Source organism: Colossoma macropomum, unplaced genomic scaffold, assembly GCF_904425465.1.
Source record: "Colossoma macropomum unplaced genomic scaffold, Colossoma_macropomum, whole genome shotgun sequence".
Lineage (NCBI taxonomy): Eukaryota > Metazoa > Chordata > Actinopteri > Characiformes > Serrasalmidae > Colossoma > Colossoma macropomum.
In genome coordinates, this window is record NW_023494808.1 from 8,889,523 (window position 1) to 9,026,158 (window position 136,636).

The 136,636-nt window shown below is 41.6% G+C and overlaps 7 protein-coding genes across 8 annotated transcripts in view; 5 read left to right on the forward strand and 2 right to left on the reverse strand.

Moving 5' to 3' along the window:
- Window positions 1-15,320, forward strand: part of peli1a (pellino E3 ubiquitin protein ligase 1a) — a 23,221-nt gene extending 7,901 nt beyond the window's left edge. For both annotated transcript variants that reach the window (XM_036557464.1, XM_036557465.1), the window contains exons 3-7: window positions 961-1,087; window positions 1,468-1,569; window positions 2,562-2,759; window positions 4,140-4,316; window positions 9,637-15,320. In XM_036557464.1, the coding sequence (XP_036413357.1) occupies window positions 961-1,087; window positions 1,468-1,569; window positions 2,562-2,759; window positions 4,140-4,316; window positions 9,637-10,449 (1,417 nt within the window). In that variant the 3' untranslated portion in view covers window positions 10,450-15,320. The remainder of the gene's footprint in view (window positions 1-960; window positions 1,088-1,467; window positions 1,570-2,561; window positions 2,760-4,139; window positions 4,317-9,636) is intronic.
- A 7,666-nt stretch (window positions 15,321-22,986) lies between these two features.
- vps54 (VPS54 subunit of GARP complex) lies at window positions 22,987-49,323 on the forward strand. The gene is given in 23 exon segments (XM_036557301.1): window positions 22,987-23,143; window positions 25,159-25,400; window positions 26,108-26,189; window positions 26,538-26,572; window positions 27,312-27,443; window positions 29,886-30,271; window positions 32,916-33,042; window positions 34,088-34,195; window positions 34,954-35,009; window positions 35,134-35,230; window positions 35,887-36,257; window positions 37,631-37,754; window positions 38,677-38,858; window positions 39,795-39,907; window positions 41,332-41,372; window positions 41,374-41,396; window positions 41,899-42,004; window positions 42,870-42,957; window positions 44,836-44,957; window positions 45,836-45,916; window positions 47,725-47,832; window positions 47,950-48,044; window positions 48,898-49,323. Coding segments are annotated over 23 exon segments (2,982 nt in total). The 3' UTR covers window positions 49,004-49,323.
- Window positions 49,324-55,615: 6,292 nt separating this feature from the next.
- cunh19orf53 (chromosome unknown C19orf53 homolog) lies at window positions 55,616-61,009 on the forward strand. The gene is made up of 3 exons (XM_036557660.1): window positions 55,616-55,742; window positions 57,627-57,682; window positions 59,411-61,009. The coding sequence occupies exons 1-3, from the start codon at window positions 55,655-55,657 to the stop codon at window positions 59,567-59,569; spliced, it is 303 nt and encodes a 100-aa protein (XP_036413553.1). The 5' UTR covers window positions 55,616-55,654; the 3' UTR covers window positions 59,570-61,009.
- A 1,589-nt stretch (window positions 61,010-62,598) lies between these two features.
- si:ch211-196h16.12 (regulator of G-protein signaling 5) lies at window positions 62,599-68,717 on the reverse strand. The gene is made up of 5 exons (XM_036557170.1): window positions 68,360-68,717; window positions 68,192-68,248; window positions 66,908-66,960; window positions 64,102-64,265; window positions 62,599-62,968 (listed from the first exon to the last, which is right to left on the reverse strand). The coding sequence occupies exons 1-5, from the start codon at window positions 68,401-68,403 to the stop codon at window positions 62,801-62,803; spliced, it is 486 nt and encodes a 161-aa protein (XP_036413063.1). The 5' UTR covers window positions 68,404-68,717; the 3' UTR covers window positions 62,599-62,800.
- Window positions 68,718-71,647: 2,930 nt separating this feature from the next.
- slc25a23a (solute carrier family 25 member 23a) lies at window positions 71,648-99,266 on the forward strand. The gene is given in 12 exon segments (XM_036557169.1): window positions 71,648-72,382; window positions 82,935-83,051; window positions 83,053-83,062; window positions 83,229-83,316; window positions 83,537-83,648; window positions 85,911-86,039; window positions 86,041-86,070; window positions 87,028-87,180; window positions 88,008-88,121; window positions 93,361-93,528; window positions 93,831-93,981; window positions 95,233-99,266. Coding segments are annotated over 12 exon segments (1,452 nt in total). The 5' UTR covers window positions 71,648-72,187; the 3' UTR covers window positions 95,418-99,266.
- Window positions 99,267-101,358: 2,092 nt separating this feature from the next.
- LOC118798136 (KH-type splicing regulatory protein) lies at window positions 101,359-117,469 on the forward strand. Its single transcript, XM_036557486.1, is given in 19 exon segments — window positions 101,359-101,521; window positions 103,998-104,103; window positions 105,138-105,197; window positions 106,328-106,364; window positions 107,598-107,656; window positions 109,325-109,396; window positions 109,757-109,814; window positions 110,503-110,668; window positions 112,112-112,210; window positions 112,312-112,410; window positions 113,276-113,378; window positions 113,651-113,772; window positions 114,154-114,453; window positions 114,613-114,648; window positions 114,650-114,723; window positions 115,404-115,492; window positions 115,833-116,033; window positions 116,359-116,537; window positions 117,306-117,469. Coding segments are annotated over 19 exon segments (1,983 nt in total). The 5' UTR covers window positions 101,359-101,407; the 3' UTR covers window positions 117,315-117,469.
- A 5,952-nt stretch (window positions 117,470-123,421) lies between these two features.
- Window positions 123,422-131,794, reverse strand: r3hcc1l (R3H domain and coiled-coil containing 1-like). Its single transcript, XM_036557828.1, has 7 exons — window positions 131,726-131,794; window positions 128,474-129,024; window positions 127,102-127,286; window positions 125,890-125,960; window positions 125,642-125,737; window positions 125,036-125,176; window positions 123,422-123,899 (listed from the first exon to the last, which is right to left on the reverse strand). Exons 2-7 carry the CDS (start codon window positions 129,008-129,010, stop codon window positions 123,847-123,849), a joined length of 1,083 nt encoding a protein of 360 aa, XP_036413721.1. The 5' UTR covers window positions 129,011-129,024; window positions 131,726-131,794; the 3' UTR covers window positions 123,422-123,846.
- Between the last annotated feature and the right edge of the window lie 4,842 nt (window positions 131,795-136,636).

The window sequence follows — 136,636 nt, forward strand, 5'->3', positions numbered from 1 at the left end:
TTTTATTTCAGCACTTGTGGGTTTTTTATGCACCAAAAATTCATTTTTACATGACTCTCATTTTTCCAACCTCTCTTTTAAACAGGCAGTTTTTGTTTCTGTAAAGTTCAAAATTTAAATAATTGAATGTCAGCTGTCATTTTTTACTCCAGCCGTCCACATTTGTGTGTTTTATATACCAAAAACAACCATCTTCCAACCTCTATTCATCCCTCAGAATTGAACAGGCTGTTTTTGTTACTGTGCCTTTAAGTCTGAAATATCGCTGCTGTTGGAAAAAAACCTTGTATCTCTATTTTTGTTGTTTTACAGTTTTTGACATAATTTGAAAGTGTCTGTTCTCCTTTACGTTGTGTGTAAATTTCATGATTAATGGTCCAAAAGAAAACGGCCCAAATTTAGTTGGAAAAACGTCTGGTTCCATTGACTTACATTAAAAGTAAAGTATGTTTCTTCCTTCTCCTGTAAAGTTACCATTTTGGAGGTTTTCCTCCGACAACAGCGACATGTAAATGTGTTTTGATTGGCTGCCCTGTATTGCACATCGTCGTTCGTAAAGCAGTCCAGAACTGAAACACTGCTTTAATAACAGTCGTGTGCGAAAGTTTGGGCGCCCCTGCACGTTTCAGTATGCAGTTACTGTTTTTTTGCTTAGTCTAACCTTTTGGGAAAAAGTGAATCATAAAAGGCAGTGTTCTCTGTAGAGGATGGGTTCATTTATTTTTACTTAGAAAATCAACTAAACAAGTCATTTTGACCAGAGGTGTCCGAACTTTTGCACACAACTGTATATAAATGTGTTTATGGTTGGGACGACTTAGTTTCCATACATGTTTAGAAACTTTAACAGGGTTTACATAAAACTCTGTAGTCTTTTATTTGAAAAGTGCACCGTTGGTTTTTTACATGGTATTGGCCCTTTAAAGGCGTTTTAAAGGTGTGCATGTGTTCTGTGTGCAGGTGTAATGGCTCGCTGCCCGGTGGAGATCGGGGCAGACGGAGGAGCCGCTTCAGCCTGTTTAAACGACCCACAGCCAATGGCGTCAAACCCAGCACTACACACACCTGCAGCCCACAGGCAGCCAAGGTACACACACACACACACACACACACACACATATATAATACAGTCACAGCGCTTTACATTCAGCCCCAGTCTGCTCTGCTGTGGTCTTGTACTACTTCCACTATCTTTAATAGGCATTTCCATTGAATGACACACTGCTGTAGCTAAATATTACTGTTCCTGGAAGTGAACAACATTCACAACATTTATGACATATTGCAGGTCAGGCTGCTAAGACAGTTTGCCTGTGTAATAAACGGTTTATTACATGCCTGCTTAGTATACTAAGCTGAGGCTTGAAGGTAGGGCAGAGTTACAGAACTGGACACAATGTAGGTCATTTGTACCCTCTTTAGTCTTGTGGAATTGTCCTCTTCATGGTCCTTCTTTCTCTTCTGAAGGTGATCAGTAAAAACAGCCAGCACAGCGTGTCGTACACGCTCTCCTGGTCTGAGATGGTGGTGGTGGAGTACACTGATGACAATGAAACCGACATGTTTCAGGTACACACGCTCTCTCTCACACACACACACACACGTTTGTCTTGCTATACATATGAGGATGGCCGTAGGTTTCTATTGATTTTTGTGTTACTGTAGCTAAATAACACTACCCGTAAACCTAAACCTAACCCTAACCTTTCCCTCAGTATCCAAAAGGCAATTTTTCTGCTATTTTAGTTTTCAAATAATAATAAAAAAAAGTAATTGTGGTGAAAACAACACACTGAGCAAACATTTCTTATAGTCCTGTCATAGCGAGGACATGGGGTCCTCACAAGTATAGCAATACAAGAATACACCTTTAATGGGGGGTCCCATATATACGTCATCATGACCCCCACAGGGCCACCACAGCACAGGTACTATTTGGGTGGTGGATCATTCTCAGCACTGCAGTAACACTAATGTGGTGGTGGTGTGTTAGTGTGTGTTGTGCTGGTACGAGTGGATCAGACAGAGTTTTTAAACACTGTGTCCACTCTCTGTCCACTCTATTAGACACTCCTACCTTGTCAGTCCACCTTGTAGATGTAAAGTCAGAGACGATAGCTCATCTGCTGCTGCACAGTTGGTGTTGGTCATCCTCTAGTCCTTCATCAGTGCCCACAGGACGCTGTTAGCTGGATATAAGTGCCTGTAATAAGAATTTTTAGCCTAACCCTAAACAAAACACCTTAACCTTAGTCACAGTAACCAAAAGGAAACAGTTTTACGCTTTTAGCTTAAAAGAATAAAGATAAAGGTTTTGTAAAGAGCAGTTTAGCCTGGTATTTTTTTTAAACCACTGTTTTTTTCTATATAAACAGGACATTTTTGTCCTGAAAACATACAAAAACAAAAACAAAGACAGCACCGAAGCCTCATTTTACACACACACAAACACTTACAGTGTTCCAGAAAATTGCATACAATTACCGTGCTGGTGCACTTAAGTGATAATTACAGCCTGACTATGATAATGACAAGCTTTTACCTCATTCTCTCTCTCTCAGATTGGCAGATCTACAGAGACTCCGATAGACATTGTGGTGACAGAAACAGCTGGTGGTAGGCATGGTAACGGTCCCATGCGGCCCCTGCAGAGCACCGTCTCGCGGTTTGCGTGTCGGATTGTGTGTGATCGGACTCCGCCCTACACCGCCCGCGTTTACGCCGCCGGCTTCGACTGCTCCAGAAACATCTTCCTCGGGGTGAGCTCCACTGAAAATACACCAGCTTACCGCTGCAGTCATAACTCAGGATTATTTACACTGTCAGTTAATCTTCTTCTAATCTTGCTAACAAGTAATAGAAGCTTATATACTGTAAAAATGGTTCATTAGTTTAACTTCAAAAATACTTCGTGAGGTTCCAACTAAATTAACTGGTTTCGTTGAAATGAATTCTTTGAATGAACCAGTTTTTCCATGCTCTATGTGGCCAAAAGTATGTGGACACTTGACCATCACACATATATGAGCTTGTTGGATATCCTATTCCAAAACTATGGACATTAATATAAAGTTTGCCCCCATTTGCAGCTGTATTGATCTCCACTCTTCTTTAGGGGCTTTACACAGTATTTTGGAGTGTGTTTCTGGGAAATTTCTGCTTATTCAGTTAAAGGAGCGTTTGTGAGGTCAGTCACTGATGTTGGAAGAAAAGGCCTGACTCGCAGTTGATGTTCCAGTTCATCCCAAAGGTGTTCAGTGGGGTTGAGGTTAGGGCTCTGTGCAGGCCACTGGAATTCCTCCATACCAAACTCATCTAAACATGCCTCTGTGGAGCTTGCTTTATGCACAGGGGCTCAGGAAAGGGTCTTCACCAACCTGTAGCCACAGTATTGGAAGCATATCTGTGTCTAAAATGTCTTTGTTTGCTGTAGCGTTAACATCACCCTTCACTGGAACCCAAACCCTGAAAACAGCCTCAGCCCATTATCCCTCCTCCACCAAACTTTCCAGTTGGCACTGTGTATTCCAGTAGGTAATGTTCTCCTGGCATTTGCCAAACCCAGATTCGTCCATCAGACTTCCAGATAGTGAAGCGTGATTCATCACTCCAGAGAACATGTTCCCACTGCTCCAGAGTCCAGTGGTGGTGTGCTTTACACCACTCCACCCGACGCTTGGCTTTGCGCATAGTGATCGTAGGCCTATGCAGCTGCTTGGCCATAGAAACCAATTTCATGAAGCTCCTGACTCGCTGTTCTTGTGCTGATGGTCCTTCCAGAGGCAGTTTGGAACTCTGTAGAGAGTGATTCTACAGAGGATATGCTCTACATGCTACAGCACTTGGTCTACCATTTCGTGACTGAGCTATTGTTGTATTTGTTGTTATTTCACAATAATAGCACTTGCAGTTGACTGGGGCAGATCTAGCAAGGCATAAATTTAAATGAACTGACTTATGGCAAAGGTGGCATCCTATGACAGTGCCACAATTAAAGTCACTGAGCTCTTCAGCATGACCAATTTTATATCCCTGTTAGCAGCACCTGAACTCAATAATTAGGAGGGGTGTCCACATACTTTTGGCCATACAATATAGCTCCAGTGTCTGATTAGGCTGATTGTGTGCACATTTAACAGGAGAAGGCAGCTAAGTGGAGAACGTTTGATTGTCAGATGGACGGCCTGACCACTAATGGAGTTCTGCTGATGCAGCCAGCACGCGGCTCCAAACCAGCGGTGTGGAGAGAGATATCAGTCTGCGGGAACGTCTTCACGCTCCGAGACACCACATCACCACAGGACAGAGGCAAACAGGTCAGTCTCTACAACACATACACACAGGAGTGTACTGGCCCTGCTGGTACGGTTTAATGTAAGTTCCATTTCAGTTGGTCCAGTAAATAAATAGTAAATAAAATTACAAAAATGCAGTTATTAGGGTTTGATCTGACAGTGTTGACATATACTACCATTCAAAAGTTTGGACTCTGTTTTCGGTATTATAATACTTAAAAACAATTTGGTTGCAGATACATAGATCGTACTGTGCCAAAATCAGAGAGCACCATTCACTTAATTTCCAGTCACAACAGCCATTAAGTACAAGTTATTTATTTTTTGGCAAGTCTGAGATTTCTGAGGAGATTAGATATAAGATAATCTACATACTTAAGGTGAAAAAACTGGAGTTTCCAAAACTGGAGTTCAATAAATGATTAAAGGCTACAGAGAAAATGAGGCTCCTAACAACCACCTGGAACACCTGGTAGATCAAAACTGCCCCCATCAGATAAACAGCACTTAAAGCTTTCATCTCTGAGAGAGAGGAGAAAATCAAGCTCCACTCTGGATTCAGATCTGAAAACATCCACAGGAGTTCCTGTCCATCCTTCCACTGTGCGACACTCAGCACTATGAGTCTGAAAGGATGTGTAGCTGTTAAGAAGCTCTTACTGAGAAAAGGAGACACATCAAACAAAGAAGCTGAACAGTGGACTGACCACCCCAGAGTCCAGACCTCAACATCACTGAATGTGTTTGGGGTTGTTTGGATTGTGAGAAGCAGAAAATGTTAAACCAACTTCTAAGACTGAACTTTGGAGGTGTGAAAAACATCCCTGCAGATTTCACTGAAACACTGAAACCGAGTCTCCTAAAAAGAATGGTAGTTGTTATAAAGATAATAGATGGATAAAAATGTATGTGTATATATATATATATATATATATATATATATATATATATATATATTTAACTGATGTTTAGAAATGTAGCTTGTACGTAAAGGCTGTTTTGACTGGAAATGAATTAAATAAAGAGTGGTCTCTGACATCTGCACAGTGCTATAAAATGATTCTAATATTTTAGTCCTGTACAACTTTACAGCTTTCAAATGATCAGTACACTCTCAGAAATAAAGGTATGAATGTGTCACTGGGGCAGGACCCCTCTCGTCACTGGGGTGGTTCCCTCAAGGGTTCATCTCAGCACCTTTATTTAGGGAACATAACTGTACCATAATCCACTGAAATGATATTTTCTAAGCTGTACTGACTCCACACACCCCGTCTCGTCTCCAGGCTTTTTATTTTATTGTTCTGTTTTAAAACATTCAGTTATGAAAAAGTACAAATACGAACTTTTCACCTGGAAAAACTTATTTAGGTTGAACCTTAAAACCACTGTTGTACCTTTGAGGGAACATTTACACTGTTCGTACCTTGATGAATGAAAAATGTACCTGCGCAGAACCTTTATTTCGAACAGTGCAGACCACCAGGAAACTGAATAAAAATGAAGAAAATTCTGAAATAACTGAGAAAGCTGTAGAACATTGATATTTAAGTTATAATAACAGAGAGATCAAATTTCAAAGCAGATAATGTGACAGAAAGATGTGTCAAAGGGAGAGAATGTTATTCATCATTTTGTTCACTTCTAGTTCAAAGAATAAATTAAATATTCAAATAAAAACATCTAAAAATACCTTTTGTTGAAAAGAACTTGTTAATATGGCAGGTGATTCCAAACTGTGTACACTGGTGTTGTTTCTAAAGGCTCAGTGGTGCGGTTGACCAAACATTAAGTTTGTGTGCGGACCACACACAGTGTGGAAACTGGACTGCAGAGTCAGCGTGTGTGTGTGTGTGTTACAATGTCCACCCACTTACACAAACAGTCTGTTTTTAAAACTCATCTCCTAGGAGTCGTCACTCATTCCTTTAATCTCCCGCGCTCTGCAGCAGTGAGTAAACACAGAGAGTGTGTTGTAATGAAGAGTGCGTCAGTAGCTCTGTCAGTGACACAGGGAAGCACAGGTTAGGACTCAGGATGCGCATAAGTACTCGAGTACTCTGTTAACCCTGCGAGGTGCCAGTATTCGAATACTGAAGTTACTATTCAGGTATTCGCCTGTGGTCACAGGCAGTGGTTTCTGGAAGTGTTCCTGAGCCCATGCGGTGATTTCCAGTACAGAATCATGCCTGTTTTCAATGCAGTGCCGCCTGAGGGCCCAAAGATCACAAGCATCCAATAGTGACTGTCGGCCTTGTCCCTTGTGTACAGGCATTTCTCCAGGTTCTCTCAATCTTTTGATGATATTATGTACTGTAAATGGTGGGACATTCAAAGTCTTCCCAATTTTACGTTGAAGAACATTTTTCTGAAATTGTTCCACAATTTTTAGACACAGTTTTTCCCAGATTGGTGAACCTCCGCCTCTCTAAAATCCTCTTTTTATGCCCAGTCATGTGAGTCAGCTGAAATTGCTCCTCCAGCTGTTTGTTATTAGTACCACTTACTTTTCCAGCCTTTTGCTGCCCCTGTCCCAACTTTTTAGAGATGCGTTGCTGCCATCAAGCTCTAAACGAGTTAATGTTTTTCATGAAATGGTAAAATGTCTCACTCTCAACATCTGATATGTGTTCTGTGTTCTATTGTGAATAAAATATGGGTCTACGAGATTCGCAAATCACTGCATTCTGTTTTTATTTACATTTATTTACATTTTACACAGCGTCCCAACTTTTATGGGTTTAGGGTTGTACTTTTAATTGATTAACATTAACTCAGTTTTCACATCTGTAGCCAAACAAGTCTCATCAAAAATCACATTACAAAATATCTAGAAGAAGCAGAAGTACTTTAACTGTGATACTTAATTACAAGCAAATACTCTTGCGCTTTTACTTAGGTAGCATTTGACCAAGAGTACATCCACTTTTACTCAATTACAGAAGTACTGTACTTTGTCCACTTATGCTGGTAGCCAAATCATCAGGATGGTCAAACAAATTTGATTACAGTCCATATTAAACACACTATGAATCGGCCGTTTAAACATTTATAGGTCAGAAAACAAACCAAATCAGTCCAGAATTTGACATTATGCACATACTAAACATTTCACTGTAGTAGTAATTAACGTTTTATTAATCTTACCTACGTTGTATGTCTATTATCTGTGAAAACACACAGACAGGACTGAATCTTTGGCCAATTTCGCTCTTGTTTACAGATCACAGTATGTCATACAGTGTCAGAAACCTCATAAGCAAGTCTATCTGAGATTATTTAACAACTCTACATTATTTAGACATGATGTTAGCGCAGGGCTAATTGGTGGGCTATAATCTTCCATTACTTGGTAGCTACATTAGTCTTGTAGCTCCAGTACAGAACTAAAGGAGCAAACTTCAGACACCAGACGTGTCCTGACTGACTACATTTGGGGTAATGAAGGGAAAATTGCATGAATCAGATTTTTGCCAAACTAGCAGTTTGAGTTTTATTAGATATGTTTTAAAGGCCCTCAGAGGTGACCATGGTTTAAGGGGCTTTATGGCGTGAGTATGTGCTAAGCCAGCGCTCTGACTCACTGCAGGAACACAAACAGCAGCACTCACTTCAGAATGATCAGATACAGACTGCCCCCTACTGCAGAAAGAGAGCTGGTACAAGCATCAGTGGGTTGCACTGCAGTGAAATTACTGAAAATGGAGCAGAATCAGCACCGAGACAGACATGAGAGTTTATCTTCTGAAGCACTTTGCATTGATTTGTATTAAGAAGAGAGTTGAAAAGAATAACAGCTGATGTATAACTCAGTTTTTATCAAAAAACATTTTAATTTCTCAACAATACATATAATAAAAAAAATCATGAATGTGGCATAAAACACATTTTGAAACAAACTGCCATATGCCCATATGTACATCGTATGTAAACTGTTATGTGCTGTATATCGCTGCTGTCGGAACAAAACCTCGTATCTCCAAAATGGTAACTTTACAGGAGAAGGAAAATACCTACTTTACTGTTAATGTAAGTCAATGGAACCAGACATCTTTCCAAGTCATTTTGGTCCATTTCTTTGGGTCTATTCATCATGAAATTCGCACACAATGTAAAGGACAACAGACATTTTTTAAATTATGTCAAAAACTGTAAAACGACAAAATCGGAGATACATTGTCATGGCAACCTTGAGTAAGACACAGGGGAGACCCTGGTTCCATTACAAAAAGCGCTCTGTGTTAAACACCAGGGCAGAAAGGCACATACGATGCACCAAACCCACGGGGGAGGTCACCAGTGACCATACACTTTACCCTCACAGTGACCCCCCCCCTACATACAAAACACAACAACCACCATCCCCTGACACAGAAAAACACAACACATACCAAATACCTTTAACTGACGAACAACAACAAAAACAACACAAATAGTCCTTTTTTTGAAGGGTGTGCGCCTTTCATGATCCTCCTGGCGCGGCCATCAGCGCCACAAGCGACTAGTGGCCAGCAACAGCAAGTAGTGGGTCACTACAATATACTGAAGACTTAAAGCACCTCCCTATGCCTATATATACACTGTATATGAACCAGTATAGGCTGTGTGTAAACTGATGAAAGCTGTATATACTGATATTTAATGTAAATAAACTGATATATTCTATATCTAAACTGATAAATGCTGTATATAAACTGTAGACCTCAGGCACTGCTTTATCCCCATATATACACTCTATGTGAACTGATATATATTGCATATCAACTGACTTCAGGACTATATAAGGCTGCCGTCGGAAGAAAACCTCGTATCTCCAAAATGGTAACTTTACAGGAGAAGAAAAAAACCTACTTTACTTTTAATGTAAGTCAATGGAACCAGACTTTTTTCCAAGTAATTTTGGGCCGTTTCTTTTAGTCCATTCATCATGAAATTTACATAAAATATAAAGGGTAACAGGTTTTTTCAAATTATGTCAAAAACTGAAAAACGTCAAAAAAATGTCAAAAAAGGAGATTTTCTTCTGACAACAGCGATACGCAAATCCCAAGATGACGGCATGATGACCATACATCCTGAGATGGCCTTACAACATATTCGTCAATATATATATACTCTCTGTCACTGCAAATGATGTTATAAACTCTTGAAACTAGAGTAAACGCTAGCCAACATTAACTAATGTTGCTCTGATATCACAGCTGTGCTTGTTAGCCAAGTGGCTGACCTGAAGATTAGCTACTTAGTGCACAAACTGCGAGAGAAACAAGTGTTCAGATGTTAGAGGAGGTTAGTCTGTTCATTTTCACTCACTTTGCCTCGTTTCTCTCTCTCACTGTAGGTGAAGGACGAGTCTCCGGTGCTGTTGGACGGTTCTCTGATCGATCTGTGTGGAGTGACCCTGTTGTGGCGCTCGGTGGAAGGTCTGTCGCGCAGTCCGACCGCCGGCCACCTGGAGGCTCTGCGGCTCCGTCTGAACGCCGCCCGACCCCAGTGCCCCGTCCTGCTCAGCACGTTGGCGTTCCCTAGCCTGGACGGCCCGCGGCCCCGCCGGCCCTGGGCCTACCTGACCTGTGGACACGTCCACGGATACCATCAGTGGCAGGGGAGGGGTATTCCCTACAAACAGCAGAGCTCGGCAGAGACGGAGAAAAGAGAGACGGAGAGAGAGGGAGGGAGGGATAGGGGAGAAAGAGAGATACAAAGGGAGGCAGAGAGTGGGGGAGAAAAAGAGGAACAAATGGAGGGAATAGAGAACGAGGCCGTTAAAGGAGAGAGGGAGGAAAAGACGGTGAAAAGAGGAAGAGAGGGAGGGAGGGATAGAGGAGAAAGAGGGGGACAGACCGAGAGGAGTATAGAGGAGGAAGCAGAAGCCGTCAGAGGAGAGAGAGAGTGTCCGCTGTGCCGAAGTCGTGGCCCGTACGTTCCGCTTACCCTGGGCCGCGTGTCGGATGTGTACGTGGACGCCGAGTCGCCGTCTCACGCGTTTGTCCCCTGTGGACACGTCTGCTCGGAGCGAACGGCGGAACACTGGAGCAAAACGCCGCTGAAGCGCGGGACAAACGTCTTCCATCCGGCCTGTCCGTTCTGCCTCGGACAGCTCAAACGAGACAGGCCCTACGTCAGACTCATCTTTCAGGGACCACTGGACTGAGGGTCTCCGTCTATAGACCCTTTAACACCGACAAGATGCCGGTGCCCAGTCTTGTTACCATTTTGTGGACTTCCATCAGCAAATTCGGTGCCATTCTGGCCCTAAAAAACAAAGAACCAGGGACACGAGGGGGTGACACTGTCGCCGTGTAAAGTTCGGAGAGTCCATGTAAATTTTTAATGATGGAAGATTGTCATGTTACCAGATCAAAACTACCAGTTGGCCAATGCCAGCTGGATCTGACTTGTTGCCGTGGTATGAAAGAACATTCTGGTCGGAACAACTTGTAAACTCAAGTAACACGAAACTTGCCCTTGTACTTAAGACTGTCAGCCATTCTAGTGCATCTTCCTCATGCTTAACCCCAAAAAACCTTTACTGGGACCGTCCGAACGCCCCATGAGAACCTTTTTTCAAAAAAATGTTTTTCAAAAATGAGTGACCTGTGAATCATCAGTGGTCCACGGAAGAACTCATTTAAAATACAGCCCGCAAAATAAACACGAGATAAAAGGCTGAAACATGCCAACAAAGAAAAATGGTGCCATTCCGGCCTTGAAAACCTGCTGAAACCAAAGAACCGGGGATGCGAAGGGGTGACATCATCGCCATGTAATGTTCTGACAGACCTCATGAGCACTTATTTTGGAAAATCGTCAGATTGAAATGAGCAGGTGCACCAATGGCAACGCCAGTGTGGTCTAACTTGTTGCTGTGGTATCAGAGAACATTCTGGTGGCGACATTCTGGCTGGTCATGTGGAACGACTTGTAAACTTGGGCTTACTTGGAACTTACCCTTGTATTCACTGGGACCTTTTTCTGGGACCATCAGAACACACCAACAGAACCAATATTTTCCACAGATTTTCAAAAATGACTGACCTATGAATTATCAGTGGTCCATGGAAGAAACCAGTGCTTTACTCCTAATATTGTCCTCCAAAGAGCTACAAGATACACTGTTACATGCCAGCAGTGCTAACAAGTATTGACAGTTAATGTTGCCAGTTACCATGGCTTCATTCGCATCATGCTAACTGATAACACCGGCGTTTATTGCTTATTAGTATGTAGAAACTCCCACGTCTGGCAACATAATCATGGTGGAAATGAGCTGCCAGTTAGCATGACTTCATTTAGGCTGCGTTCACATTACCAGGTTGAAGTGGCACAAATCTGATTTTTTGCCCTAAAGTGACTCAGATCCGATGTTTTCAGGGCTGTGTGGACACAAATCTGATCTTTTTAAATCCGACCTGAGCCTCTTTCATATGCGGTCCTAGGTGGGATACGTATCCGATTCGTGGCCATGCGACCTTAATGTGACGCTCAGATCGGAATTCATGTGCTTGTTTTCCACTGTGCGTGCGCCGTCATTCAGCGTTACCATGGCAGCAGCGCCGAACAGAAGTTAAAGCCTGTAAACGGTGGAAAAGCAGCTCATCTCACCTTTTTCTCCTTCGTCTCGCTCTAATAATGAAGCTGAGAGCTGATCAGAGTTAATTATCTTCACCGTGAAGCTCGTTCTGCTCGTTAGTTTGTGCTGATGATGATCGTGATTCATTCACGTGACGTTACTGAGTAGGATGTGCTCATGAGGGTCATTCAGGACGCCAGTTTGTTCACATTAATGATTTGAATCATTAAACGAGTGTGAACCATCCTGTCAGAGATCGGATTTGAGCAAAAAATCGTATTTGAGCAACGAGGCTTGTAATGTGAACGTAGCCAAACTAGCAGCTTTAACTTTCATTGCTTGTTAGCATGGTTAGCATGTAGAATAACTGGCGGTGGAAACATGCGCCTGTTCTTATGGTGCGTTTGGAACGTCCACTACCAGCTGTGTGCAACTGGTGGTATTGGCAACTGGCAAATTTACCGCATGAACAACACATAAACCTAGGATGGTACTAATGACATCACTCACTACAAGGAAATAGAAAAGCTTAGTCTGCTGTGTTTCCATGATGCCAGAATGTGCTAGTTGGTTGTAGGTCACAGCTTATAAACTCGGGGAACTTGAGAAACGTGGAACATGCTCTGGTTCCCCTCTGGTGTGTTCGGACGGTCCTCATAAACTTATGAAGTGAGGAAACTGTCGCATTTCCAACTCAAACAACTCTAAAAGGATCTTTAATGTCTTTTTGTGTGGTACTTCTGTCGTTACTGCTCTGGTTGTTCCGTCTCATGTGTCTTAGTAAACCCTCACCCTCATCACTCTGTGCTCTCACAAAACAGTGATGCTTTAAAAGGTTAACATAACTTTATTACCATTATATGCTAGCATAAGTCTGACTGGCTCCACATGGTTCATTTTTTATGTCTGAAAGCAAAAGCCTACAGATTGCATACAGGCACCTATGCTATACATAGGCTGTAATATGGGCTTTTTGGTATTCTTATTAAATTAGTCTAAAGGCCTGGTCATGCTAGTGTTCACAAGCGAATTCTATTCATTTTAATGGTGAACGTTAACACACAAATTCGCTTCTTTGACCAGTATCGCTACTTGGTGTACTTCTGAAGAAATATAGCAGCACTGAAAATGGAGGAGACGCTAAATTAACTGGCGTTTGAGCACAAATCTTTTACGATTTCTTCCCAAATGGCTATTAACACGTGAAAGAGCGAATGCATAGATGGTCGGTCAGGAAACTGTATTGTTTTCTTTACTTTTGTGACTTTACTGTTTACGGTTGACTAGTTAGCCTGCTTGCTAACTGCTGTGTTAGCTGCATGGCTAACTGCAGCAGCCCAGATAGCAAGCATATATTGGTCCGCTGGCTTGATGAGGTCGGCATCCCACTGTTTGCCACTGCTGGTCCACCCTTGGGCCATCCCAGATATTGTCCTCCATACAAGCTCTATCTAGTTTTTAATCAGCTCAAACTGATTTTAAATGATCACAGACTTTTATTTTGGAAAAGACAAATATTACAAACAACTGAGAGAAAAAAATAATAACTAGGCCTGATATAAAATGATTTCATAGAAAATGTTGTAGCTGATGCTGTGCTGGATTAAAATTATTTACTAAACTAATTTACAAAATATAACTAAAGAAAGGAAGGAAAGAAAAATGAGTAAATTGGACTGTGAGTGGAAATTTAGTGATGATTAGTGGAATTTTGTTTATTACTCTGCTTAACCACCGGTGGGCCGCCCAGAAAACGCTGAGCAAAATGCCATTGGACCGCCAGCTTTGCCATCAGCGGACCAGCAGTGGCCCACTGACCTCTTGCTATCAGGGAGCACTACTTCTGCCAATCACACCATTTATCTACAAGTATACAGTTATCTGATATGAATATGTTCATGTTTTGCAGTTTATGGTTAGCGAGTCAGCTAGTTTGTTAACTGCTGTGTTAGCTTCTTGGCTGATCGCAACTGCACAGAAGTCACCCCACTGCCACCAACCACGGCAGTTACTTTTTGCTACAGATCAGTACGTTGTGCCTAGCTTGCTAACTGCACCAAGACGGAGCTTTTTTTGACTGAAGCTTGTAACTCGGAATTTCTCAGCTCTGGCTGGGAAACAAATCAAAGAAAACACCACCTCAACTGGGAATTCCTACTAGGAAAGTCTCAACTCCGAGCTCAGTGTATGATGTCAAACCAACATGGCTGTTCAGACCATCAACATTAATAAAGACCCACTTCGCTACATTTAAGTGGGATTTACTTTTTTTTTAATTAATACTCATTGTACAGTTTGCTGTCTGGAGAAGCTAAATACACCATTAACGTTAAAGTTATCACTCAAATCACTGACTTTGGCTTGCTAGCTTGTAGCTCACAATACTCGCTTTCATGGAGATGTTCTTCTTTGTAGCTCGAAGGCGTGGAGGTCCAAAATGATGCAGTTTCGAACTCTGAGTTTCTACTTCCAAGCGCAGTCGAGCTCATTTCACAAGGCGACGTGAACTGCAGATGTCTACTGTGACTGTGGCAGCTGCGATCCGAAACATGCTACCCAGTTAGCAAAATTTGTCTGGCCCACTTGTGGGCCAACATTCTTGGTTTGTTCTGGCCCAGTATACGGCTGGGTCCTCGGCCCAGATCTGGACCACACACTGTAAAATGAGTAGAATTAAAGGATATGGCCCAAATTTGGCCTCAATCTGGCCCAACTACATCGTTGGTCCACAACATTCACACCAGAATTGTCCCATGAATGTAGACACGAGGCAAAACCATATGAAGCTGTCCAGGATCTGGCCCTATTCTGGCCCGCATGCCTAATGTCTACCCAGTAGTCAACCAACAAAACTGTCTGCTATCTGGGTATGGCACCACACTATTGTGATATGCTAGCAGTTACCATCCCAAAACCTAGCTGTCACTATCTGCTGAACAAAAACTGTTCCTTTCTCTTGTGAGAGTTTGCGGTGAGTGAAATGCTAAGGAATACTTTGAATAAAAGCAGTTTAGCCTTATGCTAACAGGTCACATCTTTCAGCTAGCCACATTAGCATCTTTCGCTGAAGTATTTTCCATTTTTTTACACAAACATAAGGGGGAAAGGTTGAATGAAGCTGCAGTTTTTTCTTTATGAACATGTGTGTTTTGTTGTTTTGATATTTTTAACCGGTTGGTCTACACTGCCCACGGAAAATGCCAGTCTTATGCCCAGTATGCCTGCGGATTGTGCTGTTCAGACTGTGTGTTTATTGAACTGGGCGTGTGCATGTACAGTATGCTAATGCTAACTCGTGTTTCTGTATTATACCGGGTGACTGATTTCAATGTGGATGGACACTATTTTGATCACTTTAATACTGCCTTACTGTTATTATTGTTATTGCCAAGTCATTTTTGTACCATTACCATACAGCAAAAACTAATAATAAAAGTGCTAATAAGCTAAAACATTGTATGTTTTGTGTATTTATAAAGTTTCCGTTAAAGTTTTTAAAATGTATTTTATGACATTACACTAAGTTTGCCACTAAAATATTTATAAAATACAACCCCATTTCCAAAAAAAGTTGGGACGCTGTGCAAAATGTAAATAAAAGCAAAATGCAATTATGTGCAAATCATTTAAACCCTATATTTCGTTAAAATACAGTGGAAGAGTGAAGTGGAAAAGTGTCCTGTGTTCTGACAAATCAACACTTTAAATTCTTTTTGGAAATCATGGACACTGTGTCCTCCCGGGCTAAAGACCACTCAGCTTGTTATCAGTGCACAGTTCTAAAGCCAGTATTCATGATGGTATAGGGGGGCATTAGTGCACATGGCATGGGTGACGTGCACATCTGTGAAGGCACCATTAATGCTGAATGATATACACGATTTGGCAACATATGCTGCCACCCAGACAACGTCTTTTTCAGGGAAGGCCTTAATTATTTCAGCAAGACAACGTCAAACCACATTCTGCACGTATTACAACAACAATGCTCCGTATTAAAAGAGTCTGGTTGCTAAACTGGCCTGCCTGCAGTCCAGACCTGTCACTACTGATAACATCTAGTACATTATGAAATGAAAAATATGACAAATGAGGCCCTGAACTGATGAGTAGCTGAAATCCTATGTCAAACAAGATTGGAAAACATTTCACTTTCTAAACTACAGCAGTGTCTCCTCAGTTCCCAAAGGCTTACAGAGTGCTGTTAAAAGAAGAAGTGATGAAACACAGTGGTAAACAGGCCCCCGTCCCAACTTTTTTGAAACATGTTGTTGGCATTGAATTAAAAATGGGCATATATTTTTCAAAAAACAATAAAATTTCTCAGTTTCAACATTTGATATGTTGTCTTTGTAATATTTTCCTTTAAAACATGGTTTGCATGATTTGCAGGTCATTGCATCCTATTTTTATTGACATTTTGCACAGCGTCCCAACTTTTTTTGGAAATGGGGTTGTAATAATACATCCAATTTTCATTGTAAAGTAAAATAAAAATTTAATCAGTTAATAGTACAAACTTTAGTTTGTTCTCTTATTGAGTAAGGAGGACATGAGGTTAGGGTAACTGGCCACACTTTCCTGGTATTACCTGGAATTTATGACAATTACAGTGAAAAAGTAGTGATGTAATATATAATGAATCTCAAATATCACATGTAAACTTCGTAAAGCTAAACTTTTTGTCCAGTTTGCAAATTAAGGCAACATTAGAATATTATGAGTTTTGGAGCAGGGAAAACAACTAAACCTGCAGGCCAGAGGGAGTCCATGAACAGCAGCGAGTAAACTGCCTTAGTAAACTACACACTGTAGTTTCATATGTGAACAGAGGATGGCAGCAGCAGCCCACTTCACTTTGCAATACAAAGCCCACTGTAGTAGGAAAGATGCTGGCTGTGCTCCAATCCGGTCCCCCTGTTCTAAACCGGGGTTCTCAACCTTTTCCACTTCAAGGCCACTTTTTGGCCCCATCCCATTTCTTATTTTTACCCCTGCCCCTTGTTTTCTCATGTCACTTTGAAATGGGACCCTCAAATAAAGAATAGCATCACTTCATTAACAGCTACCAGCGCTGCTCTGTAGGCGACCCTGCCAGTCTGCAGTGACAGCAGAGGAGGGTAAAGTTCAGCTCCTCACTGCTGGGCTTTAGTTACATTTAGGGCATCATAGGCCTTCAAAGAGGGGGGCAATTATTTATTATCGCCCACCCCTAATTCTTCAGTGATATGAAGCTGAAGTCAGTTATCCTCCAGCTTATTGTTCAAATTTTCCTGTTCCTCATTAAATGATGTGGCAGTTCTGACGCCAGAATGTAACTGCTGGACTATTTAAGGTGGAACAGAACAATTAGCTAGCTAGAGACTTTAGCATACTATTAGCAATTTTTATGCTTGTTATGAAGAAAACGACCAAAATACATTGAAACAAAATGGTTATTATAATTTTTTAATGGAGAAAATTCTCACATTTGTGGGTTTCTTTGGTCACTTGTTCCGCCATCTTGCTGTCTCATAACTCTCTGTTTGGAGTCTCTGAAAAACATCCGTCTGGAGGGCCATGTAGCCCTAACACTTCGCCCTACCTCTCTATATCAACAACAATTGGGACACCCTACCCCTAAGCATGAACACACAAAACGGAGGGGTAAGGGCTCAGTGGTAGGGGTGAGGGGTGAAATGGGACTGGGACTGTATCAGTAGAAAGCATGAGGGCCCACAGAGGAAAGCAAAAAAAATCTTCTGCTTTTTTATTCCTTCAGTGCAGACACTGAAAACCTGAGAATTATGGCCTAAACATCAGCTAAATGATCAGACTGCTCATTTGAGCCCAATCATAAATAAATCTCAACATAACCACAGATACACCCCGGAGTTATATATGCAAAGCGCATATTAGCAAACCTTGATCTGGCTCTCAGTGTAAGGTACAGGTTAGATTAGCAGGGCTTGAATTAATATTGTTTATTGTTTATTTTATTCTGGTTTATAAGCCAATTACTTTTTCACTGATCATCATGACGTAAAGTGCCATTGCCAGAACAATAAGTACGGGCCTGAGGACCACCAGAGGGTGCCTCCGTGGTCCGTGACCCAGTGATTGAGAAACCCTGTTCTAAATCACTCAACTAGTGCACAGAATGCTGGCCGCTTTTGTTACCGCGCTACAATCCATCATAAGCACCAGAAATATGAAGAACGTTTAACAGTATAATTATAATTATTATATCATAAAGCACATTTTCTAAGCACAGTCATGTTCTGTCTCTTTTTTAGCTCTTGGGGTTTGGAATAGCACTAGTTTTGAATGTCCGGTGTGATGCTTACATCAGTTTTACAGCTTGTTATATTAGCTAGCTAAAGGCCAACATGCTAGCCAATGTGCTGGTGACCTCCATGGTGAGGGGTTGAGTGAAAGATAAACAAGAACCACGTGTCACGTCTGTGATGATAAGAACTAACAGTAGAGCTGACTTTGACTTTTACGTTGATTTTGTTTTTATGTGCTATAAACATAGTTTATAGCTGTTAGCATGTTAGCATGAGACTGCTAGGCTAACAAAGCTATAAGTATGTAAACAGTACAGTTCAGCTGTCTGACTGAGGCCTAATGTGATTATAACGTGGTCCAAGCCGATATTGTCCAGACTATTCGAGGTAGATTTGGATGGAAACACTTAGATATGTCAGCTGACTCTCATTTTGCCAATTTTTTGGTAGCAGCACACGTAACGACAACTTTTTGACACTGAAATAAACATGAAAGGGCTGCATTTATGTGTAAGGCAAGAGACGTCTGTAATAAACTTTTTATAAGAAATAGATATCATTGAATAGAAGGGGAGATATTTTAAAATTAAATGCCCCAGAGGAAAAAATGTCTTTCTTCAGATTTGATATTTATGTTGTATTAATCCCAGATAGCAAGAGGATGGCAGGCCACTGTTGGTCCACATTTCCGGGCGGTCTACTGGTGATTAATTATTAAGTATTGGACAAAACGCCACTTTTAATTGCTTATTTTCTACCCTATTCATGTCATTTCTTTCTTTTGTTATACTTCGAAAATGAATAATTTTAATCTAGCACAGTGTCAGCAGCATTTTCACCAAAATCATTTTATATTAGGCCTAGTCGTTTTTTTTTTCTTCTCTCAGTAGTTTGTATTTGTCTTCCAAAATAAATGACGATGTTTGGTTCCTATCACCACCACTGTGAACAATTCTAACTCGGTAAGTTTCTCTAGAACGAGGCATTTCACACCAAACCACTCTGAATGACTTACATCTCAACCACTTAATTATGCAGAATTTTGAAAAATCGGTGGAGTTCCCCTTTAACCGTGCTAAGCTCTGGTTTACACTCGCTAGTGTTCTAACTAGAACAGACCAGTTGATTTACAAGCACATCTCCTCGCCAGAACAAACTAGTTAGAGGACAGCTGCAGTTGTATCATTACAGCGCCCTGCGGGACACGGTGCTTACTAGAATGCACTAGGTAGTGTACGAGTGTTCAGTCCGCAGGCGCTCCGATTGGAACACAGCCCCTCGAGTTGCGTCTATGACGGTCGACTAGCCGGCCGTCGTTGTTGTGATGGTGACCGAAAAGGAGCAAGTTTTGTCGGTAATGTTTACCAGCTGCGGCCGCGCTTTACACAACAGGTAAATGAAACGCTTTCGCGCTGACCCGCGGCTCATTTAAAGACCTGATACCCCTCTTTGTTCGCCTTTAAACGAGATGATTGAGACGAGAACTGTCAAAGTGAAACGACCGGGCTCCGGTAGAACTAGCGGTAGCTTTAGCGTGCTAACGTGTTAGCCGGCCAGCTTAGCTTAGATTACGTGGAACCTCGAAGGACTGACATCTTCTGTGACTGAGGGTTGTTTTAAAGGGTTTATCGTAATGTCTTCGGTTTTAGAATATAACAGAGACCTTGTTTATATCAAGGGGATGATGTTAGTGGACCATAAAGGGGAATAGGCTGAAGTCGGCTAGTTCTCCTTCGAATTTTCCCGGTCCACCTTAAATGGTGCCGCGGCTACGTTCTGGTGCCTGAGGCGCCTGAATGGAACTGCTGCACCATTTAAGGTGGAACGGGAAAATTCGATCAAGCAGACTTCAGCTTCGTTTAAAGCCTAGCTTTAGCAGCTAAGCTCGTTAGCGCTGCTGATTGATGTTGGGTGAGCTGTCTGTCTGATCCAAATCAGACATTTCCGAGGTGTTTTTGGTGAGCTGTCTGACCCAAATCAGACATTTCCGAGGCGTTTTTGGTGAGCTGTCTATCTGACCCAAATCAGACATTTCCGAGGCGTTTTTGGTGAGCTGTCTATCTGACCCAAATCAGACATTTCCGAGGTGTTTTTGGTGAGCTGTCTATCTGACCCAAATCAGACATTTCCGAGGCGTTTTTGGTGAGCTGTCTATCTGACCCAAATCAGACATTTCCGAGGCGTTTTTGGTGAGCTGTCTATCTGACCCAAATCAGACATTTCCGAGGCGTTTTTGGTGAGCTGTCTATCTAACCCAAATCAGACATTTCCGAGGCGTTTTTGGTGAGCTGTCTATCTGACCCAAATCAGACATTTCCGAGGCGTTTTTGGTGAGCTGTCTATCTAACCCAAATTAGATATTTCCGAGGCGTTTTTGGTGAGCTGTCTATCTAACCCAAATCAGACATTTCCGAGGCGTTTTTGGTGAGCTGTCTATCTGGCCCTGGTTCAGTCCTACCAGCTAATGTACTTAGAGAGTATTTCCCAATAAGTGGGTGAAGCTGAGCTGTTTCTGACTTGTTTGTGAGTCCCTGGTCCTTTCAGTGGGCTTCAGCAGTGCGTGCGCGGTTATCAGATCTCTGTCTGGTCACATAGTCAGGAGTGAGTGCTGGTAGTTAATCATTTAACATCTGCCCTAATCTGGCAGTGCAGGTTTAATGGACTAATACTAGATTTACAAGAGGTGAAAGTGACGAGTTAACAGGTGAGAAGCGTTTTAAAGAGCGGATCAGACCATTCAGTGGAGTACAGTCAGAATCACTTCACTGGCCGTTCACTGGCCACTTTATTAGAAACACCCACCTTGGACTTCTGCTCACTGGGCACTTTATTGGAAACACCCACCTTGTGCTTCCACTCACTGGCCACTTTATCAGAAACACCTCCCTTGTGCTTCCACTCACTGGCCACTTTATCAGAAACACCTCCCTTGTTCTTCCACTCACTGGCCACTTTATTAGAAACACCTCCCTTGTGCTTCCACTCACAGGCCACTTTATTGGAAACGCCTCCCTAATAGCTCCACTGTATAGTCACATAATGACAGACTGCAGTGTATTGTTTCTAACTGGAAACTCAACATTGCGTAGCGACTGTAATGGAAGGGCTGCTGAGTTTGTCTGCAGGCTGAATAAAATGATTGCAGTGACATTCAGGGTGAAAACGACAAACCGAATCTGCTCTGGAACATTTTTGTTTACGACTGGATGCACCGGCAGCAATTTACAAAAACAGTATATATATATATATTATATTATTATATATATATATATATATATATATATATATATATTTTTTTATTTTATTTGCATAGACAAAAACAGCTCAGATCTGGAGTTCCTTATTTGAGCGAGTGTTTCCATCTAGCGCTGATAGTTACAGTGCACCACTGTAGTGTTTTTAAGAATGATCTGTGTTTAGTGATATGTAACGAATTTGCATAGAATGTGGGGGGAAAAAAAGCAGAAGTATAGTATTTTATACGAATACCAAAAGAAGAAAAAATATGCCGCAGTAGCTAAAGTGCTTCCTTTCCACCATGTGGTTTACCTAAAAGGTCAGCACTGTAGTCACAGTAGTTGCTTGATTTGAGTCTTGGCTGAGAAGACGGTTTCTCATCATATTTCTCGGTAAATACCTCATATCGCTCTTGGGTGTCAGCACTCGACGATCAGCTCTTTCACTTCTGTTTTCAGCCACACTGAAAATAACACAACTATGAAAACCCTGGAAAAAACGTCCACAAAGTCTGTAGATAACAGCCTGTCTGCATGTAAGGGTTTTAACCTGCTGTGTGTCCTTCACGTCTCTCAGTGGCTGCTTTACTTAAGCTACACAGTGCTGGTGGACGGTCAGAGACCGTAGCCCTCTAGCCTTTCATCAGTGTGTATAAGGGTTTCTGATAAAGTGGACAGTGAGTGGAAGCACAAGGTAGGCGTTTCTAATAAAATGGCCAGTGAGTGGAAGAACAAAGTAGGTGTTTCTAATAAAGTGGCCAGTGAGAGGAAGAACAAAGTAGGTGTTTTCTAATAAAGTGGCCAGTGAGTGGAAGAACAAAGTAGGTGTTTCTAATAAAGTGGCCAGTGAGAGGAAGAACAAAGTAGGTGTTTCTAATAAAGTGGCCAGTGAGTGGAAGAACAAAGTAGGTGTTTCTAATAAAGTGACCAGTGAGTGGAAGTCCAAGGTCGGTGTTTCTAATAAAGTGACCAGTGAGTGGAAGTCCAAGGTAGGTGTTTCTAATAAAGTGTCCAGTGAGTGGAAGTCCAAGTAGGTGTTTCTAATAAAGTGGCCAGTGAGTGGAAGTCCAAGGTCGGTGTTTCTAATAAAGTGTCCAGTGAGTGGAAGTCCAAGGTAGGTGTTTCTAATAAAGTGGCCAGTGAGTGGAAGTCCAAGGTCGGTGTTTCTAATAAAGTGACCAGTGAGTGGAAGTCCAAGGTAGGTGTTTCTAATAAAGTGGCCAGTGAGTGGAAGTCCAAGGTAGGTGTTTCTAATAAAGTGGCCAGTGAGTGGAAGTCCAAGGTAGGTGTTTCTAATAAAGTGTCCAGTGAGTGGAAGTCCAAGGTAGGCGTTTCTAATAAAGTGACCAGTGAGCGGAAGTCCAAGGTAGGCGTTTCTAATAAAGTAATCCCTTCTCTTCTGCAATATTCTCTCTCTATTTGTATATCAACCACTGAATTATCCAGAAATTTTGAAAAATCAATGGAACTCCCCTTCAACACAGCTGGTTAAAGAAAGCTTAGCTTTGAGAAACTCACATTTGCACTCTCTCTCTCTCTCTCTCTCTCTCTCTCTCTCTCTCTCTCTCTCTCTCTCTCTCAGCTGGCTGCTGGTGTGAGGTTGCCGCTCTGCGATGGCGTCTGGGCCGGGCTCGTCACCGATGGCCCAGTCCAGCATGGCCGGCAGCGGCGCTGACGGGCTCTTCCGAAAGCCCAAAGATCTGGCCAGTTCCTCCAGATACTACAGACCCCCCCGCTCACTCCCTGACGTCTGCCCCAAGGAGCCCACCGGTGAGGAGGAGTAGCTCGGAGTTGATGTTTCTCAGAAAGCGATAGTTTAGCGAAAAATCAGATCCACTCAGTTTTACTCTAAGCCCAAATGTAGCCGGTCAGCTGAGACATGCTTGACGTCTGAAGTTTGGTTCTGTGGTTTCACGCTGGAGCTACCAGGCTAACGAATAATGGGGCTTTATACTCCACCAGTTAGCGTCATGCTGACTGTGTGCCTGAATCTCCAGTAGACTTGACTGTGTGGTTTCTGACACTGTATGAACTTGAACACGTGTACATTCGCAAAGTGCGTCATACACTGTCAGAAACCACGTGAGCAAGTCTGGTAGAGCTCAACAACTCTACATGTTCTGAAGCAGGTGTGTGATGTAGGCGTGCAGTTAGCACAGTGCTGATTGCTATGCGTACAGTGCTGTGAAAAAGTATTTGCCCCTTCCCAATTTCTTCAAGTTTTTACACATTTGTCGCACTTAAATGTTTCAGATCATCAGACTAGGTTTAATATTAGACAACGATGACTGTAAAGTAAAACAAAATGCTGTTTTTTTTAAGTGATGATTTCATTTACTGAAGGAAAAACGCTGTTTCAGCCCTACCTGGCGCAGTGTGAAAAAGCAGTTGCCCTCTTAGCTACTAAATCAACCAGTTCACCGAATTCAGTTGACTATTGGGATCAGTTTCACTAGCCACACCCAGACATTTACTGTTGAATCTAGACATCGCTTAGATAGAACTTGCCTGGCAATGTGAAGCAGGTTAGGACGTCTTAAAAGGCAGCACGGGGGGGGGGTGATATAGATTGGGGTGATATAGATTAGTCTTTAATAAATAGAATGATCATTTAAAAGCTCATTTTGTTTGATTTTGTCTTATATTAAAATGAGTTGGATGATCTGAAACATTATAATGTGACAAATTAACAAAAATAGAATAAATCAAGTGAGGGAGCAAATACTTTTTCACAGCATTGTAAGCATCCATTACTTGGTAGCTACCTCAGCCTCATTGCTCCAGTGTAAATCTAAAGATATTAAGCTTCGTACACTAAACATGCCCTGACTGATTGACTTAATTTGACGTGGTGAGGGAAAATATGTACAGTCGTCCACAAAAGTTTAGGCGCCCCTTTTATAGTTGAAAATAAAACACATCCTCTGTAGAGAGCACACTTCTGCACATTTCAGTGCACATTTACTTTTTTTTTGATGAATTTAGCATATTTGAAGGAAAAAAAACAAAATGTGGCCTGTGCAGAAGTTATGGTACATTTTTATATTTTTTTCATTGTTAAAAGGCCCGATGTCCTCAATTTTTCAATGTTTTTTGTGGTTTCTGTGGTTTTACTTTCATTCATTTTTTCATGACTGTTTTTCAACCTCTCTTCATCCGTTACATTTAAACAGGATGTTTTTGTTACCATGCCTATAAGACGTATGCATGTAAATGATTGGCTGGTCTGTATTTTTGCCTCATTCAAAAAGGAGAGCAGGCTGAAACATCCCTTTTTCTTCAGTGTGAATGAGCAGAGCTAAATAGCTGTTGGCTGAGTAGGCGGAGATACGTAATGCATTGGTTTTCATCACGTCACAGACGCAGTAGATTCAAAACGGCTGTTTTTTGATGCCTAGTTTCCATGTCTGCACTGGGGAGTTCATGGTAAACTTACCATGTTTACAAACTGTAAGAAAAAAAGTAAGAAAAGTTAGATTTTTCCATCATATGGGTCCTTTAGACCCAGCAAATAAATAGAAATTGTGCACTAAAATTTGCTGGGAAAAGCCAAAATTAAACCTTTTCCCTGTAGAGGATGTGTTTACTTATTTTCATGTAGAAAATCAACAAAACATAATGATCCGGCTTTTACACACCGCTGGATTTTAGCCTTTAAAGCTGCAGTTGGACCCCAGAATGACTGGTAAATCTTATATAAAGCTAAGTGACAACATTCTTCGATAGCCATAGTTTTGCGGTCTTACTGCGCTCTAAACTACATTTCCCATGATGCCCTTGTGCAGGGGATGCGCGGGGTCTCTGTGAGGGTCCATCGGTGGTGTCGGATCAGCACCAGTGGACGGTGTATAATTCTAAAGTGAACCTGCCGGCGGCCCTAAACGACCCGCGGCTCGCCAAGCGCGAATCCGACTTCTTCACTAAGACATGGGGGCTGGACTTCACCGAGACGGAGGTGATGCCTTCGTTCTACCTGCCCAACATAACGGCCGAACACTTCAACGCATACCTGCAGGACACCGCTCAGGTAACACCGACGCTTAAATACTTTTACCTTCACACACACATTTTTTAAACTGAAAGAGCAAAACCGTTTCTTTTTGGTTACTGAGTCCATGCTTTTCATTTGCCTTGCGTAAGGAAGGAGAAAGTCAAAGGAGAATAAGTGGGGAAAAGACAGGAGGTTGAAAAAGTAGAAAAGATGATTAAAGAACACAGAGAAAACTAGGACTCCTGACGACGAGAGGTGGTGACAGTCTGGGTGGTCTGCCATCAGGTCTGCAGTTAAAGCTGTCAGATTTGAAAGACAGGAGAAAATCGAGCCCCATTCTTCCGTTACTGAGAAAAGGAAATGTAAAAATCATACGAAGAAGCTGCTGGTGTTTCTCAGAGCGATGGACTGACCACCCCACAGTCCAGACCTCGACGTCACTGAATGTGTTTGGGATTATTTGGATTGCGAGAAGCAGAAAATGCAACCAACTTCTAAGAACTTTAGAGGCGTTAGAGGAAACACATCCCTGCGGATTTTGAAAAACTGCAAGTGAGTCTATTGAAAAGAGTAGAAACTGTAACACAGGCGAAGAGTGAACACACTACAGAAAATATGACGCTGTATTTCGTTGTTGAGGCTTCTGTGTAAATGTAAATTTGGTTTCTGCTTTTTTACTTCATAATGAAAAAATAAATAGACTGTATTTAATGACCCCTTTGTTTGCTTGTTGTGTGTTGCAGAGGGAGAAAATCCATGAGAGGTGTAAAAATATTTGTCCCAGTAAAGACGATCTCTCTCTCTCCAGCATCACAAACAACCACGGTATGCAGCAGAGTGGTACGACAGCCGTGTGACAAAGAAAGCCCCTTGTTACACAAACAAATTGTTGTGCAAGTTGCTGTAGTCAGTGTAATTAAATTCAGTTCATCATATGTAATAAAATTTAATATAAATTTAATTTCCATTTGCTCAGTTATGATCAAATGGAAAAACAGCTTAAATCAGTGTCATGACTGAATATAGTTTGTGTGTATTTGATAATTACAGTAAGGAGCAGCAGTGATGGTGGTGGTGGTGGTGGTGGTTGTATTGGTTGTATGGACAGTGTAAGTAATGGTTACTGTATGAAAGCTGTGTGTATAAGATATTGAAACACTGCTCTTCTCGTAGATAAAGCCAAAGAGGAGCTTGACCAGGTGCCCAAGGTAAGAACTGAGTTTTCTGCCTTTCTGCTCATCCGTCTTTCTGTCCATTAATTCATCAGTCCGTCTTTCTTTCCATTCATGCGTTTATCCGTCTGTACTTCCATCTGTCTGACCATCTATACATCCATGTCTGTCTTTCCATCCATCCATCATCTTTTTCTCCATCTGTCTGTCTCGCCATCTGTCGATCTCCAAGTTTCAGTCCGTCCGTTCATACGTCCATCTTTCTGTCCACATGTTGGTCCGTCTGTCCACATCCATCCATCCATCATGCTCTCCATCTATCCATCCATCTGTCTGTCCATCGGTTTGTTCAACTTTCTGTTCGTATGTCTGTCCTTCCATCCATATTTCTGTTTATTCATCCACGTGTCCATCTGTTGGTCCATCCATCTGTCTGTCTCTCCATTCATCCAACTTCACGTCCATATGTCTGTCCATCCATCCCTCATGCTGTCCGTCTATCCATCCATCCATCATGCTCTCCATCTATCCATCCATCTCTCTTTCGTTCCATATGTCTGTCCTTCCGTCCATTTTTCTGTCCATCTGTCCTACTTTTTGTCCTCATGCCTGTTCATCCAACCAGTCTTTATGTCCATCTGTTCATCTGTCATCTGTCTATGTATCTGTCTGTTGATTCATCAGTCTATCAGTCCATCTGTCCTTCATCTCTCTCTCTGTCCATCCATCTGTCCCATTATGTTTATTTTGGTTCCTCTGTGTTTGTCCTCTTCAGATTTTCATGAGGCCGGACTTTGTGCTGAACGACCCCGCCACCTTCAATGCTGTGTTGCCGTGGTCACATTTTAGCGTTGCTGGGGGGAAGAACAGTCGGGACGGTGCGTCGTCACGGTTACTGCAAGAGAAGGTATCCATAAGTTCACTTATGTCATTGGTTGATCACACACTAGTTACAGCCGTAGCCCGTATCTCAGCCTGTGGAGCTGTCGCTGTGTAATGTGTCCCAAACAGGGACACGAGACAAAACTCAGCCTTCTGGTGTTTATTTATGAATCATCAGTTACATTTAGGTAAAACTGTAAATTTGATCTGTCACTTTAAGCCACACTGAGGATCGTCCAGTATGAATGATCCAGGTGGACAGTTGTGGTGTGAGTTTCGTTGTGTGGCTCAGAGTGAAGTCCTGTTTTTGAAGTTCATTCCTGAGCTCATATTTACCTTTGGCTCATTTTAAACAGCAGCTCATACCTGAAATACTTCTGACCGGAAAACCACATGCCTTCACATCTTTCTGTTTCACTCTGTCTCTGCCAGGCTTTTGTTTTCTCTTTCATTTTCTCTCTCTCTCTTTCTCTCTGTTCAGTTTAAGATGGCGTTATTCTCCTGACTGTATGCAGTACAATGTTGCCAAAGCAGTTGGTTAAAGGTTTTTTAATTCATTTTTCATTCTTTGTGCACTTTATCTCCCTCTATCTCCCTCTCCCTCTATCTCCCTCTCTCTCTATCTCCCTCTCTCTATCTCCCTCTCTCTGTCTCCCTCTCTCTGTCTCCCTCTCTCTGTCTCCCTCTCTATCTCCCTCTCTCTATCTCTCTCTCTATCTCCCTCTCTCTGTCTCCCTCTCTATCTCCCTCTCTCTATCTCCCTTTCTATCTCTGTCCCTCTCCGCCTCCATCTCTCTCTTACCGTCCCTCCATCGCCCTCTCTCCCTGCCTCCCTCTCTCGTCGTCCGTCCATCTCCCTCCCTCTGCCTCCCTCCTTTGCTCTGTCTCCCTCTCTTGCCATCCCTCTTTCCCTCCACCTGCCTCTCTCACCCTCCCTCCACCTCCCTCTTTTGCGACGTCTCCCTCTCTTGCCATCCCTCTCTCTGTCTCCCTCTCTATCTCCCTCTCTCTATCTCTCTCTCTATCTCCCTCTCTCTGTCTCCCTCTCTATCTCCCTCTCTCTATCTCCCTTTCTATCTCTGTCCCTCTCCGCCTCCATCTCTCTCTTACCGTCCCTCCATCGCCCTCTCTCCCTGCCTCCCTCTCTCGTCGTCCGTCCATCTCCCTCCCTCTGCCTCCCTCCTTTGCTCTGTCTCCCTCTCTTGCCATCCCTCTTTCCCTCCACCTGCCTCTCTCACCCTCCCTCCACCTCCCTCTTTTGCGACGTCTCCCTCTCTTGCCATCCCTCTTTCCCTCCACCTGCCTCTCTCACCCTCCCTCCACCTCCCTCTTTTGCGACGTCTCCCTCTCTTGCCATCCCTCTTTCCCTCCACCTGCCTCTCTCACCCTCCCTCCACCTCCCTCTTTTGCGACGTCTCCCTCTCTTGCCATCCCTCTCTCTGTCTCCCTCTCTATCTCCCTCTCTCTATCTCTCTCTCTATCTCCCTCTCTCTGTCTCCCTCTCTATCTCCCTCTCTCTATCTCCCTTTCTATCTCTGTCCCTCTCCGCCTCCATCTCTCTCTTACCGTCCCTCCATCGCCCTCTCTCCCTGCCTCCCTCTCTCGTCGTCCGTCCATCTCCCTCCCTCTGCCTCCCTCCTTTGCTCTGTCTCCCTCTCTTGCCATCCCTCTTTCCCTCCACCTGCCTCTCTCACCCTCCCTCCACCTCCCTCTTTTGCGACGTCTCCCTCTCTTGCCATCCCTCTTTCCCTCCACCTGCCTCTCTCACCCTCCCTCCACCTCCCTCTTTTGCGACGTCTCCCTCTCTTGCCATCCCTCTTTCCCTCCACCTGCCTCTCTCACCCTCCCTCCACCTCCCTCTTTTGCGACGTCTCCCTCTCTTGCCATCCCTCCCTCCCTCCCTCCATCCATCCATTCGTCTCTCCCTCCCTCTGCCTCCCTCCTTTGCTCTGTCTCCCTCTCTTGCCATCCCTCTTTCCCTCCACCTGCCTCTCTCACCCTCCCTCCACCTCCCTCTTTTGCGACGTCTCCCTCTCTTGCCATCCCTCTTTCCCTCCACCTGCCTCTCTCACCCTCCCTCCACCTCCCTCTTTTGCGACGTCTCCCTCTCTTGCCATCCCTCCCTCCCTCCCTCCATCCATCCATTCGTCCCTCCCTCCCTCCATCCATTCCTGCATCTGTCCCTCCCTCTCTCTGTCTCCCTCTCTTTCACTCGGTCTCACTTTCTCTCTCTCTCCCTCCTCTCTCGGTCTTTCTTTCTCGCCCTCCTTCCCTCCCTTTATCTCTCTCTTTCTCTCCCTCCTTCTATCTTTTTTTCTCTTTCTTGCCCTCCTTTCCTCCCTTTATCTCTCTCTTGCTCTCCGTCCTTCTATCTTGCTTTCTCTTCCTCCCTCTCCATATCTCTCTCTCTCTCTCTCTCTCTCTCTCTCTCTCTCTCTCTCTCTCTCTCTCTCCATCACTCCTGTAGTTGAGTCACTATCTGGACGTTGTAGAGGTCAGTATTGCTCGTCAGATCTCTCTGCGCTCCGAGGCGTTTTTCCACGCCATGTCCTCCCAACACGAGCTGCAGGACCGTCTGCGGGAGACGGAGGTTGCCGTGGCGACGCTGCGGGCCCGGACGGCAGCAATGCAGCGGGTGATGTGCCGCGGGCCGCTCCAGGCGCTGAGGGACGCCGTGACCCGCAGCAACTGCGCAAAACTGCACGGAAAGCTGAAGCTGATGGCAGCGGTGCAGCAGACGCAGCCCACGGTGCAGTTACTGCTGTCCACCTCAGAGTTCGTGGGGGCGCTAGAGCTCATCGCCACCACCAAGGAGGTGCTGCAGCAGGAGCTACAGGGCATCCACAGTTTCAGGTAAACACACACACACCTTGTCAGGACATGAGATCACAGATTCACTGCATGGCCAGAAGTATGTGGACACTCCTTCTGATCAGTGAGATAGGCAGTTATTGGGAATTGGAAACATCAAGGAGCAGCAACAGTTCAGCTACACGAGCTCATAGAACGTGACTAGTGAATACTGAAACGTGTGGTGGATAAAAATTGTCTGCCCTCGGTTGCAACACTCCCTACCGAATTCCAGCCCACCTTTGGAAGCAGCATCAGTACAAGAACTGTTCGTCGGGAGCTCCATGGATTTGTGGTGGATGGGCAACCGCACTCAAGCCTAAAGCTGGCTTTACATGGTGAAACCTTTATGCACCTAGTTGCATGCAGTGAGTTCAACATAACTTTGTGCAACTTGACAGACAGAGAGGAAGCAATTCAAAAACCACCAAAGTTGCATGCAACACGTTCCGTTACTCCACTAGAGTTAGCAGCTCATTTTTCGGTACACCATATTGTTCTCGCTATCAAGTCATCCGTGAGGTGTTGTTTACATCTTCACAGCATTTTTGTCATCTTAATAACGTTTTCCAGCTGTCTTTGCCATTTTTTTCTAGATACACTCACCGAGCACTTTATTAGGTACACTTTAATAATAATAACACTGGGTAGGGCCTTCCTTTGCTCTCGAAACAGCCTCAGTTCTTCATGGCTTTGATTCCACAAGATGTTGGAAACATTCCTTTGAGATTCTGGTCGATATTTACCTGACTGCATCGTGCAGTTCATGCAGATTTTTCAGGTGCGACTTCTAAAATCTTAACAGATGTCAAAAACGAGAGCATCACAGTGCCTTAGTGCCAGGTTCTCACAGAATTTCTTGTCTTTTTGTCGTGAGGTCGCTCACACTAGACGACAAGTCAAAGAGAGAGTATTACACTCATAACGAGTTTGGGCTACAAATAAGAACTCAAACTCCCAGATCATCTCAGATCACATGACACAAAGCTAAACATACTGGACCTGTTTGTGCTTTTGTGCGCAGTGAACTGGTGATTAATATGTGGTGAGAAATGCTGATTTCACAGTGAGAGCTGGAGAAATGTTGCACTACAAACTGGTAGCTGAACTGAAAGGGTAAAGATCTGATGTCTGGATCAACATTATAATCATGATATCGACTCTTATCTGCCGGTGTTTTACACGCAGCTCCTCTGTCTCAGCGCTCTGCTGTTAGGGCGGTGTGCGTGGACGTCTCTCCGCCTGTTTCTCCGCTCTTCTAGCTCTCTGATTGGCTGTTGTTTGACCAACAGGCTGTTGGTTGCTTCCGACCTGGAGAATCGCTTCAGACTGGGAAAATTTAGTGCAAGGGGCCATTCGGGCTTAAAATCGGGCAAAAAATCGTGTAGTGTGTGTCCAGCCTAACACGTCCCAAAGGTGTTCTATTGGATTTAGTTTCGGTGACTGCCGCTGAAGAGCACTGAGCTCATTGTCATGTTCATGAAACCAGTTTGAGACGCCGTTTGCTTTGTAACATGGTGCATAATCCTGCTGAGAAGATGGTAAATTGTGGCCATGAAGGGAAACACATGATCAGCAACGGTAAGTAGGTTGTGCCGTCTCATTCCAGATGAGTCTGAGCTCTGTGTGAATTAGGGGTGTCATAGATCCCCATAACAGCAGGCTAAAGAAGAAAGAACAATACATGCTGGAACAAGCAGCCTTTTAAAAGGCCCTTTGCTTGAGCTGGCTAATTAAAGGGGAACTCCACCGATTTTTCAACATTTCTGCGTAATGTCAACACAATCATTCAGAGTGGTTTGGGGGCAGTCGTGGGCTGGAGGTTAGGCAACCAGCCCTGTGACTGGAAGGTTCGATCCCCTGAGCTGACAGTACGAGACTGAAGTGCCCTTGAGCAAGGCACCCAACCCCCAACTGCTCCCTGGGCGCTGTGGATGGGGCTGCCCACCACTCCGGGCAAGTGTGTCATTGCCCCCTAGTCTGTGTGTTCACTAGTGTGTGTGGGTGTTTCACTGCACGGATGGGTTAAATGCGGAGGTGAGTTGTGGGACTAATAAGGCTCACTTAATCTAATCTTAGTCTTTGTTTTATGGAAACTTACAGAGTCAGAACCGTTCACAGTGGTGGTGATAGGAACCAGACGTCTGAGGAGTTTAGCGCCTCTAAAAACTCCCTCACAGAAAGAAAGTTACTACATTAAATTGTTATGAGTGCACTGCCTGGTGTCCGAGGCCTTGTTTTCTAGTAGTTTTGTGGTAAAATGTGGGTCTAAAACGTGTTTTAATCAGTTTGTTTTAATCCATTCATGGTGGAGGGATACATGAGTGGTGTTCTAAGGCAAAATAGTCCCCAAAGGAAACTTAATTTTTCTGACTGACCATTATTTTACTTTATAATGTTACAAAAAGCCCTCAGAAAACAAGTGTAGGATCACTGGTGGTTTTGATGGCTATATTTGCATTGTGGTCATGGGGACTCCTGGTTCCTATCAGCACCACTGTAAAGAATTCAGAGTCGGTAAGTTTCTCCACAGTGAACCATTTCACACCAAACCACTCTGAATGACTTTATTTGTATAACTCACATTTGAGAAACTCACATTTGCTCTCTCTCTCTCTCTCTCTCTCTCTCTCTCTCTCTCTCTCAGGCACTTAGGTTCTCAGCTGTGTGAGATGGAGAAGCTGATTGATAAGATGATGGTGGCAGATTTCACTACCTATTCCAGAAGTGACCTCAACCGCTCCTTCGAGGACGACAGCCAAGTGCTAGAAAAGGTACGGCTGCAGAAAATCCCCCTTTCTTTTTCCATTTTACTGTAGCCTGCATCTTGTTTGTTTGTGTTTGTATGTTTGTTCAGTTATTTCTCCTCATTCATACTGAAGCTCCCTGTTTTAAAGAAGCACAGACATTTTTACTGGACACACTGATGAAATTAGTTCACTTGAGCACAAAGCTCCTGTATGAACAGACCGGAACTCTTACATCTTAGCTGTATGACACAGACATCACTGCACTAAGCTTCCTGAAGCCACCAAAGCCTTAAAATAAACTGAACTGTTGTTAGAAAGTATGTGCTCCCCCTCATCTTTGGGCGCTCCAGTGGTTTTGGGAGAGCCACTTCAGAGCAGTGAGGCCTGTATGTAGGTCAGTGGGTGAAGTGTGTGGGCCTACTCTGGTTTTGAGTTTGAAACTGTGGCTGTGTTTGATTTAGGTGCCAAACCGCAAACCGGCAAATGAGAAGGTTGGTGTTTTGTTCTGAATCAGCACGTTTGTGAATTGGTACCAGTATCAAACGAAAACAATTACAGTCGCTGTGATTCTCTAAATGTTCTGATCGGTCATGTTAATCATTCCCTACTGATTACAGTGTGACTGCAAACAACTGATCCCTGAAATGAACCTGAATTGATTGATTTAGGTAGTGTTTAAATATGAAGGTATGATTGTCATGACAGGATTTTTGTAAATCTGAAAAAAAAATTGATCATTGTCTCATCGCATGTCTGAGTGTGTTTCAGAAGGTTATTAAACATTACATATAAATATATCAGTGCCGGAACGCCTGTGTGTGTGTGTGTGTGTCAGGATCAGGTCTTTGTGTTCGTAGAGCAAGGATCAGAAATATACATTCTGTTTGCACAGAGGAAGCTTGTGCAACTCAGTTGTACATTCCTGATCCTTTACTTTGAATCAAGTATGATTGTCGTGTTTTTGTAATTTGAAAAATTATCTGACTGAATGAATTTCATAAATTTTGACATTGCATGAAGAACAATGGTACTTATGCTGAGTGAATCACTTGGTGTTTGTGTGTTTCAGGACCGTCTGCAGTCTCTGGTGTTTGGTTTACTGAGGCAGAGGAAGCTGGATTTTTTGGATATTTACAGTGAGGAGATGATGCAGGCGGCCAAAGGCATCGTCAGACAGGTAGTAACACACAACAGAAGTGTAGAAATGGACTGATGCGTTGATCTGAAGGTGCTGATTCAATTTTGAAGTGTGATAATTCATTGTATTAATATTCAGTCAAGTATGGGTCGGGCTGAAAAATATACTGTTTATTAATTGTTATCGTGATATTAGTGTAATATTGATGTCACAGACGGCTGCGATATGCAAATGAGCCTCTGTCCAATCACAGTGTTTCTGTGTTGTGTGCTGTGAGCATCCTGGCCGATTGCAGTTATTCTGTGGGTGTTTGGATGACTTTCCATGATCCAACAAATTATTTTGGTTAACTAATAATGCATTAATTTTTAGGTCTGTTGCAATCACAGTACTTGGCCAATAACAGTTTGTTGTGCACGAACATTTTGAAGTGTGACATTTTTATAGAAATATGATATATTTTTTTTTATATGTTGAGAACTGAGGACATATAAAGCTTAGTGTATTGTTTTTAATCTATATTGCCCTGCTGTATAAATGATTCATACTGTCACGTTTGTGTATTCAATGCATTTTGTACCAAAGTAATCTAATTGATTCCAAATGTGGTGAAATTTAAGATTTTATGATGCATTTAATGGTTTCCTAAAGAATCTTAATTGAGTCAAGTCACTGTGAACTTGGTCACAAAACAAAAGCCATCTCTGCTCTGTGATGCACAGAGAGTTTTGACCCTGCTTGAGATTTGATTTATTACTAGAACTTAAAACTGTGTTTTCCTTTGCTTTCTTGTCCAGTGTGTGCTGAGATCTGTGTCTCAGATTGAGGAGATCGACACAGACGCTGTGGTGAAGTGAGTAGCTTTCCAGTGATGAAACCAGTATATCTAACATTGATTCTAATACGTTGCAGTTTGAGTGTGTGAGGTTCTTGTATGTGTTTGTGCTAAACTGTTGTATAATGTTTATGTGTTACAGGCTTCAGGATCAGATGAGGTTGATGACGTTTGCTCAGTGGTTCGAGCTGCTGCAGAACGTGTTTGAGCATTTTGTGCTCTTCCTCACGAGGATCAAGGTACGTTAGCCACGTTTAAACTCTTTGGTCCCATCCACACAAATCCGGATATTCTTTAAACCGTTGTTTTTTGCCGTCCACACGGGAATGGCATTTATATTCGCTGAAGAAAGAGATTTTTGAAACCGCTCTCTGGTTTTCAGCGTTTCTTGTGGACAGGAAAAACACAGCTTTTTGAAAACGCTGACATCATGCCGTTAACTCATTAAACTTGCAGGACTCATATGAATGATGACTGGGTTGTTTCTGTGGAGCTGATAAAATGGACAATGAGCGTAGAAACAGGGAGGTGGTCATAATGTTATGCCTGATCTGTGTATGTATAGAATAACACAAATGTAGGTTCTCTTGAGCAAGAGTGTGTTTTATTTGTGACACAGAACCAAAGATTTTACCAAAGTGAAATATTAAAAAGTGAAATGTATAAATGATCAGGACTTCTAAGATAGTTAGGTTAGATAGAGTTAGTATGGATACCGGTACTCTGTATCGATCAGTACTTAAGGATCGGGTATGGTATTGGAATAAGTGGTATCAGTGCATCCCTCCTGCGGTGTTTGTAACGCTGCCGTCACGTTGTTAGAAAATCTCTATTGTCACTTCAAAGTGCGCTTCATGCACTGTTTGTGTAACTGTTTTGCACTGTGTGTTTTCAGGCCACTCTCAGCGTGATCCGTAACGTCGTACTGGAAGTCCTGGACAGCTGCCAGAGAAACCGGCTGGTCGACGCATCTTCTGCGGTTGCCCACGGCGGGGAAAACGAAGACGAGGATGAGGAGGATTCCGGAGGCTCGGGTCTTCGTCCCGGAGAGGCGGAGCTCGCATACCTCACTCACGAGGGGCTGTTCATCAGTGACGCGCTAAACGAAGCGGAACGCCGCAGCAGCGCAGCCACGCAGGCGAAAACGCAGACACGCGTGGAAACTTCCGGAAGCGACTCGGCCTCAGGAACCACAGAGTCGTCCTCCAGCAGAGAGCACACCTCCAACACTACCTCCTCCCTGCCCACAGGGGGCACCATCTCAATGTGAGTCACTGTAGTTACAGGGGGTTGCACAGGCTAATATTTTATCTCGACAGTCACAGTGAAGGTCTAATGGGCTTGTTAATGTCATGTAGCTTCATGCCCATTTAAGAGGGTCCAGGTCTAAACAGGAAAATGAATAGCGTTTTCGAAAATCTCTGCTCTGCAGTAAAATTGATACGTTTTTCTTGTGTCTTTTATTTTTTCTCTAAATGTCATTGGATCATCTCTGTTATGAGGTTGTTAAGGAGTCAATCTGAATACTTTTATGAAGTTGAACCATGTTGAATGATAGTTCAGTGACCAGTCACGTTTACCCACGTTCCTCCTCAGCCCAGGTGTTTTCGATCAGCCACGACATATTTGGTGTTTGAAATTTGCTGATTTATTTTTACGCTGAGGCTACGAGGCTGTTGTAGCTAACAGCAATGCAAGCTTTTATAACATGTTGTTCTCTACAAAAGTATAGACAAAGGCCCAATCCCATTTCACCCCTCGCCCCCACCACTCAGCCCTTACCCCTCTGTTTTGCGCGTTCACGTCTAGGGGTAGGGTGTCCCCGTTCTTGGTGAGATAGAGGGGTGGGGCGAAGTGTTTGGGCTACATGGTCCTCCAAACCAAAGAAACCCACAAATGTGAGAATTTTCTCTGTTAAATAAATTACAGTATCCACTGTATTATCTCAGTTTAATGTCAGTGAGGAGCTGAACTTTACCCTCCTCTGCTGTCACTGCAGACTGGCAGGGTTGCCTACAGAGCAGCGCTGGTAGCTGTTAATGAAGTGATGCTCTTCTTTTTGTTTATTTATTTTTTATTTTTTAATTTGAGGTTTGTTGCATTTCGTAGGCCAAGATTTCAGCCACTACCGCTTGTAACTCAGTTCCAAGGGGTCAGGGTGACACTCAAAAACAAGGGGTAGGGGTAAAAAGAAGAAATGGGTCTGGGCCGAAATTTAAGCTTGCAATTGCGGCTGCTGCTGTTTTTTAGCCACACTAATGTACTTTTGTCCAGTTTTATAGATAAGAGTGTGGATGGATAACAGTGTAGGTAACATTTTTTGTAGCGTGAAAGTACTTAAAGCGCTGAAAGTACTAAAGGGATACTTTAGCCTAACTTTTGTCTGCACTTTTGTCTAAATTCATAGATTACATTGTGTTATACTGTGTCAAAAACCACATAAACCTGTCTTTTAGTGCTGACTGAACACCTCTTCACTTGCTACTTGGTGCACATTTTTCCATTACTTGTTAGCTACATTAGCCTTGTAGCTCCAGTGCAAAACTAAAGAAGCAAACTTCAGACACCAGATATGTCCTGGCTTATCCACTACATTTAAAGCAATGGGGGGAAATCATTTTTTTTGGTTTGATGTGTAGTGAGGACTTGATGCCATCTGATCTGGAGCTGGGCCGAGTGGCCAACAACATCCAGGAGCTTCTCTACACCGCCTCAGACGTCAGCCATGACCGCTGTGTGAAAGTCCTGCTGGCTAAAGCCAAGGTACATACATACATACTGCACTGTGCAAAAGTCAGAGACCACACTTCATTTATTTAGTTCTCAGTCAAATCAGCCATTAGGTACAAGTTACTCATTTTTAGGAGATATTTCTGAGGAGGTTAGATATGATATTCCACTTGCATAAAGAAGTAGAAAGTTAAAGGGAAACAAGTAAAATAAAAATAGGATTTTTCAAAACTAGATTTAAAAAAAATGATTAAAAGATCCAGTTACAGTGGGACTTTTAACAAGCTCCTGCATGACCTGATAGCCCACCAAAACTGTCCCCATCAGATAAACAGAGGAGAAAATCAAGCTCCACTCTTGATTCAGATCTGAAAACATCCACAGGAGTTTCTGTCCATCCTTCCACTGTGAGACACTCAGCACTATGAGTCTGAAAGGATGTGTAGCTGTTGGACTGACCACCCCAGAGTTCAGACCTCAACATCACTGAATGTGTTTGGGGTTACTCAGCTTGTGAGAAGCAGAAAGTGCAACCAACTGCTAAAACTGAACTTTAGAAATGTGGAAAAATATAAGATTTTTTTTTTTTAAATTGAAAGCAAGTCTCCTGAAAAGAATAGGAGCTGTAATAAAAGCAAAGCGTGAACTGCTTTCTGACTTTTTTTCAATTTTATTAATTAAATTTTACTTAATGGCCGTTTCAATTGGAAATGATCAGGCTCATCTAGCAATGTATAAGGCATATTATTAATAGTAATTAAAAAATGATATGTCAGGGTGCTTCACAATCATAAATACAACAAAAAATAAATTAAAATAATGACATTAAGAGTTTTCTGAAATTAAAGGAATGCCCTTGAATATTCTTACATTATAGGAGTGAGAAATTGAAGTCTGTCCAGCGTTTAAGGGTTTAAATAAAAGGGTAAAGATGTGCTTTTCTCTCTGTCGGCAGGACGGCTCTCTGGAGCGCTTGAGCTCTGCAGAGTTTGTGTGCGTGAGCCGTGCGGTGGAGGGTTTTGTGAAGGACACGGAGGCTCTGTGCTCCAGACGCAGCGTCAGTCTGAGGGGGGCGCTGCAGAGCCAGGCCAACCGCTTCGTCCACCGCTTTCATGAGGAGCGCAAAACCAAGCTGAGGTACCTGCATATGTATACACTGAGTTGCCAGTTTATTAGAAACACCTACCATATAGAAGCACTCTGTTGATTTATACCTACAAACTGCAGCTCATCTCTGCACAATTTATCAGCCCTCCAAACCCCCCAAACCACCCCCCCCTTAACGCATCTTAGAATAATATTAAACATCTTACAGGTTAAGTAAGATCTAAAACACGTACTAAAGCCTGGTGTGACTGACAAGATAATCTACCTCCATGAGACCCAGTACGATGCGAAACAACCAGAAGAGCTGGTGAGAAGAGTGTCTGATACATTGCCGGATGTAGAGTAATGTATTTCCTCATGGTATGGTGCCTTTTTGAGGTGAGGAGGCTTGTTTACATTAGAGAAGCAGAGACCTATGATCCCTGGAGTTTTAACTCCTTTCAGGCTCTTGTCAATGTAGTTTCACATGCTACAATTTTTTAGTGGAAAATGTTAGGAGTTTATTTTGTACATTACTCAGAAATGAAGGAGCTGTCATTCATACTGGGGACGTCATGTTCTTGTTTAACTGGACTTTCATGGTAAGAGTGTGGATCCTGTTAAAATACTGTCTACAGAACTGAATGTGCAGTATGACCCTTCTACTGCCAGTGCTGAAGTCTGTGGAGATTGCATGACTGTGCTTAATTTTATACGCACGTTAGCAAAGGGTGTGGCTGAAACACCTGAACTCAATAATTAGGAGGGAGTCCACATACTTATGGCTATGTAATGTATGTCAAACTGACCATTGATGAAGGGCCACAGGATGGCTAACACAAACTGTACACAACTGTACACCAGCGAGGTGGAGCTACATAAGAGGCGTTTCTGATAATGTGGCTATTAAGTGTACGTACGTAGTGCCGCATTCAAACACGCAGTTTTACTATGTATTTTACTATGTTTTATGTGTATGTTGTGCAGTCTGCTGCTGGACACTGAGAGGTGGAAACAGGCTGAGGTCCCGGCTGAGTTTCAGCACCTGGTCGACTCCATAGCAGACGGACACATCACGCTGCCCGAACGCAAACCTGCAGGTGTATACGCACACGCGCGCACACACACACACACACTCACTCACACTCACAAACACATGCACACACACGCTGCCATGTTTAGGTATAATTTGGGGATGTCACCAAGTTTTCACTAAATGAATACTACATGCTTTAATATGGTGTTTTCTGTTCATTAAAGTAGTCATCCCTGTGGGGACCACAATTATGGTCCCTACGGATCTGGAGGTCCTCAGTTTGTTGATGGACTAATTCCAACACTGACATCAACACAACGTCACAATACATTTTTGTCACAGAATTCATAACTTTCACATGTATGTATGTATTTATTTATTTATTTATTTATTTAGGAAATTTCCTTTTTTTTTTCTTTGGTCATTGTCACTGTCCCCAAAAAAAGGCAGCAGTATTTGTTTAAGTGATAAATGGCACAAATAATTTTCTTAGAAGACGTAAAGTGAATTAAAAAATAAACAAAAGTTGTCAAAAAATAAAAAAAGCAAAAATAAAGTTTAAGATTATGAGGCTACGTCTCAGAACTAACTGGGAGGGGATTTTCTTACATGGCTCAGTCACTCCCAGCAAACAATCCAGGACTCTGTACAACCAAATAGTGGCGCAGAGCTGAAGCTGTTAACGTCCCTTTGAAGAGAGTTTTCTTTTTCACCCGTTCAGAGTAGCCACTTAGCAGCTGCTAGAATCCTGTGGGGAGAAGTGGCTGCTGAGTCTGGAGTTTTCTCCCCCAGGCTGAGGTGCTTCCTAGTCTCCAGCTTCTAAATAAAATTTTCCATTCCACTTTAAATGCTTCCACTTTCACAGCTTGATTCTAAGTGTTATTCTACTTGAGTAAAGAAGAGTCTTAGAATCATACTTAACCACCAAACACCCTGGTCTTTACCATTTATACTTGGAGCACTTAACAATAAATAATAATTAAAGATTCTCTTATGGTGGTTGTTCGTAACATGCCACAGTCAGCATTCTTCACAGTGTACAATCATATGTTTCACAATAAAACAATCAGCTTTGTTTGAAAATGTCGTCATTTTTTAGGTTTTATGTTATTGAATTGATTCCGTACTTTTAAGTACTGGTTCCAGATGTTTGACCGGTAGAGTACATCAAAATTATTCTGCGTTAAAAACATAGTTGGGCACCTTAAAGGAAAACACTAACAAAGACACATGCGCACACTGCCTCAGCATAAACATGCACAATAAACATGCACAATCGCACACAAACACAGGTGCACCTGACTTACACCTCACCCAGGACACTCTAATATAGCTTGGTCTGCAACATCTACCTGCCATTATCTACAACAATCTCCTAATCTCAGATCATATAAACAGAGTTTAGTGCTCAGATAAGCGGTGTGTCACGTTGCTGGACGGGCATGGATCGATAAACTGTTCACTCATCGACTGTTGACTTCTTTGCAGGTACAGAGGACAAGAAGCCCAGTGATTTCCTGCTGGTTGACAGGGCAGAAATATGCCGTCGTCGGGTGAGTTTCCTGGCAAAACTCCTCAGTTGACTCCACCCACAGACGTTTTCTGTAGTAGCAACTCTTGGTACGTCAGATATACTTTACAGGAGGCTGGGAAAAGTCCCATTTAACTAATGGGAAAATCAAGGAATTGACCAGTTACATTGTGGTCAATGAAACTGTGTGTTATGTTTTTCCTCTCCTTGACTTGTGAGGTGTCTTGGAATAAAAATGTAAGTATGTATGCTTAAAGACAGCTATTCAGAAGTCAAATTACAGAAACAGCTAAGAAAAAAAAAAAATCAATATTTGGCATTTACACCCGACTGCAGCACAGTTTGTGGGTTCTGTCAAACTCATGCAGAGTGATGCTGCAGAACATGATGAATAGCATGTTAAGTGCTTTAAAAGTTTTAGTCCAGACTGAAACCTGGAAGTGAAAGAGGAAGCGTCTGTGTTCATGTCTGATTTTTCTCATGGTCCTGAATGCTGACCTTTCCCCGTTGTTCCATTGTGTCAGGACGGTGCTGCTGCTGATCCGGATCTTTCTGGAATACTGCCAGTGTGTGAATGACATCCCGTCCATCACCACGGACATGCTCACACGCCTCTCAGACCTCCTCAAGGTGAGTGAGATGATATGTATGTGCATGAAAGAACAAAGAACATATCAAACACAGAGTAGAGAAGCTAACCTGCATAATTTTTAATATGGATACACAAAAATTTCAGCCATTTCAGCTGAAAATTTTGGCAGAAATGTAAAGAAAAATGAGTTTACACATCCCGTACAGAGACACTCTTCTGCACATGAATTTAAGTTTTTGTGAAAAAAAAATTGGCCTGTTTAACTAACCTTAAAGTAGAGCTGCAACAGTTAATCGATTAATCGATTAGTTGTCGCCTATTAAATTAATCGGCAGCTACTTTCATAATCGATAAATCGAATTTTTTTTTTTTTAAGAAAAAAGGTAATAATGCTGATTCCTGCTTCTTAAATTGGAATATTTTCTGGTTTCTTTACTCCTCTGTGACACCAAACTGAATATCTTTGGGCTGTGGACAAAAAAAAAGACATTTATGGACGCCGTCTTGGACTTTGGAAAACACTGATCGACACTTTTGATCATTTTCTGACATTTTATAGGCCGAACAGCTGATCGATCAATCGAAAAAACAATCAACAGATTAATCGACAGTGAAAATAACCGTTAGTTGCAGCCCTACCTTAAAGTATATTCTCTCACTGGATGATACATTAAAATGATAAAACATGTCCCCTCACTGAGTGGTCTTGGGGGGGGTTACGTCAGCTTTCTGGTGGGAAGAAATCAAACGTCCCTGCAGGCCTGGGACTTTTCCCTGCGGGCCACGATTTTTGGCAGCGCTGCTCTAAAGGAGCTCGATTTAACTTCTCTTGCTCGTTTCATTTTGACGTGAGTCGACATTCTGTTCATTATGACGCTGCTGTTTTCTTTTCCATGGCAACAGCACTTCAACTCGCGGAGCTGTCAGCTGGTGTTGGGGGCCGGAGCTCTGCAGGTGGTGGGGCTCAAAACCATCACTACTAAGAACCTGGGTAATCAGCACACAAACACAGCCTTCTCAAGTCACTGGTGTGCCCATATAAGGAAGTCCAAATCTAAACTGTTTTTTTTCTCTGTGGGGAAAAATGAATGGCATTTTGGAAAATCACTGCTGTCGTGTCCTGTGGTGAAAAAAATCCAGTCTCACTGGATCCTCTGCATTATGAGGTTGTTTAGCACTGAAAATATGAATAATGCTACAAGCTAGGCTAACAGGAGAGTAAGGAGTGAAACTCCAGCTGCTCCAGCTGTAGCCTACAACCGCAACTTAGCAAGCACACTTATCAAAGCTTGCTGGTTTGTGTGGGGTGTCGTGCTGAGGTTGCTAGTCTTAGGACGTCAGTTCAGTGTGCAGCAGTGAGTGCCTTTACATGCACTGATGCAATGATCTGATAACTGCAGATAAAATCAGATTTTCTCAGTAATCTGATCAACACATTTACATGCATGAGTAATCAGATAATGGGGGAAACTCCAGGTCTACATGAGTCAGGCAGTAATCAGATTTCTGCTTTACGTCCAGCCAATAAACTCACAGAGGAAGACGACGTGACATACTAATGTAAAACTCAAACTTCATGTTGCGGCTGAACATCGCACCACTTTACCTGAAACTGTGAACACGCATCATCTCGAAGATGAAGAATATTTAACTCCTTCATTTCGTCAAGCATGTATTTGGTTTCAGCGTCGCTCCTAGAGTGTTTTGCTGCGTCTCGCGGCGACCCTGCTAAGAAATCAGAGTATGCTGTTTACATGCCCACTTGAATAATCAGATATTATGATCGGATTATTAAGTGCTCACTCACTCAGTGTTAGCTTGCATGTTGTAATATTCATATTTCTGCTCTTTACCAATATCGTAATTCGGAGGATCTGGTGATGTATAAATGAAAAGTGTACATACGGCAAAACACATCAGCTTTGGGGCATTTTTGTTTACCATGAGATGCAACAGCATGTATTTTTTAAAATGCAGTTCATTTTCTTATTCAGAAAAGCAGCTTAACTTCAGAGTTTTTAATAAGGAAATGACACCAACTACAGAATGACGACATGACTTTGGAGGTCTGTGCAGTCGCTGTCACCATCAAGAACACACAACCTAAACAAACTTTTGCACCAAACCAGTTTGAAACCAATAAAAAAGTGCCGTAAAGCAGCAACAGAATATGTTTCTATGACTCACCATGAGCCTTTGACTGTTATTGTTATTAAAACAATTTAATGTCACATATTTTTGTTTGTTACTCTGAATTTAGTTACTTATTTCATGAAAAAAACTGATTTTCTCCCCTTTTTTTTCTTTTAGTTAAAGAGTTTGATGTAGTATGTAAACAGTTAAAGCTTCATAAACGTGTCATTCACTGCTGAGTCCATACCATCCATATATGGAAACTGAGGAGGTCTATTTTAAATTCGTTGCTTTTGGGATTTCACAAAAACTGACACATTGCATATACCCGCCTATTCAGCCTACAGCTGTTTAGCCCCGCCCACTCACCCTGAAGTTATAAAGAGTGTTTCAGTCTGGACTGCTTTCTGAATTAATCAGAACAGAGTTCATTTACATATCTTAGTCTTAAAGGCACAGTAACAAAAACAGCCTGTTTATTTCTAAGGGATAATTAGAGTCTGTGTAAAAATTAATTACAAAAACAAATAACAGATGTCAAAAGTGAACTTTAAGGCTGAAAAATAAATAAAATACAAGAAAAATCTAGGATTTGGACCCTTTTGGCATAAAAAGGTATTAAAAAGGAAAAAATCTAATGTTTTGTTTTACAAACTAGTTAATATTTCTGAAAAATATACCTACAATCACCTTCCTTCTCTGCTCATCTCTCTCTCTTTCTCTCTGACTCCTTCAGCTCTGGTGTCTCGCTGTCTGCAGCTTGTTGTTCACTACATCCCCATCATCAGAGCTCACTTTGAGACCAAACTGCAGCCCAAACAGTACAGTGTCCTGCGCCACTTCGACCATATCACCAAGGTAAACACGCACATTCACCCACTGTCTCAACACAGAATATATGCTGGATAAAATTTGGTCCCCACTAATGTCTGTTTTTCTTTATGTTCTCGATAAATCATTAGATTAGATCTTACAATGTCCTGACAGACAGTATCGTGCATTTTGGGGAAAAAATTACAAAATGTTTGAAAAATGTAGTTGTTTAAAGGTCTAATTTGACTCGTTTTAAAACCACGTTTTATAATTTGGAGAAACATTGTCACTGAATAGTTTCCTGCAGTGCCTCCTGGTGGTTAAACATGTTAAAATACAGTTGTTTTTGATGATTTTCTAAGTGAAAATAAGTGAACACATCCTCTAAAGAGGACGCACATCTGCACAATTTAATGCACATTTACTGTTCAGTTGCTGAGTTTGACGTTGGAAAAAATAATAAAGTATAAACTGTGGCCTGTGTAAACGTTATGGAACATTTTTATATTTACATCATATGTTAAATTCAGCAAATAAATAGAAACTGTGCAGTAAAATTTGCAGAAAATTACCATACTTAAGTGTGTTCTCTGTAGAGGATGTGTCACGTAGAAAACTAACAGAACATCATTTCACGAGGAGTGTTCAGACGTCTGCATGCAGCTATAATTACTCAGGTTAAAATAAACATCTTAAGTATTGAGTAACTCAGAGTTTCCTAGTACATTAAGCATGTATCAGCACAGGACATGTTTGTTAGACTCTGTTCTTTGCTTTCTGGATCCCTTCAGTCTAAAATAAAGTAATAAAGCTTTAAAGTGAGAAATGTGAAGCAGTAAAGAGGAAGTTCTACCAAACAGTGCTAATGCTTGAATGAAGTGTTGTTACGAATTAGCCTGATATGTGTTTATTTTCGTGTGTAGGATTATAATGACCACATTGCTGAGATTTCGGCTAAACTGGTGGCCATCATGGACGGTCTGTTCGAGAAAGTTCTGTCCAAGGTAAAAAAGCGCTTTTCACTTGGGTTGAAAGTATGACTTGATGAAGAAACAGACAAAATGCAGCCTTCGAGCTGGCTTCGGGCTACTGGCTGCTGTTTTTAGCTGTGCTAATGTCCTTTAGTCCATGTTTATAGATGATGTAATGTTCTACAGTGTCAGAAACCATAAGCAAGTCTGTTAGAGATCACTGAACAACTCCACACAGTTTGACACCAGTCTGTGGTGATTTAGACTTGCAGTTAGCACCGTGCTAATTAGCTCAGTAGCCACGTTAGCCTTTTAGCTCCAGTACAAATGTAAAGAAGCACCATACGTCTTCAGTACGTAACGAATTTCTGCATAATTCAGTGGTTGATATGTAAACAAAGTCATTCAGAGTGGTTTGATGTGAAATTGTTAATTCTGGAGAAACTTACCGACTCAGATCTCTTTACAGTGGTGGTGATGGGAACCAGGGGTCACAGTGTCTACAACACAGATATAGACACTTTATTTACTATCCAAAACCAAACCTACACAAGTCTTCTGAGTTTTTATAAGTAAAGCTGATGATGGTAAAATAGAGATAATTCTGAAAGGTTTTCTTTGGGGACTATTTTGCCTTAATGCCGTGCATGTGCACTGAATGGCCGAAAGTATGTGGACACTTGACCATCACACCTACATAAGCTTGTTGGACATCCCTTTCCAAAGCCATGGACATTAATATGGTGTTGCACCGCCTGACTCACAGTTGATGTTCCAGTTCATCCCAAAGGTGTTCAGTGGGGTTGAGGTCAGGGCTCTGTGCAGGCCACTGGAGTTCCTCCACACCAAACTCACTAAACCATGTCTTTATGGGCCTCCCTTTGTGCACAGGGGCTCAGTGATGCTGAAACAGGAAAGGACATTTCCCAAACCGTTACCACAAAGGTGGAATCATATAATTGTCTAAAATGTTTTTGTATTCTGTAGCCATAACATCACCCTTCACTGGAACTGAGGGGCCCAAACTCTGAAAAACAGCCCCAGCCCATTATCACTCCTCCACCAAACTTTACTGTTGGTGCTGTGTATTCCGGTAGGCAGCGTTCTCCTGGCATCCACCAAACCCAGATTCGTCCATCAGACTTCCAGATAGTGAAGCGTGACCCATCACTCCAAAAACATGTGCCCACTGTTCCAGAGTCGAGTATTGGCATGCGCTAGACTATGCACATATAATCTTAGGCTTGTGTGAAGCTGCTCAGGATTGGAAACCCATTTCATGAAGCTCCTGATTCACAGTTCTCGTGCTGATGTTGCTTCTAGAGGCGGTTTGGAACTCTGTAGTGAGTGACGGGCAATTTATACATGCTGTGCACTTCAGGGCTCATTGGCTTCACTCTGTGAGTTTGCGTGGGCTGCTGCTTTGTGGCTGAGTTATTGTTGCCCCTAGACACTTCCATTTCACAACAGTAGCACTTACACTTGACAGGGGCAGACCTACCGACACAGAAATGTCATGAATTAATTTAGGACTAAGGTGGCGTCCTAGAAAACAGCCATGTTGAGTCACTGAGCTCATCGGTACGACCCATTCTACTGCCTATCATGAAACATTGTCTCAGACATCAGGCAGCGTATTCAGAACCATTTAACATAATAACTTTCTGTGAGGGAGTTTTAGAGGTATTAAACTCTTCAGACGTCTGGTTCCCATCACCACCACTGTGAACAGTTCTGACTCAAAGTTTCTCTCGAACAGAGCATGGCTTTGTTTACATCCTAGCCTTTTATTGTAAAAATATAACTGGAATTCCGGTTTAATGATGCTTTGTTTCTTGCAGTATGAAGTAAAAGCTCCGATGCCATCGCTGTGTTTCCGTAATGTCTGCAAACAAATGGCCAAGATGCATGAGGCTATTTATGATCTCCTACCTGAGGAGCAGACACAGGTAGGTCTATTAACAGGCAAAGTCATAGCAGAACAGACGTAACATCCCCTCATACATATACATTTAACAAGTATGTGCCATTAGGGTGCTTTTCTGATCCCGTGCTTGTATGTGTAGATGTTGTTTCTGCGGATCAATGCGAGCTTTAAGATGCACCTGAAGAGGCAGCTATCTCGGTTGGGGGTCATAAACGATGGTGGTCCGCAGCACGGGTGAGTTAAAAATGAATTCCAAATGATACATTGCCTGTGAAGCAGATGTTCATCCCTAAAAACCTCAGTCACATCAGAAGAACTACACCTGATACATCCTAACAGTTCGACCTTTAAAGGTGCAGTATGTAATATTTAGTGGCATCTAGTGGTGATGTTGCAGATTGCAACCCACTGAATCCGCCTCCCTCACCCCTCCCTTTCCAAGCGTGTAGCAGAACCTACAGTGGCTGTCATGTCTTCTGCCATCACCTGTCCAGATTTAGTTTTGCTCCTTCATGTTTTTGCTTCTTTGATGACGAGAATTCACCCTCGCTCGCTTTTTCTTGTGCTAAATAATAAGTACGATCCTCTATTTGTCAATAATTGGGTTTTTACACTTCTCACAACAGCACCAGCACCAGCAGCCACTTCAACAGAAAAACATGAAAGGTGCTCTCCAGAGCCAGTGGTTGGTTTGTCCGTTCTGGGCCGCTGTAGAAACATGGTGGTGCAGAATGTTGGCAGAAGACCCGCTTCTATGTAGATATGAATGGCTCATTCCAGGCTAACCGAAACCCAACGATTCATAGTTGAAGACTATATTCCATTTCTGCTAATAGATCCCCCTAAATCTCACTCACTGCTTCTTTAACATGCATACAAAATAAATATCAAATGAATAATATACTGTAAATTTATATATTAAGACAAAAACTCTGTACTACAGTTTTTCAGTATGTTGAATGGGATTTTTACCGATGCTCTGTAAAGCTAGTGCACAGAGCTTGGATTGGTCCATTCATTCGTGTGTTGTTAGTCAAAATGTCACCAGATTACATGGTTCATGAACTCTCTCCTCCCCCATCTACAGGCTGGTGGTGGTGGACGTGGCTTTCTACACAGAGAACGTTCAGGCACTGCGCTCGCTAGAGCGTTTGGACTTAAACATGCCAGAGATCTGGGAGCAGAAGAGGTGATGACCCACAATGAGGCCATTAAGGGCCTTTGCACCTCCTCTGTCGCCATGGCGAACTGCCCCTCCTTCTTCCTCCTGCTTCTCCCTGAAGGAACTGAGGTCTGAGGCCCTACAGAAAGAGGGAAGTGAACGCTCTTTTGGGGGGGAACCAAACTTTTGTCAGATACTGAAGAAAACAAAAACACTTTTTACCTCCTTATCCAGACGCTCGCCTGCGCTCCGGCAGCTTCCTGCCCCAAAAAGAGTGCACCTCCCTGGGCTAGAGAAAATGGGACGGCCCCTGGAACTGAAAACGTTTGGTGGTGGTGGCGTAAAACCTCGTCTACTTTATCTACAGAAGGGCACAGCAGGGGTCAGCCTTTGGGGGACCAGATCAGGATAAGCTAAGTGTGGTTAAAGGAGTACTCTGGTGTTTTTCAACCTGATCTCTTTTTGCCTGCAGCATAAACTACAGCAAACAATGATTTCAACCCAACTCAGAAAAGAAGAGAAAACCTGTTGATTCAAAGGCGTTTATAGTAGAAGCCAATGGGCCAGTTTCTGGAGACCGTACATACAATAGAAACCAGTGGGCAGTTGCTCTAGAACCCAGTTGGCATTTCCTGTAGTATCTACTTATAATGAGAGCCAAGGGGCAGTTCCTGGAGAACATACTTACAATGGAAGCCAATGGGCAGTTTCTTGAGGACTGCTTAGAACCTAATGGGCAGCTGCAACAGTACCTGCTTATAACCGAAGCCAATGGGCCAGTTTCTTGAGAACATGCATACAATAGAAACCAGTGGGCACTTGCTTTAGAACCCAATAGGTAGTTGCTATATTATCTACTTATAATGAGAGCCAATGGGCAGTTCCTTGAGAACATACATACAATGGAAGCCAGTGGGCAGTTGCTCTAGAACCCAACAGGCATTTCCTATAGTATCTACTTATAATGAGAGCCAAGGGGCAGTTCCGGGAGAACATCCTTACAATGGAAGCCAATGGGCAGTTTCTTGAGGACTGCTTAGAACCTAATGGGCAGCTGCTATAGTACCTACTTTATAATAGAAGCCAGTGGGCAGTTTCATGAGAACATACTTAAAAAAAAAAACCCAGTGGACAGTTGCTACAGTACCTGCTTATAACAAAAGCCAATTGGCCAGTTTCTTAAGAACATACTTACAATGGAAGCCAGTGGGCAGTTGCTTTAGAACCCAATAGGCAGTTGCTATAGTATCTACTTACAATGAGAGCCAAGGGGCAGTTCCTAGAGAACATACAATAGAAGTCAAGGGGCAGTTTCTAGAGAACATACAATAGAAGTCAAGGGGCAGTTTCTAGAGAACATACTTACAATGGAAGCCAGTGGGCAGTTCCCTGAGGACTACATAGAACCTAATGGGCAGCTGCTATAGTACCTACTTCTAATAGAACCCAATTTGCCATTTCTTGAGAACTTTTTCTATTTCAGTGTCTGCCCATTAGCTTCTGTTATAAACGCGTTTCGGGTCAAGGCGTTCTGTGCTCTTTTATAAGTGCAGGGACATTATTGTCCATGGTAACTGACCGTATGCTTTCGATGTGTCACACAGAGATTAGGTTGAAAAACACTGGTGTATTCCTTTAATCATTAGCAGGGGAACTCTATGGTGGGAACTTTTTCAGTTTCAATCAGTTTCGGGCTAAAGCTCAGTGCCTCCTCACGTGCTGTCAACCCAGCACGACTCTCCACTTGTGTGCAATTCTGTCAGATGATTATTATTACTACTACTATTATTATTGTTATTGAATGAAACAGAATAAATTATGATTTTCTTGACATTTATATATGAAGAAATTTCAGGGGATGCAATGCAGCAAGAGTGAGCTGCTCGTTGGGTTTGAAAACTTAAAACTGGATAACTTATTTTGTTCTTATTTTCTACGAACAGGTTGGTTTTGCTAAGTTTTTATCTGTTCTCTTATTGTCTTAAAACCTCACGGCCACTGAGAAAAAGGCTAAAAGGAAGAGTTTTTCAGGAAGAGTGAGATCAGCGTTAGAGCTGGGCGACATTGGTTCAGAATGGCTCTTTACATCTGCTGTTTTTCCATCACCAATATGACCTTTTTAACAGTCCCAGTATTTTTAGAGAAAATTCTCTGCCTGTCACTTTTTAAACTGTTGCACTTCAGAATGACGTGTGATGCTGTGTTGATGGCTTGTCATTCTCTGACCTCGTAAAGATTTGATTTGATTAACTCTCCAGGATGCGATTCAGTTTGATTTCAGTTCTTTAGGAAGCAATTCAAGGAGAATCATGAAATCTCAAATTTCAATACATTTCGATTCTTTTCTAGTTGTTTGACAAAATTCAGTGTAAATAATCAAATTTAAATTTCGCCACTGAGTGTGTTTACATGCACTTAATGATCTGATCATTATCTGATTATTCAAGTGGTCATGTAAACAGCATACTCCAATTTCTTAGATCAGAGTAAAGCCTAGAAATTCGATTAAGAAATCCAATAAAAAGAGCTGGATTTTAGCTCAGTAATCAGGTGTTTCAGTGCATGTGAACTCTTACTCTGATTTCTTTCGTTTTTCTCAGTCTGCGCATGAGCAAGAACAGCAAGCAGCACTTAACACAGCACCCATGAGATGGCAACAAAACACTTTTGGAGCAAAGCTGAAACCAACGCAATGGAATTAAGAGTTTGAACATTATTCTTCTTCTAGATGATGTATATTCATATTTTTCGCTGAAGTGACTCGATGTTTAAAAAAAAAAAAAGAATGACATTTGAGTTTTACTATACATCTACATCACATCTTATTCTGTGAGTTTATTGGTTGGTTGTAAAGCAGAATTCCTATCACTGTCTGGCTCATGTAGACCCGGAGTTTCCCCGTTATCTGATTGCGTATATGCATGTGAACGGATTAGACAAAATCCGATTTTCGCAGTTACCAGATTATTAAGTGCATGTGAACTCGTACGTTATTCGAGTCGATTCTGATGCGTAAAGAAATTATCCAGTGTATCATGAAATTCCAGCTTTCACCATGATTTGATTCAGTTATGATTCTTTTGTAAATGATTCAGTGTATCATAAATCCTCAGACTTCACCATTCGGTTCAGATTCTTTAGAAAGCGTTTTAATGTGACGTTTCAGATTTCACCCTGATTTGGTTCACAGTTCATTAGGAAGCAATTCAATGTTACATGAAACCTCAAATTTCATCATGGTTTGAATGAGTTTTGATTCACTGGGAAGAAACGTGATGAAATATATAAATCTCAAACGTAGTGGAAAAAGACACTATTTTTTATATTTTAAAATATTCTGAGAATTTCACTTTGGCCAACATAGGAGTGCATATTTGATTGAATATCATCATAATCAGCTATAATCAATTCTAAAATCCTGAAATTGATGCAGTTGAGTCTCCTTAACATTAAATGCATTATTACACTTGTACTGTAATTATGACTCCTTATATTCCATTGTTGACAGAAATAAGTCTCTGATCTGTTAGGAAAGATTAAATCAATTAGAGCTTCATTCCCTGTCCAGCTATAAAATACCTTAATCAATCACCTGCTACCAGCTTTCATGCATTATTATTGACTAGGGCTGCATGATGGGGACAAAATCCCATATAGTGATTCTGAGGCTCCTTACTGCAGTTATGATGGATCAGTAATGGATCATGGGTAAAGATAAACCTGCTTTATTGTTGTTATTTTGACCAAATTTATCGTCTTTTGTTGGACTGCGTGAATTCATCAAAACACTAACTCATGCAGAGCTGTGATTGGTCAGGAATAAACACTGTGATTGGTTAGAGGGCCTTTTGCGTACTGCAGCCTGTTATGATTTCAGTATTGACACTCCGATATTGTAATAATGAGTAATAATGATGAACTAATGTGCAGCCCCATTAGTGGCACAAGCGATTTGTCAGATTGCGATTTGTCTGTTATGTAAACATAACGCACCAACCTTGAGTAGCTAAACCGCACTAATGAAAAAGCCAGGACCAAAGCCACAGCGTAATAAATCAGATCTGATATCTTAAAGGAGAATTCCACCAGTTTTTCAAATTTCTGCGTTATTAAATATTTAAGATGTAAACAAAGTCATTCAGAGTGGTTTGGTGTGAAATGCTGAAACTTACAGACTCAGAAATGTTTACAGTGGTGGTGATGGGAACCAGACGTCTGAAGAGTTTAGTGCCTGTAAAAGCTCCTTCACAGAAAGTTATTACATGAAATGGTTATGAATACATTGCTTGATGGCTGAGACATAACGGCTAAAACGCTATTCATGACAAAGAGGTATGTTGCTGGGTGCCGTAAGAAGAAATGTGACCCCTGGTTCCCATCACCACCACTGTAAAAAAAAAAAAATCTGAGGCTGTAAGTTTCTCTGTAATGAACCATTTCACACCAAACCACCCATTTATATTTCAACCACTGAATAATTGCAGAAATTTGGAAAAATCAGTGGAGTTCCCCTTGAAAGTAAGTTAACCTGGCTGCCCTGACATTTGGATTTAATTAAACTTCTAATAAGATAATATTATGTAATATCCTGATTATTCCGCTCTGTTAATGTTGGCAGTTCAGTCAGGTTAACTTACGTTAAAAAAGCTGAATTAAGGCTTTTCATGCAGTCAGATTAGCGGGTGGGTAACGGTAAAAGCATTGAATTGGTCAGACAGTGGCACAGGTGTGTTCTTATTTCCTGTCGTTTGTATTTCTGAGTTATAGAGGTTTTATTTTCTTTCCTGTTCTGTTTTGTGTTTTTTGTTGTTGTTGTTGTTTTTGGCATTAGGAAAGGCAGTGCGAGTGTCAGGGGTCACCTGGGGTCAAACTGCAGTGCTGTCTTGTTCAAAAGTGCCTACTTTTGATTTCATATCAAAGATTCCTCACTTACAGCTGTGTGCAGGTTGAGTACAGCTGCTAACAGCTGCCTGTGTGTGTGCGCGGGTGGGTTGGGGGTATTGGCCAGTTTGTTGCTGCTGGACAGAAAAGCAGTTCTAACAGGAGAGTTTTTGAGGCATGTTTTAAAACAGGAGGACTGCGAAGTGACTTAAATAAAAAGCCACTGTGTGGAAAAGTCCAAACTGGTGTCGACTCTTTATTCCGTACCGGCACACAGACTGGATCGGTTTACAGGACTACGGTTAAAATCCTTTGTATAATAACACTGTACAGTAGCTACGCGCTGTTGTTGCTGATATTTACAAAAAAATCATTATTGTTTTGTAAATTTAAAGGGGGACAATTTTTCAAACTTTCTGCATAATGAAATAAGATAGTCATTCTGAGTGGTTTGTTGTAGAGACTCTGATTTCTTTACAGTGGTGCTGATAGGAACCAGACGTCACAATGCCTACAACACAGATACAGACATTTTATTTACTTTGCTAAACCACCAGTGAACCTGTCTTGTAAGATTTTTATCTGTGAATTTGTTGATTGTAAAATAGAGCTAAATCTGGAAAAAAAAATGTTTATTTGGGGACTATTTAGCATTATAATACTCTGTTCTTGAGAAGCTTACAGAGTTGTTCACAGTGGTGGTGATGGGAACCAGACGTCTGAAGAGTTTAATGCCTCTAAAAGGTCCATCACAGAAAGATATTACATGAAATGGTTACGAATTCACTGCCTGATGGCTGAGATGCTGTTTTACGGTAGTCTGATGATACAGTTTTGTTACAGTTACAGTTTGTTTTTAAAATCCAGTCGTGTGTGAGATGTAAGGCCGTATATATATATATATATATATATATATATATATATATATATATATATATATATATAGAGAGAGAGAGAGAGAGAGAGAGATAGATAGATATATAGATATACATATACATACACACACACACACACACACACACACCTCTCTCTCTCCTGGGCAAAAAAAGGTCCAAGCCCGAAATATAATGTATACTGTTTTTTGCTGATGGTCTTGGGCTGGTCAGAGTCCAGATCTAAACCCTATAGAGAATATTTGGTCTCACATTAAACACAAAGTAGCTTGGTTTTTTAACAGTTTGAAGCCATCAATGCTGAGTGGAAAAATACTGACTCTTCTTTCTGTAAAAGATTGTCTACAAATTTACACATTAAACTTTACATTTAATGAAATCAAAGGGAAAAATATCCCATATCAAGTGACTTTACCTGTTTAATGATTTGTGAAGGCCATTAAAAGCTTAATGTTTTGCCATTTGTGGCCCTTTTTTGTGTAAATGTGTACATATACACACTTCCCCAGATTTATCGCCGTTCTCCCATCATCTAACCTACATACAAACACTCACAAGACACCTGTGGGTTCACTGGTGGTTTTGGATAGTAAGTAAAATGCATTGTGACTCCTTGTTTTCCTACAGTGAACCATTTCACACCAAACCGCTCTGAATGACTGTAACATCTCAAACACTGAATTATGCAGAAATTTAGGGGGAAAAATATAAGAAATATAACTGAACAGACGCTAAACACCAGTGCGGACATGTGAGCAACACTTCTTGACTGTCACTGTATATTTAGCGCCCTGTTTATCTAGTCGAGCAGATTGAGGTTGGGAACACAGCCAGTGGGGCGGGACTTTTATTCTGTTTTAAGCTTTTATTTTGGTTTCTATACTCCGAGCTCCTCGTTTCCGTTCGCGATGGCGCAGGGCAAGCTGAAGTTTAAGGCGCAGCGACCCGGAGGAGCCAGAAAACAGCAGCACAGACCCAAAGGACTGAAGAAAGGAGGTGAGGAGGAGCGGTTAGCCCGCAGCAGAGCGCCGGGTTAACACGGGAAAAAGGCTCCGCCGTGAGGGGACAGGGCAGCGCGTGGTCAGGTTGAACCCGCGTGGACCGAAAACGGGACCCTTTACTGGCGTTACTGTAAATATAACAGCGGAAAACCGAGCTGGACGGTGCCCTGTCCTTTTACTGGAGCTTCATTAGGAGGCCGGAGCTTGTTGTTCGAATTTTCCGTTCCACCTTAAATGGTGCAGCAGTTAAGGTGGAACGGCTAATTCGAAAAACAAGCCGACCTCAGCTTCGCTAAAGAATATACGAAAATAGACAACCAACGGCGGATCAGTACACACACACACACACACACACACACACACACACACACACACACATATACATAGACACACACACACATATACATACACACACACAGATACAGACACAGACACACACACAGATATACAGACACACACACACACACACACACACATATATACATACACATATACACACAGACACATGTACACACACACACATCACACACACACATACATACACATATACACACAGACACATGTACACACACATACATACACACACACATACATACACATATACACACGACACATGTACACACATACACACCACCACACATACTACACATATACACACAGACACATGTACACACACATACATACACACACACACACACACATACCCAGACACATGTACACACACATACACATATACACACAGACACATGTACACACACATACATACACACACACACACACACACACACATACCCAGACACATGTACACACACACACACACACACATACCCAGACACATGTACACACACACACACATATATACACACATACATACACATTCACACACACACACACACACACACACAGAGACTCAGCTTCACTACAGAATATACAACCAATGGCGGATCAGTACATTATCAGACCCCATATAGGAATACAGTACAGTAGGATGCATACACACACACACAAACACGCGCATACACATATATAAACACACGCATACACATATACATACACACTCTCTCATTCCCTCTTTCTCTCTCTCTCACACACACACAAGAGGAAAGCCAGGTAAGTGTCTCTCCATAAAACTGCTCATAGAAATTCAGAGTTTCTACAGGATGTAAGGACTGGCGTAGTGATTTAAAGTCCACTAAAAGAGGGACGGGGTGGGCTGAGAATTTGAAAATGTCTGTTTATGAAAAGAATTTATCATGTAGAATGAAAAAATGAACAATATACTCGAGAGACTTGTTCATAAAGTTACTGTAGTAACAGATCATCTCTGAGAGTAAAGGAAAGAGTCATTCTGACAGGGTTAAAAATGTGAGCACTTCAGTTGGACCAGAAGTCGTTCGTTCTCTCACACTGAAAACAGGTGAGTCAGAGTTTCATCAGCAGATCAGCTCCAGCTTCGTGAGGCTACATCCAAGCAAAGCTTCACGTCATACTGTGTAGCTTAGTTTCCTTCCTTTAGTTCCTGCAGTTTTTTTTCTTTTCCTCCTTTTTTTTCTTTTCCAGCTCTTCACCTCTTTTTTTTTAAAAATTATTTGTTTGTTATAACAAAACAGGACTTACAAAGCAGGCGATGTAAACTTGGTAGAAGGATAGAAGTAGAAAAAAGGAAAGAAAAGAAAAAAGCAGTGTTAGCAGTGTAATCAGGAATATGATTGAACCGAATGCATTAATACATCATCATCAAGGAATATGAAGAGTATCGCTAAAAGTAAAAGGTGAAGAAATAAATACATCTTTTAGAAAATAAATCACACTTCTAATGAAACGTTCTTGAAGCAGTAAAAGCATTTTTTCCTGTTCTTGTGTGTTTTATTCCACTCAGGGAGGATCATCGCACCCAAGAAAGCAAAAGTTGTTCAGCAGCAGAAGCTAAAGAAGGCAAGTTCTCCAGTCCAGTGACCAATGGGACACTGACACTTCTGACATCAACACCACATACTGCTGTCAGATCGGACTGATTTCCACACACAGTACTCTCTAAGTCTCTCCACTGAAAGTGGAATCCCACCTGTTTTTCAAAATTCATGCACATGAGCCCTTGAGATGTAAACAGAGTCGTTCAGAGTGGTTTGGTGTGAAATGGTTCAGATGTCTTTACAGTGGTGGTGATGGGAACCAGACGTCACAATGTCTACAACACAAATACAGCCATTTTATTTACTATCCAAAACCACCAGTGAACCCACAAAGTCTACTGAGTGTTTATCTGTAATGTTGATGATGGAAAAATAAAAAAAAATTCCTTTTCTTCCAAGACGGTTTTGCCATCACAACACTGTGCCTGCACATCCCCACCATTAATGTGTTTTTAAAATATATATATTTTCAGGCCAAGATCTTCTCTGAGTTATCAGGAAAGTCTCAGACGTCAGACAGTGAATTCATAACTATTTCATGTAATATTTTTCTGTGATGGAGCTTTTAAAGGCATTAAAGCCGTCTGGTTCCCATCACCACCACTGTGAACGGTTCTGATTCTGCAAGTTTTTCTAGAACTTAACATTTCACACCAAACCACTCTGACTGACTTTGTTGACATGACTTAATTATGCAGAACCTTTTTTCAGATTTGAAAAATTCCCCATTTAGATCTAAATATGGATCCTGATTTTAATTATAGTATGAACTATACTAGCATGTTTTGCTTCACACCATTCACACGTAAATACCATAAATGCAAATGCGTTATAAAGAGTGAAGAAGAGGCGAATTTGATGGATTATTTTACAGTCTGCTGTAGAAACACAATCTTGTCGCATTACTGACACCTAAGTGGAACTACATTAGCCCATATTACCAAACCTGGCAGAGTAAGAGTGTAACTGAGGTTGAGGTTCAGCATTTCTGTTGTTATCTGAGTGAAGAAAACATGAACAGCTTAAAAATGTCTCTTAGGCCCAGTCCCATTTCACCCCTCGCCCCTACCACTCAGCCCTTAGCCCTCCGTTTTGCGCGTTTCAATGTATTTTGGTTGTTTTCTTCATAACAAGCATAAAAATCCCTAGTAGCATGCTGATGTCTCAGTAGCTAGTTAGCTAAATTTCCCGTTCCACCTTAAATAGTCCAGCAGTTCTGACGCCTGAGGCTCCAGAATGTAACTGCTGCTCCATTTAAGGTGGAACGGGAAAATTCGAACAAGAAGCTGGAGGATAACTGACTTCAGCTTCATATCACTGAAGAATTAGGGGTGGGTGATAATAAATAATTGCCCCCTCTTTGAAGATCATATGATTCCCTAAATGTAACTAAAGCCCAGCAGTGAGGAGCTGAACTTTACCCTCCTCTGCTGTCACTGCAGACTGGCAGGGTCGCCTACAGAGCAGCGCTGGTAGCTGTTAATGAAGTGATGCTCTTTTTATTTGAGGGTCTCATTTCATAGAGAAGATATCAACCACTACCCCAAGTAAAGTTCTAAGGGGCAAAGTCACACTCAAAAACAAGGGGTAGGGGTGAAAATAAGAAACGGGACTGGGCCTAACACTATAATGGAGCATTTCTCTGTTAAGTGCTCCTAATCTGTGGCGTCTGAGAGATATGAGCTCGTAAGAATAGAAGGTCTGGCTGTTCTGTCTGTAAATATGTGTGCGTTTCTGCTGTTTGCTGCAGGACCTGGATGTGGCCATCAGGAATAAAATCGAACAAGAGATCACTCAGAAGGCCAGCACCTCCTTACACAAGAAACTGAGCGTGCTTAAGACTCCGCCAGCAAAAGAGGGTGCAGGAGGACCCCCGAAACCCAGCACAGCTGCTGGACCCTCCAAATAACACCCTACTATATGCACATACACAATTTCTCAGAATGTAACAAACATAGTGGACTTTAAGCTGGTTCAGTGCCCTGTAATTTAATCTGTGGCCACTAGGTGGCTGCAGTGGCTAAAGCATGAATAGACATTGGCGTAAAGGAGAACTGAACTGACAGACTGAAGAAACCTGTTCACGTCAGTTAAAAGGGAAACTCCACTGATTTTCGAAATTTCTGCATTGTTTAGTGGTTGAAATTTGAAATGGTTAATTGTAGAGAAACTTACAGACTCAGATGTCTTTACAGTGGTGGTGATAGGAACCAGGGGTCAAGATGTCTACAACGCAAATATATTAATTTCATTTCTCCAAAATGGTAACTTTACGAGAGAAGCAAAAAATCTACTTAAGTTAGAATGCAAGTTAATGTTAAAATATTTTGAACAAGTACTTTTGGACAACTGCTGTTGGTCCGTTCATCGTGAAATTTGAACACGATGCCAGTTATGCAAAAAACAGATGGACATATAAGGGTTTTGTGTGACAGCAGTGATTTACTAGCTAAAACCACCAGTGAGTTCTTGTATGTAATGTTGTTGATGGTACAGCAGTGGTAAATATGAAATGTGCTTTCTTTTTGTGCTGTTTTCGCCTCTCTGCCCTGAAACAATATCAAAACATTCTTACAAAATAATGTCCCTTGGCGTATTTATAACTATTTCATGTAATAACTTTCTGTGAGGGAGCTTTTAGCGCCGTTAATTGCTTCAGATGTCTGGTTCCTATCACCACCACAGTGAACAGAATTTTTGAAAAATTGAAGTTTCCCTTCAGTAGGAATACCCTGGTGTTTTTTAACCTAACCTGTTTCTGCCATGTCTCTATCGCATTGTCGATTACCACAGACAGCAATACTGATGTGCATCACTGAGCTTAGAAAAGAACAGACTGTACATTCACTCAGAAGACATTAATAATAGAATCCAGTGGGCAGTGGGCTGAATAATAAACATTTAATGTCATTTAAAGTTTATAAATATGTGAAGGCTCTTCATGTGTCTCAGGGGAAGCTCGTGGCAGCCTAGTGAGTGGGCCAAGACTAAATTAGGGGAATTATTGAAAAACATTTTTGACTGATATCAGACATTTCTGTGGTCTTTTCGAGCAAAAAAGGCTTCTCAAGACCCAGATTTAAATCAAATGATGCAGGCCTTGAATAATTCACCATGGGTTTAATATCTTGCAAGGAATATTTTGATAATGCACTGCGTTATAATCATATAATGAATCTGTCTAAATCTAGAAGAATCAGTGCAGCCATACAGTCTGGTTGAAAGCGGCTGGACGGATGCGAGTTTTCAGTTCAGTGAACTGTGGCTGTCCTGTTTATACATCCTCCGCACTGCTGAAAGACAATCTGCTTGTATGATTTTTGGAATAAACGTTGCCCACTGGAACATATTCAGAATGCAGTGAGTGCAGTTTGTTCATATGGAGTGTGGGATATGATCAACCAGTTGCCATAATGCAGGGTTCGGTAACATGCGGCTCTTTTACTGCTCTGTAATCCTCCTCTACAGTAAAATAAAGCTCTGCTGATCGATCAACACAGTTTAACAGTAAATGATCCTAAACTCTGGAGTTCATGTAGAGCTGCTGATTCACCCTTTAACCCTGAAGATCAGCGCAGACTGCTGGTCACCATAGCAACGCAGATAACAATCTCGCGTAGCTAGCAGCAACGAAAAGACAGAGAAAGATTTAAGACAAACATCGACAATTTGGAGACGAACTGACTTATTTGTGTTTATAATCACTCATTCCTGATATGTTTAATCTGCAGCGAGAAACTGTCAAACACTAAAAAGTCACAAAGCTCAGGTCAGCTTCTCATTCACCAGCTTCTTGTTCTAATTGTCCCGTTCCACCTTAAATAGTGCAGCAGTTACATTCTGGTGCCTCAGACGCCCCTTTAGGTGGAACGGGACAATTACAAGAAGCTGGCGAACAAAAAACTGACTTCAGCCTCACAAAAAGTCGAACGTTGAAAGACGTTTCACAAGAAACCGTTCAACTTTTGAGGAAAAGTTTCCTGACAGAGATGTGAGAGTAGCAGCTACAGCTGAGCTAAAGCTTAAGGCAGAGCAAAGTAAGTCTGCGTCTTCGTTTATATTATGTTTTTTGGCCAGTACTAACACATCAGCACATACTGAGACATATTTACAGCCAAGATGGTGAAATGGACATGAAGTGTGTGGCTCCCAAAGTGGTTTGATTTTTACTGAAAGGACAAAATGGCTCTTCTTAACATTTAGGTTGCATTAATGTTTGTTTTCATATCAATATTCCTGTTCCTCTTAGTTTATCAATTTCCCTAAAAGTTTGTGACGTTCCCCCCGCCCAAATAAATGAAATATTTTAATTCAGTCTCGGTGGGCCCGGGTGGGATGTCAGTTAGGGCCCCCAAATGTTCAGAAACAGGCCTGGTGAATGTGTAACACACTGCTGTTCAGCCCTCTGTTAGCAGGTAGCATACTGCTACGCTATTGGTGACAAGTACACAGCTTTGTCTTGCTGCATGTCTTACTTCTAGAACCCTCGTGTTCCAATCCTTCCAGTTCTAGAACGCTTGTTTTCTGGACCTTCCAGTTCTAGAACTCCTGTGTTCTGGACCTTCCAGTTCTAGAACGCTTGTATTCTAGAATTATACTAGCTCCTATACTATATACTAGCTACTACATACTATACTAGCTCCTATATACTAGCTACTACATACTATACTATATACTAGCTACTATATGCTATACTATACTATACACTATACTATATACTATATATTAGCTACTGTATACTATACTATATACCATACAATACTAGCTACTACTATACTATACTATATACTAGCTACTCTATACTATACTATATATTAGCTACTATATACTATACTATACTATTATACTCTTATTGTCTGGGATAAAATCTGAATTAGCTGAGTAGCGTATTAAACTTGACGGTGCAGAAATAAGTCCATGTATTGAGTTCAGTTTCTTTAAATATTTATTTTTCACTTCAGCATTTGTATCTCTTTACTAATACAGCACAGACACAATAAGTCAGACAGACATCTTTGCTACACTCAACAGTGATGCTAACACTTGCATGGTAATTCCTAGCTAACCTATGCTAGCACAGTTGTATTAGCGCTAACTTTATCTTTAAATCAATGCTTCACAAGTGAAGACGAGTGGGGTCTCACAGTGCCCTGAGGGTGGACCTGCAGTAGGGGGAGCGGAGGAAGCGAGGGAACGAGTCTTTAGCCATCAGGCAGTAGATGCGCTGCTGAGCTTCGTCGAACATGTTGGTAGCCGGTTCGTCCATCACACACATCAATGCGTCCCGGGTCTCGCTGTCCAGATTCACCTGAAAAATATCAGCACAGTTTCAACGGATGTCCAGCTTGACCTCTTTAGAGGAGCAAAACTTACTGTTCACTGCCCAGTTCATACAGTCTGTATACGGAAAATAAGCTACAGAAACAAAAGGAACAAAACAAACAGGAACAAAAACCTTGTATCTCCAAAATGGTGACTTTACAGGAGAAGGAAAAAACATACTCTACTTTTAATGTAAGTCAATGGAACCAGACATTTTCCCAAGTAATTTTGGGTCATTTTCTTTGGTCCATTCATCCTGAACTTCACCCATAACGTAAAAGACAACATGTATTTTTAAATTATGTCAAAAACTGAAAAATGGAGATACAAGGTTTTGTTCTGACAACAGCGATATATCCACCTATTTGGCCTACAGCAGTTTAGCCCCGCCCATTCATGCTGAAGTTGTAAGGAGTGTTTCACAGCCCTGCTTTCTGAATGAAGCGCAATACAACACAGTCAATCAGAACAGAGCTCACTGATATACAGTCCTGAGCAAAAGTGTGTTTTTTGCATAGTTTCACATCATGAACATGTTTATCATGTTAAACTATGCAAAAAATAGAATTACAAAGGAGGCCAATATGTTAAAATATGCAAAATAAATAAATAAATAAATACATAATAAATTTGGACACTAAAAACTGCAGGAAAATGCCATATTTAAGTGTGCTCTCTGTGTTAACTAATTTTCACTTATAAAATCCACAAAACGTCATTTTACTGGGGGTGTTCATACTTTTGATTCATTTTTGATTCAGCAATTCAAACAAAGGCCTGAAATCAGTTACAGAAAACTGACTGATTGAGTGATCGATTCATTAGAAACATAATTCACTTCATCATGGACTCTCACTTTTTATCACAATATGATTTGATTATTTTATTATGATTATTTAAAAAACACACTGAAAAAGGAAAAGCAGTAGTGGAAAATACTGAATAATTTCCTTTGTTTTAGTCAGATTTGTACCTGTGTACGTGTGCAGTCTGGTTTTCCTCAGTGAAACTGAACCATATCCAGGCGTCACTGTGGAATTGAGACGTGTCCAGACTTCTCTCCCACCTCCCACCTCCCACCTCCCACCCTCCTCCCAACCCCACCCTCTTTTCTCCTACCTCCTGAGGGGCGTCAGGGTTGATGAACTGGGTGTAGATGCTGGAGGCTTTCTCGGCCAGTTTACTCTCGGGGGAGCTTCTGTAGTCCTGGCAGGCCAGCCAGAAGGCCAGATTCTCCTCGCTGAACTCAGAGCGCAGGAACCAGCGGAACGCCTGCAGACCCGCTGCTCAGAGAGAGAGAAGGAAAGAAAGAATGGGGGATGTTAAAGAAAAGAGTAGAAGCAGAATTAAAGTAATTATTCTGTTTTCCAGCCTCATCTCTGTCTGCTTCAACTGTCGCATATAACCAGTTACCACAGACAGTCGTTTCTCAGCACACAGTATAATCTGAGCTCCACAGCTGCACTTTTACATCGTGTTAAAGTTTCAAGAGGAACGGACCAACAGAAAAGCTCCAAAACTGCTTGGAATAAAGCCTTTTCACATTAACTTACAATAGAAGTTAATAAAGCAATAAGCCACTCGAAGCCGTGGGTTACTCTGATTTTATCACGGGAAGGGTGTTGTTAGGCACGACGCCAAGCGGAGTCCCTAAAACTCCCTTCCCCGTGAAAAAACCTCAGTGACCCACGGCCTCGAGTGGCTTATTGCTTTTATAAAACGGCGGCCAACATAAAATATATTAAAATGCACAATGTTTTAGGTAATTATTTAAGTTATTATTAATAATAATCTACATAAACAAGTATTCCCCCAAGAAATGTAGTTCCTTTAGAGTACGGTATCATTGCTAAGCAACCACTGACGATTTTTAAAGCTTGAACAGTGAACATCTGATAACCCAGCACTGTTTAATGCAAAACCTTTCAGTTTATAAGGACTTTTTGGTCACTAAATTACCACTGTGAGTCTGCCAGTCTGACGACGCCACTTTTCTCATGCTGGGGCTGAATCTCAAACGGCTCCCTGCTCCCTACATAGTGCACTACGTAGGAGTTTAAATACTCCTGCAACCCAACAGTGAAAAATATCGCTAAAAATGGTCATTTGGGACTCATCCGTATTCACACTCGACAAGCAGTCACTGTCTGACAGCAGAAGCTAGAATTTCTAAGCTTAATGTTACACAGCTCACTATTTAGCTAGGGAGCACGGAGCCGTTTGGGACACAACCTGGGTTTGATTCTACTTCTGACTGAAACACAGTCATTTGAAGTGTGTAAGACATTCAGGTGACATTCTGACGTTGCTGACCAGCCTGGTTCTAGATAAGAAAATAAGTTTTCAGACCCTCAGTTTAAACAGAAACAGGTTCTAGCTTCATCAGTTCACTCGGTGCTCCGTGCGATCAGCATTAGAGTCAGAGATTAATCCATTAACAGCTGAAGGGTTTTTCGTGTCGTGGCGTAGTGATACAGAGTCCAGTCGCTGTGAAAAGGTCATAGGAGTGGCATATCGTGGATTTTACAACAGATTTTACAACAGCTTCGAACCAGTCAGATTTTTCTCAGCCAATCAGATTTCAGGACTGGAACGATCCGTTTTTTTAAGAAGGTTTTTGCCCTGTCCGGTAAAGTACTTGTTTTTCTCTTGGCAGTGACAATATTTGACCTGTTAATGCAAAACACAATTGAAGTCAATAGGCAGTTACTTTAGCTTCAGTACCTGCCCATTTACTTCTATTACAAGTTTTTTTGTTCTTTTACAGGGAAACGTGCAAAAATGGATGGATGTATGATACAGATTCAGCAGAGACGATGTTGGAAATGCCATTCAAACATACCATTCGCTCTCTGGTTCATACAGTCCATATATGGAAACTAAACTGCAAAAACATCCTGCTTCGAATTCGCTGTTTCTTGCAATGTCACAAAAATCTTCACTTTCACATATCGCTGTTTCGCCTACAGCAGTTCAGCCCCGCCCACTAACACTGAAGTTATAAGGAGTGTTTCAGCCCAGACTGCTTTTAAAATGAGGCACAATGCAGAACAGCCAATCAGAACAGAGCTACATGTATCAGTCTTAAAGGCACAGTAACAAGAACAGCCTATTCTAAGGGGGAAAGAGAGGCTGGTCCTGTCAAGGTCCTGTAAAATTGAATTGCGACTGGTTTTGGCACACACTCAAAAATGATGGTTCTTCAAGGGTTCTTTAGTAAAGAAAATGGTTCTAGATAGAACCATGAACAAGCAAAGAACCCTTTGCATGATTAAAGGGTTCTTTGCATTATGAAGGGCTCTTCAGATTGATGGAGAATGTGCTGTAGATGGTTATGTAGCACCAAAATGTCAGTCTCGTTAGAATAGAAGAACTCTCTTGGCGCTAAATAGAACCCTTTGCAAAAAGGGTACAGTCTGAAGAATGGTTTCACGATGCAAAGAACCCTTGAATCATGCAAAGGGCTCTTTAAGTGTTGATGGTTCTATATAGAACCATTTTCTTTACCAAAGAACCCTTGAAGAACCATCATTTTTAAGTGTGTACATAAAACCAGACAAATGTTATGAATGAACCTCAAATAAAATACAATAAAAACGTAGAATATGAGCCCTTTAAATAAACAGTGTTACGAGTTGTCGTCCACCGGCTGCACCATGGTGGGTATTTTCTCACCACTCTTTAACTGGACAGCCCTCTCAGATAAGCTGTGGGGTCAGTTTGATACCAGTGGAAAAAAACAGGGACAAACACAGAGAGGAGCAGTACACAATGACAGTTGCAGAAAGAAGAATGGGGAGTGAGTGAGAGGCACTGGAAGATAAAGAAGGCTTGGTTTTACTGTGAGTAAAGCAGAAGTGAAGTGGTGATGGTGAAAGAAAAAGGGTTAAAGGGCAGATAGAGAAGGGAAGTAAAAGGCTCCTACACTTGCTGTTCAGCAGAGACTCCAAGTCATGAACAGTCTTCTCTTCTTGGGCTCTGAAAGAGACAACAGTACTAAGTTCAATGACCACATGTAAATGGGGTCCAGGATGATTTAGATCGTCTTGATCTTGGTAAGTCAGGCATTTTGGCCTTGTTTACACCACGTAATTTCACTCCATGCATATATGGACTGAATCCTGTTAACATTTAAACCACACACATGTACAACTTGGTGTTCAAATGCAGCTCTGGTTAGTCTGATTGAATTCAGACCACAAAATATGCGTAATTGTATGCGTTTTTCCTGTAATATGCAAAAGACGGTAGCAGGGATGTAAACAGGTACTCGGATACTTTCCATTCGAGGTGCCAGTATTTTAATACTGAAATCAATATCCGGGTACTCATTACATGTCTTTATGGAAAGACTAAGAAAATATACAGATATTCAGTGAGAGGGTAATTTTATGTTTTAACAGTGCCGTTCACAGCAAAAAGTTATATATAAGCAAGTGAAAGCATCTCATATCTAGTTAATATATCTAATATTTCTCTTTATTAGACTGTTTTAAGAATATTCTAAGATTATTTCACTTATTTCTACACATTTTTACTTGTTCTAAGTCATTTTAGCTAGTGAAGGTGTCTTATTCCACTGGAAGATAATTTCGCACTAATGTCTAATACGTATATAATGACTGGGTGTAAATGGTGTCTAATGCTAGCTTTAAACAGTGAAACTTTCATGCAACTTCAATTGCTTGAAACCTACATGACATGAAACTAAATTGCAGTTGAGTTGCATAAAGCAAAGTGTCCTGCAACTCATGCGAAACTCAGCCGCAACAGTTGCAAGCGTCTCAACTTCATGGAACAAGTGTCATGAAACAGCCAATCAAAACATTGTTTAATACGACTGATTTCACTGGATCAATGAAGACGATTCGCCATGCATAGCCAGCCAAAATAGCTTTATAGCAAGAACGACATTGCATATCAAAAAATACAAACTGCTAATTTGGCTAACTGAATGTGTTGCAGGCAACTGTTTTTTATTTGCTTCATGTAGTTGCCCCATCGCACAGAAATGATGTTGCAGGCAACTCATAGCATGCAACTAATTGTGTAAAAATTTCACCATGTAAAGCCCGCCCAAAAAGTTGCAGGACTACATTATGCAACAAGCGAAACTTAGTTTCATGCAAGTTTCATGCAACCAAAGTTGCAAGTTTCAGGCAACCAAACAACGTGTAAGACTACATACACTTATGAGTACATGTGTTACCTGTGTTTGTGTGGCTTCTCTGTCAGGTGGGTTAACATCACCCGCATCCCCTTCGCCCTAAAACAGACACGCGTACAACTTTTCAGTTAACTTGCACAGGTGCACTGAAAAAAGTCCAATAAACTTATTCTCTCTCTCTGTATTTTGCACACTCACACTCATACTCACTTCTCCAGGCATGATGAGGGTATAGCGGAGAGCCCCTTACACATCAAGGACCGTGGGAGCAGTTACCCAAAAAGATAGTGATTTCCAATAAACTCAGTGTCTCTCACCCCGCTCGCTGTCTTTACCTGTCTCCAGCCGTGTGCGCCGCTCTTATAAAGCTCTGTTTATCCGACACTGCAATCACAAGACAGACAGACAGATGTTTGCCAAGGAAAGTGTGTGTGAGGTCAACATGGAACATCCATTTAGGATTATAAACACATAAATCATCCCTGACAATAGCTAATTAAGGCCTAATGGCACATTAAGTACATGGTGTGAACAGCTTGGGCGTTTATGACGTTTGTCCCTGGGGTGAGAGCTCAATGGTGAACGATGCTAGCCTTCAGCAAAGGCGTATTTTTAGAGCTCCCCCTCTGTTATGCAAGCTGATTTTGTAAAAGGGGCGCAGGTGTGCTGCACGCTCTTTGTATTTGTGTGTCATTCACACCTGTATCTGTGGGCTAAGTAGAGTGATGACACAGAGAACAGGTGGGATGCTGCACAGGTGTACGTGTGTAAACGCTTGTAGCCCTCGGGATGTCAGATCAGTTCATTGTGGGGATGTCTGGCTGCCCTCTGTGAGGAAAAACTACTTCTTCTTCTTACAAAATAGCAGATTTTATTAGAAAAAAAACATTTTATTGATCCTTCAAGGGGGAATACAGTTGCAACAGTAGCTACTCTGGAACTGTATGTACACATAATAAACAGACAGCGATGTTTACAACACAAATATCGCCAATTTATTCACCATCTAAAACCACCAGTGATCTTATGCGTCTTCTAAATTTTTATGTGTAATGTTGATGGTTATGTTGATGGTTGATGGGAATCTGAAATAATACTGTAATGAGATTTAGGCCAAAACCTTCTATCTAAGACAACGTCTAAAAACACGTCTCAGGCATCAGGCAACACACAGTAGTGTGGTCAGGAGATGTTTTTGTCATGTTAGTCTAGGTTGTTAGTTCTTCAGCATTTATTCACGGAGTTATTCTGATAAGGACTCTTATTGAAGGCTGGGCTGTTCCGCGGAGGGGGAGGGGGGTTATGAGAGCAGGAAGAACCTAGAGAGAAACAAGAACCGAGAGCTGAGGTAATGAGATGTGAGCTGAAGCTTAGAAGCGAACTGTTAGGCCAGAAACATACTCAACGTAAAGGACAGCGCTCGGTCCTTCTGTACAAACTCGCTGGACGTTCTTACGTTGCTGTGGCAGTTAAAATACTCAGTACTGAAGGGGGCGATAGAGGACAAATCAGAGAGGGACCTACTGTTATTGAAAGTGGAAAGATGATATGTATCATGTTTTTATTTTTATGTAAGCCATCTTTGCGTGAGAAAATACATTGGCGGTACAAGACCGCTTGGACAGGCTTGGCTGTTGTTACAGTGCCCCCTTGCTGTAACGCTCAGAATGCAGCTTGTGCCTGTGTTGTGTTATGAAATGCGTCGTGACACATTTTTGAATGCAACTACGCACGAATCCTCGTCTGTGTAGCTCTAAGCGTCTGCATTCGCGTCCCTGCGTGAGGTGTGTTTCAGGCCTTAGAGAAAACTCTGCTCATGCACAGCGCGGCTGTGGCCAACAACAGCGGGTTAATAAAGCACCACGACTTGTGCCAAAGCATCTTAATTGTATCTTAATTACCAGCGAATGCTACAACCAGCGTGAAGAAGTAAAAGTTTCGCTGCCGAGGCATTCGGACGATTTGCCTGCTAGCAGCTAAGCTAAGCTACATAGCTCAGGGAGTGAGGAGACTCTCTAATATAAGAGACAGGGGAGGGTCTGAGGGTGTGCTCTGTTTGTGTGACAGTAGATGAGTTTGCATCTTCAAGATTGGGCAGGTCAGCTAGCTCAGATTCCAGCTGCCAACGTACGCTGTTCCTGACTTCCGTGACATCAGTGGGAAATCTGGAAGCCATCAATACTGGAGGAGTACCAGCACCGGTAGATGGATCCCTGAGGGTTGGGGGTGGCACACACCAGCACCCTCATCAGCATCGTCCACACAGAGGACAAAGAAGGAAGCGGAAGACGGCCGGGAGGTTTTCCGCTGCTGCTGTCGTCGCACCCACTGGCAATGGACCGTGAGAAGTTCCACTGCGCCCAGGAGGAGGACACGGAGCTGTGCCGTGCACACTGCGGCACTTGTGCTGGCGGGATGGGGGACAGGCCTATCCCAGGACGCCCCAGGAGGAGGCCCCTAAGTTTGGTTCAAAGACTGTTGTTCCTTGGGGACGAGGACTTTTGTAAGGTGATTAGACTAGCGAGTCATTCAGAGTGGTTTGGTGCGAAACGCTCCGTTCTAGTGAGACTTACCAAGTCAGAATTGTTCACAGTGGTGGTGATAGGAACCAGACGTCCACCTCTAAAGGCTCCCTCACAGAATGTCACTACATTAAATGGTTATGAATTCACTGCCTGATGTCTGGGTCATTGTTTTAGGACAGTTTTAGAAGGTTTAGGCCTAAAGCCTATGGTGGAGGGGTGCATGCAGGATGTTACAAGGCAAAACAGTCCCCAAAGAAAATAGATTTAGCACTATTATACCCTTATTGGCTTTACATATAAACACTCAGAAGACGCGTGTGGGTTCACTGGTGGTTTTTGGATAGTAAACAAAGTGGCTGTATTTGTGTTGCAGACACTGTGACCCCTGGTTCCTATCAGCACCACTGTAAAGACATCTGAGTCTGTAAGTTTCTGTACAGTGAACCATTTCACACCAAACCACTCTGAATGACTCTGTTTACATCTCAAAGCACTGAAGTATGCAGTTGGGTTGAGCAGCATTTAGGTAGACACAGAGAGAGAGAGGGAGAGAGAGAGACTGGCTCTATGAGAGAGTGTATACTTACACTTCTAACCCAGCCTACCTGTCAGACTGAGGCTGTTCATATTTAAACAAACAGCTCTCTAACTAGCCGGCAAATGCTGCTGGTCCATTAGCGCTGCCACAAATCCCCTCTACTGTAAACGACACCAAACCTCAAACATTCCCTCGGATAAATCTGGATGGTTTACTAGCACGCAGCACACACGCGCGCGCTCTGCTGTTGGACCTGACCCCGTGACCTGAACAACATGCGCTCGCGAGTCTAAATTTCCCCCACTCAAAGGGCGCGCGACGAAAACCCAAACGCACACGCTGGCTAAGCTTGTCTGCCTGCTGGGGGTCCTCAGGCCAGTGAACCCCCCCCCCGCCCAACCCCTCCGTGAGGAGAACCAGGCTGGGGTGCTTTAGAGCCCGCTCTGCTTTCCTAAGGCACTGCGGGGAAACACGAGCCGAGAACGGCAACGGAAGACACGCAGACTCGTTTCGCACAGGCGTCCGAGCTCAGTCCGCTCCAGCCAAGGCAGCCGGGCGGGGGGTCGGTCAGAGCTGGCGCTCCGCGAGGGCGGCTGGGCGGTGAACGGTGAACGGAGGGAGCTGCGGCGGTCTGAGAGCCGGGAGCGAGAAGAAACGACACGGCGCGTTTGTTGGAGTCAATTCAGCTCGAGAGCTTCCTGGTTTTGGAACCTGAAGAAAAAAAAACACAGCCACCCGCTGTGACGCGGCAGAACGCCAGCCCGCGGAACGTAGAACGCACGCGGACAGCAAAAAGAACGTTATTGAAGGTTCAAACTTAAACACTCTTTTCCGTTATTTGTGCCTTTTCTAACGGCTCTGCCTCCTTTTCGGCCGAGCCGCGATGTTTTTCCGCTAGTGGAGGGTGAAAGCAGCCGCAAGGCGAAGGAGAAGGCAGACGCCCTAACCTAGGCGGCTTTCCCGGGCGGGCCACCGATGGGTCAGCCAGGCTGGAGGGGGGTCTGGAGCCGGGCCTGGTGCCAGGACGCCGAGGTGGAGCCCGACCGAGAGCGGCTGTGGGCCGAGCTGTTCGAGGAGCTGGACTTGAACAAGGACGGGCGGATCGACATTGCGGAGCTGAGGACGGGGCTCGCAGCGCGGGGACTGCTTCCTAACACCTCCGTGGAAGAGGTACGGTTTACCGCTCACCGGACACAGGGCCGCACGCGAGCGCGTTTATAGGTAGAGGGGTGGGGAGCAGGCTAAATGCACAAAAACAGGCGACAAGTGAAGCCCACAGGTTACTATAGGCTCTGCCAGCGTGCGACGTTTTTTTTTATTCTCCACCCGTATTCAGGAAAGCCACGCCCTCTTACGCTAAGCTCGGCTCTGATTGGGCGCTCTGACTGAGAAGCCTGTTTAAAGGCTTTTTAAAGAGCGTTCGTGGAGAAAGAGCCGCTTAAAGGTGCAGTGTGTAAGATTTAGGCGGGCCTGTTAGCAGGAATTGAATGTTGTACATTAAAGCAATGTTTTCATTAAAGCAATAAGCCGAGAGAGGCTGTGCGTTACTGTGATTTTATCACGGGAAGGGTGTTGTTAGGCATGACGCGAAGCAGAGTGAAAGAAACCTTTATAAATTAGTGGCCAACATGAAATATGATGAACGATTTTCAGAATTTAAGTTATTATTAATAATAATCAACATAAACAAGTATTCCACCAAAAACTGTAGCTCACTTAGAGTATCACTTAGGTATTGTTGCCAAGCACCCATGGGCGCTGAATGAGGAGAACGTTCGGTCGCCCATCGCTGTATATTGCGGTCATTTCATGATTATTCGTATAACAGTGAATGTATGATAACACAGCACTGTGTAATGGGAAAACCTTCGCTTTATAAGTACTTTTTGATACCAAATTATCTTATTTAGCACCAATATTTTAGCGCCTATCTTCTCACACTGGGGCTGAATCACAAACGGGTCCCTGCTCCCTACATAGTGCACTATGTAGAAATTTATATACTGGATCCTGCAGCCCAACAGAGTAAAATACAGCTGAGAAATGGTCATCTGGGACTGAGACACACTCGATACATGATGCACTGTTTGGCTGTAGAGGCTAGAATTTCTGAACTTTCATAGCTAGAACACTATTTAGGGAGTACAGAGCCGTTTGGGATTCAGCCTGGGTTTGATTCTACGTCTGACTGAAACACCAACATTTGAAGTGTGTAAGACATTCAGGTGACATAAGTAACTAGTTTAAAAAAAAAGGTGTTATTTCATCAGTATACTCGGAGTCAAAGGTTAATCCATTAACAGCAGTAGGGTTTTTCGTGCCGTGGCGCAGTAATACAGAGTTGTGAAGCGGTCATAGCCGTGGTATATCGTAGATTTTACAACAGCTTCGAACGTGGCTGAGCCAATCAGATTTTAGGACCGGAACTATCAGTTTTATAATAGTATGTTTATAATCACCTGTAACTACGATTCGTTGTGATGTTGTTAGCTTACAATGAGCCCCTTGTGTTGTGAAAAGTTTGAGACCCCAATTGTTGTCAAACAGAGGATCATATACGTTATTTAGCACAAGCAAAAGCGGTGGGGGGGGGGTGAATCCTCGTCGTCAAAGAAACAAAAACCTGACGGCCACCATAGATTCTACTACACGCTTGGAAAGGGAGGGGCCAGGGAGGGGGATTCCAGTATGCACTAGATGCCACTAAATTTTATACACTGCACCTTTAACCACACCAAAGCAGCATTAAAGACCACCCTTAATGTTCTACACTCAAAAAAGATGGCTCTTCAAGGGTTCTTTAGTAAAGGGAGTGGTTTTATTTAGAACCATTTCATGCTTAAATGGTTATTTGTATGGTAATATGGTTCTTCAGATTGATGAAGAATGTGTTAAGTATGGTTCTGTATAGAACCTTTAGAAAATAGTTGTATAGAGCACCAAAAAGGTTCTGCTTTTGTATGCAATGTCAAGATTGTAACAATAGAAGAATCCTTGTTGGTGCTATATAGAACCATTTTCAAAAAGGTTCTATATAGAATCAATCTGAAGAGCCGTTTCACCATGCAAAGAACCATTAAGCATGAAATGGTTCTAAATAGAACCACTAATGAGCTTACTTGTGGATTTGTTAAGATTATTACTGTTATTATTATTGCGGTATTTTTATATGTGGTTCTATATATGTGGTTCTCTTTTGTCTGTTCCAGTTTATTAAATCTCAGAAAAAAACTAAATATCGTGATGCATATCATATATCGTGAAAATGTCTTGAAATATCGTGATATTTTAGCCGTATCGCCCACCTCTACTCCCACCGTTCTAGAGCGCTTGGCATGGCCGGCGGTTCATACTGACAGGAGTGTGAACTGTTGGCCAATCGTAGCCCAGGAGACGAGACCCCAGCAGCCAATCCCAGCGCCGGAGGGCGGGTTTTGTCGGAATACGGGTGGGAAAAGAAAACCTACCAGAACATTTGCGTGCCGCAGATGCCAGCAAACCATGTGACTCTGTTTTGTGCTGCAGTTCAGATGTACGGCTAATCCAGATGTTCACGGACTGGGATTATACACATGAACGCGACCATTAGCCCGAGCAGCTTTAATGTGAAATAAATACTCACCGTTGCATGTATTTATAATGTTACAATTAAAGAGATATATCAACATTAAATGAGTGATATATGCACACATACGTACATACATATAGATAGATAAACTTTATTGATCCCAAAGGGAAATTGCAGTGTTACAGTAGCAAGACATGTAATTGCACATAAATACGTTCGGCAGAAATAACACAAAATAGACATACGTTAAAGTATGAGAGAGTAGGAATAAAAGTATATCTATTTGCATATCACTGTTGTCGGAAGAAAACCTCGTATCTCTATTTTTGTCGTTTTTCAGTTTTTGACATAATTTGAAAATACCTGTTGATCTTTACATTGTGTGTAAATTACATGATGAATGGACTAAAAGAAACGACCCAAAATCACATTGAAAAAACTCTGGTTCCATTGACTTACATTAAAAGTAAAGTAGGTTTTTTCCTTCTCCTGTAAAGTTACCATTTTGGAGATAGGAGGTCTAGGAATAGCAGCAGTATTTACAGTCCAAAGTGCATCATTACATCCTTACAGTAGTGATATATTGCACAGTGTGTATTAACAAGAGAAGTGAAATATATATATATATATATATACATACAACAAAGAATTGCTATAATAGGATTCCTTATCAGTCTCATTATTATTATCTCAGCCATCCCAGTTATTGCTGACTGTGGTGTAGTATTAATCGGCTGTATTGATTCTGGCTTTGATAGAATACACAGTAAACGAGGGTAAAAGGCCGGCCAAGACACACATAATAACACATACACACTGACAGTGACTCGGATAACGTGTGTTTATCAGGACTTCTCGATTCAAAGTCCGCGACGGTGTTTGGCTGCAGCGTTAATGTGTCTGGAGTGTAAAACCAGGTAACTTTTCTCAAGAACTGCTTACCTGTAATGTCGCTGTTGATCCCGGCCCAGTTTCCCAAAAACATCTTAGCGTTAAGATGGTCTTAACTGGTGGGGAGAGTGTTCAGTGTGATGCTCGCTCTACCATTTAAGAATCATCTTTGTGCTTAGAAGCTTTTGGGAAACCCAGCCCTGATTGACTGGATCAGACTTTGGTAAATGAGGACTCACTATGGTGTAAAGAGCAGAAACACACTTGCGCCCCTTCTTTCTTGATATGAAATTGTATTTGGAGTATCGAGAGGGTTATTGGTGTCACTGAATAAGACACTCAGATGTACATGTTTTTAAAAGCTAATGAAATACGATACTGCAGCTGTCGTAGGGGAGGGTGATGTTTATCTCTGGACATGCTATGCCCAAAAGATAAACCAAAATATCAATAAAAGTACTGATTACAGTGGCGATAATAGTGTTTATTATTAGAATAAAAAAAAATAAAAATTGGTTTTGCTATATTGTGATAAAACACTTCATTTGACATAATGATGTTAACCCTCTATACCATGATGTTGCTTCAGGGCAACGAACTAATTTTCCTCACTTTACAATGACATTGTACGTATTTAAATACAATGATAGGGTTAACGATACAGAGAAAAGTTTTAGTAAGTCGATAAAAAATCCATGGTCTTCGTCATACTATCTCTTAGTGGGCGCGTTTAAACCTGCAGAAATATGTTTGTTGCCTAGAAGCAACATTTTGTGACAGTGGAATGGTTTTAGCCAGTCACAAGCCAGGTCTTCCCACTTCATGGGACACGGCTCTGTACCATTTCCTCCCATTGTCGCACAATGTTACCTCAAGGCAACATACTCCAAAAGGTCCCCTGCACACGTTATTACTATTATTTTTTGTAATGTTTTTGAATTTAATAAACAGGTCCAAAAACATAAATCAAGGACCATTTTATGCCAAAAAATGTGTGCAGTAGAGGATTAATTATAATAGCAAAACTAGAGTGAAAAAGCACATCTGTCTCACATCTCATGGTAATAATTTGCACCAACAGTGTAAACAGTGTGAAAGTTTAATCATACTGAGCTTATAAGAATTGGTTAAGTGGTTCTTGTTTAGTTTATTGCGGCAGAGCCATTTGTGGTTTACTACGTCTGGTGTTAGAGGAGAATTACACCAAAAATTTCAAAATATTTTAACAGTTCAGTCGATGAGATGTAAACAAAGTCATTCAGAGTGGTTTAGTGTGAAATGCTCCGTTGTAGTGAACGAACAGAGCCAGAATGGTTCACAGTGGTGGTGATAGGAAGCAGACGTCTGAAGAGTTTAATGCCTCTAAAAGCTCCATCACAGAAAGTGACTACATGAAATGGTTATGAATTCACTGCCTGATGACTGAGACACTGTTTTACTATATTTTTAAGAAGGTTTTAGCATAAGATGTATTTTTTTAAAAGCTATTCATGCCAGAAAATCTGAGATGTAAACAGAGTCATTCAGAGTGGTTTGATGTGAAAGTGTTTATTATAGAGACACTTACAGACTCCTTTATGCCTTTATAGTGGTGGTGATAGGAGGTGTCGCAGGGGTCGCAGTGTCTACAACACAGATGTAGCCATTTTATTCACTATCTAATAGAAACCTAAATGTGTGTTTTAATGGTGGTAAAACATTTTTACACTGCGTTTGGACGTTCGGTTCCTATCACCACCACTGTGAACTAAATTCATACCATGGCACGCTTGTTTACCCGTATACCTCCCACCCCTAAGCTGTCGTCTTCAAAACTGTACCCGCTGTGCTGCTCGGCGTACTGACTGCAGAGAGCTGCATGTGTTTGTTGGCCTACATAACAGACGCTGGTCTTTCTTGCGATGGCTTTGTCAGTGTTGTGTTAAGAGTGGTTTGACACTGAGACAGAAATGTGCTTGTGGTGTTTGGTAACAAGTTGCTTCGCCCGCCTTCGGCCCATCTGTGTGTGTCTGTTTGTCAGCATGTGTGTCTGTTCATCGCTGTGTAAAATGAGTGAGCACGTGCATGTGGAGCTAAACGTGACAGGTAAGGAGTGTAAAGTGACCCCCGCTGTCTTCTTCCTCATTCACTCGCCTACTCACACACACACACACACACATGCACACACACACACGCGCGCGCGCACACACACACACACACACACACACACTGAACAGCACTGGAAGATAAAAGGTCAGATACTTGGATCTCCTCCATGTGTGAGCAAAGAGCAGTGAGAGAGAAAGGAAAAATAGAAAGAGATAAAGAAGGAGAGGAAACCGAGAGGGAGAGAAAGAAAGCATGAGAGGTGAGAAGAGAGAGAAGGACGAAGGAGAAAAAGAGAGAGGGAAGGTATAAAGGGAGAGAGATAAATGAAAAGAGAAGACAGAGAAAAAAAGAGAAAATGAAGAAAGAGATAAAGAGAGAGATAAATGAGAGTGTGGAAAGAAAGATAGAAAAGAAGGAGATGAAACAGAGGGAGAGAAAGAAAGAAAGAAGGAGAGGAAACAAAAGGAGAGAAAGAAAGATAGAAAGAAAGAAAGAAGGAGAGGAAACAGGGAGAGAGAAGGAGAAAGAAAGAAGGAGAGGAAACAGGGAAAGAAAGAAAGAAGGAGAGAAAACAGAGGGAGAGAAAGAAAGATAGAAAGAAAGAAGGAGAAGAACCAGAGAGTAAGAGAAAGAAAGCAAGAGAAGTGAGAAGAGTGAGAGAGGGATGAGGGAAGGGATAAAGAGAGAGGGAAAGAAAAAAGAGGGAAAGCGAGGAAAGAGAGACATAAGAGAGCGTGTGGAAAGAAAGATAGTGGAGAGAGAGACAGAGCGAGAAGGATGAAGGGAGAAGAATCAGAGAAAGGGAGGAAAGACGGAGAGAGACGACAGAAAGGGCAAGTGAGAGTGGAGAGCAAGTGAGAAGAAACAGAAAGAGAGCGAGAGAGGGGGAAGAAGGGAGAAGAAACAGAAAGGGAGGAAAGACGGAGAGAGAACAGAGAAAGGGCAAGTGAGAGGTGGTGAAGGATTGAGAGAGTGGAAAAAAGCGAGAGGAAACAAAGAAGTAAGAAAGTAAGTGAAAGAAAGAAAGAAGACACAAGGACAAACGGGAGAGAAGAAGGAGGGGAGAGTGGAAAAGGGGAGACCAAAAAAGAGAGGTAGTGAAGAGAGATACAATAAGGCAAGATATAAAAAAAAGAGAGTGATGAAACAAAGAGGAGCAAAGAAAGAAAGAGGGGAAAAAAGAAACAAACAAGACTGAGGAAAAAAAGAAAGGGGACGTGAAAAAAGACAGGAGAAAGAGAAAGGGTGAGTGAGATGGGGTAAAAAGATTGAGGAAAGAGAGATAGAGTAATAGGGAAAAGAAAGAAGGAGAGGAAAAGAGAGAGGGAAAGAAAGGAAAAGGAAAAAAGGGACAAGGAACAAAGGAGAGAGAGGGAAAAACTAAAGAGAGAAAAAGGGGAGAGAGTGGTAGAGAGGGATGAAAGAGGGAGAGAAAAGAGAGCGATCGAGAGTGAGATGGAGGAAGGAGGGAGAGACGGAGACAGAGCACCATTTAAATGTGTTAAATCTCCTACACGCTCGCGTTTTTAACCCACACATACCAGACTGCTAATTATCACCCACACTGTGACAGGCCGGTTCTCCGGTCCGCTGTGTTCCAGCGCGGCTCTGTAGAGAACGCAGCTACAGGCTGGGGCGACTGTTTAAAGAGTAAAGGCATCTCACAGGGTTTATATAAGAGTTAGTCAGTATCAGTACCAGTGTCCAGGTTACAGCTACTACTGTTTATAGCTGTGCAGTGTACGACCGCATTTCCAAAAAAGTTGGGACGCTGTGCAAAATGTAAATAAAAACAAAATGCAATGAAGTGCAAATCATTTAAACCCTATATTTCATTGAAAATAGCACAAAGACAACATGTCAAATGTTGAAACTGGAATTTTATCGTTTTTTGAAAGATATTTGCCCATTTTGAATTTGATGCCAACAACACGTTCCAAAAAAGTTGGGATGGGGGGCAACAAAAGGCTGGGAAAGTTGTGTAATGCTAAAAAAACACCTGGTGGTTGATTGACAACAGGTCAGTAACATGATAATGTATAAAAGAGCATCTCAGAGAGGCTGAGTCTTTCAGAAGTAAAGATGGGGAGGGGTTCACCACTCTGAAAGACTGCACGATCAAATAGTGCAACAATTCATAGCAAAGAACTTTTGCTTTTCATCATCTGCAGTACATAATAACATTAAAAGAACTGATAAGCAGCTGAAATCTAATATCAAACAAGAACAGGAAAACATTTCACTTTCAAAACTACAGCAGTGTCTCCTCAGTTCCCAAACGCTTACAGAGTGTTGTTAAAAGAAGTGGTGATGAAACACAGTGGTAAACAGGCCCCCGTCCCAACTTTTTTGGAACGTTTGTTGTCATCAAATGCAAAATGGGCATATGTTTTTCAAAAAACAATAAAATTTCTCAGTTTCAACATTTGATATGTTTTCTTTGTAATATTTTCCTTTAAAAATATGGTTTACGTGATTTGCAGATCATTGCATCCTATTTTTATTTACATTCTGCACAGCGTCCCAACTTTTTTGGTTGTACTTTTGACCATTTTTATAAATACCAGTATGTCATACAGCGTCACGCAAGAGTTATACCCTATTTACGACAGCTGTGTGATGATTTAGGCATGCAGTGCTAATTCAAGGGGTACGAGCTTCCATTACTTGTTAGTTAAGGCAGAACTAAAGAAGCAAACTTAAGACACTTCATGACTTTGACACTGCAGCAAGTGAGCCTAGTTAATAAGACTAATAACCAGAAATTCAAGAAAACAACCCCGAACATGCTAACACAGCTGCTAGCGAGTGGGGATCAGCTACTATGATTTCATTTGTACTGAATCCTAATTGACGACATCAGCTTGGATGTATTATTAATAGTCTTTTCCTTTTTTGGGTGAAGTATTCTTTTAGTCATAGTCTCTGCTTATCCCCATTCATACTGATAAACCTGGGCTGCCCAAAACGTGACCCGCAGGACAGATTTGGCTGTGAAGAGTGTTTGTTTGGGCTGCCAGGCCAGACTTTTCCTGCTCCAGTAATAATGCGGGTTTTACACGCTGGCTTGTGTTGTGCAATACAGAACTGTTTGGCTCAGGCTGCATATCAGTCCTCCGTGCCAAAAAGGTTTGGGCAACCTGATATGTAAATACTGCCTGGGGTTAAATTTGCATGGTGAGAGATTTTGTTAGGCTTTCAAATAAAAGTGGCTGTGTTGTTTGTATAGATAGACGGATTGTTGAATTAAGTGTTGTGAATCTCAAGTCAGTATATCGCACCTTTAAACGAAGCATTAAACAGGCAGTACAGTAAGTAAAAGTGTCTAGACACGAGAGCTAAAGGTCAGATGCCAGAACTGTATCAGGATGATACATAGATTTTGAAAGGCCTACAAGCAGAGTGGGTGTAATATACAGAAGAGGTTTTCCACAACACATGTAATTCAGCATTCCTCTGGGTGTTGTAGTAGAAATAAGGATTATCTAACTGGTTGATCATTATAGGATAATAATTGGCAATTTAAATGTTCTCTTACTCTAAATGTTGACAATCAGGTAAGACATGTTTGGCGCAAACTGCAGATGCTAGATGGTGGAATATAGACTTGCTAACTGTATAACAAACAGTGTATAAAAATAAAGCAAAATACATAAAAATATACTGTAAAAATACTGTTTTTTAGCAATGCTAAGGCACTTTTGTCCTTGTTTGCTGAAAGTAGCATGTCAGAAACCACAGTTTATTAGAGATTACACAACAGCTCAACACCATTTGTGGCAAGCATGTGATGTCATGCAGTTAGCATGATGCTAGTCGGTGAGGTATAAGCAGAGAATTCCCACTCTGCAATTTCTTCTGGCTTTCTCAAACACTAGAGTCCAGAATGAATGGGTTGATATGGAGCATTTGAGCAAAATCATAGTTTATAAACGCTTAAACATTTTTAATGTAAAAGAATAGAATCATTTCCTGAATACAGAGCAGCATAAAACATTTTAACACCGCTGTTATGTTTTTAAGAGCTTTTAAACTCAAGTTATAGGAGTTTAAAACGGTGCCTCATGTACGTTCATGACGTCAGTGAGCGCAAACAACCAATGAGCTGCTCCGCTCGCCAATCAATCATCACGCTCTAGCAGTAATGCCCACCTTCTGCTGCCAAAAACCCGTTTTCTGTAGAAAAAGGAAACATACAGGTGAGATTTCTTCTTTTTTAGTGAAATACATCCTTCTACTTTCTAAAATTAAAGGAAAGTGATTAGAAACTATTTAAAATTTTTTGTTTTTAGCCGTTGAGCCATTCACTCCCGTTCATTGAGGACTCGCTCACGGGCGCCCTCTGCTGTTTAGCAGTCCTGTTTTTTGATACAACGGAGGAAATAGGAAGAGGCCAGACTCCTCATAAACCGGCTCTGGTATAATCTTCCATTACTTGTTAGCTACATGAGCCTCATAGCTCCAGTGTCAAACTAAAGAATCAGACTTAAGACACCAGACATACCTGATGAACTACATTTAGAGTAAAGAGGAAACTGCAAATTTATTTATGAATCTATTCCTTTCTGACTCCATGTTCCTCAGTGTGAAGCCTCTCGGCTCCTCAGCCTGTTTGCCTGGTTATGTCGCTGCTGTCAGAAGAAAACCTTGTATCTCCATTTTTGACGTTTTCCAGTTTTTGACATAATTTGAAAATACCTGTTGTCCTTTACATTTCATGATGAATGGACCAAAAGAAACAACCCAAAATGACTTGGAACAAATTCTGGTTCCACTGACTTACATTAAAAGTAAAGTATGATTTTTATTTCTCCTGTAAAGTTACCATTTCGGAGATACGAGGTTTTGTTCCGTCAGCAGCGATATGTTTCTGATGAACTAAAATGTTGATCATTAGCAGCGTGTTGATGTGCTGCTGCGTTCTCCTGGTTCTGAATGTCTTCTGGGTGGACATTGTTGGCTATTAGCATGGTGGAGGGTCATGTGGCCTGTGTGACCTCAGCTTTGCATCGTGTAACTCGCTTTTCTCCTCGCCCTGCTCCCCTTCCCCTCCTCATCCCTCCATTCCTAATCGATCTGGGCCTCCCTCCTTCCCCCCACCTTCTCCTGCTCTTTCTCTTTGTCCCTCTCCTTCTTTTTCTCTTCTCTTTTCTTCTCTTCTGCCCTGTCCCACAGCAGATTGTTCGAGCGGGGGACACTAATCAAGATGGCCAGCTGGACTTTGAGGAGTTCACGCAGTACCTGTGCACACATGAGAAACGCCTTAGACTCATGTTCAGCGGCCTGGACCGCAAACAACGACGGTTAGCACCTCCACCCACAGTGTTGCCTTCTGCATTAGAGTTAGTGTTAGCCCTGTAATTGCCCCTTTAGAGTCCAGAGTTCTGTTATTAGAGAGGGCTGCATAAGTGCGATCATGCATAACACAGTCTGATTGTGTACACGTTTGTTTCTGGGTTTGTTTTTCAGGTCAGATAGATGTCGGAGAGATCCAGCTGTCATTACACGCTGTAGGAGTGGATGTTACTTATGAGGAAGCATCCAAAATCCTACAAAGGTGTGTGTGTGTGTGTGTGTGTGTGTGTGTTTGTTTAGAGACTCCTTTTACAGCACTGATAAGGAGGACATAATAGTAATATGTAGTTTCTTATCTATGTTTATCTATGTATCTTATCTATGTAATTTTCTTATCTACGTTTATGTTATTATGTAGACAAAGATGTCATTATGGCATTTCCTTTTATGTAGCTATGTTTTTGCGTTTTTTTTTTTTTCAGTATGGATAAAGACGGCACTATGACCATCGACTGGGTGGAGTGGCGCGACCATTTTCTGTTTAACCCTCTGCACAGCATGGAGGACATCGCTCACTACTGGAAGCGCTCTGTGGTCAGTCGTACCACATTCAAACATACTCCTACACACTGATTCATAATCTACACAGACAAGTTCAAGATTAAGACACAACATAATTTGTCATCCCACTCTTATCCTGTATACAGCTGAATAGGCGTCTTTATTTGTCATATATGCACCGATCAGGCATAACATTATGACCAGGTCCTTGTTTCTACGCTCATTGTCCATTTTATCAGCTCCACTTACTATATAGGTGCACTTTGTAGTTCTACAGTTACAGACTGTAGTCCATCTGTTTCTCTGCATACTTTGTTGGACCTCTTTTACCCTGTTCTTCAGTGGTCAGGACCCCCATGGACCCTCAGAGAGCAGGCACTATTTGGGTGGAGGATCATTCTCAGCACTGCAGTAACACTGATGTGGTGGTGGTGTGTTAGTGTGTGTTGTGCTGGTCTGAGTGGATCAGACACAGCAGTGCTGCTGGAGTTTTTAAACACCTCAGTGTCACTGCTGGACTGAGAATAGTCCACCAACCAAAATATCCAGCCAACAGTGTCCTGTGGGCAGCGCCCTGTGACCACTGATGAAGGACTAGAGGATGACCAACACAAACTGTGCAGCAGCAGATGAGCTATCGTCTCTGACTTTACATCTACAAGGTGGACTGACAAGGTAGGAGTGTCTAATAGAGTGGACAGTGAGTGGACACAGTGTTTAAAAACTCCAGCAGTACTGCTCTGATCCACTCGTACCAGCACAACACACACTAACACACCACCACCACGTCAGTGTTACTGCAGTGCTGAGAATGATCCACCACCCAAATAGTACCTGCTCTGTGAGGGTCCATGGGGGTCCTGACCACTGAAGAACAGTCTACAGTCTGTAATTGTAGAACTACAAAGTGCACCTATATAGTAAGTGGAGCTGATAAAATGGACAATGAGTGTAGAAACAAGGAGGTGGTCATAATTTATGCCAGATCGGTGTGTATGCCCAGTGTTTACTTGACCACATGGTACAAGGGACCAACACATAGACTACACACAGTGCAATTATGCAAGATTCTGCAGTACAATACACTAAGGGCATTTTTCCACTGCATAAAATGCCAGAATTTTTGGCACTGGATAAACAGAACTGTTCTTTTTCTGTTGGCCACTGGACCAGAACCAAAGATTCCAGTTTCATGGCTTTTGATGCCTGTTCAAGATTTGTACCAACAAGATCTAATGGTACTTTAGGATGTTCTCCTCTGTGTTTAGTAACACAGCAGAAGCCAATGACAAGTCTTTATTCTTACAAGTGATGATAAGTTCACTGAGCACTATTACATCACCAGTAAGTGCCCCAGAATGTGTGTGTATATATATATATATATATATATATATATATAAATGCAACACAAAAAACACAAACAGACATTTTGGGGGGGGGGGTGTTATGTTAGTATCCGCATCATGCCCATAGACCAGCAATCAAACAATGAAATATAAAAGAAACATTAAACTAAATTAGAATACTCTGGCCCCACAAAGCTATTGCATTTGACCAATCCTGAATTGTGGCAGCCTTCACCTTGTGAAATCTAGTTGTAGCCCGTTCCAAAACAAGAATCTAAAAAATAGCAATGACAAGGTAAAGACTATTTGGCATAAACCAACCCTTCAGAGTGGACTTTTTGTTCATGCTGCCATTAAAACTCTTTTTTGCTGTGAATTTTAGTTACATTAGAATCATCACCTAGTAAAAGCAAACCTGGACATAAAGTAATATCAGCGTTTAGGAGAACAGGTTTTGCTCATATTTTCACACTTCATTTCTGTGTAATTATGGGTGTTTGTTTGAGCACAGAACGGCGCAGAGTCATGTAATTTCATCCGATAAACAAGCAAGCATTATAGCATAAAATGACAAAGAAAATTAAATCATTAATCGCTGTTATACTGGCAGTTCCAGCTTCTAGAACTAGAAACATAAGTTCCGTTGGTTCTAGTTTCGGTCGGTTTTTGTTTTTGAACGTGCCGTGGAAAAATGCTCAAAGTTACTATACAGTAGAGACACAACAGTGTGAAACTAGGCTCATTATATGGAGCAGAGCGCATATGATAAGTTGACCATTCCAGATAATGCAGCATAATAATCTGTTCTACTTCTGAACAGCGTTTGGGTGGTAAATGTGATCAGGCCAGAGAGGGATAACATTGAATTTCTCTCTCTATGCTTGTCTGTCTAAATCTTTCTCTCTTCTTCAGCCATTCCTCCTTTGACATATGCATTGTGTGTGTGTAGATCTTGGACATTGGAGAGCACCTGACGGTTCCTGATGAGTTCTCAGAGAAGGAGCGAAAGTCAGGGTTTGTGTGGAGGCAGCTGATGGCCGGAGCAATGGCTGGATCTGTGTCCAGAACAGGCACAGCTCCCACTGGACCGACTCAAAGTCTTCCTACAGGTCAGAACCTTCATCTGTTCACTTTTCTCTTGTGACACAGTTCTATTTGGCAGACGAAATTATCCCGTTTCACCCTGAGATGAACTACAGTCCCCATGGGGCACTGCAACATAATGTGCCTTCTGACCCCCAGCAACAATATGTGGGCCTGCAGTTACACAAAAAGAAAAGATGCCTGGTGTCTAGTCAAGCAAAAAGTACCCAAAACAATTTATTTTTATTTAGAATTATTTTTGAGTAAGTATTCAATGTCTATTTTGCTGTTGCACTTTTGGCATATTTTGAATAAACAATGGCCAGTTTGGGTCATGGCGAAATGTTAAAGTAAAAATTAAATAGCTGGCCCATGGATTTGCTGAGGTTTTTTAATATGGCCCTTTTAGTGGTTGAGTTTGACACCCCTGATTTAGAGGATTCAGTGACATTCTGGAGAAAAATGTGCACAGAACAAAAGCGTATCCGTTTTAGAGCGTTTTTGTTTTTTTTTATTACAGGACGTAATAGCGGTGATTTTCAAAAACACCATTTCGCCCATAGAGAAATCTGCTTAAATCTGGAGTTCCTATGGGCATGACACACAACTTCACGGGTCTATGTATGTGTATTTATCACTTCACGAGGACCAAATATGCCCAGGATGATGAAGACATCGACCTTTTGTCATTGTGGGGACGCTTGGCTGCTCTTCACAAGGAAGAATGCTTTTTTTCACTCACAAATCTTCAGATTATATTTTACAAAACAGATCAGTTAGCTTCAGTAAAGGGGTAATGTAACACATACAGTAATACAAGCGTGTGTTGAGGTACGCAGTCAGAGTTCTGATAAGCAGGTATGCTGTTGACTTAAGGCAGTTGTTAATGTTTGCAGAGCACCTGTGTGCAGGGTGACCTTCAGGGCTCGGATAATGAGTGTTTATGGTGTGTGTTTATATTAATATTTGGTGTATGTGTGTAGGTTCATGGTCAGAGCTCTGATAAGGGCAGCGTGTGGAAAGGTCTAAAGGACATGGTAAAGGAGGGTGGGCTCAGAGCCCTTTGGAGGGGAAATGGAATTAATGTCCTCAAAATCGCCCCAGAAACAGCCATCAAGTTCCTCGCGTATGAACAGGTCAGTGGTTCTGTCTGTCTTGATCACTCATACACACTCACATAGAGTCCTGGCTGATGTGAAATACTGTTGAGTACAGTCGTATGAAAACGTTTGTGTGCTCTTGTTCAAATTACATGTTTTGTTAACACATCTTTTACAGAAAACACAGTTTTAATTCACAATTACAGTTTATTTGCTGAAATTAACATATAAGGGAAAAAAATAACATAAAATCTGGCCTGTGCGAAAGTTAGGGCACAATTTTATTATTAATTTTTTTTTTTTCAAAATGTTAAATTCAGCAAATAAACAGTAATTGTGTATTAAAATGTGCAGCAGTGTTTTCTTATATTGTCTTATTGTTTTCTAACTTATTTTCACTTACAAAATCAACAAAACATGGAAATAATTTAATGGAAGCTTTTGCATACGACTGTATAGAAATCAACAACAATAAGGACTGATTTTAGTTATACTAAGAGCTTTTGTCTGTTTTTATAGATAACAGTGTAACAACTCAACAGGGTTTGAAACAAGTGTTTAAAGATTTAGGCCCACAGTTAGCACAATGCTAATCAGTGAGGTATAACCTCCCATTGCTTCATAGCAACATTAGCCTCAGAGCTCCAGTGCAAAACAAAACAAGCGAACTTCAGACATCAAACATGTCTTGGATGATTTAATATATTTGGGATTAGAGGATAATTATGTAAATGTTTGAGTTTTTTTTCTTTTTTGTGAACTACTGTTATAACAATTTTAACTGACTCTTCCGTGGGTAACATTAAATCCATTTTTCCCTCCTGTCCTCCTTTCTTCTCCCACCCACATGCCTCTCTCTGCAGATTAAGAGGCTGATACATGGCAGTAAAGATGGAGGCAGTCTAAAAGTGCAGGAGAGATTCATCGCAGGATCACTAGCAGGAGCCACTGCACAGACTATTATATATCCTATGGAGGTACGCACACACACACACACACACACACACACACACACACACACACACACACACAAACACAGTCCATTCATTCTTAAGAACCATTTCATGATTTTGAAACAAAGCATTATTCACCCCTTTAAAATGTTATGCCATAATATATTACAAATCATAATTAACACTGTGCTTTATACATGTCAGCATTTTTAATTGATCTGATTGAGCTCATTAGGCAGTTGATCTATCCGTGCGCCACCTTGAAATGTTTATTTTTTGGAGCAACTGTTGTGAGGCTGTGTAAGTTTCATAGAACACCAGCAAAAGTCTTGCTCAACCTAATGAGAAATCGTTGAGCACTTTTTTGTCAAAGTACATAGAGTTGAAGTGATAAGTATACATACACTTAGGTTGAAGTCATTAAAGCTCATATTTATTCCCTCCACAGATTCCATGTCAACCACTTATAGTTAGTTTTAACATGTTATTAAGGATATCTGCTTTGTACATGACACAAGCAGCTTTCCCAACAAATGTCCCAACAAACAGATAATTTCACTTATAATTCACTGTATCCGTATTCCAGTGGGTCAGAAGTTTACATACACCAAGTTGACTGTGCCTTTAAATAGCTTGGAAAATTCCAGAAAACGATAACATGGCTTTAGGCTAATTGACATCATTTGAGTTAGGTGGAGGTGCACCCGTGGCAGTATTTTAAGGCCTACCTTCAAGGCCTACTTGCTTCTTTGCTTGAAATCTTGGGACAATAAAAGAAAATCAGCCAAGACATCAGAAAAAGAACTGTGGACTTCCACAAGTCTGGTACATCCTTGGGAGCAATTCCCAAAGGTACCACGTTCATCCACGTTCAAAGAATAGTATGCAAGTTTAAACAACATGGGACCATACAGCCATCGCATGGGTCAGGAAGGCATTCTGTCTCCTAAAAATAAACATACTTTGGTGCGAAAAATACAAAACAAACGACGTTGTGAAGATGCTGGAGGAAACGGTTACAAAAGTCTCTGTATCAACAGTAAAACGTTTCCTATATCGACATGACCTGAAAGCCTGCTCAGCAAGGAAGAAGCCGCTGCTCCAAAACTGCCATAAAAAAAGCCAGGTGACTGTTTGCAGCTGTACATGGGCACAAAGATCTTACTTCCTGGAGAGATGTCCTCTGGTCTGATGAAATACAAATGGAACTGTCTGGCCATAATGACCATCATTATGTTAAAGGAAAAAGGGGGAGGCTTGCAAGCCAAAAAACACCATCCCCTCCCTGAAGCATGGTGGTGGCAGCATCATGTTGTGGGGGTGCTTTGCTGCAGGAAAAACTGGTGCATTTCACAATATAGATAGCATTATGAGGAAGAAAAATTACGTGAAGATATTGAAGCAACATCTCAAGACATCAGCCAGGAAGTTAAAGCTTGGGTGCAAGTGTGTCTTCCAAATGGACAGTGACCCCAAGCATGCTTCCAAAGTTGTGGCAACATGGCTTAGGAACAACAAAATGAAGGTAATGGAGTGGCCATCAGAAAGCCCTTATCTCAGTTCCGACAGACCTGACTCAGTTACACCAGTTCTGTCAGGAGAAATGGGCCAAAGTTCCAACAACTTATTGGGACAAGCTTGTGGAAGGCTACCCCAAACATTTGACCCAAGTTAAACAATTTAAGTCAGGAATTGTGAAAAACTGAGCTTAAATGAATGTGGCTAAGGTGTATGTAAACGTATGACTTCGACTGTAAATTCAGAGAGTTTTGTTTTTTGTTGTGAAACTGAGCCAACTTTAGCTTCAGTTACATAAATCCAAAAGAGTAGTGTAGCATTTTAAACTGGAAACTCAACGTTATGTTGTGACTCTAAACAAACATTGTAATAGTCTGATGCAAATGATTTTGCATGTTCTGATGATAACTGAGACTTGGCTTAAACACAGAGAGACCTATAAACCTGAAAGCAAAAGCCACATAGTTTCAAAAACATTTTTAAAATCACTGGCAAAATTTGACAATAATATAGTAGTAGTTTGAGGCATTTGGCTCAAATAACACACAAAAAATGTGAGGGAGGGTTTTTCCGGCTTGTGGATTTACAGACAAGCTGGTTGGCTCTTTTTATTGAAGGATGATGTTTTCCCAGTAAGCAGATGCTACGTTGAGCACCACAACCTTTCCCATTAATTTCTCCTCCTCCTTTATAACATCTTGTCTCGACATCTTGTGCACTACAGTTTCCCATTATAAACACATTTGTGGGCAGAGCATGGATCAATACAAGGCCCTAATCGGTTTTGAGCAGAGAACACACAAACATTTGATTAATTATTATACTCTTTAGCTGCTGTAATCTGATATGCAGAAGTCTGAGAAATACTAGGTGACTCTAAACAATAGAAAGTAGAGGCAGTATTAGTGTTGGTTGGGCTATTTGTTCCTGAACTGCGTGACTATTAGCAGCTCAGGATCGCAGCCAAACAGGAAAGTATTAAAGGCAGAGTGAAACTGAACACACACACACACACACACACACACACACACACACACAAAGGCAGACAGACACACAACCATGAGTTTCAGGGCCACTGCCTATTGTGGCCTTGCTCTTACACAGACACTTGATCACGACTGTCAACAAATGTACTCGTACATGCAACAGGCTTTTGTTCAGAGGCACCGGGCTTTTTTTTCCCTCTCTCTCAGCAAGATTGTAATAAAACAGTGGATTCTAACCTTGGTCCTGGAGTCCCCCCCCCTTCTCTAGCATTCATCAAGCATGTTAAGATTTCTTGTTGAGTCCCACAAGGTTCAATTTTAGGACTCTGGCTTTCCACTTTGTACATGTTACCTCTACCTAATGTCATCAGGAAACATGCGACCGTTTTTCATAGCTACATACATAATTAAGCAGTTCTGTTCCTTCTCAAAATCAACCCTGTTTACAGGCTTATGAGTTGTGTGTCAGTTATTTCTCAGTAAGACGTCTTTGAAGACCCCTTTGGACAGTCATGACCAATGGAGGCCTTTCTGAGACCTCTGACTGCCCAACATTAATCTTGTGTCTGAGAAAAAGCCCTGTACTGGCACCTACTGGCCTCACTGTACTGATTTGTGCTTGGACCCTCGTATTGCTGATTGCAGCTATTTTTGTTATTGTCATTATAACAGCTGGTCCAACTAATTAACAAACCCTTCCTTAGTTAAAGTGGCTGTGTTAGAGCAGGAAAACACAAAAATGTGCAAGACAGTGATAATCCAGGACCAGGGCTGGAAATCACTGTAATAAAGTAATAGCAGACAATGGCCCAATCCCGTTTCACCCCTCGCCCCACCACTTAGCCCTACCCCTCCGTTTTGTGCGTTCATGGGGTAGGGTGTCCCGGTTTTTGTTGGGATAGGGGGGTAGGGCAAAGTGTTAGGGCTATATGGCCCTCCAAACTGAGGTTTTTCCGAGACTCACTCTAAACAGAGTGTTATGAGAAAAAAGCAAAACCGGCGAGATGGTTGCGCAAGAGACCAAAGAAACCCACAAACATGAGTATTTTTCTGTTAAAATACCACGATAACCACTGTATTATTAGTTTAATGTCATTTCAGTGTATTGTGGTCCTTTTCTTCATAACAAGCATAAAAATCACTAGTAGTTTGCTGATATCTCAGTAGCTAGCCAGCTAAATTTCCTGTTCCACCTTAAATGGTGCAGCAGTTACATTCTGGTGCCCCTGGCATCAGAACTGCTGCTCCATTTAAGGTGGAACGAGAAAATTGAAACAAGAATCAAGTGAATATCTAACTTCAGCTTCATATCACTGAAGAATTAGGGGTGGGCGACAATAAATAATTGCCCCTCTTTGAAGGCGTATGAAGCACTAAATGTAACTAAAGCCAGTATTGAGGTTGTTGAACTTTACCCTCCTCTGCTGTCACTGCAGACTGGCAGGGTCGCCTACAGAGCAGCGCTAGTAGCTGTTAATGAAGTGATGTTCTTTATTTCAGGGTTGTTCCATTTCATAGTGAAGATTTCAACCACTATTCCTTGTAACTCAGTTTCAAGGGGCAAAGAGACACCTATGTTCCACTGTGGGCTGAACATTTTAGTCTTACTTTGGTATTATGAAATATAAATGAACAGTTTAGAATTCTACTACATACTCCGAGCCTAACATCACTAGATAAATCGCATCATACATGTATATGCAGCTCAATCGGCAAACAAAAACCATGCCACCGTACTTCTGACCAGCATCACACATAAGAGCCACCCTCCACACACGCACACTCCGACACTGTTTGCAACCCATCATATTATGCAGAGGACCATAATAGTGATACCACAATCCAGTCAGAGCTACAAAAGTGATCTTCAGCATAACCTCACACATGCCTGCTTCTGCTCAACATCGCAGTGCACTGCTTCTCTCAGTCGTTTCTTTTTTGGGATCCCCGAAAAATGTGATTTTGAGGCTTTCAGGGGGTCCAAAGGGTTAAATAGAGGGCGCTGGATCCCCCTGGGACCCCCCCAGTATGTCACATCTTGCTGACGACAGACACAGTTTGAGCTCAAATTAAAAGAATGACTCATCGCTGCCCTCTAAAGTTGTTATTAATTTGTTAATAAACAAACATTATTCATCGCTGAGTATATAGCACCAGTCAGAAGTTAGAAGTTTCACTGGTAAAACCCATGATGTGCCTCATGTGTTTCTGCTTTCTTTAGTTTACTAGTGTTTGCCTCAATGAAAACACGTTCAATTCACATTCTGTTTGCTGTGATGTAAACATATGATTGGGAAAGCGTTAAAACTTGGCCTAAGGGCATGTTGAAGTAAGAAATGCTTATGTAGGTGTATGTGTGCTGTCATTGAAGGCTTATGTGAATGGCATGTATCTTTAAGATTGCTGGTCCTCAGTATAGTGTTAGTGTGAAAGCTAATGACTGGAAAATAACTGCGATCAGCTTTTATAACTGTGAGCACCTCAAATAACTGCTATCAGGCTATTATGTAATAATTGTGGCAGGTCTATTTTTTGGCTGTATATAATCTCAGGCCCTGTGCTTCAGTGTGATTTGCTGTGTTTCTTCTTTCTCTGAAATGAATCCAGCGTTGTTACTCAGCTCCAGTCCTTTAAGCCACAGCACTGCTCAGTCTATCCTGCTCTCAGCTCATTCAGCTCATGTAAAGTTTCATAACAAATAAGTTGAATTGCTCACATTGGAATACGAACAAATCTCTCTGTCTGTCTTTCCTGTGTAGGTGCTAAAGACTCGCCTGACGCTGCGCAAAACTGGTCAGTACTCAAGTGTGGTGGACTGCGCTCGGCAGATCCTGCAGAAGGAGGGCGTGCAAGCGTTCTATAAGGGCTACATCCCCAACATACTGGGCATCATCCCCTACGCAGGCATCGACCTGGCCGTCTATGAGGTGTGTTTGTGTTTTGTGTGTGTGTGCTGCTTTTAATATGTTGTGAGCACTTATCTTTAATGCCTGTGAATGACTGATGTTATTTGTACAAAAGAAAATGACAGTATAATAGCAGAGAACACATTTCATATTAAATGTTAGGCAACTATTAGGGTCATGATAAAAATGCTGAATAGCTTCTGAGAGTGGAGAGCAGAGCTGCGGTTTAATGGATTGGGATTTAGAGCCCTTCATTGTGAATCCATTACATTAGTGTGGACTGAATTTCTCTCTCTCTCTCTCTCTCTCTCTCTCTCTCTCAGACTCTAAAGAACGCATGGTTGCAGAGACACAGGGGTGATTCGACTGATCCAGGTGTTTTGGTGCTGGTGGGCTGCGGAACTGTTTCGAGCACGTGTGGCCAGCTAGCCTCCTACCCGCTTGCCCTTATACGCACACGAATGCAGGCTCAGGGTGAGAAGGAGGGATGAAATGATTGAATTGATTGATTAATAGCTGGATGGACGGATGGTGGGTGGATGATTGTCAGTGGTGTTGATGTGTTTGTTACTCAGTGGTCTGGTGGACCCACCGCATTATTGTTTTTAAATCAATACAGCCACAACAGTAAAAATGCCAGATGTATAAAGTATCACTAGTGTCCAGCGTTGGGTTCTCCTTTAGCAGCTGTAGCCAGTCAGCAGCCTGTCTTTGCTGTCCACCCTCACACACACACACACACACACACACACACTCTGAAGGACACAGCACCTCCACACTTTTATTCCCCATGGGTTCACCCAACACCACATGTGTAATATAAATGTGTGGGGGGTGAACAGAGTGACGTCACTGAAAATGGGTTATTTTATATGTTCTTCACAGAAAATGAGCAAAGGACAAGAAACTGAGTGTGAAATAATAATAAACCACATCATTTTTTCTTTTGGTAAACATTGAAAATGGGTCACAGAGACCTGAACACTACACAAGGGTTAATTGATTGAATTGAATGGATGGATGGATGGATGAATGAATTGGATTGGATGGGTGGATTGGATTGATTGATTGATTGATTGATTGATTGAGCCCATTCAACGAAAAACCATATACGAACCATTCCACACTTATTAGGATTATCAGTTATGTTTTCTGTTTTATCTTGTACAGCCTCGTACATTAAAAAACCAAACTGTGCTTTGTTTACATTTTAGTGACACCTTTATTTCAAATATAGGGCATCAAACAACGACATAATATACTTTAAAAAAATTCACGTATACTTGTTTTCACTGCCAGGGCTCAATTGTCGCTAGATGGATGTTTGACTGGATTCTGTTGAAGGATAGATAAGTGGGCGGATGACTGACGAATGGATGGATTGGATCGGATTGGTTTGGAAGGATGGATGGATGTTTGCGTGGGTGGAGTAATGGATGAATGAGTTGATTAATTGACGGATTGGATTGGATATTTGGATAAAGATTCTATGGAAGGATGATGGGTGAATGGATGATGGATGGATGGACAGATGGAATTGATAGAATAGGACTGATTGGATGGATGGTTGGATTAGATTGGATGGATGGGTAAATTGAAGGATGGATGTTAATATGATAGACTGTGCAATGTTGTCTACTAAGAACTAAGTCATAAGAGTGTAAAAGAGTGTAAAAAAAGAGGAAAATTGATCCCTCCCTCTCTCTCCCTCTCTCTCTCTCTCAGCCTCAGTGAAGGGAGGTCCTCAGCTCTCCATGCTGTCTCTGTTCCGCAGCATCGTGGCTCAGGAGGGCGTGGTGGGGCTTTACCGCGGAATCGCCCCAAACTTCCTTAAGGTCATCCCCGCTGTCAGCATCTCCTACGTGGTATATGAACATATGAGGAAAGTACTGGGGGTGGGAGAAAGATAGATAGATAGATAGAGAGAGAGAAAGAGAGAGAGAGAGAGAGAGAGAAAGAGAGAGAGAGAGAGAGAGAGAGAGAGAGAGAGAGATTGATGCAGGTCTAAACATTTACTTCATAGACACTGAAGAGAGAGACGTTATTTTTAGAGTCATCGTTTCACTCCTTACATTAGTGGATGGACGGAGGATGGAATGACAAAATAAGGAATAAGAATGAAAGGAAAAATCCACTCTGTTCCTGAAAGATCTGAATAAGACGTGAAATGACCAAAGGCCGTCCCTGAGTGTACATTTGCTCCTAATGAGGACCAAAGGAAGGACCAAGTTATGTCCATTATGTTTAGCAATCAAGAGGGCTACACAGCAGCCATTTAGAGAACTTATCAATATTAAAACAAAAATCAAATATGCAAACTGGGAAGGTGCTTTTTCAACGTTTTATGAACTAAAAATAATCACATGGAACGGTTTGTGTTAGGTGACTGTATAGTGCTCTCTTCACTGTTATCTGTTTATTTTCGGTTGTTTGTGTTAATTTGTCTTGTTTGGTCAACAGGGTCCTGATATTCAGGCTCACAGACCATGCTCATCTGGAGGTGAAATGATGAAAGTGTATGTTTATATCAGTATAAATGAGCATGTGGTATATTTTTAATGTGTGTGTGTATAACCCCGTACATGCACTGCATATAGCACCAGTCAAACGTTCAGACTGAATGTATGTTTTTCATAATTGTAAAGACATTTAGATCAAAATGCTTATGCTTAAAGGGCCCATATCATGGAAAACTGGATTTTCCTTACCGTTTGGAAATGAAAGAGTTTAATGTAGTGCATAAACTGTAATAAATTTAAGTCGTACAATTCATTCGCCCGTCCATATATGGAAACAAAGCTGTAAAAACAGACCATTTTCACATATTTACATATATAAACCTATTCAGTCTACAGCAGTGCACCTTTTTTGAACGAGGCACGATACAGGGCAGCCAATTAGAACATGTATATATTAGTACTAAAGGCACAGTAACAAAATTTAAGGTTGGGCAAGTAAAAATGAATCAGTGCAATTTTTGATGCAAAACACCACATAAACATATGTGGACCAAGAGAAAAAGTCAAACACTGAACAAAATGTAGGATATGGGCCCTTTAACTGCTTGAAATGTGTTTCTAACACAAAAATAAAATTGACGTTAAAGGCACATGTAATAACATATTCAGTCGAGATAAACACAGTCATTGAGAGTGGTTTGATGTGAAATGGTTCATTATAGAGAAACTTACTGACTCTGATTTCTTTACAGTGGTGGTGATAGGAAACAGGAACCTACATATATATATATAATTTTATTTATTATCCAAAAACCACCTGTGAATCTACACAAGTCTTCAGTTTAATTTGTGATGTTGATGATGGCAATTATGGATGGTGGAAATTAAGTATTCTTTGGGGACTGTTTTGCCATATAATACCTGAATGTACCTTTTTAAAAAATAGTACATTTTAGGCCAAAATCTTCTCAGAACTATTGTGAAACAATGTCTCAGACATTAGAAAGCGTATTTACAACCATATCATGCTTTTATAGTATAGTTCTGACTCGGTAAGTTTCTCCAAAACAGAGAAGCACTCTGAATGACTCTGTTCACATCTTAATTATGCAGAAATGTTACCAAATCAGTGGAATCCCCTATTTAACACCTTTTCAATTACTGCTTAATTCCATGTCTTATTTCATTGCTTTGTTGAACCTGAAATGTGAAACAGTAGAAAGGCTCCATGAGTAGGTGTCCGAACTGTTGACTGGTGCTGTATATCAGACAATGAAATCTATTTTCTTAAGGATGGGGTGGAGCTTTGAGAGCGGGGGGGAAGTTGGTGCAGGGGAAGCTACTTTTGTCCTCCGAACCCCCAACTGACCCTTCAGCTGAAAGTGCCTCTCATAGAGAACGCAGTGTGAATGTGGGTTGGACTAAGCATTAACTAGCCTTCTGAGAGCCTAGTGGAACAGTGATGGAGTGCCACCTGGTGGTGGATGATGAGCCTGTGTTCCAGAATGAGCCTGAGATCTAAAACGAGTTCCAATTCTAGAACAGAACCCTCGCCCGGTCTGGGCGAATCTAGAACGAATTTGAAGTTCTACAGCTTCTCTCCAACACTGAAGAAATCTGCAGTCCGCACAAGATAAAGACTTTCTTTACCCATATAATTGTGTTCTTTTTTCTGGGATTGTTGAACTCTAGGCCTGCTAGAACAGTTAATACAAGTCCAGGGAATCATTTCACAAAGTAAGCTTTCTCAGTTAGCCTGATAGCTGAAAAGAGTACTCCTGTTTTTTCAACCTGATGTCTATCTGCCGAATCTATATTCTACTATTTAAAACCACAGACAGTGTGTTTACATGCACTCAATAATCTGATTATAATCGGATTTCTGCAGTTATCTGATTATTGAAATGGTCATCTAAACAGCACACTCTGATTTCTTGGATCGGAGTAAGGTCTAGAAATACGATTAAGAAATCCGATCTGGATTTTAGCTCAATAATCAGATTTCTCAGTGCATGTGAACTCTACTTACTCTGATTTCTTTTGGATTTCTCAGTCTGCGCATGTGTGAAAACAGATGGCGGTACCAGAAATAAGCGAGCAGCGTCGCCGCGAGACGCAGCAAAACATTTTTGGAGTGACACTGAAACCAAATACATGCTTGATGAAATGAAGGATTTAAATATTCTTCTATTCTTCTTACTAGGAGCCTGTAGCCTGACTTCACAGTGAGCTTTAGCCTCTGTATTATTTTAAGAAGTGATTTATAGTCTGGTAACACCTAATTTATTAAACCTATACCAACATTTATTACCATACCACACCACCAATACTTTGATCCCTGATGGCTGAAGGGCGCTGGTATGTAGCACCGATTTTACAAGCGATTATACAGTTAATTCACAAATGCTTTTAACTGAAGAATTCATGGATTGGCTCATTCAGATGCTTTACTGATGGAATTAAGCAGCTGCCCTTTGGCTTCTGTTGTAATGCAGTTTCGAGTTGGGCTTTCGTTTCATTTCTAAGTACAGGTGAAGTGACCGTATCATTACAGACCAGGCAGATGGAGATTAGGTTGAAAATGCTGGCCTTTGAGTCACATCTGTCCAATAGGAGAAGAAGTTAAAACACTCCTATTAGGAAGTCATCACCAGTTTACTGAATAGTCTTGCTTTGTGAAACTTGTGCCTCCCAGGTCTCATTAGAGTCACTGTGGGCTTCCCTCTGTCCTGCCAGGCTGACAGAGATCAGCTGAATCTCTGTGTGCATGACCTCATGACCTAAAGGCCACATAGGCCTCTGCTGCATTTAATGTGACTGAAGTATCTGATGCATGGCAATACATAGCGTGTACGTGTGATTTGAAACCAAACAATAACAAGAGTGCAATGATAAACGAGACAAAAAAGAGAAAAAAACACTACTTTTTTACAATAGTATTTGAATTAAACAGGATTTGATATCACTGAAAAAAATATATATAACGTTTTTAGCCTGTGTTACGGTATGATTTAATTACGTACTTCTTCTTCTTTCTTTCTTTGGTTGCTTTGAAAGGGCCTCAGTATTCAGAGGAAAAATGTGATAGTTTATAGCCACACTGGGAACAAACCTAAGCTTTTATTTAAATCTTTAAACAGTGGCATTGCTGTTTGTTTCAGAATTTTGATCAAAGTGTTTCTACTTTTATGAGTATATTATAAAATGCTTTTTGAGATTTTTGCCTGAAAACCTGTTTTGTGGTTGAATGCATGCTAAAGGCTGTATGTAAATTATTAAATTAAGATTTTAAGAAGTCTGTAATTGCCTTCGTCGTCGTCTTAACTTTCTTGCAGATTTCAACTGGATTCTACGCCTCGTCCATCTCATCAGGGTCTTCTGAAGGCGCTGATTCGTGTGATCATGTATTAAACTTTATATGAATATAGATCTCCACGAGAATTAAAGCTACAGTCGTGAATTTCAGAACTACTTCAGATAACTGAAAATTACAGAAAAACGATTGAAGACTCAACAATTAAAGGAATAGGCTTTTAGAATTTGGTTGGATTTTTTGTGTGTATGTAAAATACTTAGAAATACACAATATGGCCAAAAGTTTGTGGACACCTGACCATCATCCCTCTAAGACATTGAACATCCTATTCTAAAAGCATGAACATTAATATGGGGCCTCCTTTGCAGCCATAAGAGCCTCCACTCCTCTGGGAAGGATTGCATGGCTCTGTGTGTACAACTGTTCTCAGCATCTAACTCATCAGTAATTAGGAGGGATGTCCATTTAACATTTGTAGAGGGTTACAAATGCAGTAAAATGAACACAATTTAGACATTTCAGCTCAGTAACTCAGCGTGGCCTTCGAGGGCAATTCTGCCGATATTTTGCTTAATTCAATCGTTGAGCACTAAACAAAGTCGTTCAGAGTGGTTTGATGTGAAATGATTCATTGTAGAGAGACTTTATCTACAGTGGTCCTGATGGGAACCAGGGGTCACAGTGTCTACAACACAGATGTAGACATTTTATTTGCTATCTAAAACCACCAGCGAACCCACACGTGTTTTATATGTAATGTTGATGATAGTAAAATAGTGGTAAATCTAAAAACAACTTCTTTGGGGGCTAAACCCTTACTCTGATTTCTTTCGGATTTATCAGCCCGCGCATGTGCGAAAACAGATGGCGGTACCAGCAGCTTTGCCGCAAGACACGGCAAAACACTTTTAGAGAGGCGCTGAAACCAAACATGAAATGAAGGATTTAAATGTTCTTCATCTTCTAGATGATGTAAGTTCATATTTTCAGGTAAAGTGGCACAATGCTTTAAAAAAAAATCACATCGTCTTCTGTGAGTTTACTGGCTGGTGGCAGATGAGAAATCCGATTACTGTCTGACTCATGTAGACCCAGAGTTTCACATTATCTGATTACTCAAGTGCACATAAATGTGTTAATCGGATTACTGACAAAATCTGATTTTCTGCAGTTACGGGTTATTAAGTGCGTGTAAACACACTCGACTAAATACTTTGTAAATCGTTTGGTTTGAAATATCAGTCAAATATAAACATGTGTCCAATGCTAATATATATATATATATATATATATATATATATATATATATATATATATATATATATATATATACACACACACACATTTTTTATTATTTTTTATTATTTTATTTGTTTATTTATTTTTTAACCAAATAGCAGCCCATCCTGATATCATTTAGAATCCCACCTTTAAAATATTTTACTTTAAATTTCTTTTTAACTGTTTAAATGTTTCAGAAACTCTCCTGTGGACTCTTACTGGGATGGTAATTGTGTGTGGTGGAATCTGAATGTGTTGATAAATTTTATTACTTACTATTATTTGACTGTTTCGTACAGATTTCGAAGCAGTCTCGGTTCCCGTTATAGCGGCAGGAAAGCTTCAGTTTGATTTATATCACAAAATAAAGTTAAATCTGTCTCTAGATCAGCGTGGACGTACCTTCAGACAAACTCTTTAATGGTGTACAACAGCCCGATCCGCCCACCGCTCTTACTCATTGGCTGAGCCGCCCGTCTGTCTGTCTCAATAGGGCGCCACGTCCTTTTTAATTGGTCCATGTGCTTCGTCCTTGAACTCTGATTGGTTCGCGTCTCAGCGGCAAAATTACTGCGTGGCGTTTGGTCGATCCGCCTTTGTAATAAGGGGGGAAAAGCATCAGCCAACGAGATCACGCGGAAACCGTAGCACCCGCCTCCTTTGCCTTCTTCGCGCGTTCCGATTGGTCCGTTTGAATGTCAAACAGCGCGGAGAGCCAATAGAAACCCCGCCATGGCACCGCCGTCTCTCCCTCTCTCCGTCCCCCTCGCCTTCCCGCTCCTGCGCACCGCCGCTCGGCCCGCATCTCCCGCTCCGCACCCCCAGCTCACATTCACGGACAGAAATGTCGGAGTACAGCGCGGTGCCTCCGCCCGGAGCCCCCGGGGCAGCAGCAGCTCTGGGAGCCGGTGGGATCAAGAAGGACGCCTTCGCGGACGCGGTGCAGCGAGCCCGGCAGGTGAAGTTTGGCTCCGGCGGCCTGGAAGGGGACAGAGCCGCTGCTACCGCTGCTGCTAACGATGCTAACCGCGTTAGCACGGCTCCCGTTTGTTTGTATGGCGGCGCGGGGCGCTAAGCTAACCCGCGGGTTTGATATTTTCACTGTATTTCTGTGGCAGTTCGGTTCGAAATGGTTCACGTGAAGCAACCGGGCTCTAATCCCCCCGTATTCACCGCACTTTAGGGCGCTTCGAGCGGGAAAATGCACTTAAACACGCTCCCGGTCCGCCCCATTGTCTACTAGACGTGCTATGCTAACCTAGTTAGCTACTGTTGCTAGGCTGGTTAGCTGAACGGCTAAACCCGTGTGGCACGTTTTAACCGAGTTAAAGGGGGATCCCGAAATTTCGGCGCCTCAGGGCTTAAAACGTAAACAGAGTCGTTAGGAGCGGATTGGTGTGAGTGGGTTTATTGTAAAGAACCGTTTCGGCTCATATTCGCGTACAGTGGTGGTGATAGGAACCAGATATCCACAGCACAGACAGGTTACGGTCATTTTATTTACTGGTCCGAGTGACCAGTGCGTTTATGTGCCCTCTGGCTTTTATATGTGATGATGGTGATGATTAAATAGTGGTATGTAGGGGGAAATATAAGTTTTCCTGCATATTCCTCTCTGCCATGAATGGTTTAAATAATATATATGGCTTCATGAAATAATACCCCAGGTATCAGGCAGCATATCATAATTAAATTCCGTTTAATATCTTTCTGTGATGGAGCTTTATAGAGGCTTTAAACACCTCAGAGGTCTGGTTCCTATCACCACCACTGTGAAAAGTTGTGACTGGGTAATTTTCTCTACAGCGAAGCGTTTCACGTCATACCAGTCTGAATGACTTTGTTTACATCTATCAAATTATACAGACGTTTTTAAAGTTAGTGTAACGTGGGGGTCCCCTTTAGTAATAGAGGTTTAATTCTCTTCATTCTTGTCTTTCACTGACAACATTTGGAGCATGAAAACACCGTTAAAAACATGGTCTAAGAAAACAGCCGTGAGTAATGTTTTCTGAACTCGGGCTGCTGTGTTTAGACCTCCTGGTTTTAAGGAAACTGATTAAAATGCGTAGTTTCCTCATAAGGTAACCGCTTCACGCTTGTTGGCCTCAATTCTCGGTTGTGAATTGGTTAAAGAGCCATCTTCCCCACCTGAGATCCACTTCTAACGTCCGTGTTGTCTTGTGTACCAAAAATGGGCCAAATTGTTTTTACAAAACATTTTTCTAATCTCTCTATCTCTTAAAATTCAAATAGGCTGTTTTTTTCTTTTTGCTGTTCCTTTAAGACTCATGTATGTAAATGAGATCTGTTCTAATTGGCACATAGGATCTCCTTAACCCATATCAGACACACTCCTTATAACTTGAACAGACAGTGCTTATGAAAATCACTAAAGCAAACCAAAACAGCCCTTTTTTGCAGTGTCGTTTCCCTTTGTGTGAAAATGTAGTTGTGTATATAGATAAGTATATAGATATATGTACACCACATAGACTGGCTAGCGATCAGTGTGTTTTTAAACCTTTCAGAGAGTTCACATACAGCATCAAGCTCTGCATTTTGCTAATGAAAAATCCTTTTGTACATACTGGCCTTGCAACCAGTCTCTCATTGCCCTACTGAACCCTAATAAGGACCACACAAACCATCCTAAAACCCTGAATAACACAGGTGTGCAGGGATAAGAAAAAAAATGTCTACCTTCAGTAACTAGTAGGGTTGGAGGAGAATTCCTCTGATTTATTTTTCAAAATTCCTGTATGGCTCAGCGCTTGAGGTGTAAACAAAGTCAGTGAGAGTGGTTTGATGTGAAACGGTTAATTGTATAGAAATTCACAGACTTGGATTTCCAGTGTTTGTGATTGGAACGAGGACTCATGACGTCCACAACAATAACCGCTTGCTTATTTTTTCCGATCGACTTGTGAAGGTACACACACGGTCGGTTTCGTGTAGAAGGCTGATAAGACTAACCTGGTAAATCAGTTAGTCTGTTTTCTTGATGGGTGGAAGAGCCTAGACTATGATGGGTTATGTAAGAAATGCTTTCCTTTAGAACCTAATTAACATTATTATATATATATATATTTGTTGGCGTTTCTTGAATAAGTTTGGTTTTAAAGGCTTTGGACTGTTTGCTCTTTTTACTGCCATCCTGCACAGTTTTCACACCAAGTTTCTCTAGAATAGAGCATTTTTTTGAACAGAACAGTCTCAATAACTGCTTATTTCTCAGATAACAAATGGTCCCAAATCTTAAATCAGTGCTTTTCCCTTTAAACTGTGAAACATCAGGTGGTCCGTATGTCTCTGTGAAAGCCCTGGCTTGTTTTGCCAAATATGCGAAAGACTCTGCTTCACTGTTCTTTTATTTGAGCTTTCAAAAAAGACCAAACATGAATGTGTGCTTTTTTTCTCCCCCCCATCACTAGATCGCAGCCAAGATTGGTGGAGATGTTGCAGCCCCCCCAATGAGCAATAACGGTGGCGCTGAGAGCTACCCATTCGCAGCACAGAAACGGTCCCTGGAGGACGGAGGTACACAAACGCACCAGTTCAGTTCGGTATCTTTTGTTGTCCCTAGAAGGGAAGTTGTTTGAGCCTGGTGTGACTAACATAGCATGCATAGAGAAAACCGTACAGCACAAAGACTGACGCATACATGTACAGTGTAGTGCAGGGAGGGGTGTCCAAACTTTTTTCAAAGAGGGCCAGATTGTGCAGTGCTAAAATACCTGAGGACTGATATTATTCACAAATCATTCAAAATATCAGCGCTTAGAATCTGAGCTTTCTGTTAGTTACCGTTTTTCACATCACTGCGTAAAAGATGCACGAGGCTTTTATTGTTTTTTCTCTTTTATTGTTGGATTTTTTGTTCAGAGCAGTGTGGATCGATAAGCGCGTATAATAAATAAATTATTTTAAAGTAACAATACATCATGTCTAATGTATTAATCGAATTCCTATTGAAATTATTTTAATTTGTTAATATTATTTGTGAGAAACTAAACAATCTATAAACTTTTGGTTTTGTTAATGTTGTTTACGTATCAAATAAACAGTGCAGCCACATTTTTTTTGATTTTAAAGGGTTAATATTTACTAACTACTGAATTTGTTCCAAGTTTTCCATCTCGCCAAAATCAGCATTTTTCAGTGTTTAGTTTGAGCTTTATGTCTGTAGTCTTGATTAAATGTCGTTCAGTAAACGAGGCTGCAGATCTGGTCAGCTGCCACCATCAGGTGAAAGGGAGAACTGCAGCGTTCTGGTTGGTGGGCCGCTTAAAATACACCATAAAACAGGAGGGGGGGGCCAATTAAAATCTGTCCGCAGGCCACATTTGGCCCCGGGGCCGGACTTTGGACACCCCGGTTTAGTGAAATGTTACGAGTTCAATACGCAGGCACATACGAAGATTTCTTTTTTCATTTGCTTCCTTTACGATTGGGAGCCAGAGTCTGCCCCAGTGCCAGCTGTTCTATGTCGAAAAACATTCATACCACAAAAAGCTGTCCAACAGCAGAGCTGTGCAGACGGTTTACTGTACTGTTTGATATTGTGTCTTCAGATCAGCCAGACAGTAAGAGGATGGCTTCTCAGAGCGACAGGGACAACGCTACAGCGCTGTGTGAGTGTCTTACACAACTTCACTCACTACTCGCACTCCTAGAGCACCAGTGACGATGCTGCTTAGTTGTGTATGTCATGTTTTGTACATGTACACACGCCTACCGGCCACTTCATTAAATTCACCATTTTATCAGCTCCACTTACTATATAGGTGCACTTTGTAGTTCTACAGTTACAGACTGTAGTCCATCTGTTTCTCTGATACTTTGTTAGCCTCCTTTTACCCTGTTCTTCAGTGATCAGGACCCCCAAAGGACCACCACAGAGGAGGTATTATTTGACGTATTAGTGTGTTGTGCTGAGTGGATCAGACACAGCAGCGCTGCTGAGTTTTTAAACACTGTGTCCACTCACTGTCCACTCTATTAGACACTCCTACCTTGTCGGTCCACCTTGTAGATGTGAAGTCAGAGACGATAGCTCATCTGCTGCTGCACAGTTTGTGTTGGTCATCCTCTAGTCCTTCATCAGTGGTCACAGGACGCTGCCCGCAGGACGCTGTTGGCTGGATATTTTTGTTTCTCAGTCCAGCAGTGACACTGAGGTGTTTGAAAACTCCAGCAGCACTGCTGTGTCTGATCCACTCAGACCAGCGCAACACACACTAACACACCACCACCACGTCAGTGTTACTGCAGTGCTGAGAATGATCCACCACCAAAATAGTACCTGCTCTGTGAGGGTCCTGTTGGGGTCTTCTAGGTTTTATGAATATCTTTCAAATTCAGCACATATAAACATGAAGTGTTGAATATTGGCGTCTGCCCACAATTCCCAGATCATTCTATCCATATTAATTTATCTATTGAGTTTTTTTCCCTTTTCTGTTTTAAATGGTTTAATTTTGGCGAAAACTCTTAATGCAGTTCACTGTTCGTTTGATGGTAACTTTTGTGTGTAAAACTCAGACTGAGTAACGGAAATGCTGTAAGTATCGTAATGTTTATTTCAGCCCCACCCTTCCTTTGATCACTTCACATCCATCAGACTGTCTGTTCAGAAATCTTCTAACTAGATGAACACATTGACATGGAAACACGATCCGTCACACTCGCGGTGGATGACTGACTCATGTTGTGTGTATATATAGACTAATTAAGTAATGCTGTGGGCTGTTTTAATCCACAGCTATTGGGGCTCAGCTGGCCGCCTTGTCTCAGCAGAGGTAAGAATATGTTCTTTTCTGGAGGGGAGAGTGGGGTTTTAACGGAGAAATGACAGATGAGACCTAAAAATGACACAGCCAGATTTACTCTTTGGTCAGTGCTGGGGCTGAATGTTACTGGGTGGGAGGAAGTCATGTTTGGCGGCGGGTGGGTGTGGGGCTTCACGATATGAACATGAGAATATAAAAGAAATGAGGAGACATTGCAGAGTTAGCAGAGTTATATAGCTTACATTGGGTGACTGTTCAGTGTCTTAAAGTGTATCTGGTCAGCAGTTGTGAATATTAAGCTGCAGAGCCACCACAAACAACTAGAGATGGGACCAATCCGATCCTGTGTCGCTATGAGGTCCGATATTGATCCGATCCGAATTCCAGTCCGCAGCTTGCTCGGGAACCCCATAGTGACATAGGATCGGATTGGTCTCATCTCTAGTTGTTTGTGGTGTCTCTGCAGCTGCCCTACGCTGTGAACCCGCTGTAGCGTAACATAACACAGCAGACCCGTCACCGATCCAGATTCCATTCCACATCTTACCATGAATCTGCGGCAACTTCAGTCTGTTAACTGAGTGAGCAAATAACATCAGCTGTTGGTTTGACTAAAATGTTGTTTGTTGGGAGATATTTTAGTCTGGAAATGCCAAAAACCAAGAGCTCTGCTTGCTGTGCGTGTAAAGCCAGCGTGCCGAGGGGTGGAAGTGCAGCTGCTTTATACAATACAGCCAGTTTAATCACCTGAAAAAGTTCAGTGTAAAAGAGCACCAGGAGTTCATGCTAACAGGCAGCGACTCTCACTGATGCTTTCCAGAAACACGATAAACTTCCAACAGACGACCCAAAGGCTAAAGGGGTCACAGCGGAGTTGCTCAACTTCATCAGACTCGATGACCAGCCGCTGTCTGTAGTGGAAAATATCGTGATTCGCAGCCTGTTGAAGCTCTTAGAGCCCAGATATGATCTGCATTTCAGAGATTCAGAGGCTGCTGTACCTGAACAACGGATCGGAACTGAAAAAACATGGACGGGCCCATCACTATAAACACGATCTGCAGGCTGCGTTTAGAGAAATTGTAATTGTCTGCCTGTTTAAAGTTGGGCTGGTACTTTAGACTCTAGATAGTATTGTGGCACCATTACAGGAGATGAGCAGACATGTTTACAACAGATGAAGTGATGGTTACATTTCTTATTTGACGAGTGCCTCACCCCTTTCTCTTTCTCCCTCTTTAGTGTACGTCCCTCCTCGGTAACGGAGGACTACAGAGTGCCTGATGGCATGGTGGGCCTCAGTAAGTACACACATCCCTCTTTACCGGTGCTGGGTGGTAGTGGTTACTATATTATACTTATTCAGTATATTTTATTAATAAAGTTAATGAGCCCATGATTCCTTAGCGCTGCTACTATATACTAAAAGAATAGTGTAAGTTAGTTGTTAGATTGAGTGTCAGGATTATATCAGTATAGAGGTTAACTACATAAACGGAAGTGTAAACGCACCCAAGACTCGTTTAAAACGGATTAATCCAGTCGCTCAAACCACCTCAGGAGGAAATCTTTTAACCAGATGTCATAAGTGTAGATGCAGTTATTCAACTCACATTTGACAAGCAAAACCCCTCCCATGATGCAGTTCCTCCCTCTGCTGTTCTGCATATGAGGGGAAACTCCCCCACTGGACTGCCTCCACTAAACAGGCATCGACAGGCATCGTTGAGTGTGTTTACATGCACTCAATAATCCGATCGTAATCGGATTTCTGCAGTTATCTGATTATTCAAATGGTCATGTAAACACCATACTCCGATCTAGAAATCCGATTAAGAAATCTGATAAAGAGGCTGGCTTTTAGCTCTGTAATCACATTTCTCTGTGCATGTGAACTTTTACTCTGATTTCTTTTGGATTTCTCAGTCTGTGAATGTGCAAAACAGACGATGGTACCAGATCTAAGTGAGCAGCGTCGCTGTGAGATGCAGCAAAACCCTTCTGAAAAGGCGCTGAAACCAAACGCGAAATAAAGGATTTAAATATTCATCTTTTAGATGTGTGTTAATATTTTCAGGTGAAGTGACGCAATGTTTTAAAAATAAGCCACGTCATGAAGTTTGAGCTTTGTCACGTCGTCTTCTGTGACACTGACTCATGTAGACTTTCCTCATCTGATTACCCAGGTGCAGGGAAATGTGTTCGGATTACTGACCAAATCTGAATGTGACTTTCTCCTGAGTTTTAAATTTAGTTGCATTCAGCTGCGGAAGCTAATTAAAGTGCCAGCTTGGTTAATATTCACTTTGCCTCGTTGTTATTTAGTCTTGCTGCAATACATTACATTGTAAAGCTCATGGTCTGTGACCGTGAAGTCTAATACAGGAGTATTGTAAACATATAACGTAGTATATAGTAGTAACATATAACGTAGTATTATATGAAAATGCCATAGTATAACACCAGCAGTCGTCGGGTAACCATCGCTGGTGTAAGTATATTATTAAAACCATGCAAAACTGTTTTTAAATAGAACAGGAAGAACAAAAAAACGCCATAGGCAATTCGTTATCAGCTGATTTGCATACTAGGTGCCATACAGCAGGTTATATTTCAGTCTAACTAACCAGAGTATAAATACGTATGGTTAATATCTTAAACAGTCAGCTGTAAACGGGGTCTTTTGTAGGGTTATTTGCACTGCTTGGGTTTCTTCTTATTTCCTTTTTTTTCTTTTATTTCTACAGAAACATTGGTATTGAATGTAATGCTCATTACTCTATTACTAATAGCAATAAATCTAAAAATCAGTACTGCTGTTTGACACCAATACCAGCTACATACCACCCAGCACTAATCTTTACTGTTCCATAGAAGCCTGACTTCATTTCAAGCTCTGAGGTCTTTTGATTATTCAGCACTTTCTTTGAGCTGATCTGATTGGCGCTCTCCTCTCTCTTGCTGTGCAGTCATTGGTCGAGGAGGAGAGCAGATTAATAAGATCCAGCAGGAGTCTGGCTGTAAAGTTCAGATCGCTCCAGGTGAGATGAAGCTGCGTTAAATTAAACTATATACCGGGTATGCAGTGAGTACTGAGCACACACGGTAGCTAATTACAAAAGCATTACATCCAATTATTAGTTTAGTTATTATATTTTTCTTATTTAGCTTGTTTAAGTTTGGCATATGGTTAAGATTTAGTATGAGAGAGAGAGTGAGAGAGAGAGAGAGAGAGGGAGGGAGAATAAAATTATATATAGAATGAAAAACAGTTTCTAGGTTCTAGGAAAGTGCACTAGGATCACTGGGGTGAAAATGTGAGTTGTGTCTGATGGAAAACTTTCAGTAAACGAAGGAGAATTTTTGCAGGACTAATTTCAGTGACTTGTGTTTACTTGTAGACAGTGGAGGTTTACCTGAGAGAAGTGTGTCTATAACTGGGAGTCCTGAAGCCATTCAGTAAGTATAAATCCTCTTTTTCCCCACACGTAATGCACTAATGTTGTTCTCCAAATCTATTTACCAAACTTGTATCTGTATTAACCCTTGCGTGGTGTTCAGGTCTGTGGGACCCATTTTTAACATTTACCAAAAGAAAAAATGATGCAGTTTATTATTTCACCCTCAGATTCTTGGCCTTTGCTCATTTTTTGTGAAGAACATATAAAAAAGCCCATTTTCAGTGTCTTCACTCTGTTCACCCCCCACACATTTATATTACACATGGTGATGGGTGAACCTGCAGGGAATAGAAGTGTGGAGGTGCTGTGTCCTTCACTCTGTTCTCCTCCTACATGGCCTGCTGTTAGTGTGTGTGGCTGCTGACTGGCTACAGCTGCTACAGGAGAACCCAACGCTGGCCACTTGTGATAATTTAAACATCTAGTATTTTTACATAAATTGTTGCTGTATTGATTTAAAAAAACAAAATGCGGTGGGTCACCAGACACATCAGCACCACACAAGGGTTTCATTCATGTTTATTCTAATGTTGTGTAGTGATTTGGTTTTGTAGTGTGTGTGGTTTTAGATAAAGAAAACGATTGTTTTCTCTTTTCTTAACTTTTTAATGTGGCTGCTTTAAAATTTGGGATTAATGGAACTAAGTTATCACCAGGCTTTTAACCTCAGCTCTGTTTCTCCACAGGAAGGCGAAGATGCTCCTAGATGACATTGTTTCGCGGGGCCGAGGCACTCCACCCACCGCTTTCCATGAGACCAACGGGAGCGGCCACATGCAGGAGATGATTATTCCGGCGGGAAAAGCTGGCCTGGTCATCGGCAAAGGAGGAGAAACCATCAAACAACTTCAGGTGAGAATATTGGGGCTTTATATGTAGCCTAGGAGGTTAAAAAGACTTAAATGGAAAAATAGGTTGAATAACTGGTACTTTTACCTGTTTGTGAAAGTTTGTGCTTTAGTCCGACAGGAAACAATTTTGTTTAAGAAGTTAAACACTGAGTCGGCAGGTAGTTCCTAACTGCCTGTATTAGAGCTCTAATCAGTTTTAAAGTTCAGTCCGAATGCTGCTGCTTTTCCTGCTGCTCTGTTTTGTAGTAAACTGCTCTTAACTGCGTTTATTTCTGAGAATGAACAGTAGCGTCCTGGTTAGCAATCCATCCATAAGGCAACAGATTAAATGCCCTGGGCGAGTTGAGCGTGTGCTCGAATATAAAGCGTTTTTTTTGAATGGCTTACAAAACAGACATATGATCTGAAGCAGTCACCACCCAGTCACTTACGAGTTGGCCAAAAACCTGTTAGTTCTTAAGATCGTGTGGTTTAAGAGAAGTTTCCTCTGCCCTCCTGTCCTGCTCATCAGTAGCCACGTTTACATGGAGCCTCATCATCTGTTAATAATCCGACTAATGGCTCAATCGGAATAGAATACGTCCGTGGAAACACCTCAATCGGAATAGACTAGTCTGATTGAGACCATTCGGAATACAGTTTCTATCCAACTGAACGAGGTGGGTGATCCTGTAAATAATCTGTTAAATAGAAGAATAATATCCGTGTAAACGCCTGTATCTGATTACATTCCCTATCGGAAAGTTTAAGTACGTTCTGATCATGTGCGTCGTATCATAGTGAAAGTTTATACCGTTCAACATGGCGGAGCAGAAACTGGTCTGCAGAGGAGACGAAGTTTATGCTCTGATCCTTAAAAGACGGCGGTGGGACGGACGTCCAGCTTATGTGTCTCAGAACACGACGTCTTCCTCTCGGCCTTCTTTAATAAGGACGTGTGAAGCACATTTTCCTGAGTCTGACATCATTTTAAAGTCATTAAAAACACGAGCACTGCTCACTGCTGCTCATCTCACTCTGACTGGACTCACGTGATGCTTGTTGTCATGGTAACGTTGACTCTAAGTGGTAGTTTATGCATGCGTGTCATTTTGGATCGGATTACTTGTGGTGAGCATGTAAACAGTAGAGTGAGAATATAAACACCTCCAGTCTTCATCTATAATCAGACTGTGTTCAGTCGGACCGGCAAAAGTGTTTGCATGTAAACTCAGCCAGTGATGTTTTCGCCTGGTCAGGGCAGCCAGATTGGAAAGGATCCTCCAAAATAGCATTTTATGCTGCTTACTACTGCAGTTGTTCAGTGATGTTTTACGGTACTTTGTAGTGTTTTTAAAGTTTCTTTTAATAAATATTTCTTTACTAAACCGAAAAAAACACATTGTGCTTTATTTTTGTGGAATTCTTGAAAACTGATTATTTTCGTGTGTGGTGTTGTGTCCAGGAGCGCGCTGGAGTGAAGATGATCTTGATTCAGGATGCGTCTCAGGGACCCAACATGGACAAGCCCCTTCGCATCATTGGAGAACCGTACAAAGTACAGGTGGGTGTCATCATACAGTGTATGTTGTCAGTACTTTTTAAAGAGCGCTGACGAACTGCCCGTTACATTTATTTATTCTTTCTTTCGTTCTCTACTCTCAGCAAGCTCGGGAGATGGTGCAGGAGATTTTGAGGGAGAGGGATCACCCTGGATTTGGAGACAGAAATGACTATGGCTCCCGGATGGGAGGAGGAATAGAGGTGGGTAATGTCTGTACATCGTTAATATGCAGTTTGTCGTCTCATCCACTGTGTGAAATAGCATGACATAAGAACGCCATTCGTCTACAGTGGTGGTCCACAGATTATGCATGGGGGGTGTTTTGTGAAACAAACATGCTTGTTGTACCTGCACAATTTGGTATTAGTAATATTCAGTTTAAAGTTTAAAATTTAATGATTAAAAAAAAACTCCTGCACTTGCCAGACATTTCGGTCAGTCTCACAAAACCGCCTTAAAGTGTGTCTCTAAGCAAGTTTATCTATTTTAGCGTTTTATTTATTTATTTATTTATTTATTTATAAACCCTGATTCTCATTACTGCACTGTCCATGTGTTTCTCATTACCAGTGGGGTTTTTTTTTTCTTTTTTTTGTTAAATTTAGGAAAAAATTGCTGAAACTCTTTACTGTAATATTTTCCTTATAAACTGTAAGGGTGTGCCATGTTTTGTTGTTTTGGTTCACAGGTTAAAAAAAAACTCCGTGGTTGTCAGTAAAATGAGATTGTAAAACACTTTTTTTTGTATGCATAACTTAAAATAATTATTGGTCAAAAGTACAGAATACAAACTGAAAGAGCTGCAAAAAAATTTAGGTTTATTTTCAGTCTTATTCTGTTTTAGTAACGAAAATTTGGTCACAAAATTGTAAAATGTTACTAAGAATTAAATTTGTATATTCAAACAAAAGAGTCATTGTTTTGGTCATTTGCATTTGTTCTCATGTTGGGTCTCCGTGTTTGTCAGGGTTGTAAGAATAACCCTGTGAGGTTGTTGTTTTCATAGTTTCTTGGTCTCAGATCTGTGATGTGAAAAGTGAGGCTAACTTCCTCGACTCTGTTCAGGTTCCCGTCCCACGTCACTCTGTGGGTGTCGTGATCGGCCGAAACGGAGAAATGATCAAAAAGATCCAGAACGACGCCGGAGTCCGGATACAGTTCAAACCTGGTGAGTGAGAGTCTTTCTCGCTCCCCCTATCTTTCTCTTTCTTTCTCTTTTCCTATTTTCTCTTTCTCTTCCCCTCTTTCTCTTCCCCTCTTTCTCTCTACCGCTTTTTTTTTCCTCTCCTTTTCTTTCTTTCTTTCTTTCTTTCTTTCTTTCTTTCTTTCTCTCTCTCTCTCTCTCTCTCTCTCTCTCTCTCTCTCTCTCTCTCTCTCTCTCTCTCTCTCTCTCTCTCTCTCTCTCTCGTTTACCTTACACAGTGTTGATTTGTGTGTTAGATGACGGTAACGGACCTGATAAGATCGCTCACATCATGGGGCCTCCGGACTGCTGTGAACACGCGGCCAGCATCATCAACGACCTCCTACAGAGCATCCGCGTTCGAGAGGAGGGCGGAGGGGTGAGCGCCGTGTGCTGCAGAGAGTGAATGTGGATTAGGGCTGTGCGCCTCAGGGTTGGGGGGTTGTTGTTTTGCTTACTTGCTTATTTTAGAGGTAGTTCATCTGGGGGAAATGTAGTAATTCAGTTATGTAAAAAAGCCAGTCTTTAACACTTTGTGCTGCCGTTTGTATATAAAATGGCTTTGAAATTCAGACAGTGAAGAGTTTTCTTTTCTACTTTATTAGCTCTGTTTTATTTTTCTAAGTTTTAATTCTGTGTTTTTTTGTGAGTAACTGGTCCCAAAAGTTCTTGGATGAAGCAGTAAGAGTGACTCTTGTGGGCAAATCGGTCAGCTGTAAATCAATGTTTGTAACACTTGACTGTGTCTGTTTTTTCTCAGGGACCCCCTGGTCCTCCTGGCACAGGTATGCCCCCAGGTGGGCGTGGCCGAGGGCGCGGTCCAGGTAACTGGGGTCCTCCTGGCGGTGAGATGACCTTCTCTATCCCAGCTCACAAATGTGGCCTCGTGATTGGTCGAGGAGGTGAGAATGTGAAGGCGATTAACCAGCAGACGGGCGCGTTCGTGGAGATCTCGCGCCAACCTCCGCCCAACGGAGACCCCAACTTCAAACTGTTCACCATCCGGGGGACGCCCCAACAGATAGACCATGCCAAGCAGCTCATCGAGGACAAGATCGAGGTACTGGGGGGACTTGGAGCTGGATCAAATGAGTAATTCTGTGGAAGAGTTTGATACCTGAGAATATTTTAATGTTTATCTTTGGTCTATTTATGGAATAAGCAAATGGTTGGGTAGTTGTGATTTGGTCTCACTTGTGTTCATTTCATTTTTTTTTAGGGTCCTTTGTGTCCTGTAGGTCCTGGTCCTGGTGGTCCCTGGTCCAGCTGGTCCAATGGGCCCCTACAACCCAAATCCATATCAGCCTGGACCCCCAGGAGCCCCACCACAGTCAGTATCTTTAACTCTACACCTTATTTACTGTCTGGCTTATAAAGCTGTGGTTCAGTATGGTCAGTACCTTTTGTCTCTGTGTACTTGTCAGTGGCACTCGTTTAATTTCTTAACAGAACTACATTTTGTACGTTAAAGAGCCAAAATACACACTGGTGTCAAAATTAGACGGTGTGATTGAATGGATTGCCTCTTACCAGGTGTGTGCCAGGCTGAGCTGGTAACTGTAGGGCTGCGATGAATATTTAATGAAATGTGATGCATTTGAAAAGTGGAACATGAGAAAACAGAAATAGCTGGTATTTTAACGCCTTTTTATGTAGGGACATGTTTTTGTTCTGGAGCAGAAAAACTTAGTGTTCAGACCAAAACAGCTGAGTTTAGCATGTGTTTGTTTATGAAGTGGTTTTATATCAATCATATAGAATCTGGTCACACCCTTGCTCACTGACAGGTTCGCCAAAAAGCTGTTTCCAGTTAAGGCAGTGCAGTTAAGACAGTTTTCACTGCTCTCCAGCACTCAAACATTCTCAGCAACATGCTCAGGGTTGCCAGATTGGACAGGATCCACTGGGTTTGAATTTTCATGCACAGCTTGGATGTGTGTAAAGTCCGCCTGATGTATAATGTATGTGTGTGTGTGTGTGTGTGTGTGTGTTTGTGGTTTTTTTGTGCAGTGGTGGTCCTCCAGGTGCTCATCAGTACCCTCCTCAGGGTTGGGGAAACACCTACCAGCAGTGGCAGCCGCCCGCGCCCCATGACCCCAGTAAGAATCCGCTTTCCTCTGTTTCCCTCAGCCAGATTTTGTTGAGTCAAATATAGTCTCTGTAGCTCATGCAGGACTCTTTTTATCAATATTAGTCACTGTTGTAACTTCTTAAGGGGAAAAATGTTCTTTAGTGTTTGTTAATGTTTTGAACAGATTCTGTTAGTCTGTTGTGAAATGTGCACAATATAAAAAAGCAGCTGGTGTTTTTCAAATAATGTAAATAAATAAAATAGATCAGTTTTTATATTACGCATACACGTCTCTTTTAACCTGATTTAAAATAAGGTCAAGTGAATAAGTGATTATCTTTTTATTCTTTCTTTTCCCTGTTTTGTAGGTAAGGCAGCAGCAGACCACAGTGCAGCCTGGGCAGCCTACTACGCGCAGTACTACCAGCAGCCTGCAGGAGGCGCCATGCCCGGTCAGGCGCCCAGCGGACAGCCCGCTGCTCCGGCCCCCGCAGACCAGAGCCAAGCAGCCCAGAGCACAGGACAGCCCGACTACACCAAAGCCTGGGAAGAGTACTACAAGAAAATGGGTGAGAGAGCATTTGGACACAAAACGAAGGGAAACTAATCTCAGTCCGTTTATTTATTCAACTTTGATTTGGGACTTAATTCATTTAAAGCTTGTATGAATAAATGATGGGTAGATGGATGTTAGCACTGTGGACATGAGGCAGGAATGATGAAAGGTGAATGACACAAGGAACTGACTCCGTTCTTCAGCGTTGGTCTTTCTGAATATTGTTAATGTTGCTGTGAATAACGGCGGTAGTTCCTGATTAATTGGTACAGGTTTTGTTTTTACCGTCTCTGGACTGTTTTCGTTGTAAGTAATACAGTAAATGTTTGTGTCTGTAGCTCAGCAGGGTGGTGGCGCTGCTCCAGCAGCAGGGGCTGCTCCGGCGGCGGCAGGAGCTGCAGCAGGACAGACTGATTACAGCGCCGCCTGGGCGGAGTATTATAGACAACACGCTGCTTATTACGGCCAAACCGCACAGACAGCAGGCCAGCCTGCAGCTGCACCGCAGGGCCAGCAGGTATGCATGAACACAGACACGGGCAGATGTAGCGGAAATGCAGGACACATTTAGGTAGCTGAAGTTTTGCTTTGAAGTTAATGCAGCTAAGTAAAGGAATCTTATCACCATATGACGCATTATTAACTATAAAACGGATAAAAGTACAGGTCTGATAATAAATCAGATAAGAAATTCAGAGCCTTAAGTGTCAACTAAAATACTCAAATGTCTGTAAAATAAATTTACCTCATAAATAATAAATAAATAAATAAATTTACATACATCAGCACACGTTCATATACTGGGACACGTCCGTATTGCACACAGTAAAATGTTTCAGTAGTAGAATTGGTGCTTTCTATGTTTTCTATCGCTGTACATACATAAAAGAAGCACTATAATTCCTTTACTGTTGGATGTGCAAGCTCATTCAGAGCACAGCCCGAATGGGTGAGAGCTTAAAACATGCCTTTTTTTAGGTATATAGAATATTTTTTATTCATCGTAGAACCATGTCTTGGTTACTATTAGATCCGTTTTTTGTTTTTAATTATTTTTTCTCACTTTATTGCTTTGTACTTTTGTTTGTTTGTTTGTTTGTTTGTTTGTTTGTTTGTTTGTTTGTTTGTTTGTTTGTTTTTGTTTATTTGTACGTTGCACTTGGTTACACGTTTATTAAAAATAAAGATTGGCCAAAAAAAACTGCTTTGTTCAAAAATGTAGTTTATAAGTAGTAAAAAAAACTCTTAATTCAGATTTTGTTGATGCTGTTTTCTTGTTTTTCAGGCGCAGTGAAGTGAACTTGGACAAACTCTCAGCTCACTGGTCCCCCCCACTCCTCCACCTCGATGACTTCCACTTCTCCTGCCCTCCCCCCTTTATTTTCCCCACGTTTTCCCTCATCAATTCTTTATCTTCCTCTTCCAGGTGACAATGAACAAAAAGAAGCCTTTTTAATTTTTGTTTTGTGTTTAAAATGTTGGGTTTTGCGCTCTGCCCTCCTTTTTTCTGCTGAAATGGACTAAAACCAAGCGTAGCCGACTTCTTCCTCCTCACCGCTTCATCTCTTCCTCTCATCCTCACCTCCTAAATGTGATCCTAAAACCGTCGCCAGGGAAACTAAAGGGAACGTGTCGCATCATCACTGGCTAACCTCCATCCTGCAAATGGACTTGCACTTCATGTCTTTTGCATTTTATTTTTGTTTTTTGTTTGCTTTTGTTTGGGTTTTTTTTTTTTTTTTTTTAATAAGATGTTAGTAATAAAGCGATAACAACGGTCCGTTAAACATTCAGGTGTTATTACTGCATTTAAACACGTCTGTGTACAAATTTATTTTATTTCCCCCCTTTTTAGACTTTTAATTTTGTTTTAAAATGAGTTTTCTAGTTGAGTTTGAAACATTCCCAGCGTCTTCACTCTGAGCTTTTATTGTTTCCTTTCGAAGGTGCGTGTGCTCGACTGACTGCATGGTCGTCCTACAGTTTGAATGAGGTACCGATTACGTGTGTCTGTCTGTCTGTGTGAGTGGTTCTTCCTATTTGACGTCCTGTTCTTTTCCAAGTCATTTTTTTTCCTTCAGTTCAAGTTCAAGAAGCCCTGATGTATAAATATATATATTGAACGCTTGGTTTTTTTGTTGTTTTTCTTTTTTACTGCTTGTTTTTAAAAACTTCACAATAAAAGGAGATATGCAGACCGTTCTTTGTCTACGCTCACTTTGCTACTGAGTCAGCAGAGTGCAGTCTACTTTTAGTTTATAGGAGCTCATGATGTGGCGTATTATTACCATAATGTGATTACATTTCACTAAAACTGTCATCAGGTGCAGCGACCCTGTGTAACTTTGGTTTTTCTTTCTGTAACATGTTTCAATAAAATCCAAAAGTGATCAAAGGGATGCAGCTCGCTTTTTGTCCAGTAGGGGAGAAGTGGCGCTACCGAGCAACTGTAGCTCAAAGCTGAGGGGTTTTAAAGTTGTCTGAGGAAGCTTTTAAAGGGGAACTCCACCGATTTTTCAAAATTCCTGCATAAATGTTTCTGATGTGAACAGAGTCGTTCAGAGTGGTTTGGTATGAAATGCTCCGTTCTAGAAAAGTCAGAATTGGTCAGTGGTGGTGATGGGAACCAGACGTCTGAAGAGTTTAATGCCTCTGAAAGCTCCATCACAAAGTTATTACATTAAATGGTTATGAATTCACTGCCTGATGTCTGAGACTCAGTGTATGGTAGTTTTGTAATAAAGTTTTGGTCTAAAATGATTATTTATTTTAATCTGTTTATGGTGGAGGGATACATGAGTGTTCTAGAGTGAAATAGTCTCCAAAGAAAACTATAATACATATAAACACTCAGAAGGCTCATGTGGGTTCACTGGTGGTTTTGGACAGTAAATAAAATGTCTATATCTGTGTTGTAGACACTGTGACCCCTGGTTCCTATCAGCACCACTGTAAAGAAGTCAGAGTCTAAGTTTCTACAGTGAACCATTTCACACCAAACCACTCTGAATGACTCTGTTTACATCTCAAACCACTGAATTATGCAGACATTTTAACCCTGTGGGAACTATTCTTATGTATAAGAGTAAGTTTTGGAAAAGCTATGAATTTTTGCTAATGTCAAGAATTATGTTTACTAATAATTTATTGATGGTAAACAATTTATTTCCTGCTAGTAAAAAGTTTAATTTTAAATGAATGTTAGGGTCCCGGTCCCCCCAAACCTGCTGTATTAAAGTTTTTCTGAATTTCTGATGAAGTTCATTAAGAGTTATAACAACTCACCACATCAGAGTGAGCATGTAAAGGTCAAAACCAACAGTGAATGTGCAAATTTGCTTCACACGCAGACGTATTTAATGTGAAACTCTGTCTGATTATGTAATTTTCTTGACAAACACACTGGGTATGTGGGAGGATCACTGAGTATCTTATAAACTACCAAAACCTGCTATGATCATACAGAAGCAAACAGACTTCATAGATAATTACTATCTGTGTAATTTCAAAGGAAATTTCACACTTCAGATTGTGACATTAATGGGTTAACAGTGTTAAAATGACTGTGATGCGTGTCTTCATTGCTTTTATAAACCAGGGACTCTAAACTAAACCAGTCCTCAATAAATCATCTGTCAATAAACATCACAAACCAGGCAGTGCAGTTAGTCAACAGTGGGCTATGGCTGCCCAGCAACATGACTATTACAATAAGAGCACAGTGGCTTTAATAATTTAGTGCATAAACACTGAATTCTGTTGAACTCAGTCGGTCATACATGTACAGTCGTGTGCAAAAGTTTTGGCACCCCAAGACTAATTCCATGTTAATTTTGAAACTTAATTTTCTAAGTAGAAAAAAAGTGAACACGTCCTCTACAGAGAACACAAAACGTGGCCTGTGCGAAAGTCCTGGCTCATTCTATATTTATTTAATCTTATTTTTTAACTTCAGACGTTCCCCAAGTTTTAGTTGTGGTATAATTTGACTTTTTATAAGCTAATATTTTTTTATGTGCTACAAATTCTTCTTGTCTCACCTCATTATCATCTTTAATGCTTTTTTTCATTGTGACTTTTTGGTTTTTAGAACCATTTATTTTTAGAATTTGCTCTTTTTAAATTTTTATTCCATTCCTCATGCTGGCTTTTATTCGCCTTCATCACTGTAAAAGATACATTTTAACGTATTAAAAAACACCTTGTCGCTGAAGAAAACCTCGTATCTCCATTTTTGTAGTTTTTCAGTTTTTGTCATAATTTGAAAATACCTGTTACTCTTTACATTGTGTGTAAATTTCATGATGAATGGACCAAAAGAAACGACCCAAAATGACTCGGGTTCCATTGACTTACATTAAAAGTAAAGTAGGTTTTTTCCTTCTCCTGTAAAGTCACCATTTTGGAGATACAAGGTTTTGTTCCGACAACAGTGATTATATATATATATATATATATATATATATATATATATATATATATAAAATATCATTAATAATGTGTAAAACTCAGCAAATAACTAAAAATTGTGCACTAAAATGAGCAGAAAAAGCCATGTTTAAGTGTTTCTCCTTAGACTTACTGACAATCAACAAAACGTGGGGTGTTCAAACATTTGCACACGAACGTGGCTTAGCCAATCAGATTTCAGAATCAGTCTTATGATTACACAAATGGGACACTGTTCCCGAAAGGCTGGTACAGATGCAGGGAAAGAAGGTTACGTCACTCAGACACAACAGTTATAAATGTTCATTTTATTCAAATCACGGTTACGAATCTGTACAGCAGTGAAAAAACACCATCACTAAACCGAACGAGCTGCACGCGCAGACGGGGCTGTCGACAGCCCCCGATTCTTATTTGGTACCTGAACAACAGAAAGCCTGTAGCACAATTTGCTGATTTTAAAGCTCTTTGAACGCAGTGAAGACTACAGTATTTACAGGACAAGTCCAGACACTTTTAAAGAACACAAAAGTCAGCCGTTACCTCAGGGTGGTTTACAGAAGGGAAACTGGCGCTGAACAGGAATCGCTCACATTAGTGATGGAGGTGGGACGGCATGAACTGAACTAAGGTGATTAAGATTATAAAACGACTCCTTGCTGGTCATTACAGCAGACTGCACGTCTGACCCGTCTGTGCTCCGCCCAGTCCTTTCGTAGCAACTGTTGCTGGGTCAGCTTTGCAGAACACAGCTAAAACAATATTTAACCCAATGAGAAACTGCAGCCCTCAGTTTTTATTAGAATACCTAACTTAAAACATTTCAAGTGATACTGACTTTGCTTGTGTGTGGAATTTCAGCTTCAGGACAGGCTGAGTGTTTTCGTTTTCATTATGTAATCAAGTGTACGATAGAATTCAGTCACTGTTTCCAAGCTTTGTAGTTGTGATTCGTCGTAACGCAGTGCAGCATTTTAAACTGGAGCGTGTTTTTAATAATCTAATAACTGTGGAAAACCAGGTTTTGTCAGTAATCCGATCAACACATTTACATGCACTTGAGTAATCAGATAATGTGAAAACTCCGGGTCTACATGAGTCGGACAGTAACTCAAACATCATGCTGCGGCTTTTTTACCTGAAAATATGAACAAACATCGTCTAGAAGATGAAGAATATTTAAATCCTTCATTTCGTCAAGCATGTATTTGATTTCAGCGTCGCTCCAAAAGCGTTTTCCTGCCTCGCTTATTTCCGGTACCGCTGTCTGTTTTAGCACAGACTGAGAAATCCGAAAGAAATCAGAGTAAGAGTTCACATGCACTGAGAAATCTGATTACTGAGCTAAAATCCAGCTCCCTTTATCAGATTTCTTAATCGGATTTCTAGACCTTACTCTGATCTAAGAAATCAGAGTGTGCTGTTTACATGACCATTTGAATAATCAGGTAACTGCAGAATCGGATTATGATCAGATTATTGCATGTAAACACACTCAGTGTTGTACAGCGACTCTAAACAGTTTCTCACTGGGCTGAAAGGGACGTTCGTCAACGTTCTGTAAAGCTAATCCAACCTGCACTGTTATATTGTTTTGAGCAACAGAAGCTACAGAAGAGCTCATTTGTACGCAGATAGCAAGATAAACTGCTCCGCTGGCTGGATGAGGTCAGCACCCCGCTGACTGTACGTCCACCCAGATCACTGTCCTGCATACGAGGTCTGACTAGTTTTAATCTCCTCAAACACATTTCCAATGCACAAGTCTTTTATTTTGGATAGTAAACAAATATTACAAACTACTGAGAGAAAAAAATGACTAGGGCGAAAATAAAATGACCTTGTTGAAAATAGACAGCGCTGGACTGATTACAGCTGGATAACCTGCTCTATTCATGACTTTACTGGTAAAATTATTTACTAAACTAATTCACAAAGAATAACGAAAGAAAGAAATGAAGGTCGATAAGTCGACTGGACTGTGAGTGGAAAACTACTAAAAAGATTTGGTCTAATACTCTGCTTAACCACCGGTGGGCCGCCCAGGAAACGCTGAGCAAAAAAGCCAGTGGACCGCCAGCTTTGCCATCAGCGGGCCGACAGTGGCCCACCATCCTCTTGCTATCTGAGTAGGCGGATCATAGACAGGCAGTTGGTAACAGTACTACACTGGTGTTTGTTGGGTTAATTTACCGCGTCCTTAAACGTTTCACTGAGCTTGTTTGTCCATTTTAGTTTGTTTGGTTGAATGACTGTGGGCTGGACTTTGGCTAAAATAAGATAATAGGAGATTTTACACTCAGTTCTCAGAACCACCAGCCTGAATTTTTGTTCTGTTCAAGCTCCTAATACACCTGAGCACAGGTAAATCAAGCACAGACACAACATAACATGGGGCAAAAAGTTACAACTGTACGACGGCGACTGTTAATAAAAATAAAAATAGTGGACTTCAAGAAAAAAGTCGTAATATTTCGAGAAAAAAAGTCGTAGAATTACGACATTAAAGGGGCATTAATACCAGGAAAGGTCACAATATTGTGGCCAAAGGCTTTGCGAAGTGAAGCAGCCCCTCCTGGTGTTAAATGAGGGGCGGTGAGGAGGTGGAGTTATAGTTTCATATCGATTCACCCATAAATAAACACTCAGTCTCCCTGTCTCTCCTGCACATCAGCACCAGCCTGTTACTAGTATAAGAACCGGCTGAAACAGCTGAGCAGGAAACTGAGTTTATCTAGAATAAAGAGCCGGACGGACTCGGAGGAAACTGTCTGTGTTGTTGAAGGAGAATCTCAGGCAGGGTCGTCTACACGGCTATCGGGGGCTACATCTCCCCCCATTCAAAGAGGGCATGAAGTTTCACAGACAGTGAGAATGATGATCAAAATGATCCACAGAGAGACAGGAGTGAGTGGAGCTCCGGCGCCAGTACAGCAACCGAGACCCCCCGCGTTATGGCAGCTCCCTACAGTTAGCCCCCCTACAGTTAGCCCACTTTATCCTCCAAATAGTACGACTTTATTCTCAAAGTCGACTATTTTTATTTTTATTAACAGTGGCTCTAAAACGCCGTCGTACAACTGACCCCATCTATAAGATAAATTACACAGTTTGCACTCAATCGTCAAATACTTAAAACTATTCAGCAAACAGAAACCACAGTGTGTGGGTGTGTCCTGCTCTCCTCTACTACAAGCTTTTCTTCTGGGTCAGATGTGCTACAAGCTAAAAACAGAACTAAAACGTGGACTGACTGGTGGTCCTTAAGGACTGGGTCAAAAACCGAGGCAGCTGTAGACTCAATCCCTCGATGTGTCTAGATGGAGCTCTGAGGAGGGCAGAACATGAGCACAGGCACATGCATCCCTCCGTCAGCTTCACCTCCCCTCCCACGCGTCCTCTCGCTGCTTCGCTGCCAAACGCTTTTGCTCTGAAAAGCAGAATTCAGAAACAGTATATTCAGTTTACCCAGCATTCCTAGACACATTATCTTACGCATGTAGATGTGTATCTCTCTCTGTGCCTTTCTGGGATCTACGGTTTGGGATCGTATGACAAACGACTGAGGTGTGGAAACTCGAACTTCAAATTTAAAACATTTAAAATAAAGAAATGTATTTCATTTGTATTTCGAACATGCAGACACTTTCCTCCAGTCAATGGTGATTCAGTAAAACTTAATCTGAACCACATTAAAATACTACAGAAAATAACTTCATCAAATTCATGAAGCAGATTTACCAAACAGAAAACCGTCATTGAGCAATATTTATTTGTTGGCCACTTTATCAGAAACCCCTCTCATGTAGCTCCACCTTGCTGGCGTACAGTTGAAGACTGTAGCTGATCCTCTAGCCCTTTGCCAGTGGTCAGTTTCTGACCAGACAACTCCACTCGTCTGGATGTTTGAGTGGTGGTCCGCTCTCAACCGAGCAGTGACACTGACGTGTAAATGCTCACCACTCGCAACAGGACTGTGTCTGATACAATCACACCAGCACCACACACACACACACACACACACACACACACACACACACTACTGTGCTGAGAATGACCACCACTCAAATAATATCAGGACAACAGCGGTCCTGTGATCAGAAACTGACCAATGAAGTAGAAGGTAGGTGTTTCTAATAAAGTGGTCAGTGAGTGAAAGGACAAAATGGGTGTTTCTAATAAAGTGGCCAGTGAGTGCAAGTATGAGGTGGGTGTTTCTAATAAAGTGGCCAGTGAGTGGAAGTCCAAGGTAGGTGTTTCTAATAAAGTGGCCAGTGAGTGGAAGTACAAGATGGGTGTTTCTAATAAAGTGGCCAGTGAGTGGAAGTACAAGATGGGTGTTTCTAATAAAGTGGCCAGTGAGTGGAAGTACAAAATGGGTGTTTCTAATAAAGTGGCCAGTGAGTGGAAGTACAAGATGGGTGTTTCTAATAAAGTGGCCAGTGAGTGGACCCAGGGTTCCCGTTTGTAATGAAGTGAAAAGTGAGTGTGGTTGGATATCTAGGGGGAGTGAGGCTGTTAGTGGACCTATGAGGTCTAGGCTTGCAGCTGAACGTGCTGTGTCACCTCTGGCTTCCCGTAGCTGGTTCCTCTCAGCCTCGCGCTGCTCTCGGCTCTGACCGCTCTTCACTCCTAAAGCACCAATCACCAAACGACGGGCCAGAGCCGCACTAGTCTGAGGACGCTCTTTAGCGGGGAGGAGGTAATCTACAAAGAGAGAGAGAGAGAGAGAGAGAGAGAGAGAGAGAGAGAGAATGAAATCAAAAAGTAAGTGATGATGTATAAGAGTGATCTGAAGGTGATTATGGAATTGAATATGATTGATTATAATAATATTTAATATAAATGCACTGATTTCTCAGGCTAAAAAGTTTAGTTTTTAGTGTATTGTTTTTACTGTTTATGTTCCACTACAGTGTAAACAGCTCCTCCAGCTAATTAAAAAAAGGATTATTAATCGTATCAAAACAAACTAAACACAATCACAGGGAAATCATAAAGAATCATTTCTTAAACGATCAGAATTGAATCTTTGTGATGTCAAAAAATTTGCACCTGCAATGTAAATGCAAAAGCTACAATTCAGTGAGTGAGATAAAGATAAACAGAGTAAAATAAAGAGCTGTAAATAAACTTAAACGAGGTCTGTAAATAAGGAGATTAGAGGAGTACCGGAGGAGGCACGGGCTTTGGCTTTAGTGGCCGAGGAAGATTTGGAGAGAGGACGAACCTTCAGCATCGGGTGTTTGGTCCTCAGAGCATCACGCGCTACACACACACACACACACACACACACACACACACACACACACTAAACGTGTGACAAACAGTCCACAGGTTTCTGATACATTTACAGGGGTATCAAAGGTATCAAATTCATTTTTAGCGTCTGATTTAGTTTTTCTTATTTCAAGACTGACCTGCTATCGGACTGGAGAACAGCCCCAGAGCGTGTGTGTCATCGATCCACTTTATGTCAAACCCTTTCTGCCTAGAACAGTTACACACACACAGAACTTAGTGATACAATGGACTGGACCCTGTTCTGTTCTGGTGACATTAACAAAGACATTTCTGAAAAAGCTGATAGGCATTAAGTTATAACTCATTCTAGACGTGGACAAAACCACCATATACTACTGTTACTGAACCAGTTCACACCTGAATACGCTTTCTGGAGTAGGGCATGGGAACCGTCAATACTTCTAGAACACTGCCTCATCACAGAGTTCTGCCTCATTCTACAACCCTGCATCAGTTAGAACGCTGCTTCATTCCAGAACACAGCTTCATTCGAGAACAATATATTCTGGAACAGCTTTATTCTAGAATGCTACTGTATAACACTGCTTTATTCCTGAACACTGCTGTATTCTAGAATTCCACTCTTGAGCACTGATTCATTCAAGGATTCTATTCTAGAACACTGGTTTATTCCTGAACACTACTTTATTTTAGAATTCTACTGTATAACACAGCTTTATTTCTTAACGCTGCTTTAATCTAGAAGTCTATTCTTGAACATTGCTTTATTCCTGAACACTGCTGTGCTCTAGAAGTCTAAGGTACACTGCTTTATTCCTGAACACTGCTGTGCTCTAGAAGTCTACGGTACACTGCTTTATTCCTGAACACTGCTGTGCTCTAGAAGTCTAAGGTACACTGCTTTATTCCTGAACACTGCTGTGTTCTAGAAGTCTACGGTACACTGCTTTATTCCTGAACACTGCTGTGTTCTAGAAGTCTACGGTACACTGCTTTATTCCTGAACACTGCTGTGCTCTAGAAGTCTACGGTACACTGCTTTATTCCTGAACACTGCTTCATTCTACAGCACTGCTATATTCTAGAACACTGAATAGTTGCATGTATCATAAAGACAGATTTAGATCAGTTACTGAGAGCCTGTAAACAAAAACCAGCGTACAGTAACTACATAACCAGCATAGGAACAAGCAGCTGACTGGGAATCAGCCTATTACGACATCCTCTTATTTCATTCGTTCATTTTTTCCTCCTGTTTCTTTCATTTTCACTTCATGTTCACTTCATTTTTGCAAAGACTGAATAAATATATTCATATATATTTTATCTCACACTGTTCATTTAATCAGAATTCCGGACAGACTCACTGGTAGGAGCTGAACGCCCTGATTAAATCCTCCATTTTAAACTCAGAGGGAAAGTCGTAGATTTCTACGATGTGCGAAAGCTCGTCCTCCCGAAGCTCCACCTCGTCGTCCTCTGGAGACCAGTTATAATAGTTGAACTGTGGATCCTGAATGGACGTCTTTTCACGCCCCGCCTTCTGAGAGATCTGGAACAGTAAGTACATATTAGGGCAGCACAATATGAACAAAATAACTAGTCTTGTAATTATAATGCTCCAAATTCTAGATGCGCTGTGTCTTAACATACGTTTACAAAACTGACAAATTCATTATTTTGACCAAAATAATGTATATTATAGTTATAGGAATACCCTAATTCACAGACACACCCACAGAAGAATATGGAGCTGAGACTGGTCAGGATGCTTATCACACACAGTAGCACACACTCTGATTGGTTAGAGGGCTCTTTTCCATACTGCAGCCTTCTGTACTATCAGGAAATCAACAGCTAATACAGCAATAAATATTAGGTAAAAACAGTGGGCCACCCTAGCAGAGACAGTCTGACAGAAAATGGTGCTTTTTTCTAGCTTTATACTTGTTAACCCTGGTAACCATGGCGATTCAGAAAATCAGATTTCATGATGTAAGTAATAATAAACTAAAATTCAGGCATCCAGTTGGCTGCTGGTAATGCTTTTAGCCATGCTAATGTACTTTAGTCCAGGTAACTAACAGAATGTCATACAGTGTCCGAAACCACATCTCTGTTATTTGATTATTTACAGGGGAAATCCACTGAATTTTAAAAATTTCTGCACAGTGCAGTCGCTGAGATGTAAACAGAGTCATTCACAGTGGTTTGGTGTGAAACGGTTCACTGTAGAGAAACTTAGACTCTGATTTCTGTACAGTGGTGCTGATAGGAACCAGGTCACCATGTCTACAACACAAATACAGCCATTTTATTTACTATCCAAAACCACCAGTGAACCCACACAAGTCTTCTGAGTTTTATATGTGATGATGATGATGATGGTAAAATAGTGAAATGTGAAGAGTTTTGTTTGGGGACTATTTTGTGTGAAGATAAGATAAAAATGTGCTTTAGGCCAAAACCTTCTCAGACTCCCTCAGAACAATGTCTCAGATACCCGTAATACTTTATTTGGAAGAAGCATTGAACTCTTCAGACGTCTGGTTCCTATCACCACCACTGTGAACAGTTCTGACTCTCTAGAACAGAGCTTTTCACACCAAACCACTCTGAACGACTCTGTTTACATCTTAATGACTTCAGTATATAAAACACTTTAGAAAATCAGTGGAGCTCCATGAACATCTGGATCATTCTGAGCTTTTAAATAAGAAGGCAGACAAACTGTTGTACCTCTTCTAGAAGGTGAGGGTCCAGACAGTCTCCTTCATCTGTAAATAATGAATCCCAGTCCTCTCCTTCTTCCTCTTCCTTCACAGCCTCTTCTGCTTCTACGGTTTTGGACTTGCTAGCTGTGGCCACTGTCGGTTTCCCGTCTTCAGAGGAGACCCGGTTCTCCTCGTCTTCTGTAGCTGACGGCTCCTTTTGGGCCATTGCGTCATCGTTTTCTTTATCCCCCTCTTCTTTCTCCTGCTGTTCTCCCTCACCGTTTGGGACGCCCTCATCTCCTGCTTTGGTTTTATCTCCGCTTCCTTTGTCCTTCTTGTTCTTGTTGTATTTTCTCGCCTTGTCTGTGTATCGGGGTCTGGGCCTGGATTTCTTGTCCCCCGGAGTTTGGTGGTTGTCTTTGGGCTGGGGGCTGGCGTGTGCGTCCGCCACTTGGTCCTGACGTTTTTTGGGTACGTAGAGCGGCGCGTCAGGCTTTTTAGAGCGGGCAGGAGCGCAGGGTTTGGATTCACACTCTGGACGGCTGCTGTCCTCCATCACCATACATACAAGCTCTCCTGGAAAAAAAGGATGAGTTTGCAAATGTGAATTAAAAGCACAAATCCCAGATTATCAGACAGGTTTGACACATTTTTATCCACATTTTTTTAATGGACATCATCTGCACCCACTGAGACACGGCACACTGAACTTAACGCTCTCTACCTTAATTTTTATTTTGCAAGGTCAACCCCCACAACTGAAAACTCCTTTTTTAACTAACCTGGAAAACACAGTCGCAGAACCCTGTTGATTGTTTTTGGTAACTAAACTGGGTTCATGTAGTAATTCCAGGTAGTTGGACATTGCTTGGTGGTTGTTACGTGGCTGCTGAGGTGCTGCTACGCCCCATGTGTCAAACCCAAGGCCCGCGGGCCTGATCTGGCCCACGACACACTCCTATCCGGCCCTGCAAAAGTATTTTATTTCTTTTAAAATTTCACAACGTGCTGCACTACAGTCCCCAGCATGCACTGCACCGCAATGCACGCTCTGACTCTCCTACCCCAACAACAATCTATGGGACAGCGGTTACAGCTCATTTCTACACAGTTCCACACCAGTCATATCACCGAACACACTAACTGCAGTTCAGCTGCAGGCCAACCAACATAAAGACTTAACGTCAGCTCAGCAGCTCAGAAACTGAGCCCAGGAATTCAAGAACTTGCAGCAAAGAAAAGATGCCCGGCGTTTAGTTCAAGCAAGGTAGGTCTACAAGTCTGAACTCCTGGGGACATTTAAATTTTTAATATTTCAAGCATTCATGTAATATTTCAAGTACAAGTGCCTAATATTCACTACAAGTGCCTATATTTTGTTGTTGACACTTTGGTGTACTTTAAATTAACAATGGCCAGTTCAGCAAAATGTTAATTACAATAAAATAAAACATCGGTGTTCTCTGGCCCGCTGATCTGCTGACACTGTTTAATATGGCCCTTTTAGTGGTTGAGTTTGACACCCCTGTGCTAGGCTGTTGCTATGGTTTCCTAGACGGTTGTTAAGGTGTTTTTCTCCGCTATCCCAGGTGGTTGCTAATGTGTTGCTAGGCCATTGCTGTGGTATCCAGGTGATCGCTAATGTTTTGCCCTTTCCATTGCCATCGAACACTTTAGGTAGTTGCTAAAGTGGTGCTAGACCGTTACACTTCTATACCAGGTAGTTGGTAAGGCTTTGCCAGCAAACCTGTATGATGACGACATAAGAGGAGTCAAACATTCAGCTACAGAGCGTTAACTGACTACAAAAAGCGCTTTGTTGTCTACCTAGAGGAAGTATCTTTACTAGGTACAGACATGTTAGAGACATAACATATAACACATAACACATAGAACAAGAGTGTAAAAACCAGCTGGACACTAATTCACAGGTAAAATATTTTATGCAGTAACTGTAGCATGAAATAAATGACTCTCCACTACAAAAACATCTTTTCTAAAAGTATTAATTGCCTTACATTAACTAAAAGTGAGGAGTTTTTGGATGTGGAAATGGTATAAGAACACAATGATGTCCTACTCAAACCGGGAGCAGCGGCCTGTTGGAAGGCAAGACAGCCTAAAGACAAATTTCACAGATTTTTCAACATTTCTTGGTAATTAAACAGTACAGGTGTAAACAGAGCATTCAGAGTGGTTTGGTGTGAAATGATCTGTTCTAGAGAAACTTACAGAGTCAGAACTGTTCACAGTGGTGGTGATGGGAACCAGACGTCTGAAGAGTTTAATGCCTCACAGAGAGATGTTACAGGAAATCATGAAATGGTTACGAATACATTGCCTGATGTTTGAGACGTCGTTTTTACGATAATGGCCAAAAATATATTTATAAAACACAGGCATGGTGGAGGACCACATGCAGGGTGTTATAAGGCACAATATTCATTATCAAATATTTCTTTACTTATCAGAAAACATACTTTTTTCAGTTTTATGACTATTTCATCATCATCAACATTACATATAAACACTCAGAGGACTTGTGTTGGTTCACTGGTGGATTTGGATAGTAAATAAATGGCTATATCTGTGTTGTGGTCACTGGTGACCCCTGGTTCCCTATCACCACCACTGTAAAGAGAACTGAGTCAGTAACAATCAAACCACTGTGAATGACTGTTTTACATCTCATACAGCACCAAAGAAGTTGACACCATCACAGTAGCAGAACCCTTTTCAAAAAGGTTCTATACAGAACCATAGACGAACACATTCTCCATCAACCTGAACAACCATCTCACCATGCAAAGAACCATCTAAGCACGGAAATGGCTCTATGTGGAACTCATGGTTGTCTTTAGACACTGTCTTTACCAAAGAACCCTTGAAGAACCTCCTTTTCTAAGTGTGAGGTCACATCCGAGTTGTCCTCAGGTCGAAATGAGTGTTAAATATGAAGAACCACACAAATAAACCAGCCAGTCTGGAAACTGTGCCTGTCTCCCGGTGTCTGACACCAGTTTTATCACTGTTTTAGCTAAAAGGGATGAGTCTGACACCATGAGATCAAAGCTATTCAGCCAGTTAAACCAGTCAGTCTGACCGCCTCGCTGTTATTAATACTGTTATTATTGTTATTATTATGATCACCAGCTCGATTTAAAACACGCGTCTTGCGCTCCAAGTTGAGCGATAATGCCGTATTTAAACGGAACCGAACCGAACCAGAGGACCGGCTCTGCGTTAGGCGAGTAACTGAAGGATTTAGTTTACCGACCTTATTCAGTACCGAAACACCGAAATGTTGAAACCATGGCCGGATGTTTGGAGGACGACGAGGCGGTGACGTCATTAGTAACCGCCACCGCGCGGGTTGATGGGATTTGTAGTTTTCGTAGCCCGCTGCGCGCCCTTAAAGGGGAATTACAGTGCTTTTTCATAACTTCAGTGTAATTCAATAGAGGAGATGTAAACAGAGTCATTCAGAGTGGTCTGGTGTGAAATGATTCACTGTAGAGAAACTTAAAGACTTCTTTACAGTGGTGGTGATGGGAACCAGGGGTCGCCATGACTACAACACACATATAGGCATTTTATTTACTATCCAGAACCACCAGAGAACCCACACGAGTCCTCTGAGTCTTTATATGTGATGTAAAAATTACAGAGCCCTGCTGGTGACCTCCATATAAATAAAATAATACGCGGCCACGATTTATTGAGGCTTGGGGACGAGATAATTAAGTCGTGGCCACAACTTAGTGAGGCTTGGGGGCGAGATAATTAAGTCGTGGCCACAACTTAGTGAGGCTTGGGGACGAGATAATTAAGTCGTGGCCGAGTGTGGAAACGAGATCCTAATGCGTGGCCACGGCTTAGTAAGACGTGGGAATGAGATAATTAATCCTTGACCACATCTTAAAAAGGCCCAATCTCATTCCCACGCCTTACGAAGTCGTGGCCACAACTTAATTGGTCACATGGCTTTACTAATTCATGGCCATGCATCAGGATCTCGTTCCCACACATTAAGGCCATGCATTATTGCTATTTAGCTATATGGGATGTCAACTAAAATAGTCATGAATGTGTTTTAAAAATAGGTTTCAGGCCAAAAAATGTCCCAAAACTGTCATACAGCAATGTCTCATCATCATCATGCAGCATCAGGCAGCTTATAACATAATCACTTTCTGTGAGGGAGCTTTTAGAGGTGGACGTCTGGTTCCTATCACCACCACTGTGAACAATTCTGACTCTGTAAGTTTCTCTAGAACAGAGTATTTCACACCAAACCACTCTGAATGACTTTGTTTGTATCTTAATGATGTAATTATGTATAAAATTTGAAAAGTAAGTGGAATTCCCCTTTAAGACTGCACTGTCTTTGTGCATGCATGAAAAATTGACCACGTATAAAATATTTCATACTAACAAAGTAATGCGCCTTTATTGAATTCCTTGATGAGGTTACCTGGACTTTTGCGCAAAAATGTCAAAAATAAAGACAGTTTTCATAAAGATCATTTGTTTTCCACTGAGAACATAGCATTAAACTTTAACTGAGACAGCGGTCAATAACATGAGGGTCCAGAGCTGCAAACGGCTCTTTTACTGCCCTCTAGCGGCTCCACAGCAGAATCAGATCTGTAGGTGAACTAAAATAATCCTCCTCTACAGTAAAATAAAGCTCTGCTGATCGATCAACACAGTTTAACAGTAAATGATCCTAAACTCTGGAGTTCATGTAGAGCTGCTGATTCACCCTTTAACCCTGAAGATCAGCGCAGACTGCTGGTCACCATAGCAACGCAGAGAAGACTCTCGCCCAGCTGGTAGCGACGAAAAGACAAACAGAGCGGTTTAAGATGAAGATCGATAATCTGGAGATTAATGGACTGATCTGGGTTCATAATCACTCCAGCTGGTTCCTGATGCGTTTAATCTGCAGCGAGGAACTGACGAACACTGAACCGTCGCAGAGCTGGAGTCGGTTTCTCCTTCTAATTGTCCCGTTCCACCTTAAACGGTGCAGCAGTTTCAGTCCGTCGCCTGGCAACAGCGTCGCCTCAGGCACCATTTAAGGTGGAACGGGAACATTTGAACAGCCTCGTAAAAAGTCGAAAGTTGAGAGACATTTTACAAGTAAAACGGCGTTTTAGGGCCGCTGTTAATAAAAATAAAAATAGTAGACTTTGAGAATAAAGTCGTAATATTTCGAGGAAAAAGTCGTAATATTTCGAGAATAAAGTCGTAAAATTTTGAGAAAAAAAGTCGTAATATTTCGAGAAAAAATTCATAATATTTCGAAAAAAGTCGTAATATTTCGAGAAAAAATTCATAATATTTCGAGAATAAAGTCGTAAAATTTTGAGAAAAAAAGTCGTAATATTTCGAGGAAAAATTCAAAATATTTCGAGAAAAAAGTCGTAATATTTCGAGAAAAAAAGTCGTACTATTTTATTTACTATTATATTTTTAGCCTACAGTAGTACATCAGCACATATTGAGACATATTTACAGCCAAGATGGTAAAATGGACATAAAACGTTGTGGCTCTCAAGGTGGTTGGATTTTTGTTGAAAGGACAAAATGGCTCTTCTTTGGGTTGCGACCCCTGCCCTAAGAAAAGTTTGATGGATTTGAACCTTTCTGGAAGTATTTAAATGATAAATACTTTTACTTCTCAAGTACATTCGGCTGGAAAGGAATCTTCTTTTTATTAGGAATCTGTTTTTAGTGCTTAACATTAAGGTAATGGTGACAAACTGTGCTCTGAATGTTGCTGTATGTGTATCTGTGAACATGAACAAATGTTGCTTAGAGGTTTTTCATTGATTTGGCTCCATATTTCAAATCAAATTCATCATGAAAGCTAATGGTAAGTATGATAGGATAATAATTCTATTCTAAAATGTAAATGCTGTATGTCATTATGTCATTATTATAATTGCCCTGTTCTTTGGTTATAAAGCGAGTAGGTCTTGATAGTGTGTGTGTGTAATCTTTCATCAGTTTTGGATAATAAGCTATTGATAGTGTACTTTAAATGTGGAAGCAGCTTCCCACCATATCTCTCTTAAACTGTCCTACTCAAGCTGAAACTCAAGCTGACCATCACACCTACGCGAGCTTGTTGGACATTTCGTTCTAAAACCGTGGGGTTAATATAGAGTTGACCTCCCTTTTGTGTCTTTAACAGCCTCCACTATTCTGGGAAACTTTCCACAAGATTTTGGAGTGAGTCTGTGGGATGTTGGATGAGAAGCCTTAGCTTGCGGTCCATGTTCCAGTTCATCCCGAAGGTGCTCAGTGGGGCTGAGGTCAGGGCTCTGTGCAGGCCACTGGAGTTCCTCCACACCAAACTCCTCAAACTGTGTCTTTATAGAGCTCGCTTTGTGCACAGGGGCTCAGTGATGCTGGAACAGGAAAGGGTCTTCACCAACCTGTAGCCACAAAAGTGGAACCATACACTGACCAGGCATAACGTTATGACCACCTCCTTGTTTCTACGCTCATTGTCCATTATATCAGCTCCACTTACTGTACAGGTGCACTTTGTAGTTCTACAGTTACAGACTGTAGTCCATCTGTTTCTCTGCATACTTTGTTAGCCCCCTTTTACCCTGTTCTTCAGTGGTCAGGACCCCCATGGACCCTCACAGAGCAGGTACTATTTGGGTGGTGGATCATTCTCAGCACTGCAGTAACACTGATGTGGTGGTGGTGTGTTAGTGTGTGTTGTGCTGGTCTGAGTGGATCAGACACAGCAGTGCTGCTGGAGTTTTTAAACACTGTGTCCACTCACTGTCCACTCTATTAGACACTCCTACCTTGTCAGTCCACCTTGTAGATGTAAAGTCAGAGACGATAGCTCATCTGCTGCTGCACAGTTTGTGTTGGTCATCCTCTAATCCTTCATCAGTGGTCACAGGACGCTGCCCACAGGACGCTGTTGGCTGGATATTTTTGGTTGGTGGACTATTCTCAGTCCAGCAGTGACACTGAGGTGTTTAAAAACTCCAGCAGCACTGCTGTGTCTGATCCACTCGTACCAGCGCAACACACACTAACACACCACCACCACGTCAGGGTTACTGCAGTGCTGAGAATGATCCACCACCCAAATAGTACCTGCTCTGTGAGGGTCCATGGGGCGTTGCGCATAGTGATCTTAGGCCTGTGTGCAGCTACTCAGCCACAGAAACCCATTTATTGAAGCTCCCAACTCCAGTTCTTGTGCTGATGTTGCTTCCAGAGGCAGTTTGGAACTCTGTAGTGAGTGACGCAACAGAGGATAGGCGATTTTTCCGTGCTACAGCTTTTCGTGCTTCATGGATGAGCTATTGTTGCTCCTACATGCTTCCATCTAGCATCTAGATGCAGATCTAGCAGGAGACAAACTTCACAAACGTACTTGTGGCAAAGGTGGCATCCTATAACAGTGCAACGTTTAATGCCACTGAGCTTTTCAGTATGACCCTTTCTACTGGCTATGTGCATTATTTTATACACCTGTGTGCAAAGGGCGTGGCTGAAACACCTGAGGGTGGCCATTTAGTGTATATACTTATAACACAGTACTGGTTATTATATATTATCCTATATCAATATGTTGACATATGATATTTCTTTTCAGCTTTAGCAATATTTTTAGAGCAAATAATTAATACATGATCAATAAAATATCAGTAAAACATCAATTAAACAGTGTTGCCAGGTACTTTATTTTGTGATCCGTTACTTTATTAAAATGATCTTGGACCTGATTTAACTGCAGCGTATGTCATTTGCTGTGTGCTTCAGATAGTTTTGAAAGAATAGTTCTAAATTAAAAATGTAAATATTCATTTAGTAAATTAAACGATAACATTTAGGTTGTAGGTGAGTAGTTTTGATGGAGTTTTTCAGGTGTTGGCCAAAAAGTGTTCTACTCTTCCTGAATTTACCTTATAAAATACCATGTTAAATATTCAGTACTGTTTATCTAGATTGATTCCAAAAGCTCCCAAAATCATGGAGGTTAACAGGACAGTTTACAAAAAATACAACCTGGAGGTTTGTAGTAAGCTAACCAATTATCTTATTCATGCAATTAAAGGAGAATTTTCTAAAGTTCTGCATAATTAAATCGTTGAGATGGAAACAAAGTCATTCAGAGTGGTTTGATGTGAAATGGTTCACTGTA

What these genes read in the sequence shown, in the direction of transcription:
- si:ch211-196h16.12 (XM_036557170.1), bottom strand. Translation starts at nt 68,403, where the DNA reads ATGTGTAAGGGGCTCTCCGCTATACCCTCATCATGCCTGGAGAA. An exon ending in CCCTCATCATGCCTGGAGAA is followed by an intron (nt 68,249 to 68,359) that starts GTGAGTATGAGT and finishes TGTCTGTTTTAG; the next exon opens with GGCGAAGGGGATGCGGGTGA. An exon ending in GTCTCTGCTGAACAGCAAGT is followed by an intron (nt 64,266 to 66,907) that starts GTAGGAGCCTTT and finishes CTCTCTGAGCAG; the next exon opens with CGGGTCTGCAGGCGTTCCGC.
- cunh19orf53 (XM_036557660.1), top strand. Translation starts at nt 55,655, where the DNA reads ATGGCGCAGGGCAAGCTGAAGTTTAAGGCGCAGCGACCCGGAGGAGCC. An exon ending in CAAAGGACTGAAGAAAGGAG is followed by an intron (nt 55,743 to 57,626) that starts GTGAGGAGGAGC and finishes TATTCCACTCAG; the next exon opens with GGAGGATCATCGCACCCAAG. An exon ending in AGCAGCAGAAGCTAAAGAAG is followed by an intron (nt 57,683 to 59,410) that starts GCAAGTTCTCCA and finishes TGTTTGCTGCAG; the next exon opens with GACCTGGATGTGGCCATCAG.
- r3hcc1l (XM_036557828.1), bottom strand. Translation starts at nt 129,010, where the DNA reads ATGGTGATGGAGGACAGCAGCCGTCCAGAGTGTGAATCCAAACCCTGC. An exon ending in AGGGCGTTCAGCTCCTACCA is followed by an intron (nt 125,961 to 127,101) that starts GTGAGTCTGTCC and finishes TAACTGTTCTAG; the next exon opens with GCAGAAAGGGTTTGACATAA. An exon ending in CCAGCTACGGGAAGCCAGAG is followed by an intron (nt 123,900 to 125,035) that starts GTGACACAGCAC and finishes TCTGCTTTTCAG; the next exon opens with AGCAAAAGCGTTTGGCAGCG.